Raw genomic sequence first — 144,179 nt, 5'->3', positions numbered from 1 at the left:
TGTTTTGATTATGAAGTTGATATACAGGGCTAATATCTAATTTACTATTGGAATTTTTTTTAATGTGTCCAGTGTGGTCATACTTTTTAAATTGGTTTTTAAATTTTTATAAATGGTCATGAAATTTTAATTATTAAGTTTGTACCTACTAGAAATCTTTCCATCAAAAAGCACTTTAGTGATTATTGTTTTGCATAATCATAATACTATTTCTGAGTAATAATTTTTGCAACAGAAAATTCAGGTATTTTATATCATATTTTGTAACATGGAAGTGAATGACAACTCTACCTTGAAAGTTGGTAGAGCTGAGGAAATCAATATTTCTTCTTTGAAAAGCAGACCATTTTCGTGTCATAAGTTTGCCAATTCGGTTGATTATTTAGTGCATTGGTAGTTGGTAAATGGTTGATGCTGGAGTAAAAAGCAGAAAAATATGCTCAGTGTATTAGCAATATATAGTGATTTTTCAAGTCATCAAAAATTGCATATTTAATCTTTTAAAAATTGCCTTAACTCTTTAACTTTTCTTCCTGCCACTGATCAGTCTTTCTTTTTCCAAATTTAGGGGAGAAGCAGCCCTCAAGTGTATATAGGAGAGAAACTTGACACATTAGAGAGTAAGAATTTTAACTGGTGATTTGGAGCAGCTAGGTTGATAACTCTGGGCTTAACAAGATTGATATTTTTAAACTAGGCCTGCATACTTTAACATTGTTATCTGGGAGGTAACACTAAACTTCATTTCTTGGGATTAGTAAACACTTTGGGGGGAGAGACAAGTAATTAACCATACTTGCTCATTTTCTAAGTGGTTTAGAAGATTGCAGTCTGCCTCACCATACAAAGCCAATTTAAATATGAATATATCACCATCATACTCCAAACAGCAAACAACCTCAGAGGAAAGTCATTTATTCAGAAGGCACAGAATTGCGCTAGACAGCAGTGATGCATTACAAATATATAATTATTTGCACTAATATTTGAGCAGGTGGAATGGATTAGAACATGGTCAACATTATGCTGCTGATAACATGTATTTTTCTATATTAATATGTACTGTGCAACATGTATTAAAATTGTCAATAATTCATTTTAGCCAGATACTAATATTTATATTACTGTGTTGAAGAGACAGTATCCAACTGAGCCACTTTCAATTTAAAAGTCTGAAACTAGAATTAAGTTTACTTTCAAAAACCACTTAAATTACTTTATAATCATTGGAAGATCAGTAATATATAGAATTATCAGTGACTAGTGACTTAATAGGAAGAAGTATGGAGGGTTAAGAATAGGGGTAAGAATCTAGAATGAGTAAAGTTTCATTTATAGTTCAGATGAGTTACTTCCTTTTGTTTTCAAGATTGTTTGGCAATCTTAAATGAAGGAAAATGTCTTTCTTCCAGAATGTCTTCATATTAATAAACTAAGTCTGAAGATTGGATGGAACCAACTCCAAGGAATTAATCTCCAATGGTGAACTTTCAGATTTTTTAGATTAAACTTTGAGAGGTAGGAAGCCTTCTTGATGTCCCTAAAATCTTAAATAGGCAGGTGCCTTGGAATAGGGCCATTCCTTTTTACCTGTTATTTTAATCTTTATACTGTGAGTAAATTTGGTTTCTTTGAACTCTGGCATTTTGTTGTGGCAGTCTGTCAAACCTGCAGTATATCAAACCTGCAGCTTTTTGCAGAGGATATTATCCAAATAGAATCTGGGCAATGCCGAACTAAAGAAAACTGAAATTACCTCTCAGTATATTGTTTGCAAGTGCTGTGTGCTATTCACATGAAATTATGTGAAAATACTTTATAAGTAAGTGCCTCTATATTAGGATTCTTCAGTAGAATGTATTTTTAATTTTTGCCACAAGGGGGAGAAGTTATTTTTATGGTAATACTTTTTTATTTGATAAAAAATAGAACTCACATTGCTTCTCTCTACTGAACAGCACCTATGAACATGCCACTATCTTAATAGGAAGAGAGAGAGAGAGAGTGTGTGTGTGTGTGTGTGTGTGTGTGTGTGTGTGTGTGTTTAAGATTCTTAAAGTTGTGTGAGAAGAATTTCTGGGTGAATTAATGACAAAACTAAAACGGTTTTGAAGACCATGTATATGCACAGTGAACACAGGAATTGGACAGAATTCATCATTATTAAAATTGTTTTTTTGGAGTTAATATATCTCATTGAATTCCTTTATCAACTCTGAGAATAATAAAAATCTATTGATTAATTTTCTGCTTTTTGCTTTTTAAAGGAAAAAATTTTGAAACAATCTCTAACTTACAGAAAGGTTGTAAATATTGTACAAATAAAATTTTTCCACTTTGAGAGTAAGTTGCTGTCATGATGTCCCATCACCCTGCAATACTTTTCTGTTTCCAAAGAGAAGTAATTCTCCTATATAGTAGCCACAATGCAGCTATCGGAATCAAGAAATTAACATTGATAATATTACTCCATCTAATCGTAAGATTCTGTTCAAGTTTCACCAATCATCCCAGTAATGTTTTACAGGGATCTACTTAAAATATGTGTTGTCTTAGGTTGTATTTCTAGTTTCTTTCACTCTTAAATAGTTCCTCGGTCTTTCCTTGACTTTTGCTACTCATGGCACTTTTGTAGATTATAAGCCAGTTATTATGTAAAATGTCCCTAAATTTGAATTTATCTGTTTCCTCATGAATAGATTCCAGTTGTGCTTTTTTTTTTTTTTTTTTTTTTTTGGCAGAGGTATTAGAAAAGCAGTTCTGTGTTCTTATTGCATCCTATGAGATAGTGGTGCACAATTTCATTTTGCCCCCCTTTCTGATAATAGTCATTATGAGCATTTGCTTAAGGTATTTCCTATCAGGCTTCTCCACAGTAAAGTTACTTTGTCCCTTTGTAAGTATTTTGTGGAGAGGTATTTTGAAGCTATGCATATATCCTGCCACTAATCAAAATTTCAGTTTATTAATATCAGTATGAATTCATGGTTTTTCTAGTCAGTGGGTTATAATCTGTTATTTATTTGAGTCTTACATTGTCTTGCCATTGACCAGTGGGAGCCCCTTCAAGTTGTCTCCTATGTCTTTTTGACATGTTGCTATCATTTTTTAAGTACTTTCTAACTTTTGAGCACACAGGTTTTTCCAAACTTTCTTTTACTTTCCTGCTCCAGCTCTGGAATCAACTGTTTCTCTACCTCTTATTGGAAATTGTTAGTTAGAAACTACAATTTGTGTGAGATGTGCCTGTTATAACTGGGATGTCTGTGCCACCACACCTTCTCAGTGGATGAAGCTTTGGGGCTTTATGTGTGTGTATACCTATATGTTTTAAATTTGCATACACATACACACTCCTGTGTGACACCCTCTTCATCTCATTTGAGTTCCAGTACCCCATATTGTGCTCCTCTCCTCCCTTACTCAGGAGGAGGGCTTCCTCACTGCACTCAGCCTCTGAGGCACTGGCTTTAGGACAAAGGTGGGGGAATGAAAACTGTCATTATACAAAACATGTAAAGGTTTTAAAATTCTAAATAAAAATTACTCATAATTTCATCATTCAAAATCAACCATTTTGGGTGTATTTTCTTTTGCTGTAATGATCACATTAGTAAAGCTGAATTGGACTGGTAAAGTGTTTATGCCCCAAAACATGGAACTTATATTTTGAAGGAATTAAATTTGAAATCATAGGTTTTCCTATAATACATGTCCTGCTTCTATGAGTAGTTAATGGTAAAGTACATCAGAGACACTGTTTCCGAGACTGGAAATCTGGCCATTAAAAGACTGAATACCAGTAGGATATTTTTACTAATAAAATTCAAAGGAAAAATAATTTAAAAATTGTATATATGCCAACAAATAAAAATACATTTAAGTCAAATAGACTTTGTATGAGAAAGAAGTCTATATCCAGACTAGATTTAATACATGTTAAAATAAACTTAATGTGAAATAGGAGTTTATATTTGGCCAAGTTGCTCAACTCTCAATTTGGTTCTCTCTGATTACTGCTAAAATTCTTAATTCCAAATGCAGGCATTTTGTTAAGAGCTACAATGATGTTAGAAATAGATAGGCTTTCCCGTCATGAGCAGTTAGCAAGCCTGATTAGGATCCATGAGGATGTGGGTATGATCCCTGGCCTCGCTCGGTGGGTCAAGAATCCAGCATTGCTGTGAGCTGTGGTATAGGCTCTGATCTGGCGTTGCTGTGTCTGTGGTGTAGGCTGGCAGCTGTAGCTCCAATTTGACCCTATCCTGGAAACTTCCATATGCCTTGGGTGCGGCCCTAAAAATCAGAAACAAGTAAATAAATAAATAATAAGTCATTTCTGAGCCTAACTCTGCATGTTGGTTGGCTTTGTCACCTACTAATTGTGGCCTTTTGCAAATGTTGTAAAGTGGGGAGAAAGGACATTTGTGATCATTTTTCATCCTTACCACTTCTGTCAGTTTTTTTGAAGGTGTCTCCAGTCCTGTGTGGGAGCACTTCATTCACTCATTATTCATCTGACAAACATTTATTGAAATGCTGTCCTTTGTCAGGTACTGTCTTAGACCCATAAAAAGATCTGGCCTTTAAGAGTCTAGCCTAAGAGCTCCCATCATGGCTCGGTGATTAATGAGCCCGACTAGTATCCATGAGCAGGTTTGATCCCTGACCTCACTCAGTGGGTTAAGGATCCAGCGTAGCCAGGTGTGGCTCAGATTTGGTGTTGCTGTGGCTGTGGTGTAGGCCAGTGGCTACAGCTCTGCTTCGACCCCTAGCCTGGGAACCTCCCCTTGCTGCAGGTGTGGTCCTAAAAAAGACAAAAAACAAAGTCTAGCCTAGTGAGAAAGTTAATCTATGCAACCAATTATAATGATTCTGTAATAAGTGCTGTAGTAGTAGCATGAACCAGATGCGATGAGAGCCCACAGGGAGGTGTTATTAAATTTGTGGGCTGGCGGGGAGAGCAGGTAATTAAAACCATTATGGTTACTTTTTATTAAATACCTATTAAGTGTTAGGCACCTTACTAGTAATATATTTGTTATTGTGCTTAACAATACTTCAGTGGGAGGCAGGAATCCCTGTTTTACGAGTGAGGGAACTGAGGCACAGAGAAGCTAGGATAACTTGACCAAAGTTAAATAAGAGTGAGAATTCAGATTATAACTACAGGTTTCCAGAACAGGGCTTTAACAACTTTGTTCTGTCACCTCTAATATTTCATAAAAGGAGGTTAGATTGCAGCTAGACTTTTAAAAAGCAAGGAGCATTTCAGGAATGGATCAGGTAGCTGGGCAGTCCAGGTAGAAATTACTCATACTTGCAAAGGTGTGTCACATGAGTCACTGAAATAGTCACTGAATGGGTAGACTCCTGCGAGTAGAACTCAGGTATGTGGTCCATCAAAAAGGCAAGTAAAGCTGGAATACTTGGGTCAGGGTTAGTATATTAGGAGTCTTAAATGCTATGCTAATTGTTTAGGCTTTATCTTGAGAATAATAGAGAACCAACCATTAATGATTAAATAGGTGAATGACATGAATGACTCTTTTTAAAAAGATGGCTGATTGATAGGAAGGTGTGCAACAGATGAGAGGGCAAAAGTGAGCCGAAGCTAGGCTACTGCATTAATCTGGATGGTTGAGGGCCTGAACTCAAGGAGTAACACAGAAATGAAGAGGAAGTGATGGACTCAGGAAACACTTAGAAGATTAAGCAGTAAGACATATCTATTGTTCCTTATTGGATGTGGAGGGCAAGGAAGAGAAGGAATCAAAAATGATTCCAAGATTCTTGGCATACATCTTAGCGAATACTAACATTACTGCCTTAAAGATTCTTAGCTTACATATCTTGGTGAATACTAACATTACTGCCTCACATTACATACAGTAGCAAAAGTAGGCTTAGGGGGAGTGTCAGTAAGTGCTGGAGGAAATTCTATTTTCTAACCAGGAGAACTTGGTTAAGGTCATAGAAAATATTTCGTAAACCTTTTACTCTTCATTTTTTTCGGAAATACTAAAATGGCAGAAGAAAAACATCCATTGTTTCTCTATAGCTTTGGAACATAGAGGAATGATTTTGAAATTTGCATAATACTTTATTTCATAAATATATAGTTGTTGACTTTTTATTTTTAAAGCAAGAAAGAAGGTTTCTAAAATTTTAGTATATGGGTATAATGGGTACACTCAAGTGGAAAGGCACTAAACAATCCTCTAGAAAATTTAAATAGGAAAGTATGACTTCCTGCAGTTGGGTTGTAGGAGTGCGAGGAATGCTTTACATTTTGACTCCCAATTCTGAGCCAGAATTTTAACCTTAACCTTAAGGATGTGTCAAGTATCTTCCTCTGGGAAGACATTGCAGATCTTTAACATAGTTCTCAGCCATCATATTTCACTGTAATCCCAAAGAATGCATGTGGCTCAGTGGGTTAATGATCTGGCTTGTCTCTTTGGAGTCACCTGGTTTGATTCCTGGCCTGGCGCAATGGGTTAAAGATCTGGTGTTCTGCAGCTGTGATATAGGTCACAGTTCCTGTTCGGATTCAGTCCCTGGCCCAGGAGCTAACATATACCACAGGGGTGGCTGAAAAAGAAAACAAAAAACAGAGAATGTATATTTATCTCATTGAAGCTAACAAAAATGATTCCTTGGCAATAGTATGTGAAAAGTGTAATTACAGATAATGGATCTACCAAAAATTAAAAATACTTGCTGGATTTGAGACAAATTTGAACTCTTTTTTTTTTTTTTTTTTTTTTTTTTTTGGTCTTTTTAGGGCTGTACCCATGGCATAATGGAGGTTCCCAGGCTAGGGGTCGAAGTGGAGCTGTAGCCACTGGCCTACGCCACAGCCACAGCAACGCCAGATCCGAGCTGCATCTGTGACCTACACCACAGCTCATGGCAATGCTGGATTACTGACCCACTGAGTGAGGCCAGGGATCTAACCTGTGTCTTCATGGATACTAGTCAGATTTGTTTCTGCTGAGCCATGACAGGAACTCCTAAATCCATTTGGGGCAGTGGGGGGCAGGGGGCGAAGAAGAAAATACAGCTTTATTGCTTTGCCAGGCAAATGAGGGTCATAGCAGGCTAATGCCTCAAAGACTGTGCCCCCCTGAATTCATATTTTTTAATCTGTTGAAAGTTTGACATGACTGAGCTGTCTAAAGCAGACTACTAGTTAACCAAAGGATTAGTAAAATCCTCTAGAGTTATTTTATTTCTGGGTCTGATTAAAAAAAACCACATTGTCATCCTTATATTTCAAATGCCTCTGTTCTGCTTTAGCAATTTTGTTTACACAATGAAATAAAATTTTCATTGTGATTACTAATAAAATTATGGATACAAATTTTATTAAAAATTTGAATTTTAGTAAATACTTCATTTTTAATATATATCTAAATAAATATATCAGTAAAGAGAAATATATATTTAAAATAAATTTTAATATTTTGATTTTTCTATAAAGGAGATTATTAAAAATTAAGTTAATAGTTAAATACAACCACAGAATATACATTCATTTCAGATGCACATGGAAATTTATAAAATTAGCCGTGTCTAGGGCTATAATGTTGTAACAATTTTCAAAAGTTTGAAATTTTTCAGGGTATGTTTTGTGACTACTGTGGCATTGTTAGAAGTAAAAGTTTATTAAATGTTCCATACGCTTAAACCAAACAATTTCTAAATAACTCAGGAATCAAAAGGTCACCATGGAAATTAGAAAATGTATTAACAATGGTAAAAATACAACTCATCAAGACTTGTGGGATGCAGCTAAAGCAATTCATAAACATTTAAAGCCTTAAATGTGAATATATTAGAAAAGAAAAAAAGCAGAAGACAACTATTTAAATCTACTTCAAAAATAAAGCATCAAGTTAAACATATGAAAGAAGGAAGGAAAATAACAGAAAACAGTAAAATATTAAAAGGAGCAAGGGGATCAATAAAAACATTGTTTTGGGTTTTTTTTGTTTTGGTTTTTTTTTTTTTTTGTAAAAATAAATGAAGCTGATAAACCCCTGCAAGACTGATCAAGTAAAAAAAAGAGAAAGTGCAAATATCTCAGGAAAGAAGAGGGAACTTGTGTACATGTTCTGCAGACCTTAAAAAGAAAATGAAAGATTAGTATTACCAACTCTACCAGTAACTTTTAAAAATTAAGGTTATACTTCAGAAATTTAAAAAATACTAATATGAAATAGAAAAATATTAACAATTTTGTATATATTAAAAAATAAAAATTCTTAATTAAAGACTTTCCTGTGAAGAAAACTTAGGTGGCTCAGATGATATCTTTGATTAATAATGGTAAAATATTGAAAATTCTCTTCCTGAGATCAGTAAATGCTTGCTATCACCACTTCTGTTTGACATTGTAATGGAGAGCCTAATCAATGTAGTAATTCAAGAAAAAGAATTTGCAGATATTGTGATTGTGTACACATAAAGTCCAAAGAGTCTACAGATAAGTTGTCATAAGTGAAATTAGCAAGATTGCTGGATACAAAATCTACATATTACAGATTACACAAATTATTCTTTATACCAATAATTTGAAGATTAAAAATTTTAAATGACACCTATTACAAAAACATCAAATGCCAAGAGTAAAAGTAGTGAAAGATGCACGACCTCTGCCTAAATCTATAAAATGGAGAAATTAAAGGGAGTGAAAGGTCATATTTATGGATCAGGAGACTCAACATTATTATAAGTTCTCCACAAAGTAATCTGTAGATTTAATTTAAAAAAATCAAAATTTCATCTCATTTGTTGTGCAAATTGACAGAGTGACTAAGATTCATATGGAAGTGCAAAGGTCCAACAACAGCCAAGATACACTTAGAGAAGAAAAAGTTGGGGAACTTTTACCACTAGACATCAACACTTACTGAAAAGTTACAGTAATAGGACAGAGTGATGTTGATAGAAGAATAGAAAAATAGACCAATAGAGCAAAAGAAAGGGCCCAGAAATAAACTATCTGCAGGTAAAAGAACTAACTCTAAATTGAATTATATTTAAATTAGGAACTCCCAATCATACTGAGGCAGAAGACGAATAGACGTTGCAGTTAGGAGTGAGGGTTAGGCCAGAAAGCCTCTGAATTTCTAGAACCTGGAGTTTGGGACGCTGTATTTGAAAGCATGAAGATTCTTGAAGAAATATTGGTGTATGTTAAGAGATTGAAGTCTCTCAGTCATAGCACCATCTTCTCAGAAACTTCTGCACCATAAGAACAAAGTGGAGAAAGAAGCAAATGCACAGGCTGAAGCACAAAAGAAAGATGAGGCAGAGAGCCAAATAAACTTGTACACCCATGGGAGCCACAGGAGAAGAAACAAGGAAAGCTGGAGGCCAGGGACACTGGTACAGGTTGTTGGACTGCTTGTCTCCTATCTAGAATTTGTCTTAGTGAATCTAGAACATCTATCGCTATTCTTGCCTTGACCACCTTTGAGAGACCCATATGCTCATATCAAAATGGTCCCTTTTGGTTCTTTGCCCTGAACCTATGACATTCTGGACTAGTTCTGTTCTCATTTGTGGCTGAATGTAATGTGTACAATAAATCATCTCTTCTGTTGAAGAAAAAAGAAAAGAAGATGAAACAAGACAGAGTAGGGAAAATATTTGGAATATATACATGGTTGGTGAAAGATTCATATCCAAAACATACGAAGCACGTCTATAAATCATTAAGAGAATGACATTTCAATAGGAAAAATGACAAAAGATTTGAAGTTCAGTTTACCAGAGAGGATATTCAATGCCCAACAGATACATAAAAAGGTACTTAACCTCACTGATTACTATGGAATTGCAAATTAAAAACATGAGATACTATTACACATTTCCCAAAATGGCCAAAATTAAGAAGCCTTTTGACAGTTTCATGTGTGGGCAAATGTGAAGCAAGTGAAATTAATGTACATTTCTGGTAGGAAGAGAGATTTTGCTATTTTCTCTTGCATGTGCATACCCAGCAGTTCCCCTCTTTCCTTTGAGGGAAAGGAAAGGTAGTGCTGAGGAGAGAGCTCAAGAGCCTAGATTTTGGGATATTGTTTTATTTCTTGATCTGGGCACAGATAAAGGAATGTGTTCACTTTGTAATAATTCATAGAGAAGTATATTTACAACGTGCACTTTTCTAAATTTGTATTCTAATAAAGAGATTGTTTAAAGTAATTGAATGAAACAAATACTTTGGTTTTGTATTCATAATCATTAATGGCTCTATTAATAAATAATGCAAAATCTAGGGCACATTTTCTAGAACTTTCTGAATATACTATACCTCCTGACTTGTGCATTTGTTGAATAATTTACATCATATGACCTGAGAGGATAAGACCTACTGCAGTAGTTCCTGTGTACATGGATTAAAACTCATGCACAGGAGTTCGCATTGTGGCTCAGCTGCAGTTGTATCCATGAGAATGCAGGTTCAATCCCTGGCCTTGCTCAGTGGGTAGAGGATCTGGCATTGCCATGAGCTTTGGTGTAGGTTGTAGATGTGGCTCGGATCTGGCATTGCTGTGGCTGTGGTGTAGGCCGGCAGCTGTAGCTTCAATTCAACTCCTAGCCTGGAAACTTGCATATGCCCTGGGTGCGGGCCTAAAAAAGAAAAAAAAAATGTGTATGTATATATATTTTTTTCTTCTCATTTTTAAAGTAATGTATACATGCTGTAGATACTTCAGACATTACAGAAATATACAGTGTAATATAACCAGAAAGGCATAATGTAGTGTACCACTCCTTTATTGACGTGATCTACAAAAGGTCAACTTTAAAAAAATAAAGAAACTCTAACAATTCAAATTCAACTTCTTGAATTCTCTTCAAACCTAAGGGTTGTAGTGGTTAATAAAGCTTAACTGCATGCTTGGGATAACCAAAGAACAGCTCCAAAAGTGATTTACTCTGCCACTGGCAGTGATTTTTCTCAGGTTCGTGAGCCCCAAATTCAATATCAGAGACCCTGTGGAGTTTCTATCAGGCTCCCAGATGTTGAGGCTAATTTAATGCCCATCAACAAAACTCTTCAAGAACTTTCATGCTTCAAATCCAGACTCAAAGAGGCTCTTTCTGCCCCACCCCATACTCCTGATTCCAGGGCCCATTCATTTTTCTGCTTTAAAATGATTGAGAGAGGGACTAGAAGGTCAGTCACAGTAGAGTGGATTTCTCAAAGCCCACATTAGTTCATTTTAATAACACCACAGAGGACACCGAGAGTCCTATCTGAATATCCACATAGGAAAGCATTTCTTCAGTGCTTCAAGAGCCCAGCACAGCCAACACCATATCTAGTTGCTAAACAGAACGTCTCATGGTGATTGCTAATACTTATGGAACATTTACTTTATGCCAGATGTCATTTTAACAATTTTACCTTTAATCTACATGGAGACTCTATGAGGTAGATACTAATACTGTCATTTTATGGATGAAAGAGTTGAGGAATGGAGAAACCCAAAGCAAATTCACCCAGGTTGGAGAAGGTAGAACCAGGACTGAACATGGGTGGTTAGCCACTGGTACCTGTACTCTTAACCACCATGTTAACAATTCTTGGGAAATCAGCTGCTCAGATGATAGAATCTGGATTTGGACTTCTTTTTTTTTTTTTTTTTTTTTTTTTTGTCTTTTTGCTATTTCTTGGGCCGCTCCCACGGCATATGGAGATTCCCAGGCTAGGGGTCTAATCGTAGCCGTAGCCACCAGCCTACACCAGGGCCACAGCAACGCGTGATCCGAGCCGAGTCTGCAACCTGCACCACAGCTCACGGCAACGCCGGATCGTCAACCCACTGAGCAAGGGCAGGGACTGAACCCGCAACCTCATGGTTCCTAGTCGGATTCATTAACCACTGCGCCACGACGGGAACTCCTGAATTTGGACTTCTGATGACTTCACATCTCCAAGAACAACTAATGAACTATTAATTTCATGTATTGAGAAACCAGAATAATTTTCCCCAAAGGGTACATCTTAGAGTAGAATGGATTTATCTACTGCCAGAAACCCAAGCTATCCAGCAACCCCCAAAAGCCAGATAATTTCACAAAACAAACAAATCCCAATAATCCTGCTCAGAGCTCAACTCTTGTTAGTAGTCGTGCCATGAATTTTGATTGGGGTAGCTTCTCAAACTTGTTCTTATAAAGAAGTTCATACTTTTCACACTTGAATATGCAGCCAGTTGAACATGGGTGTGGCCCTTCATTGCATAAGCAAAGGTTGAAAATACCTGAACCAGCAGGAATTTAAGGAGTGAGCCTTTTTTTGTTGTTGTTATTTAGAGCAGCGGGTGAGAATTTATAGGCCAGCTGGTAATAATGTTGCCTAAATGGTGGGCTAGTCCAGACCCAAATCTTCATCCAGGTTCAGAGATGGGCAATAAGAATGACTTGAACAATTTTAAGGTTACTTTGACCCAATTAACAAACCTGCAAATGAACAATACAAGTGTGTGAATGGAGAGGCCTCAGTATCTCCTTTGTTCTTGATGAAAGAGTACCCAAAGTCCAGAAGTCAACATGGCATGTTTCCAGTGATGAATCACCACATAACTCCACCTCCTAGAGTCTTATTAGCCTAGGAAAAAGGTCCTATCAGCACGCAAGGGTTTATTTTATTATTCACCTGATATAACTATTTACTGAACACATGTGCTAGGAGTTGTTCTAGGCACATAGAATACTTCAGCAAACAAAAGTCCTAGATGTTGTTGAGCATACTTTCTAGCAGTAGAAGCCAATCAATACAACTAATAAGTAAATTCTACATTATATTAGAAGGTGGCTGCTAAGTGCTTTGGCAGAAAAAATAGAGTGTAGAGAAAAAGAAGAGTTGGCAGGGAAGAGTTTCTGTTTTAAATATGGTGGTCAGGGTGGTAGAATTAGTTTAAGTTGTGTGCAGTCTGTAGTTGCACAAGGTCCATACTCAGAAGGGATTGTACTGGGTTAGATGCTTTGCTAACATCATCTTGAGATTCTCAGTAATTTTATTTTTGAACTCATGTTTTTGAAGTCTGATGGGACAATGCAGTATGTATAAGCAGAGATGTGCACACTTTTCATATCTGGTATGTCTGTTGAGATTCTAATTGAAACTGCAATACATTGGTATTAATTTGAGGAAAATTCAGAATTTTCTATTAAGTTCTTTCCATTCAAGAAGATGGTATGCTTTTCTATCTGGTTTTATGTCTTCCAATGATATTTTATAAATCTTTTCTGTTTAGGGCCAGCACATTTCTTTTGTAATTTATTTAAATTCTGTTTTAATTCATAGCACTTTTTTGAGGGAGTGGGGGACAGTCATTTTGATTCAAGGCACATCTTTTTTATACTAAAAATCAGAATTTTTGGAGTTCCTAACAGCTCAGTGAGTTAAGGATCCTGTGTTGTCACTGCAGTGGCTTGAGTCACTGTTGTGGATGGGTTTGGTCCCTGGCCTAGGGACTTCTGCATGCTGTGGACACAGCTCCCTTCCTCCCCCCCCCCAAAAAAAAAAAAAAACAGTATTTTTGTCTTTTGACTTAAAATCATAGGAGAAGAGAGAAAGTTTTGGAGTAGGGAAATATACTACTAGAAACAAAATAGTCTTTTTGTTTCCTGGCATGTTGTATTCCTGGCCATCCTTTGCTTGCAAATGTATTCTCTTTGAGATGCATTGAAATTTGATAAATAACTTCTTTCAGAGGAGAACAGAGGAATCAGTGAGTCTCAAAGTTAGAGAAGTAGTGGGTAAGGAAAAGCCATGAGAACAGACTGCTCTGTGTGGTTACTTACTGGGATAGTCATGGCTGTCAGCAAGACCAAAGGGAAGTAGCCAGAGAGGTCTGTGACCCCATGGCCTCTTGTGTTGGTTCTACATATGTACCTTTGACACCAATGGCCACTGAGAACTAAATGTGAACAGCAGCACAAGCAGGGACCACAGGGGCTGATGTGATGTGTGGCCCAGGCCTGATAAATATAAACCAAGGAAAAGGAAGCTCATCCCAGATCAAGAAGGCTGTAAAATTTTATTATAAACCTCAATGGACACATTTAGTCAGCAGAAATATTTTCAGCAGCAGTGTAGAGTGTGCAGATGCACAGAGATGAAGCAGCTAGATGAAAACGGGAAAATCTGAAAAGCAGCAATGGCATCAGGGCAGAAAGAGGTGAACATTCTATGCTAACCTAACAAATTAGCTGTGCACCAAATGCACCACTTTAGTGGACACCCGCAGTCATTTACTCTTATGGATGTAGTTTCTTACCAATAAGGAATTGATAAATGGCCAATTCCTTGTAAACTTTCATTTGCAGTATTCAAGAGAGATCTTCATTCAGGTGTTAGAAGAGGGAAAAAAAAAAAAAAAAGAATCTTTTGCATCCAACTAAAGTTCAAGCTATGACACTGATTTCTATTAGAACCCTTAACTGTCAGGCCCTGGTTTCATTGATCACTGCTGTTTTTAGGGTCTGGGAAGCTAGAGTGGAAGGCTGCTATTTGGCAACACTATCCAGAATGGCAGCGGCACTCTTGAGCATTCAGTTTTCAGCTGAGCATTGTGAGAACCACAGGCAGGTCAAGAGTTAAGCATGTCAAATTGCATACACAAAGTAAAAAAGAGGGAGAAAGAAATGTTACCAGCATATTTTTAAACAATAGACATGAAAATGTTGGCTCTTCTGGGTATGGAAAAAAATTTCCTTTTCATACATATTGACAGCCAGAGAGGGTTATTATTGAGAATATGGGTAAAGTTACTGCCAGTTTCTACTGGTACTCGTATTTAAAAAGAAACTATGGAAACCAGGAGAAGGAATATTAATTAAGTTCAAATGTCTCTGCCAGGAGTGGATGAATGAATTCAATGAAGCAACCTGTTGGGTTGTAATTCAGTGTTTTGTTAGCAATTTAATAGAATGCAGAACTTGTCATAAGTTAACACTATGTTTTAATAATCTTATTAAAAGGTTATTTCTTGGTAAAATTAGCCCCAGAATGTGATATTGTTTTGAATTTAAAGAACCATTATATATTTTCTTTCTTTTTCACAATTTTAAATAGCCACTGTCTTGGTTATTAATAAAAATATGTAACACATTTATGTGTTAAAAAGCACAAAATAATATAGACAAATGTGTCTTTTTCACTCTAGAATGTCTCCCTGCAGCCCCTAAATAACTAAAGAAACCTGTTATTAGTTTCTTGTATATAGTTTAGAGATATTATTTGCACATCTCTAATACACATTCACAAAATCTGTTGTTATAACTCTTCAAAAGTTCCCTATTATACTTATATTCAAGGCCCTCTGATGATCACATCTTTGGGGTATTATTCACTAAGAACACATGCCTTCGAAAAATATTTTCTAATAATGAAAGTAGTATGGATGTCTGGAGAGGGTAACGCTAATAAGAAAATACAAAATGAGAAAACTTATTCACCTGAATAAACCCAGAGAGTTTATAAGTAAGGCTTCACTGGTCACTGCAGAGTTTAAAGGAAGTTTCCACTTTACAGTGTGAATATGTTGTGGTTGCCTTGGTCCTTAGACTAATTTGCTTCTTTCTGGTGGGGAGGATAGCAGTGTTGAGCAAACACTGACTCAACCGAAAATCAGTTCTATTTAAATGTGAAGCTGTGTTCTAAACACAAGCAGAGTCTGCTGAAGGGCTCTAAACATTAAGCTGCATGCCTTGCTGAGTTTTATTCCAAATAGACAACAGCAGATGGTAACAATGCACTTCTCATAGATGGTAGGAGGGAGGCAGTCTTGTTTCAAGTAATACTATTTCTGGGCGATAATCCAAAATGCGCAGTAGGCAGAAGTTAAAAGGAAGCGCTTGCTTTTAGGTTTTTAAAATATATCCCTTAATCCTGGGTGATGATTGACAATCATGATTTAGAGTATGAGGGGCCTCTCTTTAATCTGGCAAGTTTGATGTTATTTGCGTATCTAGTAGGGCTTTTATTCAACTAAAACTAAGTGGAAGCCTGTGCAATTGATGCCACATTTCAGAATTGATTCCTGGCCTGGTACTCTATTTACAGATTAGTAAGTACACAGGATCCGTCCTCCTCCTCATCTTTTTGAAATTTAAAGGCTCTAAAAGGCACATTTACAATTAAAATGTTTCTTGCTGTGTACAACTATGACCAGGAGATGACTTTTTTCCCTAGAATTTAATTTCTTGAGAAAAGAAGCAGTCTGTGAGATTATAATTCTGATTTGATTCTTAAAATATAGTATTAGCCATTGGCATTTACAAATGATAACAAATGTTGTTATTCCTGCCTTCGTGTTGTTTTTCAAGAGTTCTTGGGAGAAATTTTAGTGAATTACCTCCAAGACTCCTGTTCCTATTAAAGGGTTTCTAGGGAATCTTTTGTAACAAAAAGATCAATGTTCAGCCTTTGTATTCCTGTTATTTTATCATTTTTGACGATAAATTTATTTAAAAGTGCACATTATTAAAATATAATTAAGTTATAAACTTCAAAAGCAAGATATAGCTAAGGAAAGGAAGTGTATGGGAATAAAATTTAACAGATGAATTTGACAACAGTAACAATAACAAGTGGTCTTCACGGAGGCACTTAAGCTCTGATGTTAATGTCTCTGTCACAATTGTGTTAAACAAAGCAAAATGGCTTATGAGAAGGAAGAGAGAGCTATACATGAAGCCCAAGTGATTTAGTATTTGACCTGTGTTCTCATTATGATGTTTTTAGTTATATAATTTGGTGAGATTTTTTAAGAAGTAAAACATTCATTACAGAAAATTTGGAGAATACAGGAAAGTATAAAAAGAAAATAAACATTACCCTCAACCCTAATTTTTTCACAGGCAGTCACTGGCTTGTGAAGTCATCAGTTTTCTCCCCTTATCTTGCTTTAATCCATATTTAAGGGCTAAAATATACCTCTCACACTCATCCTGGCTGCTGGGAGGGTGTGGAAGTGTTTAGGAAGGGTCCCTTGCAGCTTCTGGAGTGGGAGTACGTGACGCAAATTGCTACAGGTTTGGTCTGTTTTGTAGCTGCATTAGCGGAGCTTTCTTCCCATAGAAGCCCCAGTAATGGGAACCTTTGTGTTTGGAATATATTCTAACCTAATAGGTGAATGTTGATAATACTTCTTTCTATTAACATTTCAAAAGCTCATTTTTTGCTGTGGAATCATGTGTTTGATATTTAAAGTCTAATAAAATAAATCCAAGTGATAGGAAAATAGTATGGAAATCATATGGAATATCCATTGCCAACAGTTATTAAACCCAAATTTCCTTTTTTCCTTTGGGCCTTCAGTTTCTTGCCAGTAAATGATTGAGTGGTTGGGAAAATGAAAACAGTACTTGCCTACAGCTTTGCTCAGTTTATTCATAAGAATTGCATAGGTTAACTCATCTTAATAAGAGTTTTCTGGGGAAGAATAGTAGGTTGACAGAAGTCTACAGGCTCCAAAATGAAATCCCAACCCCTCCAAATGCCAAATCCAGGGAAGAGTCAAGGACCTGCCTCTCCAATCAGCAATGGCCATCAATCCCAGAAATCTATCCTGTCCCATGGTTTTCGGTCTCCTTGGCATGCTCTTCCCCTCCCTCCTTCTCACCCTCTCATCACTGGCTGCATTCTTCCTTGGAGATGCTGCTCAGATGTCTCCCCTGAAACCTTTGCTCCTGCTCCTGGCAGGGTCCCTGGCACCTCCCTCCACACTTCCAGGGCTCTTCACACACACACACACACACACACACACACACACACACACACCCTCCACTGCAGTTCTCCACTGCAGTTCTCATCTCCTGGCAGGGTCCCTGGCACCTCCCTCCACACTTCCAGGGCTCTTCACACACACACACCCTCCACTGCAGTTCTCATCCCCTCTGGTTTCTACCATTTATTTACTATCTGTCTCTTCCTTACCTGTGAGCTCCCACAGCTTAGCAGTGTTAAATGATTTGTTGACTGACTGACTTACTAAATAGATGAATAAATAAATGGATGAATGAACTTACTCATAAGATAAAGGTGTCTAGTGCCCAGCCTAGCAGCACAGTGCAGATAGTAGCAGTATTAACAGTAGTATTGCTGTTACTCTTACTGAATAGTTATCAGATATTGTGTTCAGTGCTTTAATGAATTACTCATTTATGGTGATATTATTATCCTTATTTTACAGAGGAGGAAACTCTGAGGCTAAGAAAGAGTAAATTCTTATCCAAAGGTATACAACCAATAGCTCAAAGAGAGGGGCTCAGGTTCATGCTGTGTCGTTCCAAAGCCTGTGTACTTCCCCTTTATTAAATAGTGCCTTTTTCTGCAGCAGGCAGTCAATACTTGTTGAATGAATCAATGGAAAAAACAAATAGGCCCTCTTCCTACATGTGAGAAGTTTTGGTAAAAAGTAAGTAAAACTTAGCACAGGTATAAGTGCTCAAGAAATGGCAGTGCCATTGGTTTTGTTATTTAATCATACGTTTTGTCTGGAAGCATCCAATCTAAACAGCATCAGTGAAAATCTGACTTGAAATTACGGCTGGATTGACCTGTATGAGCACCGTGTATGTCGAATATACTTGTTCAATATTTATTTAGTGGGGAGGGGTCAACACTGGCAAGAATGCTTTCTTTTCTCTCTTTTAATTTCTTCTAAAAGCTTATCTACTTTACTAAAAATGGGGCCATGTTACAGTTTACCCTTTATGTTAGGAGGCATGTAGAGAGACCCGAGTTCACTGGCAACACATTTTGTGGTACTTTTAGCACTTCTAATATATTGGCACCACAGGCATTAGTCTGATTGGTACACTCCATAATCTGGCTCTGGTTAAAGAGGGCTATTATTATGACAAGTGCCAAAAGATGTCACAAGTTCCAGGTGATATACATGACTCAGCAAATCTCAACCCTAGTTTTGAATCAGCTAATTTGAGGAGTTTAAAAAAATCTTCGGAGTTCCTGTCGTGGCTCACTGGTTAACGAATTCCAACTAGGAACCATAAGGTTGCGGGTTCGATCCCTGGCCTTGCTCAGTGGGTTAAGGATCTGGCATTGCCATGAGCTGTGGTGTCGGTCGCAGACGGCTCAGATCCCGTGTTGCTGTGGCTGTGGCTTAGGCTGGCGGCTGCAGCTCCAATTGGACCCCTAGCCTGGGAACCTCCATATGCCACAGGAGCGGCCCTAGAAAAGGCAAAAAGACCAAAAAAACAAAACAAACAAACAACTTCAGATTCCTTGCACCTGATCTCAGAGTTTCTGATTAAGGAGACCTAGGGAGGGTTGTGGTTGACACATGTATTTTTAGGAAGCTTAGCACTGTGAATTGAGATTTGCAGACCATGTCCAGAACTGATGACTTTGGTATATAGCGGTAAACTTTCCTTACCCTGAATCTTTGAAAGCAGGATGGCAGACAAAAAGGGAGTAGGGATTTTTTCCCAGCCCTGTCTGAGGGTGAAAGGATTCTGACTGTGGGTATGCTGATTGGTTTAGCAGATATAGTATGGTGGTTCTCCAAGTTGACTTTTCTTTGGACTCACCCTGGGGCAGTTGAAAAGAAAAAAACCTGAGTTCATGGGCAACACAGTTCTGTAGTATTTTCAGAGCTCCTAATATATTGATGCCATGGGCTCTCACCCCTAAGGGCACTGATCTGTTGGTCTGAGGAGTGCCCTAGATCTCAGGATTTTTTAAAGCTCCCAGGTGATTCAGAGTTGGCCAGCCAACAGTCTAGTTGAAGAGACAACATCATATGTTGGGTAATTGACTCTTTGCAGTACCCCTTCAATAAAGGTATCCTCTTGGACTGATCCTTCTGCCACTCCCAGAGTCTAACCCTCATATGTTTCAAAGGCAAGGGGAAGGAGAGGCAGTAAGAATGGCTAAAATGAAGGAATCTCTGGATTTCTAGAATTTCTAGGTAGGATCTTAGGAAGCCTGTCGTGGAGACACTTCTTTGTTGTGTACCTTTGTTCTACTTTTATTCTCATTAAGAAGCTCTTGACTTTAATTTAACTCCCTAAACTAAGGTGTAAGCTAGCCAATAGGAGTAGTTCATTTGGCAATCAATTATCTCCATAAAAATGAATATGTTGGCATTTTGTTTTGTGTATGAGCCAACTCATGAAGTCCTGATCACAGTGATAAAACTGTGGTGCAGAGCTCACCAAGCTGAGAGCCAGACCCAGCTTTCTGGATGATCCTACCACACTGCCCCCAAGTGAGGCTTGTGCAGAAAGAGACATTGATTTCATTTTAAACCCATCTCTTTACAGGAAGACCCAGGGATCATCCCACGGCATTTACCATGTTAAATAAACCCAGGCCTCTTACTCCCTTAGCTGAATACTGGAAATCATGGACAGGTTTTTGATTCAGGCCTAAGAGGGAAAATAATCTGACAGTTTGAAGGGAAAATAGAGATAACTGAAGTGTCCAAGTGCAGGCATGAACACCAAATAAAGGGCAGTGTCTCTGATGATAGCACAATCCTAAGCCTAATGCACCTGTTTGAAGGCCCCTGCAGTGTCCAGTCCCATGAAGCTTACTAGTGGAAATGAGAGCCATAGGATACCAAGGGTGGTTTTAACACAGGGTCTTCTCTCTCCAATCTTCCCTCTACTCTGCATCAATCTTCTGGCTGGCCTGCCTGAAAATCTCACCATTTAGGCTTTGTTATTTGTTATAAAATACAATTACTATCTCTAGGAAGGGTAATAAGCCTTCCCATTAATGTCTGTACAGTGGTTCTTGCCCCCAGCTACATGTTAGAATCACTTGGAGGGATATTTGTTTTGTTTTAAATACTGAAGCCAGAGTTTCATTGTCAGAGATTCTGATTCAGTTGGTCTAGGGTAGGGCCTACACATTGGGGTGTGTGTGTGTATTATTTTTTTTTGAATGAAAGGTGATTTTAATGTGCGGCCAAAGTTGAGAATCACTGGTCTAGAGTGTGAAAAATTTGATCATATCCTTTCCGGAGGGCAGATTTTGATTGGGAAGGAATGAAAACTGAGTCCTTGGGCAAAGAGAGGTAGGGAGAAATACCTGGGGTTTTTATAGGAAGATGGGGAGAGTAAAGATTAGAATGAGGAGGTGGTGCTGAAAATAAACTTCTATTTTTCAGTTTTGCCTAGGGCTGGCTCTGACCCAGGACATAAGAGAGATAAGAAGCGAGGAGGAGAATGAGCTTATGAGAAAAGTGCATCTTCATGAATACATATTTAAAAACTGTCTCAACAAGCATTCTCAACATCACTGGGTTTCGGAAATTGACCACTTCTAACAAAGCACTTTTAATTCCTGTAGCACCGATTCTTCCTGAAAAATCCTAAAATAAAAACTAGTACAGAATTGAATATTAAAATATGTCTACGGGGGTAGTGGTGAGTGAGGTGTTTGCTCAAGGATCTCTCAAGACTGTTTATGTAAGAACCTTGAAGTGTGTCCTCAGAGAAATGTCTTATTTTGTTATTGTGAAATCACTGTCAATGTCTTTAAAAAAAAGATCCAGTTTTATCTTGTTTTAGTTTGCTTCTTCATCGTTTGCTAGCCAAATAGCTTGCCCCTTGCCCCATTCACTTGTCTCTTTGCCTGACACGAAGAATTTTAATTAGTTTTGTTGATTGTCTTTCTGGCTTGTGTGTGTGTAGAACATTTTTCAGGGCTGCTGTGGTGCATCCGGTCCACGGCCTCTGAGAGGCAGTGTGGCATCATGAACTGAACTTCTGCTTTGGGGGTTTTAATCTCAAGTCTTTGATCTGCGGCAAACCTTATTTGATTTCCATCTCCTCATCTGTAAAATGGGACCACTGCTAATACACTGGCAGAATTATGAGCATCGAATGGCAATGTTTGTGAAAATTGCCTTGTAAACTATAAAACATGCTGTGCAAGGGATTTTTATTTTCCCCTACCAGAGCCCTCCCACAGGGAAGACCTATTAAAGCTCTTCAGGATAGCATGAAAAGGGGCCAGATTATTTGAGGATATTTTTAAGACATCTGCTCTTGGTTTATGAATCACTTCAAAACAAGTGGTCTGAGAACACCCTCTGGCCTTCCTGAAGCCACAGTTGGGTAGTCATCATCACCGGCCCCTGTACACTTCATTTATGAGGTGCTCTGCCCCAGAATCTGACTTCAGAGAGATTTGTATGGACTGGTGGGTAGGGCTCTAGCTTAGGCCACTTCAGTTTGTGATAAGCAGAGTTAGCCTTATGGCTCTGAAAATACAGGACCAGAGTTTCCTTTCAAGATCATCATCTTAGCTTTGGGTCCACCAGTCTCTCAGCCCTTGAAAGGCCCTTTCCAGTCTGTAATTACTTGGGGATTTGAGTGTCTCCAAAACGTCAATCCAAAACAATCTCTGAGCAAGAGCTTTATAGGTCAGACTTGTGGTTCATCAGTGTTGTATGATGGACTCTGCTATGCAAATGAAAATCAATAGGAAATATTGAGGTTTGCTTATTCGTTCCTTTCTAGCTGTCTTGTCTTGAACTAGGACACTGGTTCTCAGAATGTGATCCCCAGACCACCACCAGCAGCATCACCAAGGGAGCTTATTAAAAATGCAAATAAATCATCAGCTCCATCCTACATCTTCTGCATTAGAAACTCTGGGGTGGGGCAAGCAATCTGTGGTAGAAGAAGCCCTCCAGGTGATTCTGATTCACTGTTAAGTTTGAGAACCACTGATGGAGAAGTCAGTTACCTAGGAAGCTGTGACCACCTGTGTTCTCTCCTGTGTTCACTGGAGGTAGAAAGGATCATCTTCAAGTGCTTCTCTTTGGTATCTTCATGGTAGTCACCCCTTGAAGGAGCATTAGCAATGGCCCTGTGCTATCACAGTAGCCTGGCTGGCTGGCACTGGGTTCTCCATCCAGCTAACTGCTCTCTCAGAGCTTTGCTTCATCCACTTCCTGGATTCAGCTGCCTTTACTTTCAGGCCTAACAATTTTTGGAAGAAAAGCGTATGAGTTCTCTTCCTTGGTAAATGTGCATTTTGTTATCTGACCTCAAGAAATAGCATGAAATTAACTTATTTCCCCTACCCTTGGTTAAAAGAAATGTAATTTTGTTCTGTGGATCTTCACACGTTTGGTAATATCTGACCATAAATAGTTTTAGGACTAGAGAGGGGTCAAGCAAATAAAACAGCCTTGCCCATAGGCTGGGGAAAAAAATTCTGCCCAACAAATTTAAATTGCCTCTCCTTTGATCGTAACGCATATTGGTGGCCTGAAGGAGGATAGTACCAGTGTGCTGAAGGCTAAAATTTCCATTTATATCACTTTTACTTTACCCACCGGAGTGGCTATCTAAGGGGCTGTTGGTCATACTCTCTAAGTAGGGTTGTGTGTCAGTTTCTGCTTTCAAAATGTGCTGGAGATCTGTATAAATTTTCTGCCAATCGCCAGTGTCATGTATTTTCTTCTTTTGCATATGATCACCACTGTGATATTAATATCTGAGTAGTAACATAAGGGAGATATGGGAACAATATTTTCCTTACCTTGTTTTTGGTCTTGAGCCCTAAACAGTTGTTTCTCAGAAGGTTATAATTGAAAAGGCCCATTCAGGATGTACAAATTTAATGGTGGTTTCTGACTGTTATTCAGCTCCAAGATTCACTGAGATAGGTCTCATTAAATAAGATCCCCTCTTCATTTGGTCACACATTCAAGATTCTACTATGTGGCAATGAGCCCTTCACCAGAGCTTTACCAGTAGAGCAAATATACTAGATTCTTTCATTTTCTCACCACCAGTTACCTTCAGGGGAGAGCCAGTGATCTTTGACTTTCACCCCAATTTTATTAATCCAATTTTTGTCTTCATTAATGATCATAATGTGACAAGTGAGGGCTGAAAAAATTAACTGGCTTGAGTCACAGTATTACAAGGAAATGGCCAAGGCAGGCCTGTTCAACTACCTGCTGGGTTCTGGGTAAAAATGAACCATCCAAACCCTTCTTTTTCCCACCTGTGGGCAATATTTCACCCTAGCTTATATATCAACTGGGAATAATTCTGGGTCTTGTAGCTCTCCAGGCCTGATAAGATTACGATAGCAGTTCTAAAAGTCTCCCAGATAATTATCTCTCTTTGCATTGACTGAACAGAGGGGACTGGGCTGGGGGATATAGGATTGTGAGACCCCATCCTCTGCTTCCCAGCTTCCCAGTGTTCTTCCATGAAGCCTCACCCTCTCCCCACAAAACCTTAGACATGGAGTTCCCTTGTGTTGCAGTGGTTAAAGGCATTGTCACTGCAACAGTTCGAGTTGTTGCTGTGGCCAGTTTCAATCCCTAACCCAGACACTTCCACATGTCGTGGGCACGCCCCCCCCCCCGCCCCTCCAAAAGTTGTAATTTTAACCAGCCCTGTTTGAGAATGAGGGCTGGAAGAAGACAGGAGTCGATTGCAAATCTTGGTACATCCAAACTGACTGGGGTTTTCTGTATAAGATTGTCAGTACTCTCGAGGTCAAAAGATGCTCAATTTATGTTTGATAACTTGAATTGAAAATATAGATAGCATACCCCCAGGAGAATAAGTTAATCTTTATTAAACCCTTAACTTTTAAAGAGTTATTCTTTATCTTCTACCTCATTTTATTCCTGCAGTTTTGCATTCTGGTAGGTTAGGACCTCTTTCATGGCCTCCACTTTTCAGATGAGGAACTTGAGGCACAGGGTAGACAGGTGGTCTAAAATCACACAGCTGGACAGAAGTGGGGATGAGACCCAAATCAGTGCTCATGATTTCTAGCACAAAGCCTTTGCTCCTCCCTTGAAGCAATAAGTTACATACATAGTGTGCCAGTTCCATACCTGAGATGCTGCAAACTTTGTCCTCCTTCCCCTCAACCAAAAGAATAATCCAAACAGTATTCCACCATCAATAAAAAAGAAATACCTGTTGAGGGAGTTCCCTTTGTGGCTCAGTAGTTAATGAACCTGGCTAGGATCCATGAGGATGTGGGTTTGATCCCTGGCCTTATTGAGTGGGTTAAGGATCCAGCATTGCCGTGAGATGTGCTGTAGGTTGCAGATGCAGCTCTGATCCTGTGTTGCTGTGGCTGTGGTGTAGGCCAGCAGCTGTAGGTCTAATTCAACCCCTAGCCTGGGAACTTCCATATGCCACAGATTCAGTCCTAAAAACAAAACAAAACAAAAACTTGTTGAAAGAGAGTCAAATGAACAAAATGAAAATTGGACTCAAAAAAGGAGAGTTTTTTTTTTTGTTTGTTTGTTTTTGTTTTGTTTTGTTTTTCCTTAAAGGAGGACAGTCTTAGGGGTTCTGTGATACAGCAGGTTAAGGATTTGGCATAGTCACTGCAGTGGCTTGGGTTGCTGCTGTGGCATGGGTTTTTTTGTTTGTTTGTTTGTTTGTTTTTTGTCATTTTTGCTATTTCTTTGGGCCACTTCCTTGGCATATGGAGGTTTCCAGGCTAGGGGTCTAATCGGAGCTGTAGCCGCCAGCCTACGCCAGAGCCACAGCAACACAGGATCCGAGCCACATCTGCAACCTACACCACAGCTCATGGCAACGCCGGATCGTTAACCCACTGAGCAAGGCCAGGGACCGAACCCGCAACCTCATGGTTCCTAGTCGGATTCGTTTACCACTGCGTGTGGCATGGGTTTGATCCCTGGACTGGGAACTTCCACATGCCATGAGTTGGGGGGGGAGGGACAATTTTAAGTTTTTGGCAATGGTTTTATTCCTAGTCATGAACCCAGCAATGCTTTATTAACTTCCCATGCTCTGTTCCTTCATTGTGGGCTTGGGAAGCTCCCTTCACATTCTCCTTGAGTTCACAGGTAAAAATGTATTTATTTGGTTCATTGTGCATGCTTTAGAATTATTTTCTGTGTCTAGAAGAGATTTTACAGGGCAGAAGCCACTCGCTTATGTACTTATTTCATTATTACACGGCCAAATGTTATTTAAAAATACTTAAATATTTGGAAGAAGTATTTTTTTCTTCTAATGAGAAAGAACATTTTGTCACTGTTTCCTCATCTTTTTTTTAACCTCCAAAGAAATAGAGATCTTATATTAACTCTATGAGTTGCCTTTTAAAAAATTATCCATTATTTAAGTCAACCAGGCAAGTACGTATTGTTGCTAGTCTGAGACTGTGTGAATAAAGAATGATGATTTTATTTTATAACTGGAGTACTCCCTGGAGAAAGTAACTGGCAAAAATGTCTTGGTATTAGAGTTCCCGTCGTGGTGCAGTGGGTAACGAATCCGACTAGGAACCATGAGGTCGCGGGTTCGATCCCTGCCCTTGCTCAGTGGGTTGACGATCTGGCGTTGCCGTGAGCTGTGGTGTAGGTTGCAGACGCGGCTCAGATCCTGCGTTGCTGTGGCTCTGGCATAGGCCAGGGGCTGCAGCTCCGATTCGACCCCTAGCCTGGGAACCTCCATGTGCCGCGGGAGCGGCCCAAAGAAATAGCAAAAAAGACCAAAAAAAAAAAAATGTCTTGGTATTTAAGTTCAGGTTGGGTTTTTAATGATTTGACTGTGAAGTGTATAAATTAAAAAATCAGATCTTTGGAACAGTCTGTCCTGAATTCAGCCATCAGATGTGGTGTTTTTGTTAGTCTTAGAGTAGACCTAACAAGAGGCTTCTTTCTGGTTGCCACAAAGCTATTCAATAAGCTTCTATTCAATAAGCTGACCTGTGTTATTCATCTAGGTCAGGGGGTCATCAAAATTTTTCTGTAAAGGGCCAGGTAATAAATATCATAGGTCCTGCAGGCATGGTATAATGAGAAATATATTTGATCCTTATACCCGTTCCTGGCACAGAGCTCCTACAACCTGTGTAATTTCCTGAGTTATAGGGGTGCTAGGAGCATCTTTTGTTCTAAAATTTGGTCTTTGACTCAAGTTGCTGATAAAAGAGCTTCTAAGACCTTTGGAATCTCTGGAGTGGCATGAATGTCGTTTTTTTGTTTTTTGGGTTTTTTTTACACTTTTTTGTTTTTTGTCTTTTTTTGTTTGTTTTTGTCTTTTCTAGGGCCGCACGCGCGGTATATGGAGGTTCCCAGGCTAGGGGTCTAATTGGAGCTGTAGCCGCTGACCTACACCACAGCCACAGCAACGCGGGATCTGCGTCGCGTCTGCGACCTAGACCAATGCCGGATCCCCAACCCACTGAGCCACGATGGGAACTCCTGAATGTTGTTTTGTATACTAGTGAGAGCAATGGCATCTGGGGGGCCTCTATAGATAGATTCAGGATGGGGGCTGATCACAAGAAAGACCAAGTCATGCTTAGAGGCTTGGAACTTGCAGCCCTACCCTCCATCCTCTGGGGCTGGAAATCGAGTTCATAATTGATCATGCCTCATGATGGAAACTCCATAAAAATCTCTAAACTATGGGGTTTGGAGAGCTTCTGTGTTGGTAAACATATCCACATGCTGGGAGGGTGGCACACCCCAACTTCATGAGGACAGAAGCTCCTCTGCTTAGGACCCTTTCAGACCCCATCCCATGTATCTCTTCACCTGGCTGCTCATCTGTATCCTTTATTATATAATAAACTAATAGATCTAAGCGTTCCTCTGAGTTTCATGAGCCAGTATAGCAAACTGTCAGACCTTAGGAAGGGTTTATAGAAACTCCCAATTTGTAACCTGTTGGTCAGGAGCGTAGGTAACAACCTGGGACTTGTGATTGGCTTCTGAAGTGATGGAAATCCTCTGGGACTGAGCCTGTAACCTGCATTAACTGGCCAGTTAGTGTCAGAATTGAATTGTGGGACACCCAGTTGGTGTTTGGAGAGTTAGAGAATTAGTTGGTGTGCGGAAAACACCCACATATTTGGGGTGGGAAGTGTTATAAGTAGAAAAGGGAAATAGAGTTTTTCCTTTAGTGGGTCATATGATTTCTGTCACAAGTATTTAACTCGGCCATTGTAGAGTAAAAGTATCTGTAGAAAATATGTAAACAAATGTGTTTGGATGTGTTACAATAAAACTTTATTTACAAAAATGGCCAGTGGGCTAGAATTTGGCCCCTGGGCTATGGTTTGCTGACCTCTGATATAGGAGCTTCTTGGAATAATTTTTAAAATTTCGAACTGTAGAAAATTATATCAAGTAAAAATAAAAAGGTCAATCATAAGAAGCTTTATGATTCTGACTCCTGTGAGCAGAACTATTCCTTAATTTTTTTATTTTTAAATTTAATTTTACTGGAGTATAGTTGATTTACAATGTTGTATTAGTTTCAGGTATACAGCAAAGTGGATCAGTCATACATATATACATTTTTTTTTCCCATATAGGTTTATTATGAACAATTTAGTAAAATTTCCTGTGCTATATAGCAGGTTCTTGGCAATCATCTATTTTATACAGTAGTGTGTATATGTTATTCTCAGCCTCCCAATTCTTTCCTCTCTCCAGTAATTTCACCTAGGGTAACCATAAGATTGGTTTTGGAATCTGTTTTATATATAAAGTTCTTTTGTGTCATTTTTCAGAACTGTTCCTTTAAATGAGGGACTTCCTGCCCTCACATTGGAAATTAGGGTGCTTCATTTTGAAATACAACTTTTAAATGAGGGCTATTCCTCTTGAAAACATATATTATATATGTATATATTTACATACATATTCATATGTTGTATCTATATATCTAATCTATATTAGATAATATGTATGTATATATATTAGATAATATATTATATCTGTATATCTGATGTATTTCTACTACAACAACTTCTTTGAACTTTATTTTTAGTAGCTACTTTCACAAAGACCGAGACTGGGTCCCTCTTTGTCCTTCTCTAAACTCATAGTGGAGCAAGCATCCCAGATCCACCATATGTCTGTTAATAATTCTAGAGTTGGTCTATTCCAGGTGAGAGCTGTCCCATGGGGAAGTGTGTGGGTATCTATGGCTGTCAGGCTATTCTGTGCCAAAGTGGTCATTTGCCAGGTTGTTTGATCAAGGTAAAGAGTGATAGGGAGTTCTCACTGTGGCTCAGTGGGTTATGAACCCGACTAGTATCTGTGAGGATGTGGGTTCAATCCCTGGCCTTGCTCAATGGGTTAAGGATCCAGTGTTGGTGTAGGTCATGGATGCAGCTTGGATCCCGAGTTGCTGTTACTGCTGTGTAGGCCGGCAGCTGCAGCTCTGATTCGACCTCTGGCCTAGGAACTTACACATGCAGCAGATGAGGCCCTAAAAAGCCAAAAAAAAAAAAAAACAAAAAAATGGTAAAGAGGGATAGTATTCAGAGCCCAGGTCACAAAGGCAAAGGCTGGAATTGGAAGGCTAGGTAGATAGGCTAAGTTTAGAGCACTGAAAGAGAGAAAGTGTAGAACAGGTTAGGAGGCAGTTTGGAGGCAAATTCTATGCACCCTGGGCATCTACTGGGATGTCCTTTCTCAAGGGCAGCTTGGCACCTTTTGCTGGTTGAAGGCTGATTTTTACAGTGAATGAACTCTGTGGGCTATGATAGTGACCCATTCTAGGGATTTGCAGAGTCCTGAGGGGTCAGTTCCTTTGGATCCACAGCATGATGTTGACTAGCCAGAAAGAAGACAAGTAAAATCTATCATCAAACTGATATTAAGCACTTTCATTGTTTGTTTAGTGGCATTTCCAACATGAGTTAGGGCTTTAGATATTCTTGGAGACAGTCAAGGTTAAAAACAAGCTCTCTGAAGTTCAACTGTCAGGGTTCAAACATCAGCCTCACCACTTATTAGCTGGTAATGGTGTTGTGTAAAATAACCTAATCTGTCTAAAATTATTGACTCTGTAAAATAATCCATTCTTCTTTATGAAATGGTGTGAGCTCCTGCCTGCCTCCTCCACTGCCCCACCCCCAACTCCACAAATTTTTCTCGGGCTGCCACAAATTGCTGGATGGAATCATATGAATTCTAAATTACTTTTTTAAATTGACATTACTTTGCTGCAAGCCAACTACTTCATAAGCTGTGTCAGCTAAAGGTCTCCCCACCACTTAGTCTGAAAAAGTTTTTGCTGTCATATCTGTCCTGTTAATTTAAGCAGAAACTGTAATTAGATGTAAGTGGTCCTGTTCCCACAGAAATGAATGGCAGCATCTGTAGAGAGACAACCGTTCCAAACCCTTTTGGCTACCAGTGCTCTACAAGTTAGCAGTATGGAGTGAGGCCCAGATCCAGACTTCTGTCGGCCTAATTTTATATCTGTGGACGCACAACACTAAATCCAATATTTCTAATGCCTTGCTGTGATGGGTGCAAAGCCAAGCACATTCCAAACTTTTGTGTTGGTGACTCCTCCTGAGAAGGACACTATGTATATGTGTGTGTGTGTTTTCTGTTTTCCTAGATCACTAGCATAGATAGCAAAAAATAAATAGCAATTTGATAAGTAGCTATGTGCAAAACCAGCAGCAGTAAAAAAGTTGTGTTTATAACTGAGCAATGGAATCCAGAGATATTTTGAATAAATATGTTTAGTTCCTTTGTTTACTTCTCTGATTAAGGAACTAACTGCTTATATCCTGAAAGTTTGGACGATGATAGAGTCAAGTGCCAGGGCCTCCTGTGTGTGTGGGGATATGTTTGCCAGAAGAGTTATTTATGGTATACAAGTTTATATCTAGGGAGTCCAAGAAATCTATATTGAGACAATTCATACTGTCCTGAAACTTCAGTAGTGCAACAAAACTGGCAGTTGTTGAATATCTACCCCTTGTCTACACCACACTAGACACTGTAGGGTACACAGGAGTGATAGAAAACGTGAGTTTTCAGTTTGGCCGGGGGTTCAAATACACGGACTCAAAGTTAACTGTCTAAAATTGAGTATAATAATAAGACTAAAATCCTCTTCATGGTAAGAGAATCATGCTCCAATAAATTCATTTGCTTAAAACCTGGCATCATATTGCAAGATTAATGAAATGGCCAGAATGAGGTTGCCCAAGTAGCCATCTGGGAGTTCCAGGGGTCTTTGCCATCTAAATCCACTCTAGTCCTGGCCACAATTTGGTGCCACCTGGTGGCAGTTGTCCACTCCAGCTTAAATGTACATGGAATGATTCTGGGCCCTGTGGTTGATGGGATTTCCAGGAAAGAGGCAGTGATTCCAGGAGTCTCCCAGAAAGTTGGCACCCATTTGGTTAGCTCAATCCAGGGAAATTGGGGATGTAGAGACCACACTTGGCTTCCCTGATTCCTGATGGCGTTACCTTCTTCCCTGCTTCTTGATGGGGCTCATTTCTAAGCAGCCCGCCTTCCCACCCACCAGTAACTTTGAGAACAGGACTGGGAAGGCAATGGCAGCTAGTCATTATTTTGTTATTGTTTTGTAAAACAAATTTTAATTTTTTTATCTTAAAAATTTGGAGAGTAGTTATTTCCAATGTAGGTTGTAGCAGCAACAGTTTCTTGAAAGAAGTTAGACTTGTGTCTTCACAAAAATGTGAAATACAGTTTGTCAGGAAAGACAAACTTTATAATATCACGTAAAGATATTATTCTGGTTGATTTTGCAGTCTTTCTAGAAAACAGTTACCTAACTTAGCATGTATTTGATCAAATAAGATACATTTGGGGAACTTGGGGATCTTTTAGGGTTATAGTAAGGTTAAGAGTCTGTATTGGTATCTGATGGTGTTTGCTGTTTTTAAAATATTTGATGGCCTTTAAGCACTTTTGGCACTAGAGAAAATGCTTTTCTTCACAGATAGATAGTTGGCTGTACTAATGCATGGCAAAACACCATCCCCTGTGACAGGTTTGAATATAAAAGCTCAAGGAGAAGGGTGGGGGAGGGCGAAGAGAAAGAGAAAGAGAAAAAGTGCCCCAGTGCGTGCCTAAGAATTAAATATTAAGTTACCCTGGATTTTTCTAATTTAAAAAATGGGCTTGCCCTTTATGTAAACGGAGCAGGTTTGCCTGGAAATTTGATTTTAGTTGGGTCTCAATCAGGCAAATTACAGATACTCCAGGGATCAGACAGGAAATTTAAGTTTATATCATTTGTGTAACTCATTCTTAGCAAAGGTTTACTTTCTGGTTGATTCACTTGCTGTTACCTCTTCCCTTCATGATTTTCCTATTTTTCCCTATGGTTAATGCTTTGATTTTTTTTTTTTATGTACTGCATTTTAATCTTTAAAGTGCCATGCAGGCAAGAATTAATCTCTGGTGGAATTTTTCCATTTTGTAGATGGAAGAGATAACAGAGGAGATGTAGATGGATTGTCTGGGACTCCAAAGTGGAATGTTTTCAGAGCTGGGATTTGGTGAGCAGTCCAACCCCTAGAAATTCTGAGGCAACTTTAAATGTTTGTTTGTTTCCGGATTGTAGCTCCTCTTGAACCACATCTGTGAGTATATGTGTTTGTATGATGATAGGGGAAGAGGATGAAGGGTGACCAATGGGTAGAGTTAAATGGTATGTTTTCAACTGGTGCAATTATAAATATATATATTCAAACAAGAAACCTGCTGATGGTCTTAGATATAATAGAAAGTGCTCTGAGCAATTGCTTTATCCCTTTGGGGCACAGTGCCCTCATCTATAAAAACAGAAACAAAGACAAAAATATTTACAGAGCAGCTGTACATTACCATATGCCTGAAATTGAATTAGGTACATTCATGATGGTCACTGAATTTCCCAAAGCCCAGTGTGTTAGATAAAGGAAACTCAGATGCCGTGACTTGTTTAAGATTTGTCTGGTTCGTTTAACTGTGAACAGAAGAGTCTTATCCCTGGGCCTAGATCCAGTGCTCTTTCTGTCACAACATAGCTCCCTCATAGAGGGCAAGAACAACTGACCTTGCAGGTGCTAGATGACTCTAATGTAACATGGTCCCATGATGATGGAGCGGATATAATTCGGTGAGTCTAAGTAGAATATAAGAAATAATTCACGAGCAGTCATCATTGTGATGGTTCATTGAGTCTAGAGGAGTGGTTCTCTACCTTGACTTTACATCAGCATCATCTTGTGAACGTAAAAAAAAAAGCTAATACTTAGGTCTGTCCTCAGAAACATTAAGTCATGAGAGAGGATCCAGACATCAACTTTTCAGGTCTCCCCCAGCAATTCCAATATGCATCCAAGGTGGAGTACAACAGCTTTAGACTTAGAAATTCATACCAGTGTACTTCCTTTCTTGAGGTTGGTTGACCTACTCTCTCTCTCCTGCACCTCATTTTCCTTTGCTCTTAGCCGGTGAAAGGACAGCAGCCTTCATCTTCCTTGCTCATTCTCCTTCCCATTTGTAACAGAGCATGATTGCTGTAGGGGAGAGAAGAAGGAAAATTAATAACAACGGGCATAAACAACAAACACTGGCAACAGGTCTGTTTCTGACAAAGACTTAGCGGTGCATAATCATGACATGCCAAAACATTAGCAAGGAAGCTACTCACGCGTGACTGGCTCTGGTGGCTTTGGCAGCAGATAGCAACAGGCTCTAGGGAGTGGCTTTTCCACCCAGTGCAGCCCCTCACTTAGAGGGGGGTGTTGTGGCTTTCCTTTAGGGGGAGAAACAAAAGGGACATGCAGTGTCAAAGTATTCCCATGCTCAAAATGACCCAACACCATATGGGATTCTATGAGCTAGAAAAAGAGTTGATTAAAATTTCAACCCTCTTCACAGACCAAAAGGGATTTTATCCCCCAATCTGGCATATTTAGACTGTGACTGCTTCTAGAGCTGGATTATGCCCTCATGAAAATGAGTCTTAATAATTTCCATGGGTTCTTGTTCAGAGTTAGGCCTGTCTAGGAATCTGAATTTAAACTCTGACCGTTGGAAATCCACACTTCTTGTAATAATAAATATGGCAGAATTATAAGCAAAGATCCAGGTCACCTTTTTAAGTTAAAAATGTATGTGCATTTCATAAATAAAGTGACAACAGTGGGGCTGGGTAGTATTTGGAAAAGGATTTCTCACATTTTTTCAACATTAAATGTGTAAAGAGTAGTTTTAAATGACTCAGTTTTTTTTTCTGGTGCTCTCAGCTGGGTGAGTGAGGAACAGTGAAAGTGAAAATCTAGGTGTTTCCAAATTTAAGAGTGGTTTCCCCCAACTCTCAGATTGTCAGAGAGAATTAAAGTGCTCTTTCATTTTTCCCAGCACTTGGAGTTGTTTCAATTATTAGTGACCGACAAGCAGTAAGAAATGCTTTTAATAGTTTTTAGCCTTTTTGTGGTGAAATACACACACACACACCAGAAAACTGCAAAAAATAATAATAATGTTTAGCCCAATGATCTATCACAATTAACATTTGTGGATCTGCCACCAGGCCAAAGAATAGCATGTGGCAAGCCCTCCTGTAGCAAATTTTCTCAGGTAGAACAAGGCCATCATTTTGAAATTCTATATTTCTTCCTGGAAAAGTAAGAACATAAACATTTGAAGCTGGTTTTTGAAAGACTCCTAAGGGGTCGGGGAAGGAAAGTTAGTGGGAAATGTCGAGTTCATCTCTGTGCCAACTAGAACTTTCCTTGGTGCCCGAACATATTTTTGTGCCTTTGCCCCTGCTCTTCATCTGTGTGGAGAGCCTTCACCCTGTGGACTGTAAAAAGGAGCTGAAAATACCTTTTTAACCAAAGAATTACAATTATGTAAGTTAAATGTTAACTAAGGCCCAAGTGCCCTAGTCCTTGTGAAGACTTATGTTCTGAGAAGCCTAGCAATCACAAGAAATTAAAACAATTCTAATTCTTACCTAAATCACTTAAAGAACATTTTAGGAGGTATATGACATATCCCATAGTGGCCAAAATCCCCTGTCCCCTTCTCACTTCTTCCATATCCTGTAGCAGTTCCAGAGACTCTCACTTTACCAACACCCCCAGAAATAATTTCCAGATACTTCATACTGTGGTGTTTTCTCCCTTTGTATTCTTCCTCTTTTTCTCTGTACTGTCTTGTGTAGACCGATTAAACTATCTCATGTTTCTAAAGAAATTCCTTTTAGCTTCTCCCATCCCCTAGATTTTTTACAACAAAGGAAAGCAATGGAAATGGTCCTATTGCAAGATTCTTAACCCCCTTTCCTCTTTCTTTTCTTCTTCTGTCTACTTATTCTTCAAATTCCATCTCGCAAAGAGCCCAAACTGGTTTGGCAAATGCCTGAGTACACTTAGAGGATGGGAGAGTGGGGAGAAGTGGACGACATTCTTTTAGCTGGTGGGGGGTGATATGTCTGTGTGTGCATGTATGTGTGGGTGTGAATGGGAGACTGGGGCTTATCCCAGAAATGATTAATTGACTTGAACTGAATTTAAAAAAAAAAAACATAAATTGAATGAGGGTAAGGGTTAGGGATACCACATCTTAACCTCTAAAAGTGAGTAGGACAGTCTATTAAAGGGTTAAAAGTATTGAAAGACTATCCTACATGGATCAAAGGTTGACTCTGGGAGGTTCCTGAAGACTTGGGTGTTGGGAGTTAGGAGTGAGGTATGGAGGGAGGATCTGAAAGAAAGGAAAAGGCCAAGTTATATGTTTGGGTAGGGGTAGTCTTCCTCATGGTTCTTTTTTTTCCCCCACTGAAATCTGTGGCTGATCATATCCACATCTGCCTCATGTAAGACTAAGTTGGAGGAGCTCAAATCAATCAGACCAGTAGGATGGAGGACATGGAAACAAACCTGTCCATGAGCAGCCATCATAGCTATGGGCTGTGACCACCTGGGTGGTGAATGTGATGAGAAATAAAAAGTGGCCAGTCAAGTCATGGACATGAGGCCAAGTAGACGGTGGATGATTCCTTTTTCTAAAGCATTAGATGACCTAAGAGAAAAATGCAGCCTTGGTATCAAATATAGGAACATGAAGATAAGAGCAACAGAGCCCACGTAATGTAAGACAATGCCCAGATGCCTAGGCTACTTAAGAGAAAAAGAAGTGATTTTCAGAGTACAGTCACAAAAAAAGATCTCAGTGTTTTATTGAGTAAAATTAGCTCTAAAAACCCCATGGTGTGATTCAGACATTCTGAAATAATGCCTGTGTTTCTGAAATTTCAATTAAAGACCCCTTCTGGAATTATCCATAGTAGAAAGACCTAAATCTAATCCCACCCAGTAGAACGTCTCTTTGGTCCAAACATCGCCCAGTAGGGACTGCTGTACAAGTGATGTCCTAATGGGGTTGATGCCTCAGACAGCTCCCTGGCATTCCTAAGGGTACTGATTCTGACCTTGTAGCTCCTCAGTTCATGACTTCAGGCTTATGACTAATTGCAACTACTCATACTCACCAGGCTTTATGGAAGGACACATAGAGTCAAGTCACCCTCTTTAGCTTCCCTCTTCTTGTCAGTGGGACCACCAGATTCATAATCTTTTTTTATCCCTAACGTCTTCATTTCCTTTGCTCCCCCTAACCTGTGTCCTATATGCATGCTTCTTGTATCTTTTAAAAAGATTGTCTCTGAAATCTAGGCCTGCCCCTATTATTTGATGGACACAGAACAAGAATAAACTAACAGTGGCCCATATACCCTGTGTCTAAACACTTAAAAGTTATAAAAAAAAATTTAGCTTACAAGCTGTTGTCCTTTTGCCTGAACAAATGATACCTTCATAATGGCATGATAGCAAAGTGTGAGTGAAGCTATATGGTTTATATGTGACTGAAAGTTGGCAAAATATCAAAAACAATGGAATTTAATTATAATTGCACATGTCTGAGTGTATTATTAGATGAGTGGTAAAATAAAGATATACATGTTTCATAAATTATTATACATATTTAATATAATTTTTGTCTTTTCATCAAAATCATTGATTATAATTGAGATTTTTCACATAATTTGTCTTCTATGAACAGGGGTGACCTAAAAGATTAAAAAAATAAAGTGTACAAATTTTGACTATATTTTCACCAAAAATGTGAAGTAAAAATAAGCATTAAAGCATTTTGAATTTATTTTTAAAGTGTTTTCCAAAAAATTATTTTCTTCAAAATATTTAAATTTATGTATTAGAGTTTAAAAGGCAAAATACAAATAATAATGAATTTCAGTGTTTTAAAGCAAAATTATTTATATAAAGCTAACCTTTTAACTTAATTTTTTAAAATGGATTCAATTTCAATACTCTTGTTAAAATGAAACTATTAGCAATGGTAAAAGATCTTTAATACATACATGTTATATTTAGATCCTCAAATTTAAGAGTAAATGAATTGTTTAATATAGCAAAATGTTCTTCAGCTTCCACATGCAATTATTTTAAATATACAGTAATCTATGAGGATTCTAAAACCGCAGCTGGAATACAAAGAGAAGCAGGAAAATGGACACCGAAAACTCCTATTAAAAGATATCTTTTATGCAAGCATCTGTCATTCATGCTAGGAGGAGGCTTTATAAGTTACTGTCTTTTCGTGAATCTAAGCACTCCTGCTGCTCAAGTCTTCCTGTACTCCAAAGCTGTGTCTGTCTCTGATGCAGCGGCACAACTTACAACCTTCATGGTATTGGACACTGGACAGCGTTGCGTTCTGTTTTAAGGGCATAGAGCAAGAAAGGTGGAAAAGCATCTGGGTCTAAGAGGTGTTAGTTGTCAGAGTGAATGTTTAGAGCTGTGGATTGTGCTGAGCTGGTGCGAAGCAATGGACCCAGGAAGACATGTCCATGTACTCTTTACTAAATTTAATTTTTTTGAATTTTGTGATATGTAGGTCCATCTCATGTTTGGGATCCCAGCCCTCTTGCCTGGATCTAAGGGTGGAACTGTCTTGATAAGTCTTTTCCTCTCCATTTCTTAATTCTGGTTCTAGTTATCTTATGTCATGATGTTGAAACAGCGTTAACCACCTATGGGTTTTTCTCTTACCAAGCTATCTGAATCATGTATAAAATGAGTTTTCTAATATTCTTTGACCTACCATATCATTTCTTACCTTAGAACTTAGTGGTTACCTGGTGCCTGCTGGATCAAAGCCTAAATATTAACAAACTGTCTTATCTCATCAAATTCATCTCTTCTGTTTACTAATGAATGCCCTTTGCTTAACCAAGCTGCTCTCTTTGTACCGCCGCCCCAAACTTTTAGTTGTCATTCTTTGATGAGTAACTTTGCTCACAAACATCCCCACTTTTTTTTAACCCGTATAATCTTGGCTAAAATAATAGCAAACATCTTTTGGCTTATATACATGAACTTCTGTCAGATGTCTTGTGCATTTTTTCCAGCTAGATTATGTTTTGTCTTCCTAAGTGCTAGTTGTATAAAAGGAGGGTGATTTTATTCTTCTTTGTTCTTCTAAGACTGTATTTCTTTTTTTCTTTTTTTTTTTTTTTTTTTTTTTTGTCTTTTGTGCTATTTCTTGGGCCGCTCCCGCGGCATATGGAGATTCCCAGGCTAGGGGTCGAATCAGAGCTGTAGCCACCGGCCTACGCCAGAGCCACAGCAACGCAGGATCCGAGCCACATCTGCAACCTACACCACAGCTCATGGCAACGCCGGATCGTTAACCCACTGAGCAAGGCCAGGGACCGAACCCGCCACCTCATGGTTCCTAGTCGGATTCGTTAACCACTGCGCCACAACGGGAACTCCTAAGACTGTATTTCAATTACAAGAGTAAATATTTATATTTTAAATAAAAGTTTAGAAATATATGAAGAAAAATGTGAAACTCTCTACCACTTCCACTCTCATTTCCCAATAGAAATATCCATCAATAATTTAGTTTGTTGTTTCAGAAGTTTTCATGTATAAGTGCTTACAAATATTTTTATATACAGTTTGAAATTTTTGTTGTATGTATTTATTTATTTATTTTTGGCTGTGCCTGTGGCAAGTGGAAATTCCCAGGCCAGGAACTGAACCCATATCACAGCAGTGACAATGTTGGATCCCTAACCTACTAGGCCACTAGGGAACTCCTGTATACACTTTTTTAAAAAGCAAAGATGGTAGTAATCATCTCAAATATCTTTTTTATGATCTTCTTTATTTGCATAACACTATATCCTGGATGACTTTCCAGGTCAACCCATCAGACTATCTCACTCTTTAAAAGCTTCATATAATAACTATTAAATGAATATAAAATCCCAACTATAAATGAGGATAAGAATAGTATATATTTCAAAGGGTTATGGTGGGAATTAAAAATATTAAGACATTTGAAGTGCCTAGAATGTTTCTTGCACATAGTAAGGACAAATACATGTTACCTGTGTAATAGTAAACAATTTAATAATTATTAATTTATTGCCTTTTTTTGCCAATTTTTACAAATAATTCTTCAATGAACATCCTTACATGTGCTGTTGCACACTAAACAATACTAATACATCTTTTCATCAACAGAGTTTGAGAATCCAGTATGGCAATTTCTAAACATTTGTTGTATTTCTGATTATAAAAGTAATATATGCTCATTGGAGAGAATTTGGAAAATATAAAAAATCTCAAAGCCCTGACATTCCAAGATAAAATCACTATTTATATTTTAATGTATTTCATTGGGAATCATTTTGTTGATAAGTGTATGTAGTTGTCCAACATGTTATAGAGAAAGCACTTTCCCATGATATGTAATATTTTATCACATAAATATACTATCATTTACTTAACTATTCTCAATTTGTTGGAATTCCAGATTTTTCAACATATAAATAGGTCTTAGCTTTTGGACTAAGTTTTTGTTCATGTTTCAGTTTACTTAAAACATGAAGGATATAAACTTTAAACAAAATTTTTGTCTTTTTTTTTGATCCTCAAATTTTCTTTTAATTTTTTAAAATTATGGTTGATGTACAATGTTGTTATTTTTGCTGTACTGCAAAATGACTCATATATATATATATATATATATATATATACATACACACACACACATAGAATTTTTTCCATTCCTTATTCATCAACAGCTCTAATTATTGAAATAATCATTTTTTATTTAATGATTTTTATTTTTTTCTATTATAGCTGGTTTACATGTGTTCTGTCAATTTTCTACTGTACAGCAAGGTGTCCCAGTCACACATAAACATAAATATTTCTTTTTCTCACATTATCATGCTCCATCATAAGTGACTAGATATAGTTTCCACTGCAATTTTTTTGTCTTTTTAGGGCTGCACCCACAGCATACGGAAGTTCCCAGGTTAGGGGTCGAATTGGAGCTGCAGTAGCAATGGAAGATCCAAGCTGTGTCTGTGACCTACACTGGAGCCCATGGCAATGCTGGATCCTTGACCCACTGAGCAAGGCCAGGGATCGAACTGTGTCCTCATAGAGGCTAGTCTGGTTCGTTACTGCTGCAAGCCGTAACAGGAACTCCAAGGATACAAACTTCTGATTGCCAGGAACGTTCTTAACAACATCAGCATGTTCCTGTTCCAGGAATCACATGGAGAAGTCAGCTTCTACTTTTCTAGTTTGGAAACATTTACCAGATCCCTGTTTCCCCATCTTTCCCAGGGCTAAACCTATAGCGGCAATCTCATCTGCAGACAACATGCTAGCTATTCTTTTCTGTCATTAAGACTCTGGTGGTCTGCAGGCTGGACTCACTCTGTATTTAGTGCTTATCTAATAATATCACTCTTCTTTGTAATCCTTCGCTCACATTCTTTGTGCCAACACGTCATCCTCTTTTTGGATATCACTTTAGTGAACCATAGAAGATTGAAATCTCAGTAAATCTAAATTCTGTTTTCTGCTCAGGTAGGGACTAGAGGTGTGACATTGGGAAGTGATTTATCCATTCTGTGCTCAGTGTCCTAATCAACAAACCAGAGGTGTATGTAATGGGCCTTTTTGCAGTATAATATTTATGGTATTTTTGTAGTAAGTCACATCACTATAAATGGATAGGAAGTTAGAAATTCACATGCATGCTTATAATGACAACATATGGTTCGTGATTTTTTTGCCCTGCCAAAGGAGAGGTCTAGTTTGTAGATCAAGCTGCCGATTTTAGCATTTCTTTGGGCTCTGAAGCTAGCACTACCTTTATGGTGTAACCATGTCATGAGGTAGGCAGTGAGAAGGATGTGAAAGAAGAGAGGGGCCTGGCAGATTATGACAAGGAGCTTGAAGCACAGTGTACCTGTCAAGTGTGTTGATAGCTCTGGTCAAGGATTCACATACCAGGAAGTCAGGTACAAAATAACACAATTTCTTTAGCCATAGGCAGAGAGTTTGTCGGCTCCTTTCTTCCTGCTTTCATCCATATGCAAGCAAGTGATAACATGTACTAAGTTAAATAATGCATGGTACTTCAACTATTCTTACTTCCTATCCTTTGGTTATTGTAATTACATGTAATTTTGTGACGGATTTTCTATTTTTTAAGAAATCGCACTTTTGTACTTGATCCAGCTAACAGGATTTTCTTACATTACTTCATAAAGAGACCATCTTTTAAACTTCTAATGTTATTTCTTATTCATTAGTACATTTGCCTGTGGGGTATGTTCATAAATGGGTTAAAGTTACAAAGTTATGCTTATAAAAGCTCATGGTAATTTGGAGTATCAGGAGGATTTATTAATTTTGAAATCTTAAAAGAGCAAAAGCTAAAATGAGATTGGATTAAGTATATTCTTGCATGCAGTTATTCTAAACACCCTTAAGGACCAAAGACTAACTTACAGAGGACATTATGCAAATGTGAATATATCTCTAAGTGCCTCATAGGCTTGCTGATGTAATATTTTACATGGTTAGTTAAGTACATCAAGTAAAAGGTTTGACCTTGATAGAGTAGAAAGGTGCTTATTTCAAAATAACTCAGTTGTTTTCCAGGCCATTGCAGAGCAGTCAACATAAGGTGAATGTAATCTAGAATCTCATCATTAGTATCTTAGTCAGCTAAGTATCTGCTTCACAGGAAACCAAATATATGCTTTATGGTACCCCCATATCTCCTGTATTCATGTTTGCCATCTAAATACCACATGTGCTTGAATGCTTCCTAGGGACTGTTCTGTGGCAATGTGAAGAAATCATTCTCAGTCATGACTAACACCAAGAAAGGAAGTTAAAAAATTTTTAAGATTTCCAGGTTTCACTTAATCAGGTTATTTATTTATTTATTTATTTATTTATTTGAAAGGTGGCCCAAAGAATCATGAGCTTTTAAAACTTTTTCATACAAATCCCATGGTTTGGTTTAGGAAACAACAAGGGCCTCCTCAACTGCAATTTTCTGGTCTGATGTGGTATTTTTGCATCTTTCCTTTTGCTATGTTATCACCTCAATATGATAAATAGATATGCTTTTCTGGGATTTATAGTTTCTATGTTAATATAAGAAGAAAAAAGTGTTAATGGGGGTCCTGTGCCTTAGGCTCTAGAAACTTGGAACAAAGGGACCGTTCTGGGACACTTTGGCTCATCCATTATTAATTGTCATCTACTTTCTGTGCCCACATCTGGAGTTGGCTGAAAATAAGGAAGAAGTTTAGGGTGGAGGAGGCAGGAGAATGTTACAAAGACACCTAAACATTCATGACTTTGCCTCTGGTAGACTTTTTCCCAAAAAGAACTTAAAGAAATCCATTCATTGATCATTAATCACTAATTAATCACTACCTTATATAAGCATTTACTTTTTAAAATTTAGTCAACAAATATCTACAACACATTTGTAGGGTACATAGTTCTGTGCTTGCCAAAGGGTTGGTGGTTTTAGAAACTTTCTAAATATTCTTTACCCTGTTCATTAGCAATGGGCAAGGAGAAAGCAATAAAAATCTCATTGACAAACTTATTTTAAAAATTATTTCCTGGAGTTCCCGCCCTGGCTCAGTGGTTACGAATCCGACTAAGAACCATGAGGTTGAGGGTTCAATCCCTGACCTTGCTCAGTGGGTTAAGGATCCGGCGTTGCCGTGAGCTGTGGTGTAGGTCCCAGATGAGGATCGGATGCCGAGTTGCTATGGCTCTGGCGCAGGCTGGCTACAGCTCCAATTAGACCCCTAGCCTGGAAACCTCCATATGCCTCGGGAGCGGCCCCAGAAAAAAAAGCAAAAAGGCAAAAATAAATAAATAAAATAAAATAAAATAAATTATTCCAGTTGTGTGTGGACCATGAGAGATGCAAATTTCTCATTTTAAGCTAATTGCCGTCTTCCTCATCTTAATAAGAAATGTTGGTATTTCTTTTTTTCTTTTTCTTTTTTTTTTTTTTTTTTTTTTTTGTCTTTTTGCCATTTCTTGGGCCGCTCCTGCGGCATATGGAGGTTCTCTAATCGGAGCTGTAGCTGCCAGACTACGCCAGAGCCATAGCAACGTGGGATCTGAGCCGCGTCTGCAACCTACACCACAGCTCATGAGAACGCCAGATCCTTAACCCACTGAGCAAGGCCAGGGATCAAACCTGCAACCTCATGGTTCCTAGTCGGATTCGTTAACCACTAACACACGATGGGAACTCCGAAATGTTGGTATTTCTTTCTGATCATTTTAAGCATCACTAATGCCCCAGCAGACTGAAATTGGGACAATTGGCAGGTGAAAAAAACGGTTGATGGTAGAAGCAAAATGCAATTTCTTCCACTATAATTCTCCGCAAGCTGTGTAAACTCTCCTCAGTTAAACAAACATTTTTTAAAGACAAAGATTTTACATTTTTATCCAAACACTGCTGGTAGCAACTGCTCACTTTCACTCTTTTGGAGCCTTCCCAAACAGCCAGGAGATTTGCATTTTCTTTATTAGTCTCAGCAGTATGCTTCCTTCCAAAAAAGAGAGAAAATGAAAACCTTGCATTTCCCTGAATGCTGAGTAGAATAACATGACTATATTCCAGGTGGCCTAGTGAATAAATATGCAATTATTATTATTATTATTATTGATTTATGTAGCAGACCTCCCAAGCATTTGAACTCCACACACCACCATTTAAAATGTGTCATACCTGCATACCAAGAGGAGAGACCTTGAGTTGACCCTTCACAGTAGTCAATGTATCACTGAACATGTTCTCAAATTGGAGTCAGTGGGGCAAATCCTGTAGCTGGAGCCAGTGAAAATTTGAAAGAAATATACACTCATAGATTATAGATGTTTATTTCTGTGGAGGGCTGTGGGTTTCTAAATTTCACACTTTTTCAGGGATGTAGATGTTTAATTTCTCCTTGGGAAATATCAGTCACATATGTAAAATGAAGGCCCAAAGTGAGCAAAATGCAAAGGAGAAGAATGTATTATGAGTGACAAGGTGGGTAATGAGCTATGGTTCAATATGGGCTTCTGTTATCAACTGGCTGTGTGTCCTTGGACATGTCACTTAACTTTGTGCCTCATTTTCCCCATCTAAAAATGGGGATTAGTATGTGAGAATGTGATAAGTTAATGTGTGTACACTGTTTAGAATAGTGCAGAACAACATTGTAAATGCTCAATAAATCCTCATGATTAATTGCTATCATATATAACCTAGCGTTAGGACATTTTCAAGAAACCACTAAAATGTAACTCTTTTTTTTTTTTTTTTTTTTTTTTTCAGGTGGGGCATATGGAAATTCCCAGGCTAGGGATCAAATCAGAGCTGCAGCTGCCATCCACAGCCACAGCCACAACCACAGCCACTCCAGATCCGAGCTGCCTCTGATACCTATACCATGGCTTGTGGCACTCAGGATCCTTAGCCCACTGAGCAGGGCCGGGGATCGAACCTGCATCCTCATGGATGTTAGTTGGGTTTGTTTCCACTGAGCCACAACGGGAACTTTGAATGTAACCATTCTGATTGGCCTGCCCAGTTACCTTATTCCCACCCACCATTCTCACTCCCCAGAGACGTTCGGCAGGTAGCCCTCCACATTCCCAGGGTAAGAAGATGCATGGCTTTGGGCTTGCCATGAGGTTGATCCCATGGGGTTCTTTTATTCCCTCTGAGAGTCACCCAGTTGAGGTGCATGCAAGCTGCCACCCTTGGGAGTATCTGTATTCCCACAAATACCACCCTTCCTGCCCATGCCTTTTCCACTTAAATTGTTCCTTATCCCTTACCTGCAGGTCTATGAGACCATGATACTGGATACATAGGAGCTTCCCAGTCCATACTTACTGACTGGTTGGCTGATAGATATGATTAAGAAAAATTAAGGCAAAATAAACATTGGGTGAAACTTTGAGAATAATTTTTTAAAACAATTTTTATTTTATTTTTTTTATTTTTTGCTTTTTAGGGCTGCATCTGCAGCATATGGAGGTTCCTAGGCTACGGGTCGAATTGGAGCTACAGCTGCCAGCTTATATATACCACAGCCACAGCAACACCAGATCCAAGCCACCTCTGCAACCTACACCACAGCCACGGCAATGCCAGATCCTTAACCTACTGAGCAAGGCCAGGGATCGAATCCACAACCTCATGGTTCCTAGTTGGTTTTGTTTCCACTGTGCCACAGTGGGAACTCCTTTGAGAACAATTTTAAAGAAAAAGCGCAGTGAGGAATGCCTAGAAAGATGAGAAGTGCCTCCAGAATTGTTTTTCATTAGTTGGATTGTGTCTGTATGTTCTTTATATATGGGTGTGCCTTAGGCTACAGGTGTCCACAGCATCAAAATTCAGACTAAATCTTGAGGCCACCCTACAAAGATATGATTATGAGGGGAATCCCTTGTCTGGTTCACAACACACCCCAATTCAAAGTTCTCTACTCATTGGAATTATGTTTTTACTTTGGTGATTATTTTCATGTCAGTGAAGAGTGAAGAGTAATGAGACCCTCAGTTTGACTCCATAGTATCCCTCATGAGCTTATTGGAACATCCAATGGCATGTTCACTTTTATTTGAAGGGTAACTAAAAGTCTTTTTTAAAAAAAGGAATTTAGGAAAATTAGGGGAATAGGGGTCACACAGCAGAGGGTAATTTGTTTAAGATCACAGTGACAGTCAGTGGCAGAATCTAGATATACTCCTAGCTCCTAGAGAGTGGGCCTGCACACATCAGTTCCTAAGGAGAGACTTCAGTTGGTCTTACTGTGGCACATGTGTATCTCTTGGACCAGTCCATATGGTCAGTACCAAAGGATACCATAATTGGGCAAGTCTGAGTCACATGTTTGGCTCTATGGCCCAAAGTGAAGTGACTTGCCATGGTTGAAAACTCTACAAAAAAATCTCTTAAAATAGGGAGTTCTCATGTGGCGCAGTGGGTTAAGAATCTGACTGCAGTGGCTTGGGTTGCTGCAGAGGTGTGGGTTTGATCCCTGGCACAGGAACTTCCATATGTTGTGGGTGTGGCCGTAAGATAACAAGTTTTAAAAAATCATTTAAAATAAACAAGTAAATAGGGGCGTTCCCCTTGTGGCTCAGCAGTAACAAACCCAACTAGTATCCATGAGGATGTGGATTCAATCCCTGGCCTCACTTAGTTGGTTAAGGATCCAGTGTTGCTGTGAGCTGTGGTGTAGGTCGCAGACGCAGGTCAGATCTGGCATTGCTGTGGTTGTGGCATAGACCAGCTCCGATTTGACCCCTAGCCTGGGACTTTCCATGTCCTGTGGGTGAGGCCCTAAAAAGACCAAAATAAGTAAATAAATAAATAAATAAATAAATAAACAAACAAACAAGGAAATAGGGATGATTTTCCAAGAAAGGAAGAGGAAGAAAGAAACATACCAAGCAGACCAAAACGAGGGTTCCACTAGCCACTCTAGAATGTTTTATAATAATGCAGTGTTGGTGATACAATGGTGAGCAGAGCTGCCTTCCAGAATGTTTTGGAATAAAACTTGGCAGCTTGCGGAGGTGGGGGTGGAGGTGGGGGAGGCAGGTGGATGCCAGGATCATCTGACATGCAGTAAAGCAGCTCTGTAGCATGCACCTTTACTCAGTGACTCATATTGGATCTGGTTCTGGGCATTCAACAGCACTAACTGCTGTCTCTTCTAGCCCAGCACAACTTACAAAGTTGATTGCTTCTTCTTCCCACATATGTGAGGCTACTGAGGCATGTGAGCTAGTGAGGTGAGCTACATGTAAGAAGCAGCAGGCAGGCTGGCTTCCTTCTGGGCATGTTTGGGAATGCCACTGGCTGGACCCATGGCACAAATTCCATCTCTCAGAATGGAAGGTATTCTGGACTGTGATAAGCTGTAAAACCAACAAACATCCTTGCCTTTGCATGGGCTGGTTTTGGCTCAGAATTCTATTCGTTCATTCAGTAATTGTTTCTTGAGTTCCTACCATATATCTGGCATTTTGATATGAGTGGTTACATTGCTCTTGCACTGTGGTGATTGCAGTCTATTATAGAGGATAGACACTAACCAAAGAATTAACTGGTTACCTTCTCAGTTTGGTCAGCATTTCAACCCTTGCTCCTTTACCTATACTCCATGCAGTAGCCAAACTGCCTTTTAACAACCTATATCAAATCACACAATTCTCCTATTTAAAAATCCTTCAATGACTTTCATTTCTCCATAAATAAAATCCCTCTTTTTATTATGATCATTTTTTCAGCTTTATTGAGATGTAATTGGCATATAACATTGTGTACATTTAAGGTATACAAGGTGTTGACTTGATATATATATTTTACAAAATGATTACCACTGTAGTGTTGGTTAACACCTCCATCATGCCACATAATCACCCTTTCTTTTTTGTGGTGAGAATATTTAAGATCTATTCTCTTTATACAATAAATAATATAAATGTATATGTTATAAGTATATAATACAGCATTATTAACAACAATCACCATGCTGTACATTAGATCCCCAGAACTTATTCATATGACACCTGGAAATTTGTACTCTTTGACCAACATTTCCCCATATCCAGCCCCTGGTAGCCGCCATTCTATTCTGTTTTTTCAGGTCAGCTTTTTTAGGTTCCACATGTGAGATCATACAGTATTTATCTTAAGATTTCTTTTACTTAGAATAATGCCTGTGTTGTTTGTAAATGGCTGAATAATATTCTTTATATATATATGTATCACATATATTCACACATACATATATACATATATGTGTACACACGCACACACACACACATCTTCTTTGGCCATTCATCTGTTGATGAATGTTTAAGTTGTTTTCATATCTTGGCTATTGCAAATAATGCTGTAGTGAGCAATGGAGGGCATATATCTTTTTGAGACCCTGTTCTCTTTTCCTTTGGATGCATGCCCAGAAGTAGGATTCCTGGATCATATGATAGTCCTATTTTTAATTTTTTGAGGAACCTCAAAAAATTATCCATGAATTATTCATAGTGGCTGCACTAATTTTCATTTCCACCAACAGTACACAAGGGTTCCTCTTTCTTCACATTCTCTCCAAATTTTGTTGTCCTTTTCTTTTTGGTAACAGCCATTCTAACAGGTGTGAAATGATATCTCATTGTGGTTTCGATTTGCATCTCTGGGAGTAAAATCCTAACATTTACCACCATGACCTTGAAGGCCCTCTGGGACATGGCTCCATCTGAGCACCCACTTTCTCTGCCTTCCTGCACTGGCAACACTGCATCCTCCTGCTCCTTGCCTGCTCTGTCCCTGTCTTGCCTAGCACTGGCTCTTCCTGTGGTTCTGCACATGACTAGCTCTTTGTCAACCTTTGTGTCTCAACTCAAATGTTACCTCCTCAGAGAGGCCTTCCCTGATCAGCCATATAAGAGTTCTCTTTCCTATGTCTTCTCCATCATTAGTCCCTTCACAACACTTATCACAATTATCTGCTATTATCTTTTTTCATTCTCTTCCTTAATTCTGTTCCCTCCTAGAAGATAGAATTCAGGGTCCTCATTGGTCTTATTCGGGACTTCATTTCTGGTCTGGGTAGCTGGTGAGCTCTCATGTCTGTGAGGTGATCTCTTTAACAGCCATCTCCAGAGCCACCTCCTCCTCCATGAAGCCTTCCTTGAGCAGCATTGATTTCTGCCTCCATGGTGCATCAACATGCCTCCTGCACACCTCAGTTACAGCACTTGCCATTACTAGGCTGTAATTGCTTCTCTCCATGCCTGGCTTCTCTGCTAGCACACAGCTCAATGCAATCAGGGACTAAGACTTATCTCTGGATACCCGAAGCTAAGTAGTGGTCCTCTGCACATAGCAGGGGCTCTGCTGCTTAGTGATGGAATGAAAGAAACTCCAATTAATCAGCAGTCTGTATCTGCGTGTTTGTGTATTCATTAGGGAAAGGAGGGGTGGAGAACTACAGAAAGGACTGTCGTTTTTTCAGCTTTATTTGCTGTATTGATGGGGTAGGAGTCCTGTGAGGGCAAAGCTTTATGAACAGAAGACTGGCAAGAAGCAGACTTGCAAAGAAAGAAAACCTATTTTCAAGCGTTTTGGATTCAGTTAATAACCTCTGGTGGGTTAAAAAAGAAAAGTATGACGGGAGAACCAGGAGACAGGTACTTGACAGTATTCCTTTAATACTGTCCCTATTCCTTGATACATTGTCTTCTTGCTGAAGTATCAATGTTGTGAGAGACAAGGGGGAAAACATCATCTTCAAACTGTAATGAATCTAAAATGAAAACAAGCCACACAGTTGGCCAACACTGCTTTAAAATTGCACATCAAGAACACTCCCAGTGACAAACACTTTCAAGGCAAACAAACCAAACAGAAATTAAAAAATCTCTGTGGGGTATAAATATGTAATTACACTCACACAGGGAGCATTTTATCAGGTAAACCATCCCACTTTGTTAATTGAAATGCTCCAGCACTGGGCTTTTTTGACAAAGCCTCTGAATCTGTATGGATAGTGTGTAGACCTGCTGCTTCACCGGGCTCTTCCTAGCTGGGGTTAACTGCCTCCAAGCCATTTCCCATGCAGCTGGGAGGTCATTTCTTAAGCCTCTCTTTTGTTTGTTTGCTTCTTTTTCCATCTAGCTGAATGTCACCAGGATGCAGACTGGTTTGGAATTCTAAATATCTGTCTGAAACACAGTTATTTTCAAAATCAAGACTAATAGTTTACTTTTATATAGCTCATTTGAAATACATAGATAAGTAATCCTCTGTGGTAATTTCGAAACCTTAAGACAACAAAAAAGAGAAGTTCCAGGATAATACATTAGTATAGTGAGGAGTGTTGAGCTAGTAATTCCTTTTCCTGGGTTCTGCTTCAGGCTCTGCTCCAACTAGATGTATAGCCATAGGCCATCATCAGAAATAAAGGCTGGTTTATGAGTGTTAAAAATTCCTTTCCACCCCAAGGACTATGATTTGTTATCTAACAGTACTGCCTCTTCTTGAGGTTGATTTTGTTTTGTTGAGAAGTTAGATTATTAATTCAGTGAAATCCTTATCAAGCTGTGGAAAAGTCACCCCACTGAGGCTCCCTGTCCCTTCTCTGGGGTGTCTGGTGCTCTGGCCTTTCTTTAGACCCTGCTTGGCCAATGCTGTGCCACAGGTGCCAGGGGCACTGCTGCAGATTTATTGGGTGATCTCAGTGCCTTCACTATGACCATGCTACCAAGGTGTAATGGGGGGCTTGGAATGCAGGGAGGTGTCTGGGAGAGGCTAGAATAGAAATCCAAGTCCCAACACAGGTCTATATGGTATAGGTAGAACCTCTCTGGATTTTCCAGTTCCCAGGACCATATTAGTTTTCCAGTTCTACTAAAATAAATTACAGGCTCAGTGGCATAAAACTACAAATTTATTCTGTCACAGTTCTGGAGGCCAGAGGTCTGAAATCAAAGGCAGTACTTCTGTTAAAGGCTCTAGGGAGACTCTGTTCCTTGCCTTTTCCAGCTTTGGGTGGCCCCAAGAATCTTTGGGTTAGAATTTTATCATTTTAATCTCTTCCCTCTCCCCCTTATATTGCCTCCTCCTCTACTGTCTCTGTGTCTTCCCTCTCTCTCTTGTGTGTGTGTGTGTGTGTGTGTGTGTGTGTGTGTGTGTGTGTGTGTCTGAGCACACTTGTCATTAGATTTAGGGCGCACCCTGGTAATCCAGGATCATCTCATCTCTCAAGGTCTTTACCTTAATTATATCTGCACAGATCCTTTTTCAAAATAAGATAACATTCATAGGTTCTGGGAATTTGGATGTGGGCATAGCTGTTTAGGGCCACCAGCCAACCTACTGCCCATTAGTCTGTCCCAAGATTTCTAAATCAGTAGCGTAGAAAGTCTGGGTCTAGTGACTAAATGCATACATAAATGATTATTATAAAATTCATCCCCAAATCTCCTTAGCCTGTAATTTATTTATAATGAATTGCTGGAATGTGGCAGGAATAAGACATGAATGCATTTGGGGTTTCATGAGGAAGAGAGGAGAGGACAGACATTATGTCTGGTGTGGGGCACTTTATGATCTCTGCAAGGCACCATTGGTGCCGCAAAGACAGACAGAGAGTACCCTACCTTGAGCAACTCATAGTACAGTAGGTCAAAAAGGTAGGAGAACCAGGGACATGGAAAAAAAGGAGAGTGAGATATGGTTCCTAATGAGATAGGCTAGCAAGTAGGTTTTTCTCCAGCTCTCAAATATTTCTTCTGAAGCACGCTTTAGAAATGCACCACTTTTCTTGGGAGGTGAATGACTAGAGAGGCACCTAGAGCATGTCTTCTCTTCTCCAAAGATGATCTGGTCACAAGTGAAGGTACCTGGGAAGCTGAATCTGAAATGGAGATTAGCACGCAGGATGTTTGTTAGGAGTGCTCTTGAGATTAACTGAGGAAGGGAAGGGCAAGGGTTACACAGAGGGCAAAGCTGAGCTGGAATACAGACTCAATCAAGGTCTCAATAGATGTCCAAGATGCTCAGGAGCTCAGATGATCCTTCAAAGTTGCCCCTGGATGGACAGGGCCTTTGAACCACACATTGGTCAGTCATTGGATATGTGCCCATGTAAAGAAGTTCTCTTCAGCCAGGATTCCCAGACAGGGCTGACAGCTAAGGGCTACGTCCCAGCAACTGAGGGACTCAGTTCTTCAGTCCTGAAGGAGGACGTGGGCCGGCATGTCATGGTGTCCACTACAAATCCTTGCTCAGATTTTAGCATCCCCAGACTCCATGGCACCATTCCGTACAACCTTTACAAATTTTTGAAGATGAATCTTACCCAAAAGGTTGGTGCTATCCACATAAATTCTTCTGTCTGGTTACATTCATAAGTTTGTTATTGAAGGGGAGAGGGGGACCAGTGCTGCAGAACAGAGCTGTGGTCAGCCACAGGGACTCAGAGAAAAGCAAGCTTAGTCCTCAAACTTCTCATTGCACATGTGCTGGCTCTGCCATGCCCAGGAGATGGGACAGTGCCTCTGGCGGCTCCACAATTTTACATTACTTTCTTGGTGTTACTTTCTCTCTCTAGATAAATCAGCATATAATTGAGAAATTTCCTCAACCTGGAAGGAAAGAGGGGAATTCTAATATGAGGTTCTATCTCTATGCCCCTGTTTTCTGGTAGCATCTTGTCCTGTTTCTCCCAGCTTCCCAATACAGTTTCCAGTTTTATATTTTGCAACACAGCTGGATTCAGAGTCTGCACTCTCTCAGGATAATCTGTATATTCCTTTGCCAGGGTGCCTGGGTCCTGGGTCCATAACCTCATCTCCTGTTTCTGCCATTTTTATGCCGAGTGAGCATAGGCAAATTAGCTCACCCCTCTGACACAGCTCCTTCTTGTAAAATGGTGATAATAATAGTTGTATTTTATACATGTTTATATACACATGTACATGTAGGTATAGTATATATTAATAGATGTTAATATATTGTCAGATATGATGCAATTCCTTGCTCAAAGCAAATGCCCCATGTTAGCCATTATTAATGTCATTGTCATCAAGTTGTCCTTGGGTGTCATCTTCTGTGAGGCTGACAGTTGAGGGTCCCTGTTTCCTCATCTTTTCTTGCTCTTTATCATTACCTCTTCTTGGGCTAGCTTTTCCACCCTCCATTGTGGAGGATCCCTGGTCCTCTCCAGCATACAGCCCTCTTCCCCACCTCTGTACGCCTACAGGGCTTTCCTCCTGGATTCCAGAGTTTATCTCCTGTGTTGTGTCATTAGTCATCAGGCTACATTTGCAACTTTAGTCTCTCCAAGATCAAGGAACACCATCATCAGCAGTTTTGGAGGGAAAATCAAACTCTAGCCATGATAAACTGAAACCTATGAAACAGATGCCTCTAAAGAACAGGTCACTCTTTGCAGTAAAGCAAAGATGAATTACATACCAACAGCTCTGCTCTCTGGGTCACTCCCTTCCTTCCTTTTTCTACCAGAGCACACCACCTCCTGGACAAAATTTCCCAGGGACTTTTTGTTGCTTTCCTCCCTCTCTTTTCACTCTAGGTCCCTTTCTCCACCAGCCCTCTCCCTCCTCCCCTCATTTCTTTCTTTCACAGATAATTTATTAAGCAACTTCCATGTGTAGGGCACTGGAGACCATTGGTGAGCAGGATGAGTAAAGCACTTAACAGTTCAACAGGAAAGACAAAAATAGGCAACTGCAATGAGCTAGGAAGTGTGCTGTGAAGGGGGATAGGGGGATGCATGGGAGTACCTGGCTGGGAGAATTTCTTTTCTAAAAAGAAAATGGAATACTGAAAGGGAAATCCACAGGTCCTGTGAACCTTCTCTCTAGGCCTGCTAGATACATGGCTAAAACACAAATGCAGGTGCAGGACTCATCATAAAATCAGAATGGAAACTATGTTTTGTCTTTACCAAAGGATGGGTCATAGATGTGTAGCGTTGTCTCAGAAAAGATTCTAAAGATCTGGGTCTGTTTCAGCTGGAAAGAGGATCAAGATTGATCGATACCGTCTGTCCTGGGCAGATTCAGGGACAGTAGCAATGATTTCTCTGACTATTTGGTGTCCTTGGACATAATTCTTCTTTCAGATAATTGCAGCATAAGACATTTGGGTAACTGAGTGAAGTTGTTGTAGAGGAGATCTCTTCCAGAGATTCCTCAGTGTCAGTACATGACCTTCTACCTACCTCCCATGGTAGAAGTTTCCTTCCAGCTTTAAGAGTCGTAAGTCTAAATATTTCAGGCCCTCAAGGAATTAGCAAGGGATATGTTTAAGGGCAACTGGGAGCATAAAGTTTCAGAGCCCCTCAAAAACACACAAGTGCTTTCTTTATAGACCTGGTTGGTCTACCAGCTACCCAAACAGAATACCATGATTACTGATTTCTCATTCCGCCCACCATCCCAAAAGAAAAGTAGATTAAAGCCATTTCACACCAGAGTTCTGAAGAGGCAATTTGCTTGTAAAGACTATGCCTGGAGTCTATCAAATTGCAGGTGTACTTGTATATCGGGTTTCACTGCCTCCTGACCAGGCAGTAATCAGCCTGTACACTTGACCAACCTGAGAGTTTCTGAAAGGAAAACATAGAGCCCTCCAGCATCACTCAGATTATTCACATGTCAAAGATATTCTCACCGCTCTAGTCAGCATCTAGTTACTCACTGAGTATACATTTTCCCCTCTAAGTTCAGTCAAAGGTTAACTTCTACAAAGGAAACTGTCAAAACCTGACATCATGTGTGGTTTGAAATGTGGTGGTAACATTAAACGGACAAACATGCTCCCCTCTCTCAGTCTTCGGGTTATGGTGGAACCAACACATGTTTGAGTTCTGAGCAAAAGCTGGCCTGTGGCAACTTGCTTGGGAAGCAAGGCTCACCCCAGCATGCAAAACACAACAAACAAATGTGGCTTAAAATAATGAGTTCCCATGCAGAGCAATCCATGCAGTGTTTTCCTAGACAAGCTGTTTGAAGCTTTCTTTTTACATAAAGAAATGGGCTGATGGACAGGGAGAGGAGGCTGGAGAGATAGGTTGAGAAAGGAGGCTGGAATTTTTCAACATATTATAAAGCAAAGCTAAGAAAGCAGGTATTGGTCTCAAAGTCCCAGAAAGGCCATATGAAGCCAAAATTTCCTGTGAACAATTAAAAGTTTTGCTCTATCCAAGTGTCTTTTAATGGTCCAATCATATTCCATTTCCATTGAAAAATATGTTTTATTTGATAGTGCTCTCCCTTTAGGAAAGCTTGCTGTAATTTTTTTTTTTTTTTTTTTTTTTTTTACTAAAGCCAGAATTTATTTATTTATTTATTTATTTTTATTTTTATTTTTTTTTTGTCTTTTGTCTTTTGTTGTTGTTGTTGTTGTTGTTGTTGCTATTTCTTGGGCCGCTCCTGCGGCATATGGAGGTTCCCAGGCTAGGGGTTGAATCGGAGCTGTAGCCACCTGCCTATGCCAGAGCCACAGCAACGCGGGATCCAAGCCGCGTCTGTAACCTACACCGCAGCTCACGGCAACGCCGGATCATTAACCCACTGAGCAAGGGCAGGGACCGAACCCACAACCTCATGGTTCCTAGTCGGATTCGTTAACCACTGCGCCACGACGGGAACTCCAGAATTTATTTTGATGCTAAGGACAGGTAAAGTTTTGGCAGAAGTCTCCACAAGCCAGGAGCTTTTGGAAGATGTTAGCCTTTGCCCAATGAGCATATTGCCAGAAACATTTGGATGGGTGGGACAGCCAAAGTAGCCAAAAGTATTTTTGCCTGAGAATAGATTTTAACCAAGAGCTGTCAATCCTAAACACATTTAAAATTAGAATATGGGAGTTCCCATTGTGGGTCAGCGGTAACAAACCTGACTAGTATCCATGAGGATGTTGGTTCTATCCCTAGCCCTGCTCAGTGGGTTAAAGATCTGGCATTGCAGTGAACTGTGGTATAGGTCGCAGATGAGGCTCCGATCTGGTGTTGCTGTGGCTGTGGTGTAGGCCGGCAGCTGCACCTCAGATTCGATCTCTAGCCTGGGTCCTTCCTTGTGCCTCGGGTGTTGCCCTAAATAGAATAAATAAAATCAGAATATTACATGCAGTGTATCTGGAGAATTGTAATAATCCAAATACGTTTCAGGTTTTTGTAAGATACTTATTGTAAAGGCAATGATGTCAGTTTAATTTCAGTTTCCCTAAAAAACAAGGTCTCAAGGCACTTTTTTCTTTTACTATTTTACAAAATAGTCATCTCTGAAGGGAGGGTTACCATCTTTCATGCATCCCAACCTGAATCTATTTTATGATCATGTTGAAAATTGTTAGCTTTCCAACATACTTATTGTATAGAAACAGAATTAATCTAGGTCTTGCTTCATTTAATAGAGCTTGGGAGCCCTGATGCCCATTCAATTAATTAATAATGGAAGAAGAGTCCAAATATCAGCCATTCCTAAAAGCTCTTCAGCATGAACAGAGGAAGATAAGCATTTCATTAGTGCAATGACCACTTGCATCTAATTCTTTGATGTGCCCTAGATAAGCAACTTGAAATGTAATTACAAGGGCATTCTTGGGAGGTGGTTGCCAGCTGTCATAAAGAGAAATGACTCTTGTGGGTTTTTTAATTCTAATAACTTAATTCAAATAGATTCCCATTGAATTGACTACATTTTCATCTATAAAAATATTTAGAAACCAATTAGCAACAATTATGCATCAGATAAATTTCTTAAACCACTCTACTGTCCAAAGGTTAAAGTATTTAGAATTCCATGTATCAAAACTGCCCTTGGAGAATTTCTTCCATGGTAACAGAAAATTTTACCAAACTTGGAATGGGGAACGTATAAGCCCATTCTCTATTCCAATGTATCTGTCTCCCACAAGAGTTTCTAGCTTTAAAACACCTTCAATAGTGAGCAGCTTTCAAAACAACCTATTCTCTTTTGGAGAGTTGTAATTTTTAAAAAAATTTACATATGTTATATCCAAATCTTCTTCCTTGTAATTTCTACCAATTAATTTATGCACTATCTTCTGGAGTCACACTGAAGGAGCCTGTTAAAATTCCTGTTTTCCCAGGATAATCATCCACAATATCTTCTTTTCTCACAGTTTCTCTTTTTAAGACCCCCTACTCCCATAACTCTCTCTTGCGTTCAAACCCCAGCTTCCTTACTCTCTTAGCTGGCTGATCTTGGAACCATAACCAGCATCATTTAAAGTAACAGATTGCTCATCGATTTTTTCAAGTGGGAACCATAATATCAACAATTTAAAAGGTTGTCACACATACTAAGTAAAGAATCAAATGTAGTATATGCTCAAGAATGTGTATTTTCCCTTTCCATCTTAAAGGTACCTATAACCAAATGAGATGAAATAAGGTGTTTGGGAGCACTATCCTTCTATTAATGTAATGTATAGGTTGGTGTCTTCCGCAGCTCTGTCATACTGATGACTAATATTGCATCCTATGGACTGAATTGTCTCCATCCAAAATTCATATATTGAAACTCTCACCTCAAATTTGACTGTATTTGAAGAGATGATTAATAGTAAATGAGGTCAAAGGGCTTGGGCCCTAGTGTGATAGAATTGATGTCTTCATGGGGAGAGGAAGACAGACTATCTCTCTCTTGCTCTCTCACTCTCTCTCCATGCTACAGAGAAAAGGTGAAGTGAGGTTGCAATGAGAAGGTGCCATATGCAGGCCAGAAAGAAAGACCTTATCAGAAACTGAGTTTGCTAGCACTTTGATTATGGATCAGAACTATAAGAGAATAATTATCTGCCATTTAAGCCACCCAGTCTGTGGTATTTTATGATGGCAGCCTGAGCAGATTAATACATGATACTTACTGTCAGTCAAAGTCTCTGCATTTCCCCTTCATATGCTGCTGTCAAGTCATGTCTGACTAACACACCTAATGCTATGTGAGAGAGGGGTGCTCAACACTATTTTTAAAATAATGCAGAAATAATTCTTCCAGCCAAAAGTAATGGAACCTTACCCAGAACCTATGTCATCTTATCAGGTTACACTGACAGAATTATAAAAATTATGAAAATATGGAACCACATTTTGCTTCTCTCCAGACTTCTTTTTTTTTTTTTTTTTTTCTTTTTAGGGCCACACCTGTGGTACATGGAAGTTCCCAGGCTAGGGGTCGAATTTGCGCTGCAGCTGCCGGCCACAGCCACAGCAACACAGGATCCAAGCCACATCTGTGACCTACAAAACAGCTTACAGCAATGCCATATCCTTAACCCACCAAGCAAGGCCCCAAATCGAACCCACATCCTCACAGACACTGTATTGTGTTCTTAACCTGCTGCACCACAATGGGAATGCCCAGTGGTTTTTTTGACTAGAGTTTTGTTTCTTTTTTATATAGTCATCATCATAATATATGCACTAGTTTTGTGTCCTGTTTTTACTTATTATGAAAAATACATTTTAATTTTATTATAAACACTCAATGTGCATGTGAAGTGAATGCATAATATTTTATATAATTGGTATTATGATTTTATAACTGTCTCCTTATGTTGAACATTACTTTCCTTCCAGTGCTTTTCTCTTATGATATGGATATGACAGAATTAATTTTTACATATATAGATCTTGCCATATTTTGGATTATTTCCTTAGGTGTTCAGAAGTGGATTATTGGGTCATGAGAATTTTAAGACACTTGATAGATTACCCAACTGCTTTCCAATGGATTATATCCATTTACACTCTCAAATACTATTTTACCTACCCCCTGCCAATTTTTCATAAATTTTAAAATTTATAGGGAGCACTGTTCATAGTATTTAAGTTGCTTTTCCTGGCATCTGCTTTGTGGTATGGTGTGCTTATTACTCTGTTGCCATGCTCTGTCTTCTGCTAGGAGACTGTCAAAGTTGCCCACGTCTTTGGGATATTTATAGCTCTACCCAAGTTCTCCAGGCATTAGCCTGTGAATTCCCTTGTAGAGTGGGCCAGAGACTATAGTTCTCTTGACAGTATTTGTAATTAACAGCTTGATTCTCTGCTCCCAGTCACCTCCATTCTAATGCCTAATAGTAAGTGCAACTACTCTGCTGTTACTGTTGTTGTTTTGAGCAGTAGTTATGCACTGTGCGTGAGTGTAAGCACTCCACATGTCACATTTTGTTTGGTCCTTACTGCAACCCACTGGGATGCGTGTTACCATCCCCAATGTACAAATGAGTGCTTAGCTGAAAGTTAGCAAGCTCAGTGACTTCCTTGAGGACAGTTAAATACTAAGTAGCTGAGATTAGAACAATGGCTATATCTTATTTCCCATTCCAGGTTTTTAGGCATTCTGTGTAATGCCTCTCAGCCCCTGAGCTGCTCACCTCTAGGTTCACTCCATCCTTAGGCTCTAGAACCATTCTGAGTCAAGGGAGATGAAGGCACTCTAGCCCTGCATCTGAAGTCACTCTTGCGCTAGACCAGCTCTTATCTTGTACTTGATTTACACTGAATGGACTTCTGCTCAGTGATAGAGCTGAAAAGATGTCCAGGGGTTGCGGGGGCGGCAGGGGGATTGGACTAAGGAGAACATTCACTAAAAGTGAGACTTGGCAAACACTGAAAGAAGGTCGTCTCAGGGTGGTGACCTATTTTAGATGTTCCCTACCCAGATGGTAAAATCTGGCCACACATCAGCTTCTGCTTCTATCTTTTCCTTGTAACCTTATCTCTACTTTGTTTTTAATTCCAAGGACAATGCTCTTGCCTCAGTTTCTTGGAGCTGATTCCTGGTCTTGATAAATTTCCCATTAGCTTAGCTTCTCTAAGATTTGCAAAGGAATAGTAAGTTCTGACTATTTATGTATTGGCAGGAAATGGGAGAATACAAGTAAAAAAGCTATTGAGTTTTGGAACAGGGGTGGAATATAAGGCTAAATTCACTGACATGAGGATTTTCATCCCATTACTCAAGACTCAGTATTATGCCAAGTACTTGTGGAGCTAGTCTAAATATTTTCTGGAATAGTTCCTTAACACTTGTATTTCAAGATGTCTTCTGAAATAAGATGGAGATGTCAGAACTTCTGTGGCCAAAAGGACTCAGAAGGCTCAGGGATGTAAGGTTTTAGAATAGACTTATGACATATAAACTCACAACCTATCAGCTGACTGTATTCCCTGGGAGAGTCCAGAAGACCCTGTCTTTGTTTTAGTAATAAATTCACTGGTAAGGAAGACACTCTCACCTCTGAAAAGCTTGTTAGTGGCTATATTGTATGGCTGTGCTGATATTTAGAGAGGAGGCTTCAGCTTTGGAACTGAGTTCCCTACTGTCGTTGGGGATAATAGGATTGGGGAATAGCAGGAATCAGGTAGAAACTTTTAACTGTGGGTAGTGGATACTATAGTCCTCTGCTCAGATCCCATTTCTGGGACCGGTGTACGCTGCTGCTGGGAATATTCGTGGCTAACAGGTCACCAAGAAATGCCTCCCCAGGGTTATGACCCTCCCCCAGTCACCTCTGGCTAATAACTGAAGATGCAGAAGTACAAAGGCCTGGCTTCCTTGCCTCAATTCTTAGCAAGTCTCAAGGACTGTCCTGGTTCTAGAGCTCTCTGTCCAATCAGCTGAGACCTCAGTGACAGTTGCATTGTGGAACAGCTTCATCCTCTGACCGCCCTTTCCTCTTAATTCCCTTCAGATGTAGCTCCAGAAAGGACTCCCCAGTAAACCTTCTGCATGCAGCTTTTCACTTAGTGTGTATTTCCAGGGATCCCAGTCTAACACAGTTGGTATCACAAGTGTTCTAGGAACCAGACTCTAAAAGCAAACTTTGGTGCTGGATCACTCAGCAGCCAGCTAGCAATAACTCTATCACAGATAGTTGGTGGAACATGGTTAGCCCCTGGCAGCATTCTGTCACAGTGCAATTGTTAAAACTTCCACCAGTGATAAATTAAGATGGAAGACCAGTGAAAGGGGGTGCACTATCTGATGCAAGCTCTATTGTGCAAGAAGTGTGAGAAAAATTATTCTATGAAAACAATGGAATTGTGTGGCTATTGTTGAGTGCCACTGATTACTTGAAGAGAGAAAAAGTTAGATTTTAGTGATTAATAGCCAATGCAAGGCAAAATGTGAAAGCTAGAGGGCCTGCTTGGTAACATTTAAGTGGACCCTAATGTTTTGCAGCCACAGTGCAGACAGATGAAGGACCAGACTCAGAACTTAATCATAAAAGTAGTGGAGAGTCACACCAAGCTTAGGGTGGACCCTGCAATTCGAGATGGGGCCACCTAGATATAAGTATTTAAAAACTTGGAAACTTCCATATTCCCTGAAGCCACTGGGCTTTCAGAAAGGGGCCCTTCCCCTTATCAAGATGGAGCCCCTTGAAGAACATATAGAAGACTCAAATCATACAAATGCCTTAAAAAACCATGCTATCTCCCTCTTGCCTCCCTTCCTGTGCTCCATTTCCCTTCCAAATAACCAGACTGATAACAAAGATCAAATCTCAGCATAGCCTGGCTAAGGATATGCTAGGCTGGGTAGGGAGGAGAAACTAAATACAGAAGGAGCTCTGACCAGGGGATGCATCGGACTGGCTCCTGGAGGTGCTAAATAAAGAAGGTAGCACCTAAAGTTGATTAAGGGAGAGTTTATGACATGGGACTTGATAGACTGTGAAGGATTCCAAAGACCATGCTAATATAGTATTAGGAATGCTCTTGGAAGCTTGGGAAAAGTGATGGCTACAGTAAGTGAAGAGAAGGTACCAGAACTTCCATGGCAGGTACAGGAAAGGATCAAAATATACAAAAAAGTGGCTATGCTAAAGTAGATATACTGCATAAGTCTAAAGACTCTTACTAAGTAGTCTACCTTCAGCAGGAAGGTAAGGAGTACCAGTGTCATTGAGAAGCTCAGTGGTAGCTGTCCTCAGCTCAGGCCAGGAATGGTGGTGGAGATGCCGTTAAAGAACTGTGTTCTCTGAGAACAGAAAGGATTATAGTCATCAGTCGTTAAACATCAGAAGCAAGGTAGGTGCAATTACTGCTGTTAACAGTAAGGTCAGAGTGGTACCAGGAAAGATCTGCCTTATAGGGGTCTATAAGATGGTTAATTGCCAGGATCAGGCAGGGCTGCTGCTATACAGTGGCGTCAGGGGAGACTGTAGCTGGTGTTCATATACCCATTGGTGTGTCTCTTGGTGCTTCTATGTCCAATTTTAACAATGTGTACAGTAGTACAGTAGCCATGGCCTGAGAAGGGCATGATAGCCAGAGATTCCAGTGTCTTAGAAATGAATATGAATCACCCCACTAGGCAAGCCACCCAGACCAGTAGAAATTGAAAATGGGTGGTAGAGGAGGAGGATGATGAGCATTAGTTATGGCTTCCTATTTACACATGAATTGTCCACTCTATGTGGAGGGAGAATTGTCCATGGTATGTACATATGTTCCTGGTCAATGGCAATAGTTTGGTCAACGTGGGGTCTAGAAGGAACAGAACTGGAAGACTGGTGACAAGGAAGTCTGGAGAAGGGATATGTAGATACCTTGTGAGAATGGCCCAAATTATGCATATCTTGAGGCTCATGTGAATGACCTCCAGAAGAGGCTCTTAATAAACAGGTGAAGAGTTAGACCTGCCCTGTGGATGTCAGCCAGCCTATCTTCATAGCCATCCTGATGCTTGCTTAATGACCCATGAATATCATAATCACTGAGCTCTCAATGTGCCACCATTTCTGCATGAAACCAGCCGGCCACCTGGTGGTAGGTCAACTCACCTAACCCCTTACACCTGGGAGGGGTAGCAGTTCCTCCTTACTGGAGCTTGCCTTGCCTGCTTACAGTGCCTCCACTAACATTATCTTCTGATCCTTTGACATTGTGTCTCCCACAAATTGTCTCAGACCAAGGACCCATTTTATGGAGGAAAAAAAGAGCTGTGAAAATAGCCTCATCACCAAAGGATTACCATATGCTTCATCACTCAGTAGTAGCCTACTGGATTAAGTGGTAGAACAGCCTGTTGAAGTCTTAGCTAAGGTGTTGGTTGGCTGGGGGCAACATCTTGCATGGTTGGGGCACTGTCTTCTGGAAAGTGGTATATGCATTAGATCACTGGCTGACATATGGTACTTTATCTCCAATATCTAGAATATTTGGGTCCACAAAGCAAGGTTAAAAAGGGCATCTCTACTGACTGTCACACTCAATGACCCATTTGTGAAATCTGTGCTTCCTGTTATCATAGTATATGTAGACTCTATATAATATGTATGTGTTTATATGTGTGTGTGGGCATGCATACATAATAAATATAATGACCATGTTGTAATTCGTACATTCGAGACCCTGGAGATAGCGAACATGCCTTCCATTTAAAGCAGTGCGTTACATTTATGCCGATTTAATCATTAACATTAGTAAGAGGCCAATTATACTGTTCAAGAGTAAGATGTTTTACGAGTAAATGACAAAAAGATACATGTAATCATTGCAATGCCAGTTTACCATCAGATAGGATGTGCAATAATCCCTTTAGCAAGCTTAAGCTTTTACATATTAATGGCAATATGGAGAGCAGGAAGGCTCCTTTTACAGCATTGCTGAGGTCCTTACAATAGAGAAATGCCTTTGCTTCTTGGCCTGATTGCTGGTATGTGCTGGGAAAATAATGCTGTTTCATGGGCTCTTCCCTCCCCACTACTGGGGCCTGGAGTGGTTTTTTTAAAAGCCATGTGGTATAACGATGAATAATGAGGAGGGGAAAAATTCATTTAGACATTTGGCAACATCTTTGTGGCACTCAGTATGGGTCTCATATAGAGTAGATTTGCCCTGCAGAGAAACGCTGGCAACGCTTTATTCTTAAACATGCGATTAACCAGCTGCCAGAGACAATAGAACATTTAAAATTCCCTTTCCAATGACACGTTACCATCTATAGGTCTCAGAGCTACTAAAATGTATTTAAAATTGAGCTGCAGGGCGCAAAAGCGTGTTTCCTCACAAGTAAAACAAAGGGTTTGAGTTAGATTATAGCTTCAACAATCCTACTCTGGACAATACTTCACAATGTAAAGGCAAATTAAAGTAGCAAAGAAAAGCAACCTGTTGACTTAGAGAAGTGAAGAAGAAATGAAAGAAAACAAATCAATAATAAATCCAAAGGAAAATATCTTTCTTGGTTAAACAATAAAGGCTACCCTCATCTTTCTGAGGATGAGCTGAGGAAAAATTTGAAGATATTCATTCTTGGGTATCTGGTGGACAAAACATCTGCCTTTTCTTTTGAGCTTGCAAATTATAGAGAAGACAACCCAAACATGGACCAAGAGTGAGTAGGATAACAAAGTGTGGAGGTCTATCCAACAACAATGAATAAGGAACAACACAGATAAATCTCACAAATACAACACCAAGAAAGAGAAAGCCATGAAAAAATGCATACTTCATGATTCCACTTGTAGTTCAGAAATGAGGACAACTGGAGTGTTGTTTAGGACACAGACATAGGTGGTGGAGTTGTAGGGGAGAAATAAGGCAATGAGCATCACAGAGATCTGGATGGAGGTTCCCTCTTGGTCGGGGGTGGCAGATACTGGATGGGGCTATGATGGCCAGTCAGTCCATAGGGCTGCTATAGAGCCCTTACACTCATTTTTTTGACCTGATAGTAGTCACATGACTTTTGCTTAATAATATTTGTGAAACTGTATAAATGTATTTTTATGTCCCTTGCTCCTTTTTTTGGCCATGCCTGTGGCATGTGGAAGTTCCTGGGCCAGGAATCAAACCTGTGCCACAGTGGTGACCCAAGCTGCTACAGTGACATGCCAGGTCTTTAACCCACTGCACCACAGAGGAACTCCTTTGTGTCCTTTTCTTTCTTTCTTTTTTTTTTTTTAACTTAATTTTTTTTATTACTCAAATGAATTTATTGTATCTGTAGTTATATAATTATCATAACAACCTGATTTCACAGGATTTCCATCTCACAGCCTAAGCACATCCTCCCACCCCCCAAACTGTCTCCTCCGGAGACCATAAGTTTTTCAATGTCCGTGAGTCAGCATCTGTTCTGCAAAGAGTGTCCTTTTCTGTATATACCTTGTTTCACAAAAAACACAAGAGGTAGAGGAAAATACACTTTAAAACATTATCTGCATTACCCAGAGCAATCTAATTTTAGCATATCCTTTTAAAAATTAAATAGGAATTCCTGTAGTTTAGCATATCCTTTTAAAAATTAAATAGGAGTTCCTGCAGACCATCAGGCTCAGTGGTCAAGAATCTGATGGTGGTGACTTGGGTCACTGTGGAGACACCGGTTCAGTCCCAGCCCCGCACAGGGGGTTAAAAGGATCCAGCATTGCCACAGCTGCATTGTAGGTTGCAGCTGTGGCTCCCATTCAGTCTCCTGGCATGGGAACTTCCATGTGCCATGGATGTAGCCATTAAAAAAAAAAATTAATTAATTAATTTACTCTACAGGTAAAAGTAGTATCTCCCCTGTGCACTTCTCAGTCCCAACCTCCTTCCCCCCATTTGAAGCAACTACAACATGAACTTGGGGTCTGTTCCTTCACTCCTTCTTTGTATAATTTTCTATTCATAGTGTTCCCATAAATAGCATGTTCCCTTGTGTATTTTTGAACTTTATATCAATCCTTTGATGCATGTATTATTCTGCCAACTTGTTATTTACACTTGACCTTGTCTGTGAGATCCATCTTTGTTCATATGTATTATAGATAAGGGGCTCTGCTTCTCCATGCCTCAGTTTCCTCATCAGCAAATACAGAAATAATAATGTTATCCACCACACTGGGTTGTTATGAGGCTGAAGTGATGTATTTTTTATAATGTATAAAAATCATCTGACATATAGTTAGGGCTGTATCTGTATCTGTATTTATCTTACATAAATAATCTAATTCACTAAGCTAATTAATTAATCTAATTAATTTTACCTGCTACATACAGTGCCATCATTTCCTCATCCATTTATCTGTCTATTCCTCACTGATGGATATTTAGAGATTTCCATAATACTAAAGTTATAAACAAGGCTGTAGTAAACCACTGTATGTTCTCGTCTTTAAAAGATATCTATTTGGCATCTCCCCCAGACCCTCAGGAGCCAATGTGTTTTCTTTTTTTTTTTTAACATTTTATTTTTATTTTTATTTTATTTTGCCAGTGTGTTTTCTGATTCTGACTTTGATAAGAATGAGAAAGAAACCTCAAAACAAAGCAAGTTCCCACACCTTTGGAATTCAAGGGCTGTCATTAAAATCTAGGGCTTCTAAGGACACCAGAGCAGCTGAGGGGAGGAAGAGAATCGCTAACATACATTGGCACTCAGTGTTAAATATTTTACCTATGTTATCTTATTGGTATAGGTAGCAAATATTATCTCCATTTGTCAGATGAGAAAACTGAGGCTTGAAAAAGAACATGGTTAAGATCACACAAGCTGGTCAGGGAGGAGCTGACATTCAGAAGAATAGAAAATAGAAGGAATAAAGGTAGGGAAAAAAATAGGTTAAGAGTTTATCTCGGGGGGGGGATAAAAAAGGATAATTGGCTGTATCCCAAAGGCCTACATCTTATAAAATCCTATCATATTTCAGCCAAGGCCCAGGCAGGATTTCACCCTCCAGATGACCATGCTCCTTGTTCAGCATCTCTGCCTTACTCTGCCCTTCTCAAAGGCCCAAATGGTGCTGGGGGCTTTTAAGGGGGCTATAGAAGGAGAAAGAACTGGGGTGGGAGACTAGAAGGAGATACGCTACAGAGATGATTATTGAAAGTTGACAGCTGCCAAACACACTGTGTCCCTGGTAACACCTGTTGAGTCGGCCGCCGTGATGGAGAGTCAGATGAAGAAAGACAGCTGTATACATGCCAACAGCAGCAGGATGCTGTGCTGGGCTCGTGCTCTGCCAGCAGAAGATGTGCCAAACTCGCTGGCCCAGATTCAAATGGCTGGGTGTCGACTCGGTTTGCCAGCAAATAAGCCCAGGGAATACATTTGCATTAACACCGCTCAGCCACCTCCCCCAGCTCCCACCTCCCCATCCCTCCCCTGCCGCACAGAACATAGTTCCTCTTTCCAGAATGTCATCTTCAGGCTGCTTTTCAGAACCTGTATTTCAGTGGAACATGAGGTAAGCCAGATGCTGTCCTGAATTGCCTTGAAGGAAGCCAGCATCAGCAGTCGAGAGCAAGACAAAAAACTCCATTTCAGGTTTTTGGCACTTGGCTAGAAAAATATGCTGGGTAATTTTAATTTTTTGTGTGTGAAAAGAAAGAATAGATGAGGTTTTACATTTTATCTCATGCAAACATTATGCTCACCCAGACCCTTCCTTTATTTGAACACCTTGAAATTTTGGGGATTCTCAGCTAAGCTGAAAGAGTTTCACAATTGCAGCGGGATGTTATAGGAAAGTTAGGTTCTGCCTACAAAATTGCTTCCTGAGATGGAGAAGTGTCAGATAGTGTCTAGTTTCTTCTTATCTTTTCTCAAGACTCCAGGGTTACCCTGGAGGAATAAGAAGTCTCAGATCTGTATGAGGGAGTTTTTCTCTGCACAGACCACTGTGATTTAGAAAAGAGATCTAGCTATATATATATTATAGCATATATCATTTCAGCCACTTCATGCCAGCATGCAGTAGAGGTGTTGAGAGAGATAAAGCCTTAAGGAAGAGAGAAGCTTTGTGGATTACTGTTTTTGATAGGCTTTCTCCCAGAGGTCTTAATGAGTAACTAGACATCAAATGATAGAAATTACCCCGTTCTTCTTCTTTCTGACCTTCTAACATTGTGAGAGCATGCGCGTGCACCACGCGCACGTGCACAACACACACCACTCCTTGATAAAAACTTTCACTTCATTTTGGTGTAGGGTTTATGAAAGAAGATCATTAACACTCTTGATTCTTTTCTCTCTCAACAGTGATACATTTTTCTGAGTAGCTTTCAGTTAAAATAAGTAATGTCAGAGATTCCCAGTTAAGTAGCGTGGTTTTTTTTTTTTTTTTTTTTTTTTTTTTTTTGTCTTTCTGCTATTTCTTTGGGCCACTTCCTTGGCATATGGAGGTTCCCAGGCTAGGGGTCGAATCAGAGCTGTAGCCACCGGCCTACGCCAGAGCCACAGCAACGCAGGATCCGAGCCGCATCTGCAACCTACACCACAGCTCACGGCAACGCCGGATTGTTAACCCACTGAGCAAGGCCAGGGATCGAACCTGCAACCTCATGGTTCCTAGTCGGATTCGTTAACCACTGCGCCATGACAGGAACTCCAAGTAGCGTTTTTGAGTAAAAAATTTATCTTAGCAATTAATCTCCCACATATACTTATATGTACATAAAGGAGATTGTCTCAAATAATAGTCAAAGACTGGGAAGACCCTAAAGGCCCATGGGTAGAGCATATCTCCTTGATAGTACATCCATAAAAAGAGCATTATGCAACTGTTGAGAAGCATGAATTAGCTCCATGTGTGTAGACATAGGCTAACCTTTGAGACATACAGAAGGTAAGAAGTGAGGTGAAGAATAATGTATATAATGTACTATCATTTGTGTAAAAATAGAAAAGAAATGCACGTATATGCATGTATATGTTAATATGTAAGCTATGTCTGGAGAAAAGCAAGAAGCATTTAACAGTGGTTAACTCTGGGAATGGGAGTCAAGTGATCTGACACTTGGGTTTTACTGGGTATTGTTTCATACTGTTTGAATATTTCTGTTATTGTGTACATGTGCCAAATTTTCAATAGGGTAAAAAAGTAAATTAGTAAAATAAACTAATTTCTCACTGTGGTCTAAAGTGACTACCAGAGATTTAATATCTCTTTGTATTAGTTTGATGTCACACACAACTAGTTTGACCATTATTACAGATTAGTAACGATTAGTTGATTCAACTGTCTAGTGACTAATTAGAAAATATGAGTCAATGTAGTCAAAAGATCTGTTATAAGTTTAAATTGAGATGAGATTCTTTTTCTTCCACAGCCACATAAATTAGCTCAGATGAATTGTTGCTCACCGTGAATGAAATAAGATTCTTTTAAGGACTTAATTGCCATAATTCTGAAAAAGCATTTGCACCCCAGTCCCTTGAATTGCATTTTGAAAGCATTTTGATGCCTTCAGCATTATTCTTGTATATTCATATTCACATGACTCCCATTTGTAATAAATAATGGGAAGAACTAGTGAAAATTTTCATGTGTCCAAGAATATACTTGAAATGTTCATCTATCTTCACATCAAAATGCTCTCTCTCTCTTCCATAGACCATATGTCATCATTGAGAGGGAATTTTTGCCTGCAGAGATCATAAGATATCAAAATTCTGGTATTTCCTTTGAATCAAGGAATGTCAAATTTTATTTTTTTATTTTTTTGTCTTTTTGCTGTTTCTTGAGCCGCTCCCGCGGCATATGGAGGTTCCCAGGCTAGGGGTCTAATCGGAGCTGTAGCCTCCGGCCTATGCCAGAGCCACAGCAACGTGGGATCCGAGCCGCATCTGCAACCTACACCACAGCTCACAGCAACGCCAGATCGCTAACCCACTGAGCAAGGGCAGGGACCGAACCTGCAACCTCATGGTTCCTAGTCGGATTCGTTCACCACTGCACCACGACGGGAACTCCGGAATGTCAAACTTTTAATCAGAGGTGAATTTGTTCCCTTCAGGGAACATGGAGTCAGAAAATCTGAGTTTCTGTCAAATTAACCTCCCATTTCTCCTAGTTTCAATACAATATAAACTGAATGAAATAGTCCCCACCTTGTAGGACCAGAGAACCACATGAGCTCATGGGTAATGAAAGACCACTTTGAAAGTGTGATGCTCTAGTAATTTTTATTGGATATCACATTCATTTAGGGTAAGAATAAAGTGAATTTTATTTCAAATTTCTTTGCTGAATCTTATTTCTCTACAGTTGTCAGTGTTTTCAAATAAATTTATGTCTGCCATTTCCAAGGGCAGCTTGCTCCAAGAGAACAATGCTGTGGCAGCACCCAGTCAGAGTGAGCCTAAAATGAACCACCAGGCACACGTGCCAGGTAGATAACTCTGAGGCCACTGGACTTAGCCCATTCTTGTGGGTTTATGTGTGTACAAGTGCAAATGCATTTTATGAGAGTACAGTTTTACGCTTACATAATCTTAAATTCATGCAAAGAATTTTGATTTAGATACCTTGAGTAAGATATAAGTGGAGTTCCTTGATCATGTTTTGACCCCTTAAGCCCTGCCCTTTAATTTCACTTGCTTTTTTTTTGGCTTTTTGTCTTTTTAGAGCATATGGAGGTTCCCAGGCTAGGGGTCAAATTGGAGCAACAGCTGCCGGCCTATGCCAGAGCCACAGCAACGCCAGATCCGAGCTATGTCTTTGACCTGCACCATAGCTCATGGCAATGCCAGATCCTTAACCCACTGAGTGAGGCCAGGGATCGAACCCGCAACCTCATGGTTCCTAATTGGATTTGTTTCTGCTGCACCCTGACAGGAACTCCTTCACTTGTTGTTGTTGTTGTTGTTGTTGTTGTTGTTGTTGTTGTTGTTGTTTTAGGGCTGCACCCACAGCATATGGAAGTCCACAGGTGAGGGGTCGAATCACAGAGCTACAGCTGCCGGCCTATGCCACAGCCACAGCAATGCCAGATCCACGTCACGTCTGCAGCCTGCACCACAGCTCATGGCAACGGAGGATCCCTGACCCACTGAACGAGGCCAAGGATCACACCCACATTCTCATGGATACTGGTCCGATTCGTTTCTGCTGCACCACAATGGGAACTCCCAATTGCACTTGTTTTAACTGTATTTTATTTGATAAACTAATTACTTCTCTGTATTTCTCTTTATTGATAGACAGTATTTCCTATTGAGAATTTGCCTCTAAATATAGTGGTTTTAAGTTGGAAGACAGAACTGAGGCATTATATCTCATCTTTCGGGACAAGAGTTTTAAAACACATGTTTTTAAAGTGACAGAACATTTTGTTCAAAAGAAATAGTAGGCAGATATCCAGTATGTTTTTGTTGTTTTTTTAAAGGGCAGAGTAGAGCTGAAGTAAGTGTGTGTGTGTGTGTGTGTGTGTGTGTATGTGTGTGTGTATGAAACGATATGGAGTCCAACTTATAGAACCACCCCTTCGCCAGTGCTCTCTTGTGACAATTTCCATTAGTGGTCAGTGGAATGGAATGAGTATACCCACGATGTTCGATCCTTTTGCTGAGGCTGAGCTGAAATAATGCATTAGATCATGTTCAGCTATATATCTTGTACAGATATAAAAAAGAGCTGAGTGTAAGTTCAGAGACAGAAATGGTTCCCCTGGGATTTCTTTTACAGCTCTCTGGTCATTATGAGTCATGCCAGGATTACAGAGTTTGGGATTTGAAGACATTTATAATAGAAAATATGATAAGAGAACTTTCAATGGCAGGCTTCAGAGACAGGCTCACAGCAAAAAAAAGCAGGTTGTTAGGTGAAATAGTTTCTAAACTTCTGTGTACAAAGGTGAAGTTAAAGTCATTCTACATTAAAAAGTACCATGAAATGTTCATTTTCTTCTGGGACTAAAATAATCCCTTTTATACCATATATTTCAATTTTATCTGTGTGTCATTGTATAGTGACGTTTTCCTTATTGACTATGAGTCATCCAGCTGCTCACCTTGGCATAATATAATCGAACTAATAGTTATTTATCTTGAAATGTATATTAAATTAAGACTTTTATGTCCATGCTCCTCTGCTCAAATAAATTCAAACATGAATGGAGTGAAAGGCAATTTACATCTGACATTGTTAGCCTCTAATATCTAAGAAAAGCATTGAAATTTTTATTTCACAAAGAGAAACCAAAAGAACTATTGAAAATCTTGTTAAAGGAAAAGCAGAGTTCACTTTAAAACTCTACTGATAGAGGACCATGCATGTCTCTTGGCATATTTAACATGAAAAACACTCTATCAAGTATCAGCTTTTTGTGCAATTTAGACTAGGCATTGGGTTTTTAAAAATTTTTTTATTTTTTTGCTTTGTACGGCCACACCCACGGCATATGGAGGTTCCCAGGCCAAGGGTCCAATCGGAGATACAGCTGCCAGCCTACACCACAGCCACAGCAATACAGGATCCAAACCACATCTGTGACCTACACCACAGCTCATGGCAACGCCAGATCCTTAACCTACTGAACGAGGCCAGAGATTGAACCCAAAACTTCAAGGTTTCTAGTCGGATTCATTTTTGCTGAGCCACAACAGGAACTCCAGGGATTATTTTTTATCAGCTTTTCATCCTAGGATGGCTTCGTATAAACTCAGTTTAAAAATCTCCACTTGCTAATTATATCTTTGTTCTAATCATGTTACTCTTTGCATAGCCTTAGAACTTTTGTATTTCATTATATTTTACATCTTATCTTTTTTGCTTTTGTTAATGTACTGCTTCAAAAATTTAAGGTGTCTTATATGTGAACATTTTATCTCTGCAACTAGATATAAACTCCATGAAGACATGTACTTCTTCAATGTCATCGAAGATTAACAAGTTTAGTCTTCTGCATCACAAAATCTGTGCACCATGCAGAAAATGCATGCTTACTACCACTTGGAACCTTCTTCTTCTTCTTCTTCTTTTTGCTTTTTTGGGGCTGCACTCCTGGCATATGGAGGTTCCCAGGCTAGGGGTCTAATTGGAACTACAGCTGCTGGCCTACACCACAACCACAGAAACACCAGATTTGAGCCATGTCTGCAACCTACACCATGCTCATGGCGATGCCAGATCCTTAACCCACTGAGCAAAGCCAAGGATCAAACCTGAAACCTCATGGTTCCTAGTCGGATTCATTTCCGCTGCGCCACTATGGGAACTCCCTTCTTCCTTTTAACATGTGAACACTCCTCGGCTTACTCAGTTGGTTTACATTCGGGGAAAACAAACTGATTTACCACTCTGAATAAGCAACATTCAGTAAGAAGGTAAATCCGTTGCTGCAGAAATAATATAAATAGCAAATCAAAGTGAAATACAAGTGGTTTTTGTATTATCCACTCTCTGTGGTCCTTAAATAGAAATCATTATCATCTGATTAAAATTACATACATTATAAAGAAGTAATATTTTAAATAGGCTCTAAATACCTGTGACTTTAGAACTGTTGAATGATCTTGCCTCAGGACAAATTGGCTGGTTCGTTATACCTTTATGCATTTATTTCTGTAAAGTGCATTTATTACTCTTTTATTTGTATTCTGATAAATCCATAGGGTTTTTAAGTGGCTGTGTGGTTTTATTTTTTAAATTTTTTTAAATTATTGGATTTATAATGTTCTGTCAATTTTTGCTGCACAGCAAAGTGACCCAGCTATACATCCATACATTCTTTTTTTCACATTATCCTCCATCATGTTCCATCACACATGACCAGATATAGTTCCTTGTGCTATGCGGCAGAATCTCATTACTTATCCATTCCAAATCAATAGTTTGCATCTACTAACCCCAGACTCCCAGTATCTCCCAGTCCCTCCCCCTCCCTCTTGGCAACCACAAGTCTGTTCTTCATGCCTGTGAGTTTATTTCTTTTCTGTAGATAGGCTCATTTGTGCCATATATTAGATTCCAGTTATAAGTGATATCATGTGGTATTTGTCTTTTTCCTTCTGACTTACTTCACTTACTATGAGAATCTCTAATTCCATGCATGTTGCTACAAATGGCATTATTTTGTTCTTTTTTATGGCTGAGTAGTATTCCATTATGTATATGTACCACATCTTCTTAATCCATTCTTCTGTCAGGGGACATTTAGGTTGTTTCCATGTCTTGGCTATTGTGAGCAGTGCTGCAGTGAACATAGGGGTACATGTATCTTTTTCAGTGAAAGCTTTGTCTGGATATATGCCTAGGAGTGGGATTGCTGGATCATATGGTAGTTCTATATTTAGTTTTCTGAGGAACCTCCATACTGTTTTCCATAGTAGTTGTACCTAATTGTGGTTTTAGAATAGGCATTATCTATATTGTTATTTTCAATTTATGTCTTGGTATTGTTTCATTTGGCTGTACCGTATAAATGAAATTGTACTCGGGTTTAAAATCAAGAGGAATATTTCTTCCTTCCTGTATTGAAATTTTGTCTCATCCTGTAGTTATCATCAGTCTTTCTAAGCCTCCTTATCGGCAGCAGATTATCAACAAGGACATACAATGGGATCTTAGTTTGGATCCTATAATACCCAGCTGTGTGATCATATAACCTAGGGTAAGTTTCTTAACTTCTGCAATTGTCAATTTCCTCATCTATAAAATGAAGGTAATAGAGATCATAAAGACTAATAAATAAGATACTTAGTATTTTATTATGTCACATGCTTAGTACGATTGCAGATCCACAGTAAGCATTTGATGTGTTTTAGCTGTTCTGATTAGCAGATGCTCCTCTAAGTTTTTATTTGATTCCCAGAAAAATCAGCTCAGCTGTCCAATTCCAGCCCACTTCTCTGGACAGTCATGGAAAGTGTGCTTCGCAGTAATACCAACTGTACTGGGTCAAGTCCCCAGCTTTCTCTCCCTTCATTTAGGTGGGATAACCCACACAAATCTGCAAATAAGTGAGCCAGTGTCAAAGTAGGAGCTTTGGAAGTACTTGTGAATAGTAAATCTTACAGTAGATTGTCTTTAAGTAGCAGTAGCACTTACTCGTAGCATTGACTTGTAGCATTTACTTGTTCCACACCTTGTTGCCTATCTCCCAATTTCAGAGTGCCTTTCATTTGGCTGTGAGAACTGTCCAGTCCTTTCCCAGGGCACCAAATGAAATCATGTGAACCGAAGCACTCACAGATAGCCCTTCAAATCAATGGAGTTGAGAAGCTCTAGCACCACATCTTTTGTTGAAAACCCAGATCACTAAGATAGTGGGCACACTGTTAATTGGCTAGCATGACTATAAATAAATAAAAATCTGACTATAAATAAATTGAAAAATGTTAAGTGATTTAGAGCAGTGCAGAGAAAGAACCTAAAAATGGAGCCAGTGTTTCTTGATCCTTCTGTCCTCCTGAGCTATTGTTTTTTTAATCTAACCTTAATCTCAACAGTAAATTTCAGATATTGGCAAAGTCTCCCTCAGCTGCTCAGGTTTCCACTCATCTTTTTTTTTTAATTAGAATTTTATTTATTTCTAAAAATTAAGAAACATTAAAGTACAAACAAAAAAACATTTAATAAAATATGCCACCATGAAATGACAACTGTTGATATATTTTCTAATATTGTTCTGTGGCCTATTTCATATCTGTATTTTTAAATAAGAAAAACCACTATTTTACTAAAAATGAAACATACACATAGAAAAGAATCAGACATTGACAAATAATTTTGAATATTTTAAAATCACCCCTCCCTAATAAGGTAAAATAAAAGGAGCTCCCTGGTGGTCTAGTAGTTATGATTCAGCACTTTCACTGCTATGGCCCAGGTTCGTCCCTGGTCTGGGAACTGAGATCCCACATCAAGCCTCTGCATGCCATGGCCAAAAATAAATAAATAAATAAAATTTCTAATTTTTCTAAAATTAAAAAAGTAAAGTCACCTCAAATTCAATCACTTAGAATAATATTATTACTTTAGATGAGCATATTTGCAGATACTTCTATGTGTATACACTTGCAAATAGAGAGAAGGTGGAGGGAGAGAGAAAATGCTTTTATAAAATGGAGACCATAATGTAGAAGTTTTTTTAGGTTTTATTGAATTATAGTTGATTTACAATGTTGTGATAATTTCTACTGTACAACAAAATGATTCAGTTATACATATAGGCACATCCATTCTTTTTCAGATTCTTTTCCTGTATAGATTATCACAGAATATTGGATAGAGTTCCCAGCAGGTCCCTATTGGCCAATCATTCCATGTACCACAGTGTGCATATGCCAATGCCAAACCTCAAATCCATCCCTCCCCCACCCCAAAACCTGTCTCCTTTGTTTTCAAAGTCAGTGAGTAATAACACAAAAACAAAATACATATAATTTTGGGGAAAGACTTTAGAAATTGTGAAACAGGAGTTCCCGTCATGGAGCAGTGGTTAACAAATCCGATTAGGAACCATGAAGTTTTGGGTTCAATCCCTGGCCTTGCTCAGTGGGTTAAGGATCCGGTGTTGCCGTGAGCTGTGGTGTAGTTTGCAGATGCGGTTAGGATTCCTTGTTGCTGTGGCTCTGGTGTAGGCCAGCAACTACAGCTCCTATTAGACCCCTAGCCTGGGAATCTCCATGTGCTATGGGAATGGCCCTAGAAAAGGCAAAAAGACAAAAAGAAAAAAAGAAAAAAAAAAGGAATTGTGAAACGAACTAAATATGTTTTCATGGTAAGAATTAACATTTTCCACATGATCTAAGTTGAAAAAAAAAGATTATAACAAACTTAAAATTGAAGTTGCATTATATTTCAATATTAGACATCACCAATTAAGCTTTTCTGTAAAATAAGAGGCTATTTGCATTCTTACATGCTCTCTTATCCTCTATGCTCATGTCCCAATTTTTGTGTTATTATTTGTACAATGCCCGGTCTGTAATATTGAGATTCTGTTCTTTTTTTTTTTAATTTCCCCAATACATGTTTTTTCTGCTGTACAGCATGGTGACCCAGTTACACATACATATATACGTTCTATTTTCTCACATTATCATGCTCCATCACAGGTGACTAGACATAGTTCCCAGTGCTACACTGCAGGATCTCATTGCTTATCCATTCCAAAGGCAATAGTCTACATCTATTAATCCCAAGCTCCCAATCCATCCTAATCCCTCCCCCTCCCCCTTGGCAACTGCAAGTCTATTCTCCAAGTTCATGGTTTTCTTTTCTGTGGAAGGGTTCATTTGTGCCATATGTTAGATTCCAGATATAAGTGATATCATATGGTATTTGTCTTTCTCTTTCTGACTTACTTCACTCAGTATGAGAGTCTCTAGTTCCATCCATGCTGCTGCAGATGGCATTATTTTGTTCTTTTTATGGCTGAGTAGTATTCCATTGTGTATATACATTCTGTTCTTTAAAAATGTGTCATAATGTCATTTAATAGATTTATATAACTATAATGCTCATTGCCAGTCCTCTTACAACAGCGTCCATTCTAAGTTATAAATTTTGACTAATCACAGAATAAGATGAATTTAATCATCAAGTAGTGTTTTTCCAGATGAGATCAGGCATGTTCAGGGTGGTATGTCCATAGACAAGTATTTTTTTCCAGAAGGGTATATGGATGCTTTATTTCTGAGGGTTCCCCCACACACACCCTTAGTGTGAATATATTTACCTGTAGCTTTCATGTAAGAATAACATTTGCCTCATTGGATAAGAGTTGGATCACATATTCTTTTCTTCAGAACTCTGATCTGCGTATATTTGTGCAACCACCACCACAATCAATATATAGAACTATTTCATCACCGTTTATAGTCATACCCACTTTTCATCTCCACCATCAATCTTAACCCCTGTCAATCACTCATCTCTTCTCCATCTCTATACTTTTGTCATGTTGAGAATGTTATTTAAATGGAATCAGCCTTAAGATGGACTTTTTCCTCTTTGAAACGCCTTTGAGGTCCACGGACGGTGTTTTCTTTACTGTGCAGTAGCCATTCACTGGTTTTCTTTCTCCTTCTGATAAGACCTTGCTAATTTTCCTTTGGAAGATCAATCGTCTTCTATTCTTAGTACTCTCACCACCATACTCCCAACCCTAAGCTCCTGAGATGGTTGCATAACCAAAACCCGTTCTCAGATTGCTCCTGGTGTGAGGGGAAAGGATAGTAATGGAGATAGGTATTATACTCCCTACAATATACCATGTTAAGTCTTCTAATAGTGACAGTACAGAGAAAGAGGGTAAAAATAATAAAATTCTGACAGGAAATTTGGATAACCTTCTCAGAGGAGGTTTTGGATTGAGTCTTGAAGGCTAAGTAATATCTTTCAGGTAGAGAAAGTGGAGAGGGTGAAAAAACATCATTGACAGTGAAAGAGTAAGAACAGATACACATACCCATATGTTAAAAGACATATAAAAAATATATGAAGATTATATGTACCGTTCTCTGAAAATACCGCTGCAGGTGAGAACTCAGAAGAAATGTATGAACTAAGCATATTTGCTGCTATTTAATTTAGAATGATAATTATTCAGCTAAAACTACTTGCTTCGATTAAAGACTATAAACAAATCAAATAAAATTATGTATGGATTTGAGAAGAGTGTTCGAATTTCATTAAACATGCATATTAAGAACTTCAAATTATTAAAAAATATATCTCATTAAAAGATTTATTTGAACAAGTTGAAGTTGAAAGAGAAGGATAATTGATAAATTTACCAACTCTATTTTTCTGGCTTGTTTGGTTTTTAGACATGTTTCATCCACGCACTTATTTCTCTCTGTCAGCCTTGGTATATGAATAGAAACTCTGCAGAGAGGGTTTACAACAATCATTTGGCAGAATAGTAATAGAAATCTGTCTGCATATTAACTGACATTCTTCTACTCAGTTGCTGAAGCATATATTTTAGATTGACCCATCAACATTTAATCTCCTTTTTGTGTGCTTTCCTATACTGCAGAAACTAGAAATCTAAGAACTACATTTCCTAGACTCCCTTGCAGCTAGAGACTCAAATGTACTTTGGTTTTTACAAGATATGTTTACTAAAAACTGAGTTAAGAAGAAATAATAGATCTACTGCTTTGGGCTGTTTCTGGAATCTGTTTGTTTGACCATCTCACCCATTCCATTGGCCATGCTTATATAATGTAATAATTCCATTTCTGCCTCAGTGAACCAGAGTAGATTCTGTTCTCTGTAACTGAACCCTCATTAATAGTGCTACCTTTGGTCAAAGTTTCGGGATTTGCTTTTTAAAAAATATATAATAATAATCACTTCGGTATGAGTTTATGTATTAAAGTAGAATTTGGTGCTGAGCACCCAAAAAAGTTTTTATTTTAAAATAAAATGCATTGCTTTTTTATTTGTTAAAATGGAAACAGTTTTATAGCTTTAGTTTTAAATGAACATGTGAACATAATGTTAGACAACAGTAAAAAGAGTAAGAAAAATAGCAAAAGTTCATTTACATTTTACCTGAGATAATCACCATTCTTCTTCTGTGCTTGGAGATACATAAAACACATATTTTATGAACTCAAAAACATGCCAAAATTTTGCTCTGTAATATGCTTTTCACCTGATATATTGTGAACATATTTTCATATCAAATCTGCATATTAATATCAAAAGCTGATATTAAATTCTTATAGACATTGTATATTTTCTATATATATTTATAACCCACCCCCTATTTTTGAATATTCATTTTGTTTTAAATTTTCAGCTGTTAGAAACAAAACCAAAATGAACATTTTTTTTCATTTCTTTTTATTTATTTCCTCAGTGTAAATTCATAGAGGAGAAATTTCTAAGTCTACTTTAAAGATTTTTGATATGCATTGCCAGATTGCCCTCTACAAAGATTGTATCAATTTCCAAGGTCACCAGCAACCTTGCTAGTGCCCATTATTTTGCATGTCACCAGTGTTGAATGTAAATGGTCTGAGGGTCTAACAGGAAAGCCAGAATCTCATTTTGTTGTTTCTTCCTCTCCTTCTCATCATAAATGAAAAAAAAAAAAAAAGCCCTATTTCTTTAGTTGTACATACATATATTTTTTCTTCCCCCTGAAGATCACTACTTTATGTTTTTGGCTCCTTTAGTTCAGGATTATTATCCAGACATCTTCCTTATCGTGATGCTGAATGTAGCTATAGGTTGAAAAACTGCAGTTTTTCTTCAAGTGTTTTGAGACAGTATGTCTGAAGCTGAAGCTGAATCAGATGGCACGTTTCATGTGCTTTCTGACTTTGTAGTTTCTGTAGCATTCTCTACAGTGACACTCTAGGATGTAGAGGGGCCAGTGTCATAGCTTTAAACATTCAGCCTCCTGGAGGAGAGCCCCCTGGCAATCTGTGTACGGTTCTGTGGTATAAGTTATCAGGGCTTATTTGATGGCTACCTCTGGATACACAGAGTCTCTCTTCAAACAGCCACAGGGCTCATTGCTATTATTAATCTGTCTCTGTTGCCAGATTCATAGCTTCAGAGTAAGAAAATATTATCTGAGCAAATATTTAAGCAGAATTCTCTACACTGTTATGCTTCATTAAAGAACAGTTTTCATTCGTTTGTTCTGGAATAAAATGAAATGCTCCAAATCAATATACTCTCAGTTTTTCCCAGCATTTTTTTCCCCCCACAGTCAGAAGACAAGGGTTTCTCAGGAAGAAAGGCTTTATGATGAACCTCCCCTTCTCTTATCCATGGCCCTCTGCCAAAATTTGGTCTGTGGCAGGAAAACACTGTGACAGGAATGGATGAAATAAAGGATGTTTATGAGCACCCTTGTGCGATGTGGTTACATATGAGTGAGTGACACCCATCTACCAGCGGCTGAAGCATATGCTTTGAATTGGCTCACTCAGTGTTCAGCCTCCTTCTTGTGTGCTTTCTAGTGTTGCAAAATTTTTGCATATTTGACTGGATTGGAAAGTGTAATTGCGTCATCTGTTCAGGATCCTATGGTGATATCGGGCCAGCACTCCTGTCCTTAAACATTATCTTTCCTTCCGTCCTCTGCTTCGATTGTCCCCTCCTTATTTCTCTTTTGAAGATACATGCTATAGAAAGCACTAGGGCAAAATGACTGCAAAAACAAAAACAAAAACCTTGATATTAAAATTATTGATTAGGGCAGACCTTCCGTGCCTGCCTGCTTGCACCTCTCACAAGCATCTTAATAAATCTATTTCTTGTGTAAAATAAAATAAACTGAAATAATTGATTTGGATGACTCATGTTAAATAAACAAACGAGTGTGATTTATCAGGGGGAAAAAACCAACCCCAGAAATCTGTGTTCTTAAAATATCTAATCACTAATTTTTTTTTTTTCTTTTTAGGGCCGCACCCATGGCATATGGAAGTTCCTAGACTAGGGGTCAAAACGGAGCTGCAGCTGCTGGCCTACACCACAGCCACAGCAACTGAGCTGGATCTGAGCTGTGTCTGCAACCTATACCACAGCTCACGGCAATGCTGGATGCTTAACCCACTGAGTGAGGCAGGGATCAAACCTGCATCCTTATGAATATTACTGGGATTTTTAACCTGCTGAGCCACAGTGGGAACTCCTAATAACTAACATTTTTGAGGGTATTGGGGAGTGTGTCTTTCTGGTGTGATTCACATTGGCGTAGATGATTTGAGGAAATTTTTATGTTTGTAAAACTGCTGTTTGAAGAGCAGTGTCTTCTTTTGTTGTCCATGTCGATAACGGTCTCTTAATGTTATTGTTGATAATAACCTTATTGCTGATGAACTTATGGAAAGTCTCAGAATGGTAAACCCTTCAAACTCCTTTTCTGTTCATCTTGGGTAAGGGAAATTCAGAGCCAGTAAACCAGATCCCTTTTTTCTTAAGAATTTTCCCCCTTATATTTTTACATTCATGCCCACTGAAAAATGCCTGTTGCTAATTCCTCCTACCTTATTTTTATTAAAGCTTTGGAATGAAGGCCTTGGAGTCCTGTTCTGAGTTTTCAGAAGGGCCACACTATCAGTGTCTTCAGGCAGATGAATCAATTCTGTTATTTAGTAACTTCAGTAAAAGTTGTGGTGTATTTTTGTAATAGATTGCTTGAGAATCTATCAGAATTTGGTCATATGGATACTTTTTCAATACACATAAGGAAGGAAAACCACAATTTATTATTTTGGATCATAGAATTGTATTTAGAATAACAGATAAAATATCTAACTTTTATCTTATATTTTAAAATAGACATTTTATTATATTAAGAAAAACATCTGGCTCTATCTTGTTATTTCTTTATCACAAAGAAGAGAGAAGTGAAATCCGTATTTAAAAGGCTATGGAACATTGTGCATTTAAAGTACTCAGCAAGTTATTCCCTAAAGCACTCCATATGATATGTAAATCTTTTGATCTTTCACAAAATGCATGAATACTATAAAGAATAATGAGTACAAGCTTGGAAAATACAATATTGACTGTCAATGTAGTGCACTTAGCCACAATTATTATTTGCATGGCTTCTGCAATATAACTGGAGGGGATACTTCTGTGAATATGTTAAGTACATGCCAGTGTCTGCTAAAGAAGATCTAATTTTATAAGAAAGACTTCTTTTTCCCTTTCTCTTTCCATGAGTTATTCTTTTTTTCAAAACCATTTTCTCAATATAGAAAGAATCTTTTGGAAAGGGTGGAATTGACTAGAATTTAAAAGGAGAAGCTCTGCTACCCTGTTGTTATTAATTACCATATGATGGATAAAATAACTTGGCTTTGGAGAGTATCACTCTATGATACCCTGCAGAAAGAATATTTAAGTTATTGTAAGCTGTATTTTTATAGAAATCTTTATTTAAAACTCACCCAGCAATCAGAATGATTTTTCTTCTTCAAATTTAGTTTGGAGAATAGTTTAATTCACATTCCTAAACATTTTAGAAATTACAAACTTTGTTTCAACTTGTTCAATAGGATTGATTTGAAATAAGACAATTTTTTTAATATTTCAGTTAAAAATTTGATATTTGAATTTACTTGGTTTAGTCAAGGTAATGAACTATTTTGTTATTGTGGCTGATTGTGTTTATGATGTGATAGGACCTGGTTAGTTAATCCAGTCCTAAAAATGCAATGCTGCTCTCTAAGGACAAATGGTTCACTGGTAGAGGCAATATACCATGTGATTTGACAGTAGCTGATACACAAATGGGAAGAAAAATTGATTCCCATGATGAAGCATGTGATCCTAAGATGTGTTAGTGTCTCAATCTATACAGAGAACATAAATTCATAAAACTCTTCTTGGATGCATGGAACTCTATTTGGATGCATGGCCATATTAAACCCCTTTAAACTTTCTTTTTTAAGAGCATATGAATAAGAGTTCCCGCTGTGGCACAGCACTGGGATTAGTGGCGTCTGGGGAGTGCTGGGACACAGGTTCCATCTCCCAGTGTTGCCACAGCTGCGGTTTAGGTCGTGACTGCAGCTCAGATCTGATTGCTGGCTCAGGACCTCTACATACTGCAGAGAGGCCAAAACTGAAAAAAAAAAAAAAAAATGTATCTGAATAGATTTTGATTCTAAAATGTATATGGAAATGCAAAGGACCTGTAATATCTTGTAAGATCTTTAAAAATAAGTGCAAAGTTATTTTGCTATCTGATTTTATGATTTATCAGTTACTTTGCTATCTGATTTTATGATTTATTATGAAGCAAGCAATATTCAAAATATGTAGTATTGGCATACAGACAGATAAATAAGCAATGAGGCTGAATCGAGCCCACACTTACTGCCATTTGATTTTTGATAAAAGTACCAAAATAATCGAATTTGGAAAGAAAGTATTTTCAACAGCTGGTGCTGGAACAACTGGATATCCATATGGGAACATTTAAAAAGAATATTGATCTTACATCACATCATACGGAAATATCAATTCAAGATGGATCATAGACTTAAATGTAAAAGATAGAACACTAATGATTTTTAAAGTAAAAGATAATATTTTTGCAACTCGAGGGTAGGCAAATGCTTCTTAGGCAGGACACAGAGAACATAGACAATAAAAGAGAAAAATCTGATAAATTAGATTTCACCAGATTTATTTCCTTCCTTCCTTCCTTCTTTCCTTCCTTCTTTCTTTTAGGGCAATACCCATGACATATGGAAGTTCTCAGGCTAAGGGTTGAATCGGAGCTGCAGCTGCCAGCCCATGCCACAGACACAGCAATGCCAGATCTGAGCCACATTTGTGACCTACACCACAGCTCACGGCAACACCAAATCCCCAAATGACTGAGCGAGGCCAGGAATCAAACCCACATCCTCATGAATTCTAGTCAGATTTGTTTCCACTGCACCACGAAGGGAAATCCCTAGATTTCACCAAATTTAAACCTCTGCTCATCAAAAGACATTATTAAGAAACGGAACAGACAAATCACAGATCAGGAGAAGATATTTCCAAAGTATATGTCTGACAAAGAATAAACATCCAGAATGTATAAAGAACACATACAACTCAAAATATAAACAACCCAATTTAAAAATTAGAAACTGATTTGAATGGTAACTTGAAAAATAGAGATACACAAATGGCTAATGAGTACACAAAAATGTGCTTATCATCATTATTTATAAAGAAAATGCAAATTTAAGACACAACAGAATACCATTACGCACCTACCTGAATGGTTAAAATTTAGGAATTGTTGTTGTGGCTCAGCAGTAATGAACCCGACTAGTATCCATGAGGACGCAGGTTCGATCCCTGGCCCCACTCAGCAGATTAAGGATCTGGTGTTGCCGTGAGCTGTGGTGTAGGTCACAGACACAACTTGGGTCCCACATGGCTATGGCTGTTGCATAGGCCAGCAGCTGTGGCTCCAATTTGAACCCTAGTCTGGGAACTTCCATATGACACAGGTGTGGCCCTAAAAATTAAAAAAAAAAAAAAGACTGATATAAGCAAATATTAGTGAGAATGTAGAATAAGTGAAACTCTCATCCGTTCTTGGTGTGAATGTAAAATGGTATAGCCTCTTTGGAAAACAGCCTAACGATTCTTCTAAAACTAAATATACACCTATCTTATGTCCCAACAATTCCATTCCTGGATATTTGCCTAAGAGAAGTGAAAACATATATTTTTAAAAACTTACAAGAATAAAAGCTTTTATTCAATACAGCCTCAAACTGGAAACTGCCCTGGTGTCCATCAACAAGAGAATTTTGGTAATTTATTGAATGGTATGCTACTCAACAGTAAAAAAGGAGCAAATTATTAAACTGTGCAGTATGTGTGAATTTCAAAAGCGTTATGCAGAGTAAAAGAAGCCAGGCATAAAAGAATGTATACTGTACAATTCTGTATACAGGAAGTTCTAGAACACACAAAACTGATCTGTGGTGCTTCTGGTCTGGAGAAGATTGATGATATTCTCTATCTAATGGGGGTTTAGGCTAGACAGGGGTATGCGTTTGGAAAAATTAATTAAATCACACTTATGATCATTTAATTGTAAGAAAAATTTTACCTCAAAAGTTAAAAATTCAAGAACAAATATTTAACTCTGTAATATTCATGCTCTGTTCTTTAGGAGTGACGCATAATGATATCTGCTGCTTACCTTGAAATGCATCCAAAGAATAAGATAGATTAATGGATAGACTCACTTGTGATAAAGCAAGTAGAGTGACATGTTCATAATGGAATCTAGGTGGAGGGTGCATAACTACTCACTGTATAATCCTTTCAGTTTTCCTGTATGTTTGAAAATAGTTGTAATAAAATGTTGGGGAAAAGTATATGAGTAGCTTTCGCTACTGTAGACTACACTTTATTTTGTATTCACTTAATGTTTCAGAGAAAGATTATGCAGATTGAGCTGTTTTCTCATTTATCTCACTTAGCTGGTGAATAAAACATTTGAAGTGCAATGACAAGTAAGCTTGTCAATAATAACAATATAATCTAGTAAATTTAAACACATAGGAAAGGTTCAGCCCTCTATGCCAGTGGTTTCAAACTTGGCCAGTTTCTGGATTGCATGAGGGAATTTATGAAAATATAGATTCCATGGCCTCACCCAGATTATGGAATATCTGAGAGTAAGGACAGAATTCTCATAGCACCTGGATGATTCTGCTGCAGCTCAGGTGTTGAGAAGCAGTTGTGAACAGTGGCTCAAACAAGGGCATGTTTCACCATGCATTTCCCTTGCATTTCCCAGAGCAGGCAACTTCAGGGTTTTGGAAATTCCAGAAAGGACTCATCTGCTTCATGATCTGGCATCCTGAACATTGCTAACGTGGCACACTATGAAAATCAAGCTGGAGGTCTGGCATCACAAGGCATTTCAAAAAAACAAACAAAAAACACTCTAGAGACCATTCAACAGTGAGGAACCAGGTGCTCAGAGAGGCCCTGAGCACCCAGAAGTTTATGGACGAGCTGGGCTTGAAAGCCAAGTTCACTTCTACCAAGCAGTGCTCTTTCTCTCTGCCACCTAATCTCTAAGTTTCTCATTAAGGAGAAATTACCAAAGCCCTTTTTATTTTACCCTTCTGTCCTTACAAAAGAATATAATGTTTTATTTATTTTTTTATTTTTTGTCTTTTTTTTTGCTATTTCTTTGGGCCGCTCCCGCGGCATATGGAGGTTCCCAGGCTAGGGGTCGAATCAGAGCTGTAGCCACCGGCCTACGCCAGAGCCACAGCAACGCGGGATCCGAGCCGCGTCTGCAACCTACACCACAGCTCACGGCAACGCCGGATCGTTAACCCACTGAGCAAGGGCAGGGACCGAACCCGCAACCTCATGGTTCCTAGTCGGATTCGTTAACCACTGCGCCACGACGGGAACTCCCAAGAATATAATGTTTTAAAATGCACCATATGGGAGGTTAATATAGCCTACATATTAACATATACATGCATATACGTGCATTTCTTTTCTATTTTTACACAAATGATAGTACATTATATACATTATTCTTCACCTCACTTCTTACCTTCTATATGTCTCAAAGGTTAGCCTATGTCTACACACATGGAGCTAATTCATGCTTCTCAACAGTTGCATAATGCTCTTTTTATGGATGTACTATCAAGGAGATATGCTCTACCCATGGGCCTTTAGGGTCTTCCCAGTCTTTGACTATTATTTGAGACAATCTCCTTTATGTACATATAAGTATATGTAGGAGATTAATTGCTAAGATAAATTTTTTACTCAAAAAACGCTACTTGGAGTTCCCGTCGTGGCACAGTGGTTAACGAATCCGACTAGGAACCATGAGGTTGTGGGTTCGATCCCTGCCTTGCTCAGTGGGTTAACGATCCGGCGTTGCCGTGAGCTGTGGTGTAGGTTGCAGACGCGGCTCGGATCCCGCGTTGCTGTGGCTCTGGCGTAGGCCGGTGGCTACAGCTCTGATTCGACCCCTAGCCTGGGAACCTCCATATGCCGCGGGAGCGGCCCAAAGAAATAGCAAAAAAAAAAGACAAAAAATAAAAAAAAAATAATAAAATGCACCATATAAATAACTGCTCAAATTATCCCATTACCCCCTAAATTTTTAACCTTTTAGAATTTGAGAAATAATTGACATATATATAACGTTGTATTTGTTTCAGGTGTACAATATAATTCAATATTTGTGTATATACTGTGAAATGATCACCACCAAAGTATAGTTGACTGAATTTTTAACTTTTAAAGAAACGGACAATCTGCTGTTGGTGTATGTGGTTTAATTATGAAATAATCCAGATGATTATTTTATACTAGGTTACACCTCCACTTACTACTTAAGCTATCAAATCCTTCCTTTCTCTCCATATTCACCAGATTTTTGATCCATCATGGACCATTCATTTCCTTCAGCATATAAACACTTTGTCCGTTTAATAATGTCTCTCTCATTCTCACTTTTCTCCTTCTCTTGGCAGCAAAACTTCTTGAAAGAGGTATCTATACTCATCACGTATTTCTCTCTTTCCATTTTCTTTGAACCCACTCCCATTAGGCATTTTGCTCCCAGCTGTCCACTAGAACTACTTCTAGCCAAGTCATTACTTTTAGACTGTCAATTACTATCATAAATGAAAAGATTTCCCCAAAAGCTAAGAGTAAATTTTCTCAGTTCTTATATCTATTGTTTGTCCTAGGCTTGTAGATGTAAAAAGATGGATAAGACTGATTCTGTCTTTGTGTGAACTTATGGCATACTTGCCCTTTATTTCACAAATTAACCTAAAAAGCTAATGGTGAAAAGGGTTCATGAAAGTTTCCAAATGGGACATTTTTTAAACAAATGAGACTTTGTAAATAGCATTGATACATTTATAACTTAGATTATAAACTTGTTCTATAAATGTGGCTGCTGAAATAATTGATTTGTTTGTCATTCCCCGGTGAGTTTGCATAATCTTCAAAGAATGCCATCAGCTCCCCTGGTTTTCAGGCCTTTGCACTTGGACTGAAATTGCACCACTGGCTCGCTTTCTTTTTTTCTTTCTTTCTTTCTTTCTTTCTTTCTTTCTTTCTTTCTTTCTTTCTTTCTTTCTTTCTTCTTCCTTCTTTTCTTTTCTTTTCCTTCTTTTCTTTCTTTCTTTCTTTCTTTCTTTCTTTCTTTCTTTCTTTCCTTCTTTGTTTTTATTTTTTGTCTTTTTAGGGCCGCACCTTCAACATATGGAAGTTCCCAGGTTAGGGGTCGAATTGGAGCTGTAGCTGCTGGCCTACACCACAGCCACATCAACACCAGATCCGAGCCACATCTGTGACCTATACCACAGCTCACAATAATGCTGGATCCTTAACCCACTGAGCAAGGCCAGGGGTTGAACCTGCATCCTCATGGATTCTAGTCAGATTGGTTTCCACTGAGCCATGGCAGGAACTCTGCACCATTGGCTTTCCTAGGTCTCCGCATGCAATTGGCAGATTGTGGGTCTTCTCAGCCTCCATAATCATGTGAGCTGATTCCTAGAATCAATATCCTTTAAGTATATCTATATTATTTGTGTGTGTGTGTTTGTGTACGCTGTTGGTTCTGTTTCTCTGAAGAACCTGGACTAACATAGCAACTCAGTAAGCATGTCTTCAGCAAGCATGTTCATTCATTCGTTCAATAAACATGCATGGAGCTCATTATGTGTTAGGTTCTTTAGTAGATCTGTGATACTAAGATGACTAAAAACAACAATCCCACACTCAAGGAATTTTCAGTTAATCAGGAGAAACAGAAAACTTTGTAAACAAACCATTGCTCTGCAGTGAGATAACCACTCTGAAGGCAGATGCAAAGCACAAGGGTGGTGTGAGGGAGGGTGTGGTCAACCCCATGGAGAGAGATGCAGGCAGGATAGCCAAGAGGAGGGCATGAGCCAGTTCCTAAATGAACAGAGCAGAGGTGGCATTCCTAGTGATGCTGATAATGTGAGCAAAGTCACCTACACTTGAGACACTGAGACAAGCAGCTCACTTTATCTGAAGCAAGGCTGGAGGTGGGAACTGCTTTGGGGCAATGACTGGAGATGAGGGGCCAGGAGTTGCATGTACCTTGCTGAGAGCTTTGAGCTCTGCTCCCTTGGGAGCTCCTGGGTTTTTTTAAGTTGGGGACCATCAGAGAGGGAGAATTTCATATTAGAAGTATTATGTGGGTGGCAATATGAGAGTGAACAGAAAGTCAGAAACTGATGAACCAGGATCTAGGGAGTCCAGTTTAGAAACTTTTAAGTGACTGGATGTGTGGACATAAGGGCAGACAAACAGTCATAAGGAGGAAGGGACACAGTTGACACTTAAAAAGTAGAATCAGGAGTTCCCGTGGTGCTGCAGGCAGTAACGAACCCAACTAGTATCCATGAGGACATGGGCTCGATCCCTGGTCTGGCTCAGTGGGTTAGGATCTTGCATTGCCGTGAGATGTGGTGTAGGTCACTGATGAAGCTGTATCCCATGTTGCTGTGACTGTGGTGTAGGTTGGCAGGTGAATCTCCAATTTGACCCCTAGCCTGGGAACCTCCATATGCTGCAGGTGCAGCTGTAAAAAAACAAACAAAAAAGTAGAATCAGCAAGATTTAGCTTAGGAGGAGATTTAGAGGGAGGGGCTGGTGGAAAAGGAGGAGTGAAGGCTACCCCTAGGTCTCTTCACTAAATAGGAACTGGAGGGATTTTTGAAGAGAGCTTTCAAAGCTGTCTTGCTTATTTTGAGTTTGAGATTTCTAGGGGAGGTACAGCTGAAAATAACCAACTGAGAGTTCTCTATGTAAGTCACAAGCATGTATAAAATCCCTCAGAATGTATACATTAACTTAAAAAAAAGTAAAGGTCAGCGTCCTCAGTAACACCAACATTTAAAACTCAGATCCGGGGAGTTACCGTTGTAGCGCAGTGGAAACGAATCCAACTAGGAACCATGAGGTTGCAGGTTTCTATCCCTGGCCTCACTCAATGGGTTAAGGATCCGGCGTTGCCGTGAGCTGTGGTGTAGGTCGCAGACACAGCTCAGATCTGGTGTTGCTTGGGTCTGGAGTAGGCCGGCAGCAACAGCTTCGATTCAACCCCTAGCCCAGAAACCTCCATATGCCACGGGTGCGACCCTTGAAGGACAAAAGACAAAATAATAATAATAATAATAATGATAATAATAATAATAAAACTCAGATCCGTGGAAGGAAGTGTAGAAAATGGTTTGATTCTGGAGAAGCTGATTAGAAATGAGCAGTGCTGCAGAAACAAGGGAGGCTCTGCCCAGCGCTTCCGTGTTTGTGGCTGGGTCCTTGGTTTATCTCCAGCCTCTTTCACTTGCTTTCCTTGAACCTAGGAGCACAGAGAGAACTCAAATATTAAACTTCAAGGCAAGGGTCACATGGCTGGGGTTTAGCATCCTAGTTTTTAGTTGCCACAATCGAGTAATCCCTGCTCTTTAAAATGTCCGGTCACAAGACCCTGAAGCTGGATCCCCTACCGGGAACACAAGGTCAGTGGTGTACACTAGTCTCTTGAGTGTGAGTTTCTGTTTGTGTGTGGTTTTGCACTTATGTGCTGTCCTAAGCTTGAAATCAGAAAGGAAGAGGGACAATTTAAAGGGTATTTATAGCAAATCACTTGAATATTTAAAAGATAAAAAGTGGATCTATTACTTGGCCTCAGGGCATGAGAAAGCTTTTGTGCGGATTTGTTGTTCTTTTAAAAATGCCTCATTATTGCACCAAATGCCATCTCATAAGCTCTTTCTTGCATTAGCAAGATGCAGAACACTTTCTTGAAGAAAAGAAAGAAATCATGTGCATTTCTGTATATCACAATGTTTCCAGGAGTCAACTTTCTTTGAGAAAACGTCTTCTTGTTTTGAGTGACAACTCATAATTACACCAACAAATACTATTCACTGTAGCAACCAACAGATGGATACCCAGAAACACCCACTGGAAAATCAAAAAGACCAAGATACAAATTTCTCTGTGTTTTTGTTTTTTAGGGAGTTTTTTGTTTGTTTGAGTCTATTTGTTTTATTATTATTATCATTTGCTGCTGTTGGTGACTCTAATTCCATTTGAACCTGAATTTGGAAATCCTCAATAAAAAAGTACATATAAAAAGACACATGATTGTTTCTGGATCATTGATCCTATTTTTAATTTAGTCAGTGGTTACAGTGTTATTTAGAAACAATTTTTTCAGATTTTTTTTTAGCCACACCCATGGCATGTGGGATCCAATGGGAGTGAACTACATTCCACTGAGTGTAGACTGAGCCACTGCAGTTGGATTCTTAACCCACTGTGCCACAGCAGGAACTCCTTTTTTTTCAAATCCTAATTTGAATGAACAACATTTGAAAGACTAAATGTTGAGAGTAAGATTTGTAATTTGGACTTCATCCTCAAGGTTAGGAAAGAAAATATTCTGGATCAATCCAAGTTTTGCATAGATTTCCACAGCACTTAAGGAAAGTGATACTTTTCTTGAGAGTAGTTAAGCTTTGATCTAATCTCACCTCTTCTGATATATTTGAAAAGTTCAGCCCATTTGATAATGGTTGTAAAGTAGAGGTTAAGCTGCTTTAACAAAGCAATTTTAAATAAAATGGTTTAAAGAAGATGGTTCTAGGGAGAATAGTGCACGGTGTTAGGAAAGTTCTACTCCACATGGTTATTCAGGAATCCACCTTGCAGTATTGTCAAGCCTTAGGGCATTGTCATTGTCTGAATAATCAAAGCTAGCTTTGCTTAATCAAAGCATGGACATAGTCATATCCATATTCCAGCTATGGGATTAGGAAAGAGAGGTGCATTGGGTCAAGTGGCATGTCTTTAAACCTGAAGGTCCCCAAAGCTGCACACATCCCATTGGCCTGAACTTAGTCGCATAACCATACTTGGATGCAAAGGATGTCTAGCTGGGCATCCATCTGCCTCGTTAAAATTCTGGTGCTCTGGAAAGAAGGGAGAACAGATTTTGGTGGACAGTCAGGAGTTTTCTGGTCTTTCTGAGACATGCTGATAGAAACATTATAATGCTGAGCTTGGAAACACTAACTTCAAAAGGCAGGGCTTGTGGTTCAAACAACGGTTAATATGTGCTAAAGCTCATATTGCAGAATAAGGGAAATAAAATGCAATCTATTCCAAATGGGTATTTTTGGGAGAAGCAGTAATGCAGAAAGATAGTAAAAGAGCTTAAATAAACACATTTGAATAGGAGGTGATGTGTGGCAAGACAAATGAAAATCAGCTGATTTACCATGCCTCTATCCAAATGAAAATAAGGTCACCCCTGATTCTGAGAAGTTCATAGAGGAAAGGGAAAGAATTCTAATTAGGATTAAGAACATTATCTCTCTCCAAATGTCTGCAAGCATAGAATACCGGTTCTGTCTATGGCTATACCTATAATTTTGCAGTATGACTTTTTTAAAAGGAGGAGACAATTTGGTAAACTGATAACTAATTTAGATAATGCTAATTGTATTGGGTGGAAGATGATTAGGAGAGTTATGAAAGAAACCTCAAGTGTGCTGTGCATGGGATATTGTTGAAAACATGAATATTGTTAAAGCTGTTATCCGTTCCACAAAAAAAGCGATGATTCCTGGATGTGTTTGTATTACACAAAATCAGAAGGGGAGGAGCAGGGGGCAGGGATAGAGGGCATAGTGGTTGTGCTAATTTTGATATACTCTGGAACCCCTCTTAAGTCCCTCCTGAGCATGGAACATGCGTGCATGCGTGCATGCGTGCACACATATGACCTAGTTGTATTGCCTCATCACCTGGCTTTATAACACAAACTATGCTTTGCAAGTGGATTCCTAATACACATTTACGTCCTTTTCAGTTAAATACAAAGAGCCCTAGATATTGAGTGAGCCTTCCTTATTTTAGCTATGCACACAATTTGCTGCCTTAGAACACTGCGGGGCTTATATATCCCTTCCTGTGGAATGGTTGCTACCATTGAATCAGTTTGGGGAGGGGTAGTCAAGTATTTGTTTCCCGTCTTAAGTAAACGTAATTTGCTAAGCTCCACAAGTATGGTGTCTTTACAGAACCCACGTAGTGTTATTAGGAGTAATCATACTTTTTTCTTCACATCATGTGAACGTCAACAGGAGTGATTTGGTAACTATCCCATGAGCACTCAATCAAGCAAAAGACATGTTCTTTGTGAGATGGAGCAAACATCCTTCTACTTCTGAAATCCAAGTCAAGGAACCCATCTGAGCTTGTTATTTTCTGCCCTTTCCCCTCCTCACCTTCTGATCCATTCTCTACTCTTTTCAGCCTTTCTTTGTGCCATGGGAAGGTGACCCTTATGGACCATATCTCCTGAGCTCCATTGCTGGTGGACTTAGATTCAATCCATCTTTGAAGATCAGAAGGTGAGAGTAAATGTTTGGGCAGTTTTTCTTGGCTTCCTCCTTCGTTCCACACCCTACCTGAGGCACAGCTTATTATTCCCTATATGACCACAGCACCCATTGGGTGACTCTTCTCTGCCCTTTCATCTCTCATTGTGTTCCAGTAACCTGATCTCTTCTTCTGTCCCTTCAGTTTGGAGATGATAATGGCTTCCTACTATAGCTAATGCCTGGAACTTCATCTGTTGTTTATTTCCTCAACCCAGCCCTCACCTCCTTAAGTAGTAATTTCCTTAACGTTTCTTCATTTAAACCACCAGGGTGAATCTGGTTTGTGCCGCAACCATAACAAGAAGAGAGCTGATAAACCTTTGTGGTGATATACATTCAACAGCTTCCATAAAGAATTATCTATGCCTACTCTGTCCAATTTCCTTTCTTTATTTCTCCCTTGAATTCATTCCAACAAGTCAGTGCCCCTGTCACGCTACCATTTCTGCCATTGCAAAGTCACCAACAAGGTTAATAATAATCCAGTGGTCAGTTCTTAACCCTCATCTTACTTAATCTCTCAGTAGCACTGGGCACAGTTGACCCTTCTCTCCTCTTTGAAATCTTTTCTTCACTTGGACATCATGCTCTACTGACTTTTCTAATACCTCATTGGCCACTTTTTCTCTGCCGCCTTTGCTGGTTCCTCCTTTTGGCAGAGCCTGGATAGCTACTTATGCAACATGCTTTCTGTTTCCCGTGAGCACTTATTTAGACTGCATTTCTGAATCTCCCTTGCAATTTGAAGGGCCCACAGGTACCACTTCTAAGCATGGTTCCTAAAATTTTATCATACACCATCCTCCATGTTCCTTCTTTCCTCCTTGCATGATGCAGATACAGCGAGCTCAGAAATCATGTGTTAAAGATTGAGGAGCCACAGAATGGAAGAAGAGTCACTCATTAATCAGGACACCCATTTTGGTCTTTATGTGAGTGAGAAATATACTTCTATTAAGTTTGAACTATATTCATTTCTGGTGATGCTGGTTACAGCGAGTAGTAATATCTGGATAGATTTGCATCTTCTCTCCCAGACCCCTCAACCCTGAGTGCCCAGGGCTCAGTCCTTAGATCACTTCTCTTCCACCCTCTCTCCCTTGTGGCCTCATCCAGTCTCACACCTTTATTTTATTTCTATTTTATTTTATTTTATTTTATTTTGCTTTTTAGGCCCACACAGCATATGGAAGTTCCCAGGCTAGGGATCGAATTGGAGCAGCTGCTGCTGGCCTACGCCACAGCCACACAGGATCTGAGCCACGTCTGCAACTTACACTACAGCTCACAGCAATGCCAGATTGTTAACCCACTGAGCAAGGCCAGGGATTGAACCCACATCCTCATGGATACTAGTCAGGTTCATTACCACTGAGCCACAGTGAGAACTCCCAGTCTCACACCTTTAAATACCACCTCTGTTTTTGGAAACTTCTTTCTTCAAATACCCAGACTAAAAACAAGTCTTGAGTGTCACATCTGATCATTCATTAAATCCATTTAGACCCAGGATCTTCTCCTTTCTCATCATCTGCACAGGGTCACGTGGGTCAAAAATCTGCACCTAGAATACTATGATAGCCTCTTATTGGTCTTCCTGCTTCTGCCTTTGCCCTTTGCAGGCTGTCCTTAACCTAGTCACTAAAACGAGTTGTTTAGAATAAAAGTCAGCTCATGGTCCTCCTCTGCTCAAAACCTTTTTAACCTTGCAACCCACTCTTTACAGTGGCTTCCAAGATCCTGCCTAAGCAGCCCTTGTTACCTCTTTGCCTCACTTCCTACAGCTCTCCACTTGAACACTCTTGCCATGCTGGCCTCCTTACACATGTCCACCTCAGAGCCTCTTTTCTTCCTGTTTCTCCTCCCATGGCCTCCACCCATCACCTCCTTGAGGCAAATAGTATTTTGTCAGTGAAATTCCATGACCACCCATTTCAATTGCAACCCTTCAACACACACTCATTTCTCTCCCTCCCTTTTCAGTTCTTCTCCATAGCAGTTATTGCCAATATGCATAACATTTATTTGATTGTCTTGTCTCTTTGGTCTTCTCTCTTCAGGATTTAGCTCAGCGCAGGGAGGGATTATGGTTGGGTTTTTTTTTTTTTTTTTTTCCTGCTGTATTTCAGCACCTAGAACAGGGCCTGGCACACATAATAGTACTCAAGAAATATTACTGGAATGAATGAACAAATGAATGCACTCTTCTGCTTTCCTTTTTAAACTAGACAGAATGAAAAAAAAAGTTTTAAAGTGCTTCTTAAAAAATAGGGAGTTCCGGAGTTCCTGCCCTGGCTCAGTGGTTAACGAATCACACTAGGAACCATGAGATTGCAGGTTTGATCCCTGGACTCGCTCTGTGGGTTAAGGATCTGGCATGGCCGTGAGCTATGGTGTAGGTCAAAGATGTGGCTCGTATCTGGCGTTGCTGTGGCTGTGGTATAGGCTAGCGGCTGTAGTTCCGATTTGACCCCTAGCCTGGAAATTTCTCTAGGCTGCGGGTTCGGCCCTAAAAAGCAAAAAAAAAAAAAAGAGGGGGGGAGTTCCTGTTGTGGCTAGGCAAGTTAAGAACACAACATAGTTAAAAAAAAAAAGACTTCCCATTGTGGCTCAGTGGTTAACGAATCTGACTAGGAACCACGAGGTTGCAGGTTCGATCCCTGGCCTTACTCAGTGGGTCAAGGATCTGGTGTTGCTGTGAGCTGTGGTGTAGGTCGCAGACGTGGCTCAGATCCCGTGTTGCTGTGGCTGTGGCGTAGGCCAGCAGCTGCAGCTCCAATTAGACCCCTAGCCTGGAAACCTCAATATGGCGCAGGAACGGCCCAAGAAATGGCAAAAAGACAAAAAAAAAAAAAAAAAAAAAAAAAAGAACACAACATAGTGTCCCTGAAGATGCAGATTTGATCTCTGGCCTCCCTCGGTTGATTAAGGACTTGGTGTTGCCACAAGCTTCTGTGTAGGTCGAAAATGTGGCTCGGATTGGCATTGCTGTGGCTGTGGCGTAGGCCTCAGCTGCAGCTCTGATTCAGCCCCTAGCCTGAGAACTTCCATATGCCGTGGGTGCAGCTATGAAAAGAAAAGAAAAAAAAAGGCTATGGAAGGAAAGGGACAGGGAGAAAGGAAGAAGGAAAGAAAAAATCTGTGGTTTCACACTCTTAACAAAATACGCAGCACCATTATCAGCCAGCATTTTCACAGCCCTCAAAATTGAATCCATCCCAATAATCATGATGACAGAGCCATTTGTAGAAGACTGGGGTCCTATGACCAGCATTCCAAGAACCCAGGGCAAGTAGGCTCTTGAAGCTGGTGTTGTTAGGGTGAACATAACAATATGTTAAACCATGTATATCTTAAATTCATGTAACATTATGAAATGGTTATTGTTTTAGCATGTTTTTAAATGTATTTATATTTCTCTCTGTAAAAAATATTATATACACTGTGTACAAAATTTGGAAAATATAGGAAAGGATAAAGGAAAAAAGAAGGGTGAAAGAGAAAGGAAAAAAGTTAGAAACTCCCATCGGCTCAAAGACATAAACAATTAACACATTGTCTCATGACCTACAATCTTTTCTTTACATTTAAAAAGTCTTCTTTCAATGACCTTAATAAGTTAAATACATTAGCATGAACCTCAATGCACATAACACAAAGCACTTATCAAATACTAAACCAGAGCTGCTCTTATTTCTTCCTGCACACACTTGGCAATCAGCTCACATGATCATAATTATCCTGTCATCAGCAGCATTTAATGACAGACAGGGCCATTCAGACCTGATAGACAGCCCAATGTGCAGATTTGAGTAGCCCGTTTTCTCAATGTGAAATAGCAATTCCATTTATGTAGCAGTAATGAAACATTTCTTACTGAAAAACCATAAGAGATTAAACATGGTTTTGGCCTTGCCTATGAGTAATGATGTCGAATGATGTAGTGGGGTAATTATTGTGAAGACTTAATTCCTGTGTCATCAGGTATTTATAGATATACAAAGCATTCTACTGATTAAACAGCATTCAAGGTGACTAAACATTAACTGTGATTGACAGTTTACAGCTCAGACAGACTAAAAAGATTAAATGACATTAGGAAGTGGCAGGTGACTTCTTTTCCCTCGGGGCATTTTACCCTGTGAGAAAACGGTTGACACGTCTAGTAATATTGCTAACAAGTAAGTTCTGAATTATTTGCTTGCAGCAGTCATATTCTGAGAAGGAATGCAAATCCTGTTATGCATCTTTTTCATCTTGGTGAGGTTGCAATGGCTATAAAAGTTAGATATAAGGTAAAGGAAAAGTATAAGTTCCCTTGAGACTTAAAATACCCTGAAACATGTCCAACTTCTAGGGGCAGATAATATTTCAAAGCTGTTGGCTGAGATCAATTTGTGTTATATGTGATACATTCTCTTTCAGAAATAGAGCCAAGATTATCCCAAATTCAGTTATTCAGAATTTCAGGTAATCAACATTACTTCTCTATAAAATTTCCCTGTAGCTGAGCCTTCAGTTCTGTTACATGATTCCTAATTACATACCTAGGCCTGCCTTACCGCAGCCTCTATCCTTTTTTCTTTCCAGAAGGTTCAGAAGAGATTTTTTTTATTTAAACCATCTTCTCTTTAAGCTGGATAGTACTACTTCCTACAAAATCATAATCATAAAACCTTACATGGTTATCATTCTTTGAACTTTATGAAATGTTTCTTTTTTCTCTTTTATCTCAGAGGAATAATAGTACCTATGCAAAAGGTTAATATGAGAGCTAGGTTAAAGAAGGCATGTGAAGTCTTTAGCACAGTGCTGACCCCATAGCATTTGCCAAATAACTGTAAACCGTTCAAATGAACTAATTTACTATACTTCATCCTTACAGGAGCCTCATAAAGTGGATAAGATTATTTTTATTGAGTGCCTTTGAATCTAAGGCACAAAAGTTGAGTGGATTTCCTAAAGTCAAGACATTCGGAGGGATCTGAGTCAAAAGTAGAATCCATACCTGCTGGTTTCCAACCTTAGATTTGTCGCCGAGGATCTTCTGGACCACATGATTGCTCTGGGGTGAGAGACGGCCCAAGACTCCTGCATGTGTTATCCCTTAAGGCATCATAACTGTCGGTAATGCTCCCCAGCTATACTCCCATCAACATCTTTAGTCCCCATCTCATTTCTCTTCTATTAAGACTACTTTGTGCTCATTGAGGCTTTGCTCCCTGACAGATCTGGGTTTGAATCCTGATTCTTAAAAGCTGTGTATAAAGTGGACATAGGTTTGTAAAGTGAGCTATTGCCTGTGTAGTACCTGACAAGTGGAAACACTCAGTAATTTATTTGCACTGTTATTACTATTATTCCTAAATAAACCCCAGCGCTCCACTGCTGTCCCTGCCACCACAGCCACATCTCTACACCAATACTCCTTGGGCTCCATCCAACCCGACTCATGGCCTCAACACTCCATCCAGAGTACCCTCTCCCCACCAAGGCATACCTTCTTCTGACCTCTCCAGGACCTCTCCTGTGTGGGGTCCTGTGGACTCTTTCCTCCCCACTGGGTGCTTTCGGTTTGGGCATCAGGGCACCCACCCTGGTGCTTTTCCTACACATGGCTCCCTCCTCTTCCGGTGGCACCACTTCCCACTCTTCATCCCACCCTTCAGAGCTCTATCTGTCTCTGAAGACAAAGTCTTGTATTTACTATTCTTCTCTTCAGCTGTGCCCAGCAAGGATCATGGTTTTATTTAACTCCCCATATTCACCACCTTGCATTCACTGTTTCTGCTTTGGGAGCAATTAATTTGTTTATTCCTATATCTATATCTATAATTTTTTCTCTAAAGCTTGGTGAGAACAATCGAAGGGATGTGAATAATATTATTGACAGGAAGTGAAAGGGATTCTTCATCTGCATCCCTTTAGCCACCCTTTTCAAGCCTTTCAGAGGTGAGTCAAGGAACCCCCATAGGTCTTATCCCTTCAGTGAAGGCAGAATGTAAGGGAGCAGTTCTCCCACCACTTCCTTCCCTGCAAGGTCTTAGCCATCTTTTAAAAGGTTAGAAACTTATGAATAATCAAAGCACATCTCTAGGACTGGGGTCCCTTTTGGACTGACATTAAGGTGGCAGTAAATTCAAACTCAGACAAGTGCTCTGGCCCAGCTGGGCATCCCAGAGAAAGTGAGGCTCAGGCATCCTGTCTGAATAACCACTTCTGCTGCCACTATCTCAACACACCAGAAATAGTTATCATAACCAGCTGTCTGCAATCACAGAGTGCCGGAAACCCCTCTAAAATCCCCAAAAAGTCTTCCCATTCTTATAGTCTCCTTCACACCCAAGTGCCGTGGTGTATATCTCATTGTATAATTGTAACTGCTCTACCATGTGTGTTTGATTAGGGTGTCGTGTTGGCCCCAGGCATTCCTTGTTACAGAGGCACAGGTACAGCAAAACTAGGGCCACTCACCCAAAGTGGTTCTAACGAGAAAGAAATTTGGGGGTAAAGGGTAGGAACTCAGCAACCTCTTTCTCTTTCTCCAGTTTGGTGCCTGGAGACACCCCAAGTATGGTATAGACATGCGTGTCAGTGCCCTTTTACATAGAAAATAGGAAATGAATTCCAAACAATACGGGAAACAGCTGACCCTTTTAGCACAATGCTTAAATATGCTAGTGCTGAGCCAAGGCAGCATGTGCAGAGTAAATATTTTAATCCCTAATTAATCACTTTGGTTAGATTGGTAAAACACAAGTCTAATGAAAATAATTTGAAATTTCCTTCATGAATAATTGCCTTGTTCAGGGAATTGTGGGAAGAGTCAACTGACTGACCTTCCATTCTTACTCAGCTGTACTGCTCTGAGACTTAATTTGTGTCCTTCAACCTCTTCCAGTCACCGTCATGAGATTAGAAATACCTTTCGTGCAGTTCAGCAGCAACTATGCAATATGACAGTTAAGTCAGCAGAGAGGTAAGGAACCAAGCAACTCCTCGCTTTCTCGCCGTGCAGCCGTACAGTACACTGTAGAGGGGAGAGTGTCTTTGCAACCCTGCATTCTTTTATCAGGTTGTGAGCATGATGGATTGCTCCAGGTTATTGAACTGTTCCTGTTCCTTTTTAATTAAAAACTTGAATAATAAGGTGCCCAGGGTTTGGGCATTTACAAAGGGGAGAGAAAGAATTTTCCAGCTCTGGGTGCTGATGAATGCTATCCTTATTAGCACTGTGCCACCAGATTTAATTACTTCTTTGAGTAAATCAAATCTTTCTTACAGGGCAATGTTCCCGGGGTGTGCAGAGACCAAAGGTTAAGCCACCTTACTAGTTACCTGCTCAGACATGTTGGAACCTCTTAGATGTGGGTTGCAAGCGTGCTCTATTCCATCCCTGTTCCTTCCTGCTTGCCTGCCTGTTCTCCTTAACTTCCTCCCTTCCCCTCAACCCCCTTCCAGCAATGAATGTATTGCTTATCTGGTTGGAATGTCACTAGGAGTGATGCCTGGCAATGTGCCATATGGCTGGTGCACTCTGGCTCACACTGCAGTCATTGCTAAAAATTGCCTGGTCCACCAGTCAGTTTGGCCAGTTCTATGGACTGTCAAGGTCCACCTGGTGGACCATCTGCCACCTCCCCCTGGAGGTTCCTCCTCTCTTTTGTTTTCCAGTCTGGTCCTCCTTCTCAATCTTGCTTTTTTATTTGGAAGATACAAATATTTGGGAGAATTTTGCTTTTGCTTCTCATCATTGAGGAGCACATGATGTACTGGGGTTGCTGGAATTCATTCGGATAATAGCACCTTAACTCTTTGTTTTCCTCCAGTTGCTTTGCACAGTGGCCAAACAAATGGCTTAAGACGCTTGGTTACAGGGCGGAAAAATACCATTCAAATGGAGAAGCATAGAGGCAGGCAACTCGTAACCCAGGTGATAATTGAACCAAATTTTGGAGCAGATTTGGTGACTCTATTCACAAATGGAATTAACCACATCCCATGCCAAAAGGGCCATGGAAGCCCTTCCATTTTACAGGGTCAGAGGCATAGAGAATTGAAAGCCAGACCTTTGGTTTTCAGTATATTTTGACCATTGTGGGTGTGTGAAGGGTAATTCTGCATCCTATAGCATGATGTATGGTGAAGCATGAGCATACTGTTGTCCTAAAGACCATCTTTAAAAATAACTCCAAAGAATTCCTCCCCAGAGCTCTTGCTGCCGGACCTCTGAATCAAAGGGTCGCCAGCAGTGAGTCTAGTTCAAGGGGAAAGGGCAGAAAGAGCACACGGGGCTGCAGGAGTGAACATGGACTGCTTTATCACTGTGCCCAGGTCGGGGCCTGCTGCCGCCATCTAAAGAGTGCTTGCCCTTCCTCACCAGGTAACCTGTGCTAGAAAGGAGCAACGTGATTGCTCTTTCAGGGCTCAGCTCTACAGCTGGACCACCTTTGATCTGAGCCGTACCACCCCATGCTCTCCACAAAGCAGACCTGGAACTCTTTTTGGAATTTTCTGTCTGTACTCATGCTTTTTGCAGCTTTTCTGATTTAAATAAGTCAGTTCAGAACACTCATAGACCCTGTGGTATGAATACAAAAAGGTCCTTTGTGGTTGTGTATTTCTGGAGTCACTGGATAGAATTTGAACTCTGATAGTGTCCACTTTACAAGTTATCCCTATGCTGGAGCATGTTCTATCCATTACCTGAGAGTCTTTGTTTCAGTGTTTCATGCATTCATCGTTAACTAAGCACCCACTAGATATCAAGTGCCGTGCTGAGAAATGCCCTAATCAAATGTAGCCCTCACTCTAAAGTTTTTCTCAATGCTGCCATTTAATTCTATCTTCCCACCTCTTCAGTTGGTTTTTGTTTTTGTTTTTTCTCTTTTTGCAGCCACACCTGTGGCAGGTGGAAGTTCCTAAGCCAGGGGTCAGATAGGAGCTGCAGCTGCTGGCCTATGCCACAGCCACAGCAACACCAGTCCTAGCCACATCTGTGACCTACAACACAGCTCAAAGCAATGCTGGATCCTTAACCCACTGAGCGAGACTAGGGATCAAATCTGCATCCTCATAGGGACAATGCCATGTCCTTAAGCTCTGAGCCACAGCAGGAGCTCTTCTTCAGTCGTTTTAAGATCTACCATTGACTTACCATTCCTTTGGCCATTCATATATTTTTTCTTTCCCTCCAACTTTGCTTATTTTAGTCTTAAATCCCTCTTATAACTAAACCCAGAAGTAGTTAAACTGAGACGATTGGGCCATTTGCAGAGAGATGGATATGGAAATATGAAAAGATGGGTAGATAGGTGGATAGACAGATAAATGCTAGATAGAGATAGCTTTTTGGGTGAGCTGTTTTGTGGCACAGAAACATTAAAATGGAAGAAATATAAGACGTTCTCTGAGAGTCCTCCTCTCATAGAGGTTCACAGTTCCCTGACTTGCTCAAGGTCATAGCTAACTGTTTTAGAGTTGAAACTGGAAAACCGGCTTCTGACTTTACTCCTTGCAGTTTCCAACACAGTGATCCTTAACCCAATATAATTTAGGCTCCATGCTTTGATTCTTCTGCTACCTAATCAGTAAGAAATGGATGAAATACCAAAAAGATTCAAGCATCTTAATAATAGTAAATTTTACAGGCCCAGAATATATTGACAAAACATTGGAATTTTCACCTGTTGTTTCCTTGGGATAGATATTCCAGGCAATAGTCCAGAACTCGGCTACCATCAACACTGGAGAGATGGCAGACTTCCTGTCCCTTCTCATACCCTGTTTGAATGACTTTGGTGGTGTTTCTTCATCGGCCAAGTTTCTACATTAAGGCTGAATACGTGGCTGGCACAGGAGCTGCCTTCTGGACAAGGTAAACTCTAGGTCTGAGTATGGAGACCAAGAGGCGAGTCCCCTCATCCTTCATAATGACAGTTCTAGAAAGTACCTAGACCTTTTTCCTTTTTTAAAAAAAAAAAAAATCTGGTTTCCAGAAATTAGCTCCTCAAACCTGAAGCAAATTAGACTCGCTTTTTGTGGGCAGACATCTCATTTACAGAAGCTTCCTTTTCTTTATTCCAGTTTTAGTTTCTTATTGATTTGTTGCTTGTTTATCTTATATAGCTCCATGAGTTCAGGAAAGAATCACATATTGAAAACCTCAAATAGTTTGAGTCTGTGAAAGCAGGTTGCCATTAACAAAGAGAAGCACACAGCCCAGACTTTCAGGGCACACACCTCCCTTTTCTTTGCTTTTGGGGTGAGCTGTTATGTGGCACAGAAACATTAAAATGGAAGAAATATAAGACGTTCTCAGGATTGGGGGGCTGAGGTCAAGAGGTGGATATGCTATCAAGGTCATGGAAATTTGGACCCTAGATTGGGGAATGAGGGCAGATCAGATGTCAGGTGGTTTATGGAGATTGAAGATTGCTCCCAGAGTTTGTTTCCCTAGCTATGTCCATGCTATGGGAAGTGGTAGAACTTAGCTTCTTTGTCCTTAGAGCTGCTGCTGGTAGAGCTGAGCTCATGGGCTTTCAAATCCTGGGCCCATATATGTCTCCTCTGGTCTATGACAGTGCCCTTGGGAATATCATTTTACCTGGAAAGGGCTGAGGACAGAGGAAAGTGGTGCCCTATACCTGTATCACCCTAAATGCAAACTAGGGCTTATAGGGAGACAGTTTGCACTCCATTTGAATAAGAACATAAAACAATTAGGGACAATTGTCAGTTGACACAAACAATGAGCTCTCTGGCATTGGAAGCAAGAGGCTTGAAAGCTATCTTTCAAGGATTCAGAATGGAGGGAGTTGTTTGGGATGGAAAGTTGGATAGATGACTTTTAAGATTTGTGTAACTGAAAAGGTTGTGATTCCCTGAATATCTTCAATATAAATCTATGTCATAGGTTTATGAATATCCTTTAATTCCATTTCCACATTGGCTCATTAGTGTATGAAGGCCAATGGCAGGACGAGAAAAGGCAAATGCTCCTAGGATCAGGTTTCAGGGGCCTCAGGAAGGCTCCACTGATTAGAAACAGACACAATTACAGCCTCAGTCTTTTACTTAAGGCTATGTCCTCTAGGCAAATGCAGCCTATCTGGGAAAAACAATGCACTAAGTGTTCCCAGTCTAACCCCAGTGCACTGAGGCACAATGATTGCAGAGTCGTGTGTTTAAGAGAACAAGCTTTGCAATGAGTCTTCTGGTTGGAATCCCTGTGTGAGTTTCAGCAAACCCTTATTCCCATCTGCAAAATGGGGATAAGAATACCTATCTTCTAGGGTTGCTGGGAGAATTAAATGACAATACATGTCAAATGCTTAGACAGAGCCTGGAAGAAGTGAGAGATCAGGAAATACCAGTGATTATTTTCTCCTTGGTTTGAAGGGTTTGATCAGACTCTTTCTTGAGAGTAAGTTCAGCTTCGTGTAGGTGAAGGGCAAGGAGGGATTTTTGCATTAGGGAAGGCGGTTCTTTGGAAGGCTGGAGATGGGAACCAAGGGGCTGGAATTTAAAGAAAGCAGAAACACAGAGTGCAGGGGCAACACCTTCTATTTTGAAATGTTGCCCAATGAAGTCCTGTCCTGCCTGGTTTTCTGAGTTTCTTCTTTGATGAGTAAACCCCAGATAAAAAGTTTTGAGGACTCCGTGGCCTATCAACTCATCAGACTTGAAATCCAGAGGAGACCCACCAGTCTTTTCAGCTTTCCCCACCCCCACCGCCCCCATCTCAAGTAAGACAAGTCCAGAGAGAAGCAAAGCCCCCAAACAGAATGCGTTTGCTATGAGAGCCTAATCTACCTCCCGGAAAATTGTCCGCGGATTTTAATTAAGTTCCTCTAAAGACCAGTGAACCTCCCGGGCTACGGACAAAGGGGGAGAAGTAGCCTGCCAGGTGGTGGGCCTCACCAGCTTCTCAGAGAAGGTAGGGTGAGCATTCACAACTTTTGTCTTTCTCATGACGGCGCCCAGCTTTATCACAACGTAAAAGAAAATCTATGTCATCGTACAAAGGGAGTCTTTGAAGCCTCCTTCAGTGGTTTTAACAACATGGATGGCTGCCTTGCTGTTAGTTCTTCCTTCTCCCCCGCTTTCTCCTGCTTATGTGAGGTTTAAAAATTAATTTAGAATACACGAGATCAGTGAAACAAGGGCATTAGATGGTGTCCCCCAGAAGTAGACTTCTTGTACTCCAAAAATGTTCTTAGAAACACATGTGAGTTTCTTTGCTCTCAAATTAAGGAGGATTAAAGCCGCCAGACAGTTGTTGCTCAGTTCCTTTGGATCATGTGGCCAAGGCTGAAAGCCTTAAGTTGCTGGCGTGAACCTAAGTCAGTTGCCTGATCTCCAAATTAATTTTTGAATTAAATGATTGTCCCCCCCTCCCTTTTTCCCTTCTAATTGAGACTTCCATTGAAAAATGCTTAGCAAACAGATGGAAAAACCCAGAACAAAAGGCTGTTGTGAAATGATGAAAGGGGGGTCATTTGAAACAGTTTTAGGTTAGTACTAAAGGTGCAATCAAATCTTTCTTTTAATCTTATTTTTATTAACTATAAAATATTTTAAAAAGTTATAAGCATTGTATACAGGTGGAACATAAAGAATGTCTGAAAGAGCTTAGATCATTTCATAGGCCGCTTGTATGAGCTTCTTCTCAGTGACACAGCAGAGACTTTAAGGCAGAATAGCTTCATGTTTAATTCTGCAATAACAATGACATTATCTTATAAATCTTAAGCAGTGTTTTAATGACCTGAACACTTCTAAAAAGTTTCTGAAAGGTAAAATAAAAAGAGAGACAGTGTTTAAACCCCCAAATGAGAAAGAGCAATGTACTGAAGAACAGTGATGACAGACAAGTGTTTCAATAAGGAAGTGATATTCAGAAAGTAAAGGTTTACTTGAAGGGGAAAAAAAAGGCAAAATGATAACATTGGGGATGCACAAAAATTTCAGTTGTGTCAAAGGCTTAGATTCGAAATGTTCAGTAAGAAACTTCATGCTGAAAAAAATGCAGTATTGTATAGTGATGCATATGTCAAAATCCTAAAAAGTCAACTTGATCATTAAAAACAGTCTTAAAGCCAATCATTATTGGCTGACAGTGAAATAAAATGTTTGCCCAATCAATTTTATTTAGACCAGCCACCATTTAGTCATCAGATCCATGGCAAGACTTTTCTTTATGTGTGAAAAGTGCAGGGTTTCTCAATTCTATCACCTTGAAGACCTCTTTATGGATTGAGAAAAGGTAAAGGAATAGGTGAGAACAGATACTGTTTGTGTTGTTTTTGTTGTTGTTGTTGTTGCTAGGGCTGCACCCCTGGCATATGGAAGTTCCCAAGCTAGGGGTTGAATTGGAGCTGCAGCTGCTGACCCACACACAGCTCATGAGACCAAGGATCGAACCTGGATCCTCATGGATACTAGTCGAATTCCCAACCCACTGAGCCACAGTGGGAACTCCAAGAACACTGTTTATGATTCAAGTGCTGGAAAGGTGTCCTATGGCTCAATGAGTTAAAATTCTTAGAACTCTTAGGACATGGTTGTTACAACCATGTAGGGTTAAGTCAGAACAACTTTATTAAAGGAGAATCATGCATGTGTGAGAAGGAACAAGTCCTTGGAAGAGCAGTTAAAAACCAGAGTTCCAGAGTTCCCGTCATGGTTCAGTGGTTAACGAATCCAACTAGGAACCATGAGGTTGCAGGTTTGATCCCTGGCCTTGCTCAGTGGGTTAAGGATCCGGCGCCGCCGTGAGCTGTGGTGTAGGTTGCAGACGCAGCTCCGATCCCGAGTTGCTGTGGCTCTGGTGTAGGTCAGTGGTGATGGCTCCCATTCGACCCCTAGCCTGGGAACCTCCATATGCCTCGGGAGCAGCCCAAGAAATGGCAAAAAGACAAAAACAAAACAAAACAAAAACTGAGTTCCCTGGTGGCTCAGCAGATTAAATGATCTATCATTGTCATTGCTGTGGTGCAGGTTTGATCCTTGGCCTGGGAACTTCTGCATGCAATGGGCATAGCCAAAACAATACCAACAAAAACAAAAACAGAGCTGCTAACTAGACTTGGCACTTTCAAGATTTTTTAATCTTGAGTTTTAAAATGTTGACAGCAGACCCCTTAATGAGTAACTTGTACCCAAACCCTAATGATCCTTAATGGTTTACTTTTCTCTGTCTTGCCACCTCAGAGTTCTCTCCTTGCTTGTCCAGCTGCAGGGAAGATACTTTACCTGCTGTCTCTGCAGAAGATGATGCAAAAGAGAACCCAAGGTGGGTGGAGAAACAGTGAGTAGCCAGTTGCTCTATATGAGTTTGTTAGTGTCCTGACTGTCATTCATTCACTCCAAAAATATTTATTATGTACCTGGCACTGTTCTAGAGGCTAGGAGTACATCAGTGAACAAACCAGGCAAAAGTCTGGCCTCCTGTGAACAGGGCTGGGGGTGGTAGAAGAGGTTGGAGAAGTAAGGTGGGGGGCGGGGAGAAGTAAGGTGGGTTGTCTGTAAAGGGTCTCATAGGCCATTGTGGGGATATTTTAGGTCCTCTCGAGAGAAAGGACAAAGATTGATCAACCACTGTCGACTTTCTAACAGGTGAAATAGAAAATGGAAGCGAAGTGAAAAGGCTAAAGATGGGAGATGACAGATGTTTAGGAGGTGGAAGTAGTTGGATTCAGCAAATTATAGACCAGGGTTTGGCATTTCAAGTAAAGAATCAGATAGTGTTTTAGGTGTTGAGGACCCTCTGGTCTTTGTCACAACAACTCAAGTCTGCCTTTATTGCATGAAAGCAACCATGAACAATGCATAAATGAATAAGCATGGCTGTGTTCAGAAAAAACTTTATTTGCAGTAACAGATGATGGGCTGGATTTGGTTTGTAGGCTGTAGTTTGCTAATTTATACATACAGACCAATAATTTGTGAGGACTTGAATGAGAAAGAGAAAGATCACCAAAAATAAGTTATGGCAAAATCATCTTATTTCTTCATTTAGTGGGACTATCAGAGTATTAGGCTAAGTCAAATGGGGTCAGGATTATGGATCTGGGCTTCACCAGGACACTTAGGAAATTCTTTCCTTATTTTCTTGTGAGCAAGATGGAGAAATTGTCTTGGACTCAAGAATGCTTCTCTGCTCTGTGTCACAGAGGCTGACCTAAGCCAGCTGTGTTTCTTAAGCTCCTGCCAGCTGGGTTAGGCCAAAGGCAGGAAGGGCAGGGTGGGCTATTTTATCTGCCTTGGATGGCAGCTCCAGCAGTGGCTGCATCTCCTCCCTGGCTCCACTTTTCACAGCTCTGTAGGTTCTACTAATCCTGCCCCCATGAGTACCGCAGCCTATGATTGACAATGACTTCCTGTCGTTACTGATCTTGGTTGCCTGACTGTCCCTTAGTTGACTTCTCAGATCTCCTATTGTCTGTGAACCAACTCCCCTGTATTAAATTCTCTCTGTTTTAAATACTCAGATGGTTTCTGTTTTCCTGGTTGGACATACAGGGGCTAATTTATAAATGTCACCCAAGAGGGAGATTTAGACTTTAGTATTGCCAAGCTCTCATGCCTGTTTTCATCATTTTTATTAATAACGTGGATGATGATATAGTGGGTATTATGCTAATCACATTTGCAAATGGCCTGGAGCTGGTGGGATGAGCTATTTGCTAGATGGCAAGATCAGAATCTAAAAATCTCTCAATGGACCAAATCTGACCAAAAGTGATGTAATAAGAAAAAAAAAATGTGAAATTTTGCACAGTTGCAGAACACAAAGCCATTAGTCTATTTTTTTAATGAAATATATGACTCTCAGTCTATATACTTTTTTTTTTTTTAGAGACTCACACGCAGCATATGAAAGTTCCCAGGCTAGGGGTTGAATAGGAGCTGCAGCTGCCAGCCTACACCACAGCTTACAGGAATGCCAGATCCTTAACCCACTGAGCAAGGCCAGGGATCGAACCTGCATCCTCATGGATAATAGTTGCTGAGCCACAACGGGAACTCCCTGGGGCACAGCAATTTAAAGTGCTATTAATATATATAAAATACTATTGGAGTTCCCATTGTGGCGCAGTGGAACCATGAGGTTACGGGTTTGATCCCTGGCCTTGCTCAGTGGGTTAAGGATCTGGCGTTGCCGTGAGCTATGGTGTGGGTCAAAGACGCGGCTCGGATCCTGCATTGCTGTGGCTCTGGCGTAGGCCGGTGGCTACAGCTCCAATTGAACCCCTAGCCTGGGAACCTCCATATGCCATGGCAGCGGCCCAAGAAATGGCAAAAAGACAAAAAAAAAAAAAACCAAAAACAAAAAACTAAAGTAGCTTGAGACACAGGAGAATTACAAAATATTAAAGGAAGTGTAAGTTATTGAAAGACTCTAGCAAGAAGCAGGCAGAGAAGTGGGTAGGAATCAAACATTTCCACGTCTAAAAGGATACCAGGGCAGCAGGGCTTGTATAGAACACATTTACTGGTGCCTCTTTTTTGAACAGGCAGAGGGTACACATTCTGCCTCCTTGGCATACTCTACTATCTTACATAGTCATATTAGGAAAATGGTCCTTTTATGTCTTTCCCTAAATTTTCTTGCTCTAGTGAAATCCTGATGCAGTCATTGTAGACATGAGAGCTCAAGTTTGCATATAATCAATGACAGGAATCAGGCTTATTCTACTCTCAGGCACTGATTCCTCTTGTGACCCTGGATAATTCACAGTTTAATTGCTTTCATTTCCTCACCAAAAAACCAAACCAAACCAAAAATCTGCCAAGGAGTCTCTAGTGCACACTTAGCAAATATTGGACTTCCAGAGCTTAGTAAAGCTTCCCCCCGACCCTGCCACTTTCCCTTCTTCTTGCTGTTTACATGTCTTGCAGAAATCAGAAGCAGCAACATCCTGAGGTTTCTAAGCAGATTTGGTGAAAAGAGTGAATAACACTATCACTATGACAAGGTAAAGAATGGCTGTCTTGATATTCTATACAGGATTTGACACCCAGCCTCATTAGAAAGGCTGTCACTGTCATTAGGGAGCCATACATTATCACATGTTCTCTCTCTCTCTCTCTTTTTTTTTTTTTTTTTTTCTCTTTTTAGGGCCACATCCATGGCATATGGAAGTTCTCAGGCTAGGGGTCGAATCAAAGCTACAGCTGCTGACCTATACCACAGCTCATGGCAATGCTGGATCCTTAACCCACTGAGCAAGGCCAGGGATCGAACCTGCATCCTCACTTCACATGTTCTCTTCTTGCCTGGTAAGACTTTTTTGCAAACTTGAGTATTGGTCAGCATTTTGCTCTAATAGAAACTTCACATAATTCTGAACTCCAAGTTGTTTTGTCTTTGCACTCTGATACGTAGCTGTGGGGTGTCTTCAGTCTGGCCTGTTTGCCTGGTGACCATTTCCTCCTCTTGATTCTTTAGAAAGAGATTAAGAAATTGGCACTTTTTCTGCACATACATAATCAACCTGCAGAACAAACCGCTTAGAGTCAGGAATTCATGTTTCCTGATGTTACCTAATAACATTAAACTCATGAGCACATGGGATATTTTGGTATGTATATCATGGTCAGATTAAAAGGAAAATGATGCTTTACCCAATATTTTGTGTTATTTCGATGGACCTAGGCAAAACTGTGGGTATTGCTAATAGGTGATAGGAATTATTACTAAACTTTCTTTGTGATGTAGTTGTCATGCTCAACAAATTCTAAAATAATCATTGTAGTCCTAAGATAAGAACACCAGGTTTATATAGCTTATGTCACTACTAACTTAAATGTTTTATAACCAGAAGAGACCATAGTGATGATGCAATTTCTGTACAAATAAGGAAATTGAGGCTTAGAGAGGTGAGGTGAGTCACCTAGGTTTGCTGGTGAAAATAAAGCTTGAATTTAGAATACTGAGCTCCTTTCTAATAGGCAAGGACCCTCTCCACTCTACCAGCCTGAGGAAGCTCTGCATTTCTCTTTCTGTGATCTCATGTGTAGATATGAAATGCAGAGTGAGTGGGTGTTAACTGGACTATAGTGGTTATTGTCTTGTAATACATACAGATATCAAGTGATTATGTTGTATATCTTAAAATGATATAGTATGTCAATTATACCTCAATGAAAAAAATTAATGCAGATCAGAAATGGTATTATAATGCCATAGAATAACACTTCTATCAGCTCAGGTTTGACTTGTCCATAATCCTATTCTTGTGAGAAGAAAATGCACGTGGATTTGTAGACCTATTTTATTTGCACTAAGGTGCCTTTGTTTTTAAATTGCATAACTGTAAAATTTCACTTTATGTTTATTGGAAGAACTCTTTCTGACCTAATTAGATACTGATTTCTATGATGTCTTACTCTTGTGTATAAATAAAAAGAAGATATAAACAAGTCGGATGGTATTTCTAAAACTTCTTTATATTCAGTGTTCAATATTTCTGAATCATTTTTGGACTTGAAGTTGTTGGCATTCATGTTTTTTCACCTCGTGTTCTTTGTGCCATCAAAAATATCAGTGATGTGATATTTACAGAAAGAGAGTGCTCTATTATAGTCTCAGGATTTTTTTCCCAAGACATGGACACCCATTCTGCAAATTTTGATGCATATGTCCAAGTAAAGACAGCTATGTTTCAACTGCCACCTGGTGACAGCAAGTTTAAGATGCATTCTGATTTCAGAAGTGTTAAAATGATGAACAAAATTAGAGAAGAAAGGAAAGAAGGAGAAAGATGGAAGAAAGGGAAAATGGTAGAGGTCTTAGAACTGATGAAGTGTATTGTGTCATTTGGCGTTTGCCTCTAGCGTTCTTTCTCTGTTTAGTGTATGACTCTGTATGTATGTGTGTTTGGGAACTGCTGGCAACCATCTTCCCCAGGCCCCTGGGGAAGGACATTTGCAAAACAATAGAATTAATGAAGCCCATAATTGGTGGAAGACAAATCTGAGAGACAGAAAGTTTGGATGACATTTGCTTCTGGATTCAGCCATACCTGAAGCTAGTTTTGAACTTCTCATTTAAGTGAGCCAATCAAATACCTTTTAAGGCCTAAACTATCTTGAACTGGCTTTCCTTTACTAGCACCCACAAAGAGTCTTAACTAATACATGGGGCAACCTAATGTATATTTGAAGACTATTCTGTAGATTTAAACATTTTCAGGACAGTAAAAAGAAAAAAATCCAGTGAAGACTATTCTGTAGATTTAAACATTTTCAGGACAGTAAAAAGAAAAAAATCCAGTGCATTGCCAGATGATTTTCTTCACGAGTATGGACCAAAAGAATATTGAGGAAACAGAAAAACAAAGGACCTAGACAATTGACAGAGTTTGTTAAATAAAACTCAGGTTTTGAAATTGAGCCTGTAAAGTACACTCAGAAATCAAAACTGGGAGTTCCCGGCCTCCTCCTGGTACAGTGGAAACAAATCCAATTAGGAACCATGAGGTTGCGGTTCGATCCCTGGCTTTTCTCAGTAGGTTAAGGATCCCGCGTTGCCATGAGCTATGGTGTAGGTTGCAGAGGCAGCTTGGATCCTGTGTTGCTGTGGCAAAGGCCTGCAGCTGTAGCTCCGATTCAACCTCTAGCCTGGGAACCTCCATATGCCACGTGGCCCTAAAAAGCAAAAAAATAAAATTTAAATTAAAAAAAAAAAACACCAAAACTGTGTTTTCCAGTCGAACAAATCCAGAGGTTCTTCTGCAAATACTGCGGACATTGCTATCTCCTGGCTCACAACGCTTTCTGCCACACTCAACATTCACGAAACACCCGCATCGCTCTACTGCCCTAAGAACCTGAAGATCTGAATATTGTCCTCATGGGGGCTCACGGTTTAGTAGATGACAGTGAGTTTGACCGACAAACAGAAGCTCTCTTACTTAAGGAGTCACTGGACACACTTACAGGTGCTTATGGTTGTTAACTGTCCTGTCACTGGGCATATGTGGGATCACGACTTACACAAGACTTAAGCATGGTGAAATCCAGCAGAAGGGGGTTAAATAAAGCAGGAATTGCTTGAGACAAGTCTGTGGGGACCTACGCCCAGGAGCAGAGCAGGGAGGGGAAAAGGGGTGCGTGTAGTTTCCCGGCAATGCTGTGGCCTCGACCTCCTCCCCATCCCTCTGAGGTCCTTCACTGAAAGAACGCGGAAGCACAGGTTCAGGGATCCCACGCGTCACAGCCACCACACTGGGAGGGACAAGAGAAGTGTAGCTGACCCATTCCTATCATGTCCTTGGCAGGGAGGGACTTGGGCCCCGGAGCGTCCCTCCTCCCCTTTTCTTCAAAGTTCCTCCCCTTAGTCCCTGGGCCCCTGGGTTATTTCCTACTCTAGCAAGATTGTTTTGATATTCTCTTTTTCCTCCTTTTTTCTTTCCTTCATTAAAGAGATGAAAGGTGAAGTAGAAAGGAGCAGGAATAGACAGCATGATGGAAGTTTTGGGGAGGGCACACACTGACCCAGCCTTGCTGCCTGAGCAACTGGGGGTGGGGGGGGGGGCAACAGGAAAGGTCAACTCACGTTCACAGTGTTCACACAAAAGTCACTTTTGCCTCATTCTCAGCAGGGTTTCCCTAGCTGGGGTGTAGCGGGGCGAGGACTCCTCAACACAGAAAGAGAGAGTGTGAGAGGTAGATGAGAGAGTGGGCTCTAGGCCATCAGGGCAGGAGGTGGGCAGGAGGGAGGTTTGCTAACTGAGGCTCATAGGGGACCCCTGAACTGAAGGTGAACAAAGCAGCATTGGCAGAGATCCACTGATGGGCTGGAGAGGGGTGGGGGTGGACGTGGATGTCCCAGAACCATGATTTTGGAGCCGGTGAAAAGGGGATTTGAGGCTCTGCTAAGAGGCAGAGAGGAGAGTCTGGGTCTTGGATCCTGGCTGCTGTGTGCTTTTCCTCTACAAGCCGGGAGGATGGCTTGGTTTTTAGGCCAGCTTTGAACAGACAGCGTTGAAACCAACGGGGGAGGAGGAGGAAGCAGAGTTTAGAAGGTGATGTTCTTTCTTGAAGCCTTCACCTCCACTTATTCAGAGATGCCTTTATCAGGTTTCTAGGTATCCATTACCATAGGCATTAAATGCTTCCAAGTCCTACCTAAGCCTGCCCTTCTAGGTTGGCATCTTGCTCAAACCCCTGTCTCTCCTTCCACCCCTTCCTTCAGTCAGTGTCACATGCTGGTGGCAAAGGTGTATTCAAGTTCATTTGTTTACTGTTCAGTGTTTTTAGCTTAGGAACATTTAACTCTCAAAATGATATTATCTGAAACATAGATATTTGGTACTGAAAAACACTGTGAGTATTGGAGACCGGTTGACCTGGGTTCAAATCTCCATTCATGCTTGCTGGATGGCCCCAGGCACCTTATCTAACTTCCCAGATTCTGCATCTGTACACCTGGCAAACTTGTGTCTCTTTCACTTAGGATTGTATCTAAATTGCTTAGCTGGTGCCTGGGTACCAAGTAGATGCTAAGTAATCATCCTTCTCTTTACTCCTTTCAAATTCCTCAAAATCATAGATGAGTATTCCCACTTTAATGATTGGTAGATAGTTGTTTTCATTTGGCTGGGGTCCACTGAAAGGAATGAGGTCAAGTAATCTTGAACATTAAATTAATCTTAAAAATTAACTTATTGCCTGAGAGTTCCCCCCGTGGCTCAGCAGTAACGAACCCAACTAGTATCCATGAGGATGCAGGTTCGATCCCTGGCCTTGCTGTGAGCTGTGGTGTAGGTCACAGATGCAGCTCAGATCCCGAGTTGCTGTGGCTGTGGTGTAAGCTGGCAGCCATGGCTCTGATTCAGCCCCTAGCCTGGGAACTTCCATATGCCGCAGGTGCAGCCCTAAAAAGACAAAAAAATTTAAAAATTAACTTACTGTCAATTCTACTTCAAATTACATTATTTAACAGTTAATATCTAGACTTTCACTTTTAGAATGAAATATGTTATCTGTTTCTAATAATTTTTAATAGTAAAAGCAGTAATTAACTATGCCTTACATTACAGAAGGGCCATCTGGCGGCTGCAACCAAGAAAATTAGGACAGAGTAGATTTTTATGACATTGTCCTTTATAGAAAAGAAGAAGATTGTGAATGGTTCTGGTTCACAGTTTAAGATGTTTAGAAAATTGAAGGAAGAATTTGATGAAGGTAGTCAAAAGGTACAAACTTGCAGTTATAATATAAATAAGGACTAGACATGTAATTACAACATGAAGACTATTGTTGCACTGCTGTACAGTATATTTGAAAGTTGAGAGTAAATTCTAAGGGTTCTCATCACAATGAATAAACGCTTTTTTGGGGGGAGTGGTTGGTATCTATTCGAGATGATGGCTGTTAACTAAACTTATTGTGGTAGTCGTTTCTCAATATTTGTAAGTCAATTCATTAAACTTACACAATGCTATATGTCAACTATATCTCAATAACCCTGGGGAAAAAAAGAGATTTAAGGTATTTACTCACAAATGGAAAATCAAAATTCTTTTTTTTTTCAGTGTTTTTTATTTATCTTTTTAGTGATTTCTATTTTTTCCATCATAGCTGGTTTACAATGTTCTGTCAATTTTCTGTTGTACAGCAAGGTGACCCAGTCACACATACACATATACATTCTTTTTCTCACATTATCATGCTCCATGGTAAGTGACTAGGTATAGTTCCCAGTGCTATACAGCAGGATCTCATTGCTTATCCTTTCCAAAGGCAATAGTTTTCTATTAACCCCAAGCTCCCAATGAATCCCACTCCCTTCCCCTCCTCCTTGGCAACCACAGGAAAATCAAAATTCTTTAGGCAAACAGTAACAAACATAGACCTGTGAGATCTGAACCTACAGGCCAAGGGCATCTTTCTTGTAGTTTGGCAGAACTTGATTTTGTTCATTTTCCTTCTATAAAGACGCCATGTCAATAGGTATATAAATTCATTGTACTTATAAAAGCAGGGGTAAATAATCATCCCCCTAGGGAATTGTTCAGGTTTTTGTTGTTGTTGTTCCTATCTGAGAGTTGAAGGGACAAGGAAAGAAAGAATATGGAAACGGTTCTAGAGGGTTGTAAGGGAGAAGCCTTTCTTCTTGCCTTTCAGCCTCAGCCCTCCCCAGATGGGGGGCAGAGAAAAGCCAATTCAGTGACGAGGAAATGTTTAATGAACTTCTTAGAATACCCCACCAACTGCCTGAATTAACCAAATGTGCACCAAGCTGATAATAGAGAAACTACCGGCCTTAGCTTTGAGTGGCCTTGGTTCTCCCCACCCCCACCCCCATGTAAAACAGTTTCTTTCTCCCTGTAACACAATTTCTTTCCCCAGGACATTTTCAGTGGAAGATAATGCACAGAAGGTGTACAATACCACTGGTTGTCAAAGAAGCGAAGCCGGGGTCCCTTCTAGTGGGTGGTAGGTAAGAATTACTAATCCAATCTGCTTGAGTTAACTCAAAACAAGGATTAGTGTAAAGTTCCAGAATATGTTAATCTTCCTTTATAGAAGTAAACTTCAGCTCTGCCACCAACCCCATGGTTTATAGTTCCTGGGAACAATGAGCCAATTAAACTTGAGAGGGAAAAAGGATCTTGCCCAAGTTTACTGATTGTTACCTAATACTTTGAGTTGCTTTGATTCTTGATGATTTGGCTTTGTGTCTCAGATACAGGAAATAAAACATCATTTATTATTCATTAGAATGTCCCTGAGTACAGTATACCTCCTAATTAAACACATACTCTTGTGAGCTGGTATTTTTCATCTCCTACCTTATTAAAGAGGCTGTTTAAAATGGCTTTTGTGTATAGCTGATATTGCTTTGCCAAATATGCCTGTCAATATTAATATACTTTTCTCAAAAACATATTTAGAGCTTACATGATTAATGAGTGGAACAAATAGTAAGTTATTTGGATTCAGACCCACTTGGTAGAGATTTTCAAATAGACTCTTATTTTCAGATTAGAAACATCATATGAAAGACCAGAAAAACATTACTCCTTCTTCCTGCCAATCTGGCACTGCTATTTGGAGGAAATTTTTACACCTTTCCTAAAATTGTTATCATTAACTTAATTTTCAGGTCTTGGTATCTGAAAACATTTTGGAAATTATTTACTTTTATTTATTTCTTTGTCTTCTATAAGTAATGTTTGGCTTACTTTTTTGAAATATAGGATCAGAAATAGAAGTTGTAGAATATTAATTACTTTGATCATTAGTAGTCAGATATTTGTCTAGAAACTACTCTAATAACAAAGTAACAACAACCAACATTTGCTAGACACTTACTAGGTACAAATCACTTTCCATATGTGTTTCCTTACTTAAAAGACTTATACAAATTTTAAGGTTTAAAATTACTTTAGGGTTTGAACTTTATAAAACTACTAGGAGTCTACTCACATAATAAATATCTCAAGTGATCCTGAGTTAGGAGAATGTGTTAATGTTATTTTATGACAATTTTTTTAAAAAAAGCTTAAAACTCTAGTTTCTTAATACAATTCACAAGCAGATAAATATACTTTGGAATCTTCTACCTTTCAAATATATTTTCATCATGAGTCTAAATTTTAGAGCCAGAATCATTTAAAGCTCATTGTATTTAAACTGATTTATATTATTTAGGTTGTGTAATGTCTTGATATCATTACCTGAATTTTATTTTCTATAACCAGGTTTCTTGTTTTGCTTTGATTTTTAGCATCAGAAGTTAGAGAGATGAAAATCCAAAAAATCCTGTAAGTTTAAAAATCTCGACTCTCTTTCTTGTCAGTGCCTGTGTGTGTACTCTTTCCACGTCAGCAGCAGCAGAGTCTCCCACAAATAGGCTGACATGAATGTGTGTCAAGAACTTGGGCTTTGTGGTTCAGACAGCCCAGCAAAATTCAATGGAAATTGTTTACATTTCAAGTGCATGAAAACATGTGTGGAGTTTTTTTTTTTTAATTTTTGGATTTTATTTGCAGTATCAATATGCAGATTTATTTATTATAAACAGAATCTCATTGAAATGAAAATGAAAAGGCAATACTCTTTCTTTAATATGGTTCACTAACCCTGTTCACACCGAGTTACTGACGCTCAGTAGGAGTTTGCCAACAGCAGTTCTCCTCAACCCTTTATGATTATGGAGGATTTAATTATAATTTAAAATGTTAAAAAAAAAAAAGACAAAATCTAATCCAAAAATCAATTTTGTGTAGAATTTAGTAACAGATAAAACTCAAAATTCTGTAACTAATAAATGAAAAATATCAGCACTAGGAAATAAGACTTTCGTTCCCAGCATCAATCCCACACCTGTGTGGATGCTTCCTGACCTGGCTTCTTTCATCCACTCATGACAAAGGAATTGGTCTCACACTGAGGCATGGTAAATACATTATGAAATAAAGGCAGGCATTATAAACAGTACAAACCGTGGGAGACAAAGGCAAAAATAGGGCTGCAAACACGGTTTCTTCCTCTCTTGCAACCAGAGCTTGCCCGCATCTGCAGCCTCTAGTTTTCAGATTCCTCATCCTGGGCCTGCTGTGAAATATATGGGGAATAGCCTTCTCTGGTTGTCCACAAAGTTAAAAGAGCTGGGTAATGGTTTCTCCCTCGGATGATTATTCTGAATCTGCCATCACACCAGCAGAAAAGTCTCAGGAAAGAGTAAGTGACGTTCCCTTGTGTGGCTTGAAGGCCCCCAGGAAGGGCTCAGGAGTGTGGGCCTGCTCTGATACATAATAAAAACCCTGTGATGCATTACCATAAAAAGTTAGCATGTATTATTTAAGGTGCGGTGTGGGTTTCTGTTTCCTTGAGGCAGTAAATAATCCACGCTCTGAGAAAGTTGATTGGTTATTTTTGTAAAAGTGGACAGTGATAAAATATGGAGGTTTACGAAACTGTCCATTCAAAGAAAAAAGCCTCCACTAAAATCTGAAAGGAGTGATTTCAAATTGTAGGTGTGTCCTACGTATGGAACCCAGTTTTCCCATTAGGAACCCATTTGGATTTTGTTGTGAAGGAACAACTTGATTGTTTCCCAGCCAGTCCCCCTCACTTTGTTCTACTGCAAATAAATAAACTGTCCCCTTCCCCAGTGTCCTGGCTGTGCCCAGGGGAGGGACCGGGGCCCATGTGCCTGGGCAGCCGACTCACCACTTGGGATAAGACTAGTAATAATGTAACTGTATTATGGTGCTGGATTGAGGGAAGCAGCAGATTATTTGCTTGAAAACATGACCTTTTAATTTAAACAAAAGGCTTGAAAAAATAAAAGTGGGCCTTAAACGCAGTTTAATCAGTCAGGCGAGAGATGTCTAATGAAGCTGCCAGACGGATTTGTAGCCAGGCTGTCACTTCGGCCATCATGTTTACGGCTCCAGGAGTAAGATTAGCTCCGGGTGAAGGCACCAACTCGGTCAAAATTTCTTGTGTCTGGGGTGGCTGTAAATTTTGAGAATTTGACAGATTATTTTGTTGCCATGATGATGGTTTGGAAAACCTGACATGTAAGAATTTAGTTCTTTGAGACTTTCTCCTTTCTTTCTACTGGCCAGAGAGAGCATTACGTCAATGCAACAAAGGTAGCAAAGTTGGTAGAAAAAACCTTATGTGTCTATGTAGATAAATGTGTATATCTACCTATATTATGCAAATAGATATATACATATAAGATAGATATAGATAGGGAGAATATGTGCCTGTATATCTATGTTTTGGTAAACCAAACATCAGTAAGTGGATTTTCACATTTTCTTCATATATGAGTTATTTTACCCCATACTTTCAAGGAAAAAATGCCATTTTGGCGTCTTCTGCAGCTAGAAGTTCTTTCCAAAGATTTTTTAATTGAGGGAAAGTCTCCCATGTGTCAGTGTGACCATATGATGTCATAGTTGATAATTAGACCCCTACACTTTGAATTTCCATTGCATGGTGCCTTTTGCCACCAGGGAAGATTGGAGTGTAAGTTTTGAAAAGTCCTTCCTCTGTTGAATGTATTTGCTAAATACTGGGGAATTTCAGTAAGTCAGTTTTATACTGTACTGGTATTCCTTCTTAGCCCTGTTAGAGGTGCCAGATCTTAATTCTCTTTTGAAACAAATCTTCCTTGAGTATTTAGTTGAAGATGTGCAATATAAATTTAATACTGTTTTTCAATAATCCTTTTTTTTTTAATGGAAAATTAACAAAAAGGGAATCATCGCCCTGGAAAAAATAATGTTTGAGTTTTTTTTTTTAATTTGTTGTATGTATTTACTGAAAACAGCACGCAGTTGTGCATAAACACTACTATTATCCACTTTGTTTCCTGTTAATAATCTAGGGAAGCCTCAGCTTAATCTCTCACTCATTTCATGCCGAAAGCACAAATGTATTGCTTTTGTCTTTACTCCATGTTTCATTCCATCTGTTGGAAGCTAGTAAGTCAATGTCTATCACATTTATAAATTGTGAATCACTAGGGGGAAAAAATTACGTGGGGGAAAATATGCACGTCATTCTTTCTTGGCTGTTTTAAAGTTTTAGAGTGTCATCTCTGTGATGTTCATTTATCTCTTTCAAGGTAAAATAATGCCGCTTGCATTTTTCATAAAAAATTTTTTTTAACGAAGTGTTTTTCAAAGTTTTTCATTTCCCCCAAACCTCTCCATAATTGCCTTGTCATGATTATCATTTTCCTTTCACTGTTGCTTTCTATAGAAGCCCCAGGAAAGAGTTCCTAAAAATTAAATTTCATGCTTGCATGTGTTTCTGTGATCTGCAGCGTGTATGATCTCTGAGTGGAAAACTTCTCTAAAAATAAATGGATTACCCTTTTTACTACACTGTCTGATGTGTCTTCAACAGATAGCACCGCTTCCTGTGATCTCTAACCCATCACAATTGAAATGACAAGCGTTGAAATGGGAGCCTCACGGTGGCGCCCTCTGCCTTTGCCGGCCTCTTCTGCAGCAGGGAGCGGCTCTCGCTGCCCAGTGCCAGTTCTCAAACTTGAATGATGCCTGGACCCCTTTAAAAAAAGATGGAATCATCTTCACACACCCTACCACACATCAGAGGAGACTTCTCTGGGAAACACTGACTTAAAAATTAGGATCTTATATTCAACATCAATATCTTTCAATTGAGATTTATAACTGCAAAGAAAAAGTTCTGTCTTTATAACTGCTAAATGGTTGATTTTTAAGAATCTTTATACTGTTGTTGAAAGAAAATAATTAAAAATACTTTCAACTTCCTAAAAGTCTCAGGATCCTGAATACATGTCCATGGGCTGCTGTTTGAAAACCTACTTTGCCTTTTGCAAGGACACACCTCACTTGCTGGCGATGGGCATTTGACCTTTTATAAACTGCTCTGTAAATATCATCACTGCTTAGTTTATGAAAGACTAATGTGTTTCCACTAACAAAACTGTCTTTCCAAGGGTGCTGCTCCCTATAATCTTGTTTTCTATTGCTGGTGGTTTGTGTCCTAAAAGGAAACTACATTTGTCTAAGGGATTGCACTACTAGGCAATCCAAAGAATTTTAATCAGGAACCAATGAGAAAGCCAAAGTCCCTAATGGAAAAAAATATGACAAAGTAGCAGAGTTCAAAAATAATAGCCAAAAGATTTTTCTAATATTTGATACTGTTTTTTGGCCACACATCGGTGTGCACAAGTTCCCAGGCCAGAGATAAAAACCCCTCTACAGCAGTAACCAGAGCCACATCAGTGACAATGCTGGATCCACTGAGCCACCAGGGAATTCCTAATATTTGATACCTTAGCTGGAGGTGAACTGTTTCTAAGGAATATTTTTAACCAAATGTTAAAAATAATTATTTTTATGGGATAACAGCATATTAAGTATATCAACAAGTAATTAAGTAATATCAACAAATAATAGTTGACTTTTCTCTCTTCACAGCTATCCACAAGTGGGACTTTCTTACACCAGAATAAATGATATCTCTGAAGGATCTATTCTGTCATAAATGTTGAATACAAGGGAATGATGAAGGGATGAAGATTAGACATTGGCATCTCCATAACCTAACTAATCTGTTCCTTTTTTTTTTTTTTTTTTTTTTTTTTTGATCTTTTTAGGGCTGCACCCACGGCATATGGAGTTTCCCAGGCTAGGGGTCTAATCGGAGCTGTAACCGCCAGCCTACACCACAGCAACGCCAGATCCGAGCCATGTCTACAACCTACACTGCAACTCAGGGCAATGCCAGATCCTTGACCTGCTGAGCTGGGCCAGGGATTGAGCCCAAAACCTCATGGTTCCTAGTTGGATTCGTTTCTGCTGCACCACGATGGGAACTCAATCTGTTCTTGTTTATAACAGAAGAAGGAGATGAACCAACTCACTGTCCTACTAATAAATGAGCTTTGAATCAAAATCTTTGTCTAAGAAAATCAGGCCATATTGCTCAGAGGTACTAGGGTCTCTCTGGGTCCTTTATAGTTCTTGGAATTCTAATAAGCTTACAGCAACAAGTGAGGCTAGCATAGCTGTCAGTCTCTGAGCCAACTCACACACCTTGAAAACAAATATATATTGTGACTCATGTGCCACCGTGGGAATGTACCGTGAAACCAACAGAAAGAAAAATAATAAACAGGTCATACAATAAGCACATGACCTGATGCGTAGTTTCAGGTTTTCAGTAGCTGAGCTTTATTACAATAACCACAACATGAACAGGTTTAGGAAACAGAACAATAAGGTCAACATGAAGCCCAAAAGAATCCATCGTTCAAATGGTCTTCTTTTCAAAACATAGCTATCTGTGCACGGCTAGACTTAAGGAGACTTGGCACCAGAAGACAGTTCATCCTAGGAGCTTCAAAGATAAAAATCAAACCAGTAAGCCCGGACTGAAACTCATTTTGATAAGTCCTAAAGGTTTTGTAAGTAAATTCGTGGTTATTAATCCTAGGAAAGATCATATTTTAATTAATCTGTCATTTAATCAGGATCTTTGCTATAGATGACCCCAAGTAATCTGTCCTAAAAGTCTAAAAATTAGGAAAAAATGTGCATTTCCTAAGATGCTCAATATGCCCCTTATGTGAGAATAAGTAGTGCTTCTTTTATGTGCTTATTATTTGCTGGGCTTAAAATACTGCATCAGAAATATTTTAAAGTTTTTATATAAACTGACCATTATGTCCTCAATTTACCATAATGTTATTCTTAATTTTAAATATTCAGTAATTCTCCAAAAAATTTAACCCCTTGGCTATTTCGTTTAGTTTAAAAATAGAATGTCATTGAGCTAGCATTACTTTATTAAACCAGAATGTGGTAGCTGACAACAGATACTTTGTCTTCTCCTATATCCTCAGCACCTAGATCCACACCTGCATAGAGTAGGTGCTCAACACATATTTGTTGAATGAATGAGTGAATGTATGGTAAGCTGACAAAAGGCATAACTTAGTTATACAATTAAGTGAAGACTATGATTATCACAATAAACATAAAGCTGCCTTTTGATATTTGTAGCCACTAAATACGAACAGGGATTCCCTAGTCCTTTTGAATACTGTTGGGTCTAACAGAAAAACTGATTCTTCTCTGCCTTGGAAAACTTTCTGCTTCTAAAAAGGATCTTACTAGAGATGGGATTAAGATGGCAGAATAGAAGGACTGGAACTCAACTTCTCTCCTAAAAACAACAAAATTCACAACAAAAGACTGAGCATTCTTCACCCAAATGGACTGGAAACCTTAAAAAAGATATCCTACATCAAGAGTTAGGAGGGGCTATTTCATGATATAAACAACCCCACACCTCCTGGGTGAGAAGCTCCACAGACTAGAAACTAACTGGTTCACAGAGGCTCACCTACAGGAGTGAGAGTTCTGAGCCCCACATTAAACTCTCACGTGTGGGGATCTGGCACGGGGAGAAAGAGCCCCTGGAGCATCTGGCATTGAAGGCCAGTGGGGCTTGTGCACAGGAGCTCCATGGGACTGGGGGAAACGGAGACCCCATTCTTAAAAGGCGCACTGTGCAGACTTTCACGTGCACTGGGTCCCAAGGCAAAGCAAAGTCTCCATGGGAATCTGGGTCAAACCTGACTGCAGTTTTTGGAGGACATCCTGGGAAAACAGGGGTGAACATGGCTTGTTGTGAGGGAAGGACATTGAAAGCAAAGCTCTCAGGGATATTCAGTAGCCATGCCTTTCTCTGGAGGTGGCCATTTTGGGAAAATCTGGCTCCACCCAGATTTTTCAGTCAGCTGCTGAGCAGCACAAGGGCAAACAACCCAGTTGGGATCACAGCCCTGCCCCTCAATAAACAGGCTACCTAAAGACCCCTCAGGCATACAGCTACTTCTAATCCCATCCAGAGACTAAGCCCCACCCAACAGAGGGATTAGAATCGGCTCCACCTACCAGGGGGCAGGCATCAGCCCCTCCCATCAGGAAGTCTACACCAACCCCCCATACTGACTTCAGCCACAGGGGGGCAGACATCAGAAGGGAGGCTACAACTCTATTATCTGTAAGAAGGTCACCACACCAAAAACCTATAAAAATGAAAAGACAGAGGACTATAACTCAGATGAGGGAGAAAGGAAAAACCCCAGAAAATCAGCTAAGTGAGGAGGAGATTCTCAGCCTCCAGGAAAAAGACTTTAGACTGTTGATGCTGAAGATGATGCGAGACATTGGAATTAAACTGGAGGCAAAGATGGATAACTTACAGGAAACACTGACCAAAGAGATACAAGATATAAAACTTAAACAAGAGATGCAAAATACAATAACCGAAATAAAAAATTCACGAGAAGCAGCTAACAGCAGAATACAGGAGGCAGAAGAATGAATAAGTGAGGTGGAGGACAGATTAGTGGAAATTACAGATGCAGAACAGAAAAGAGAAAAAAGACTGAAAAGGAATGAAGAGAGTCTCAGAGAACTCTGGGACAACGTTAAACGCACCAACATCTGTATTATAGGGGTGCCAGAAGGAGAAAAGAGAGAGAAGGAGACAGAAAAAATATTCCAAGAGATAATAGCCAAAAACTTCCCTGACATGGGAAAGGAATCCCTCACTCAAATCCAGGAAACACAACAAGTACCATATAAACTGAACCCAAGGAGAAACACCCCAAGACACATATTAATCAAACTGACCAAAATTAAAGACAAAGAGAAAATCTTAAAAGCAGCTAGGGAAAAGAAACAAATAACATACAAGGCTACTGTAATAAGGTTATCGGTAGATCTTTTAGCAGAAACTTTGCAGCCCAGAAGGGAGTGGCATGATATACTTAACGTGATGAAAGGAAAAAAACCTCCAACCAAGATTACTCTACCCAGCAAGGCTCTCATTCAGATTTGAAGGAGAAATCAAAACCTTCACAGATTAGCAAAAGTTGAGAGAATTCAGCAACACTAAACCAGCCTTACAACAAATACTAAAGGAACTTCTAAAAAGGGTCTTACTGAAATGAATGCTCATCAGGGAAATGTCTGCTTTAAAAGTAAATCTTAAGGGATCCGTTTAGTTCTTATGATTGTTGCTTTGGATCTTTCCCATAATATATATGTTAACACTTGAAATTGGGAGCATGACTCTACCTGGGATCTACACATCTCTTTGATGTGGAGAAGCTTCAGCTTGGATGTGATGTATTATCTGCATAACATTAGCCTTTAGGTGTATGTGGTTGTTTGCTGGCAAAAAAGAAAGGCTCTAGTAGACTTCTAGAAAAGAATCATCTTAATTCTTTAAGAAATTCCACTCTGTTACAACATCTTAGCACTCAAATATTTCTGATTTTTCATTTTTCTGTCAAGTAGAGAAGCACATAGATTAGGGACCAAAGAATTCTTGTCAATGCTTAGAATATTGGACAGTGCAGTTCAGGCAGAAGGAGAGGTATTTCATGAACAAGTATTTTTAAGCATCCACTGTGCCCAGACCTGCACAAGGCATGTTGGCAGTATAAAACAGAGGAAAATAAAGTCTCTGACTTAAGGGACCTGTAGTCAATTGAAGAAGTGAAGCACACATGCATGTGTGTGCACACACACACATTAATAAGAGAATAATTAAAAAGAACACATGAATAATAATAATTGCAAGATGGCAAGATTAAAAGCTTATATAGAAAGCCATGAGTACAAAGTGCCTTCTGAGAGTGGGATTCGTCAGGAAAAGCCCTCTGAAGTAGTGGGATTTGAGCAGAGCTGTTAAATGCAGTATTTTACATTGCCTTTTATTCAAAACACATTTGTGAAGTGAGTGCCTCTGTGGGCTGGGTCCTGGGTGTGTTAACATTCAGGATGTCAGGGTGAAGGCGACAGGATCATGTTCCCAAGTCTTACTGTACATGTTGACCCTGGCCCATACTGTGTTCTGTATCGTGTTAGGATTTTTACCTATTTCTAGATCTAGGGACTGATGCTGGCTTTCTGGTCACTGCAAGAGCAGGGAGAATTAAGGGTAAGAAAAGCTGTTATTGAAGGTGTGTCGTCAGAGCTGCTGTAGAAAAGACATCCAACAATTCTGTACCAAAAGAAGCACAACAAACACCTCAAGCCCACATGGACTTCTTAAAAATCATCCGGCAGTTTGGCCTCGTCTGTCAAAAAGAATTCAGATCAGCTGTTTGCCATTTTGCTTACAAAAGAGTTGCTTTATCGAACTTTTCAAGTAGTTGGGTTGTTATTAGAGAGATGCAGATTTAAAGGTTCCCTCCAAATGTCCACTGATGTTTTCAATCTCTTATACTTGAGATTATATTAAAACTTAAAAAATTTTTTTCATGGAAGGTTTTTTAGCTTTTCTAATTGCTATATTTTTAAAGGAAAATTGACTATGCAACTGGCCTCTCAGGCTTTGTGCATCCACAACATTCTAACTGCCATAGCCCCTTTGTTTTGTTTGTTTGTGCTTTTTAGGGCCACACCTGCAGCATATGGAGGTTCCCAGGCTAGGGGTTACAGCTACAGCTGCTGGCCTACGCCAGCAACGCGAGATCCGAGCCATGTCTGTGACCTACACTACAGCTCACCACAATGTCAGATCCTTAACCCACTGGGTGAGGCCAGGGATCAAACCTGCAACCTCATGTTTTCTGGTTGGATTCATTTCTGCTGCACCATGACGGGAACTCCTGAGCCCCTTTGTATATATTCCTGGCTCCTCTTCCCCCAGACACTTGCCAGTTGCTGTCCCCTCACCCTTCTGGTCTTTTATCTTTTTTTTTTTTAGGGCCACACCCCAGGCTAGGGGTCAACTTGGAGCCACATCTGCAGCCTACACCACAGCCACATGGGCAATGTTGGATCCTTAACCACTGAGTGAGTCCAGGGATTGAATGTGCATCCTCAAGGATCCCACTCAGATTCATTTCTGCTGAGCCATGACAGCAGCTCCCCACCCTTCTGGTCTTTACCGTTGCATCTAAACATTGCTACCTCCTAAAGGTCTTTTCCTGGCTCTCCCATACATCTCTTTTATATTTTCCAGAGCCCCAGGCTTCACAATTCCACATCTCAAAATCAGTGCACCACATGTGGAATTTGCCATCTCTCCCTAACACGCGTCCCTTCCTACTCACCCATCTTTGTCAGGGTTATCACTCCCAGCCTCCCAGCAAAAGGGGACCCTGATTTCCTGGTTTTCTTCCCACTTTGCCGACACTTCTTTCTCTGTCTCTTTTGTGGAATCGCCTCTGTCTCCTTGAACGTGAGTCTGCCAAGTTCTGTCCTGGCTCCTCCTCCCTTGTCATCCCCCATGGTCTCTCACAGGTAGCTCTCTCAAACGTGTATCTCCAGCCCAGATCCCTAAGGGCCCGCAAATTGTATTCATTGTTCCTCCCCTGTGCAGTGTTCTCCTCAATGGCCACCTGCACCTTCTCTGTTGACTGAGCACACCTCTAGCCACCTGGCCATCCACCACTGGAATTTGGACATCACCTCAACTCTTTCTGGTTTATTTGACCTCCTTAACATCTCAGGAGCACTTAACCTTTTTTTTTTTTTTTTTTTTTTTCTTTTTGCCTTTTCTAGGGCCGCTCCTGTGGCATATGGAGGTTCCCAGCCTAGGGGTCTAATCAGAGCTGTAGCTGCCAGCCTACGCCAGAGCCACAGCAACAGTGAGATCCGAGCTGCATCTGCAACCTACACCACAGCTCATGACAACGCCAGATCCTTAACCCACTGAGCAAGGCCAGGGATCATGGTTCCTAGTTGGATTCGTTAACCACTGAGCCATGACAGGAACTCCAGGAGCATTTACCCTTATTTCTACTCCTATTCCTCTTTCCTGCTTCCAGGCCCTCATCAGTTCTCATCTGGATCTCCAAGACACCATCTTAGTTAATACTCATAACAATCCTATTTTCCAGAAGAAAAAGCTGAACCTCGGTTCGATTAAGTAACTAGTGCTTGTGATGACAATTGTTGGTACCAGGATTTGAACCACAAATTATACTTTGCTCTGCTACTCAGAGTGTGGTCTATCTGCTTGCTACTCAAAGTATGACCCAGAGACCCACAATATCATGTCACCAGCATTTCGAGAAATGCTAACTCTCAGGGCCACCCCAGGCCTGGTGAATCTGCATTTAGGGACCTGCCAGGTGATCCAGGGAAGCCCTGCTTGTGATGCCCTGCTAGAGGTGGGCTGCTGAAAATAACAGGTGGTACAGATCACGAAACCCAATGCTCACCTTCATGTCTCTATTCTTTACTTCTCCAATGGACTCATCTGTAGTTTGAGGTGAGAATTTTTCTTTTAAGACAGAAGCACTTCTAACCAATGGCAATGCATCTTTCTAACACAGCTCAGTAGGTTTTGGGAACACACGCAAAGAGAAGTGGGGACCTGGCATCATAGCTGTGTGACCTGGAGAATGTCTGCTCACCCTAGGATGCCAGCTCTGTGCCTGGCCCAGCCTTCTGCCTATCCGAACAGGAAAAGGTATGCAGAAAGGTATTTCTGAGAGGCTGGCTCCTGTTGGCGGTGGAGGGTGGGGAGTGGGGGGACTGAAAACCTGATCCCTCAGGTCAGTTTCCTGTACGGCCTGATGGCTGAGCTGTGCTCACTTATAGTCATGAAAAATGAGGTGCAGAATCCTGAAGGCTCTTGTGCCCAGTGAGTAGTTGTAATCACAGGGCCCAAGGATTTCAAGCTCTCATTCCCTGGCTCTAGAAATGGGACCACACACATGTGATCATCTTTTGTGCTGATGAGCAAGTCCTCCTTTACAAAAACCTGGCCCTGGGCAACCTGGCCTCCCTTTCTGAGGCTGTGCACGTGGAGGAAATCATGAATGCCACCTCCTCTGCTCGTGGAGGGGAGATTTGCCTTCTCTGTTTGCACTGACATCCATAGCCTGCATTCCTCTTCTTTGATACCTTGGAACTACATCCAAAGATGCCTGTTGTCTTAGGGCTTATATAAGAAAATCCTTATCTTGGCTTTCCATTAACACAGAAGTGCTAAATGGAGATATTGATGGGTCTGTTGAGAGAACCAGAAGTTTGGGGAAAATGTGAATGAATCTCTTCTTTTAAAGGCTGGCTCAGTGAAATTTACAGTACTGAGTCCAATCCCATTAAAACAGGTTGTAAAATAAAATAAAGTTTCCATGCTGATAAGCTGCTTTTATGTGGCAGTGGCATCTCGGCATGCAGCGTATACGTGTGTGACGCTTCGGTTCCAAATCAAACTGGTGCCAAGGTACCAGATCTGCTGTCTTCACTGAGGGGTCTTCCAAGAGAAACACCCACCAACTCAATCTCTCTCTGACTAAGAGACGCTGGAGCCCTCAGATGGGGAAAAAGGCAAAGTTTAATCAAGCACAGTTTCATAAATACCTGTGACTCACTGTGAAGCCCAGGCTGCAGAAAACTGACAGCAGGAAGAGATGAGGCTGACCTAGTTTGCCAGAACAAAGATCGGATTTACTTTCTTGGTTGTTGTGAATTTTTCTTCTTTATTAAAGGAGAGGAATTTAATGAACATTAGTTCTTAAGGAAACCAGAGGCAGATAAGGGAGGGTGGAGTCAGGTCTCCTTTATCCTCTGTCTTCCCAGCCTGGCCCAGCCATCAGGCCTCAGCTGCAACCTTCAAAACCCTTATCTGTCCACTGAAGTGGCAGACTTCTTTAACCTTTGACCTAAATTGTGTTTGAACCTTCATCTTGAGGAAGCAAAGTTTTGAACATTAAGCCACTAAAGACTTCAAAAGCCTCGGGATTTACGTCCTGTTCTTTAGCACAAATCCCAATACCCTTGTCTTTGACCAGGGCATAATGTCGAACCTGCCCATCCCAGCCCAAGGAGTGATATGCTTGGTGAAGAATCAGCTTCTGGAGAGGGTGTTTATTCTCTTTGGTTGTTTGGTTGGTTTCTTATTTCCAGTCACAGAATACATGTGAACATAGCTTCAGAAAGACTTTCATTTCTGCCTCCCTGAAAGAACCGATAGGCATTTAAAAAGTAAGTCATGTCAGTCTCTTAGGATCCAAATTTAGAAAGTCCAATAGTTAAAATATCTCACAATCTCTTTAGAAGAGGTTGAATTTGAGACCACAGTGGGTATTTTAATGGGCTGCCCTCTCTATTCCCCATGAAATTCATGGGGCATTTGCACTTAACCATAAACACACCCAGATGAAGATATGCCTCAAAGAGAATATCAGAAGGACAAAGTGAGTCTGAGAGGATTAACGGCAGTATAAAACCCAGATTAAATCAAATAACCAAAGAAAAATTAGTAGAAGAACAAGAAAGGTTTTAATGTTTGTAAAAGGGCAGTGCCGACCCTAGGGCATTGATTGAAAAGGAGGGAAACCCAGTGGACTTAAATCCAAGTCCAAAACTAACTCTGATTTATATTTGTAACTCTTCTGACTTGGTCTTTAAAAAAACAATTTACATTAGTTTTATTTGTCCTGTCAGTTAAAGTAATCGAGGCTGCCAAAACACTGTCATTTCTTATAACAGATGACTCCCCCCTTCCCATGGCTGTCATATGTGTCTCAGATGCATTTGTCTTTGGAATGTTGTTCCTTTATTGCCTTTTGTGGGACCTGTCTTACTCTGGCATTTTTACTGTGGTAGACACATTGCTATATTACAGTAGGCCAAAGGTCATCTACTAAGCCATCAATTCTGAGGATGATTTTTTGGTTAATAAAATGAATTTCCTTAGCTGAGGGCTGCTTGCTGTGAGAAGGATTTATATTTGCCAGATCATATTTTCTAGAAAGCGATCAGATGCCAATCATTAAAGTGTAATTTATGATGTTCTAGCGGTTTGTCAAAAAACCAAATTTTCCTTTTTTGAACATGCAGGTTTTGAGTACAGTGGGAAATTTGAGGTTATGTGTTAAGTGACATGATGAAGCAAATATGTGTTCTGGGAGAACATGTAACAAGTATTATTTTCCTTCTGGGTCAGAGAGAACAGAGGTGAAGTGATGGTTAAGAGCCAGAATTTGAAGCAGAAATGTGGACTAGAAAACTCTTAGCCATCAGCAGTGATCTTAGGTTAATTTTCACTTCTCTCAGCCTAGGCTTTCTCATCTGTAAAATGGGTATGACAATAGTTTCTACCTCCTAGATTTGTTTGGAGGGTGAAGTAGGATAGGCACAAAAAGTGCTTGACTCTATAAATTGTATCCATCAGGCTAGGCTGCTTATACTGCATAACAAACAGCCCCATATTCTCACAGGCTTGAAACAGCTAAGTACTTCTAATTTATGCTATGTGCCCAATATTGGTTGGCAAGGTGGGGCCTCAACTCATGACTGTCATTCAGGGATCCAGGTGATGGAGCAACCACCATCTTGGACTTTGTTGGTCACAGGCCAAGGGCAAAAGAGCTCCAAGGGTTTCATGGCAGCAGTAAAAGACTCAGCCTGGAAGTGACATACATTTCATCAGACTCATTGGTCAGAATAGTCATATGACCTCACCTACTTAGGTGAGGGGCCAGGAAGGTGTATGCTTAGGAGGTGGAGAGCTGGAAATATTGGGTGAATAGAACTAATGGCTACAAAATGGTTTATGTACATACACAAGTGTGTACACGTGTGTGGGGGCGGGGAGAGAGAAAGCACACAATTCTCTCTTTCTACAGGTGAAGCAAGGAGAATTCCTCCAGGAGATCAGTATCCAATTAAGGCATCACCATCACATGTGGGTAACGGGAAGAGCTACAGGTAAGGGAATTCACCCCACTGAATGCCCCAGGCAATCTAAGGAAAGAAATGGGATCAAAAGGACACTTAATGCATCTGGGCCCCTTTTCTTTTCTTTTCTCTTTTTTTGTCTTTTTTTTTTCAGGGATATATCCTAGGCATATGGAGGTTCCCAGGCTAGGTGTCAAATCAGAGCTGTAGCCATCAGCCTACACCACAAGCCACAGCAATGTGGGATCCAAGCCACGTCAGCAACCTACACCACAGCTCACGGCAACGCCGGAGCCTTAACCCACTGAGCGAGGCCAGGGATCAAACCTGTGTCCTCATGGATGCTAGTCAAGTTTGTTGACCACTGAGCCACAACAGGAACTCCATGGGCCCATTTTCAAGGAAAGAGTTTCCCTAATTTTACAGAGAAGAAGCCCTACTACCATTTCTACCAGATATTCAGAGCAATAGTTTTATTTGAAACAGTCTTTTCTCTAAGTCTGTCTGGCACATGTAAAATAACTGGTGAGAAAGAGAAGGGTTTATATGGGTGACATTATACATCAGCCAAAGTGCCCCTACAGTGGCAACTGTTGGGTAACTGGGCACTCAGCTGGAGTTAAGGGGCTGGGGCAAAACCCATATCCAGTGTGACATGGGGCAAGTCACTTCAGCTCTCAGATCCTCCGTGTCCTCACTTGAGAAGCAAGGATAAGGCCTGCTCAGCAAGAGGTTAGGGTCACAGAGCACAGATGAGCTGACAGAACTTGGGGAGCACACTGTGGCCCCCTGGGCACACAATAGCACTCAGAGGTCTTCCTCCCTTCATGCACCCATTCATTCACTCCACCCTCAGGGATCCCGAGACCTCCCTCTCCACGCTCTTCAGAAAATAAACATTCCTCTCAGTTCTGTTCAGAAAATCATTTCTCAGAAGCAGTTTCCCAGGTGAATTCTAGTTGGTGGTAATTCTAGTGGGGCTGCTGGTGAAAGGCCGAGGGCCACGCTGTCAGGCTCAGGGTAGAAGCTATCCAGCTATCTGGGCTCTTCCCACCACGTCAGAGTTGCATTCCTCTGAGTTCCAGTTGTGGCTCAGTGGTAATGAACCTGCCTGGCATCCATGAGGGTGCTGGTTTGATCCCTAGCTCCGCTAGGTGGGTTAAGAATCTAGTGTTTCTGTGGCTATGCTGTAGGCTGGCAGCTGCGGCTCTGATTCAGCCCCCAGCCTGGGAACTTCCATTTGCTGAAGGTGCAGCCCTAAAAAGAAAAGCAAACAAACAAAGTTGCATTCCTGACCCAGCTGGTGGGGCAGTACCCATCAGGGAGGCCCTGGCTAACATGGAAGGCTCCAACCTAAGACCCCGCTGCACTGTCCTACCCCCAGTGCAGGCCACAGGGCCTCTTCCGGCATGGCAAACTTTCCCCCAAAAGCGGAGGGTCTCCTAGAACCAGGCGCTTGGCAGAAAGAGCCTTGGGTGGAAGTTAGCTAGACCTGGGTTCTGGTCCTTCCTCCTTCAATCACTTAACCTCTCTGGTCCTCATTTTTCTTTTGTGCAAAATGTGGGATCTGTATTCTGTTAGAGGTTTTCAAACTCCCTCCACCTCGTCTTCAGAGCCAAGGGGAAATTCTTCTATCCTCAAGATAAAACAAATGCCAGCAGAGCTTCACCTTCTGACTTCATGCAGATTCTCACTCTGTGCAAAGCTTCCTCGGCTCCTGATGTCCTTTGAATTGGCTTCTGGTGCCAGAAAGCCTGAGAACACTCCCCTCTTTACACAGAGACTTACAAGCCTCTATTAGGATGTGAGGGGGCTCAGCTCGTACCTTAATCCATTGTGTCTTTTGGGGGAATTAACCAGCTTGCCTGCAGCCACCTCTGCAGAACTTAGGGAATGGACTATAGACAGAAAAGGTCAGTTTAGAGAGAAACAGCTGGCCGGCTGCTCCTTGGAAACCTGGGTCAGGGGCAGGATGACAACAGCTGCCTCAGAGTCTCAGTGTCAGGATCATGTCAAGAAGGCCTCAAGGACCAGAGATCTATGAGAGAGGAGGTCTCTGGCGATGTCCACCCACCACAATGTTGCCTGAAGCCAGCCCTTTCCTCCCCAGTAGCCCTACAGCAGTTATTTGAGGTCCCTGAATGTAACTCCTTATGAGGTAGAAGCAAAGCCAAATAAGTGTTGTCTAATGGAGCAACACCCCTAATAAGCAGGGAGCAGGTGGCATCAGTAAATACCACATTTGATGTCTTCTGAGCAGGAACTGTCACCTCTACTCTCCACTGCAATGTCCCCTCTTCTTTGCTTTCCTCCGAGAAGCAGCCTGTGGAGGTGGCATCCAGGTGGGAGCCACATGGAACAGCTAATGTTCTTGAACCCTTAACTATGGGAAGCCCTGGGCTTTAGTAAAACATTAGCAAGCCTCTGAGCAGGGTGAGGGGTTGTGACCCTTCCTTTACCTAACATCTCTAGATGAGAAAACAGTGTTAGATGTTATGAATTAAGAAAGTTCACACAGAGCCAACATTTAAACCTCACATGAGTCTGACTCTAATTCTCTAATTCTCATACCTTTTTTTTTTTTTTTTTGGTTTTTAGGACCACACCCGTGACATATGGAGGTTCCCAGGCTAGGGTCGGATCAGAGCAACAGCTGCCGACCTACACGCAGTCCCAGCAACGCAGGATCCGAGCCACGCATGTCTGCAACCTACACCACAGCTCACGGCAACGCCAGATTGTTAACCCACTGAGCAAGGCCAGGGATCGAACCTGCAACCTCATGGTTCCGAGTCAGATTCGTTAACCGCTGTGCCACAACGGGACCTCTGACTCTCATGCTTTTTTAAAAAAACTCTCTTCTTTCCCTTTTGCCCTCTCTCCATCTTCCCAATTTAGTCACTGCTAGGGAAAAAATTAACTTAAGGAAAAGAGTATATAGAAAAATGGACTTTCTGTTTTATCACTGAATTGCCATATGTATGTGCTCATGTATTTTCCCTAGGTTCTCTAATGCCTGCAGAGAAAAAGCCCAACCTCTTAAATCTCATTTCCCAAGATCTTTACAATCTGATGCCACATCCTTTCCAGACTTATTTGGTGGCCACTGCATCACCAAGTGCAGTGCCAGCTATCTGACTTCTTGCTACTTCCCAAACACGACATGAGCCGTCATGCTTCTGTGCCTTTTCTCTGCTGTGCCTTTTGCCTGGAATTCCCTTTTCTCATTCATTTGTTGATTCCACATATATTGAGCTCCTACTAGGTGCCAGGCTCTGGAGCCACAAAGGTGAATAAATCCAGGTTTCTAATCTCAAAACCTGCTTCCAGTCTGGTGGGATTCACAGATGACAGGAAATTGTAATAGAGTGTGGTGGGCACATTATAGCAGCTCACGGGGGAGATTTGACTCCGATTTTGAGGCTGGGGAGGGAGGTGCTGGGACTGATATGTGTCAGGGGGCTTCTCAAAGGAAGTGATGCATCAGTTAGGACCTGAGGAATGGTGGAGGGAAGAGGTTTTCCTAGATATACAGGAAGGAATGAGAGAATGAGTGAACATACGAAACAGATTTAAATTTAAGAAAGTGGATTGGAGTTCCCGTCGTGGCGCAGTGGTTAACGAATCCGACTAGGAACCATGAGGGTTGCGGGTTCGGTCCCTGCCCTTGCTCAGTGGGTTAACGATCCGGCGTTGCCGTGAGCTGTGGTGTAGGTTGCAGACGCGGCTCGGATCCCGCGTTGCTGTGGCTCTGGCGTAGGCCGGTGGCTACAGCTCCGATTGGACCCCTAGCCTGGGAACCTCCATATGCCGCGGGAGCGGCCCAAGAAATACCAACAACACAACAACAACAACAACAACAACAACAACAAAAAAAAAGAAAGTGGATTAAGTGAGAAGAGGTGGGAGAAATGATAGATGAGGCTGGAAGGGGCTTTGGGGTGACAGAGGAGTTTAGACCCATAACTTGAGTAAATGGAGCACCACTGATGGATTTTTCTACATAAGCAGGGAAATGACAATCAGAGTTGCAATTTTGGTTAAATCAATTTGGAAATAGTTAGAGCAAATGTCACCAACTTAAATATTTCCAAGACTTTGAGCAAAGCTGGCCAAAGGTAAGAAAACACATAGGAAAATTCTTCACATCCTCACAGAAATATATTTTCTCCCATTTTCTTAGAGGCTTAGAACCCTATTGTATTATCTTTCATTTTTCCATTTTTAATAGACACGATCAATGAAAGAAAGAACATTTCACTTTTCTCTTAGCTAGAAGAGTTAGAGTAAACAGGTGGGCAAGAGGCAATGCTTTAACTATTCCGTGAGGGTGAGCACATCGGGTAGGGTTTGCAGTGAACTCTGGTGAGCAGACAGACCCCATCTAAAGGGTGCTGACTCCACTCATGTCTGGGGGCTGTTCCCAGGCAAGCATGTAGCCAGATCAAGACCTCTGCTTTTCCAAAGAAATCTTAAAATTCACATTTTAATATAAAAATATACTGATTTTAAATATTGGCCAAAAAAGTCAGGCAGGTCATCTAGGATTGCCAGATTTAGCAAATAAAAGTACAGGGCACCTGGTTAAATTGGAATTTCAGATAAACAATGAATAATTTTTAGTCTCAGCATATTGTATGAGACATACTTAGATTAAAATATGATGTTTAACTGAAATCAAAGTTAACTGGGCGTCAAACACCACCCCCCCACAGATGACATCAGGAGCCTGAGCTTCCAGTTGGCACTCTGCCGTCCAGATCAGAGGTTCTAGGCTATCTGCCACCTCTTTGTAGCCAATAAATTCATGTCATCATCTTTATTGTGCTGATAAAGTATGCTATAAAATTCATAGATGATAACCTATCACACGTAATATACTGTTAATTAACATAAGCCATAATTATAAGATTAAGAAGAAATAAAAGAAAATTATTTCAACTGACAATGGTTTTGGCAGCATGACCCTAATGATTGTCTAGCAAGACATTTGAGAGTTGTCTGGGACATGTGACCTCCCAGGTATTGCAGGCTGTCTAACTTCCCTGTATGACTGCCCCATGATCTTTGACTCAACCAAAAATTCTGCTCCCCACTCCACATTTCCAAAATGCCCCCTAGGTGAGGCGCTGCCCCCAGCAATAAACACCAGCTAGAGAAAGAGTTGGCAGTAGGTGAAGAAAAGGCAAAGAAAGGTATATGAAGTTGGGAGACCAGTTAGGAAGCAGCTGCTTTTATCTGTGGGATGAAAGTCTAAAAACCAGTAGGAAGGGGGGTGTAGGAAAGGCGTGAAGTGGAGCCATTCAAATAGGCAGGAAGTATGGGGTAGGAGGATGAATTCCATTTACCGAGTTTAAGATTTCTGTGGGAGGCCTAAGAGGAGCTGTCTTCTATGTCATGGAATCTGTGAATGTGGTACCCAGAGGTCTGGGATGGACATTGAACTTTAGAAATGAGCAGCACATCATCTTTATGTTCTGGAAGTCATGGGGCTGGATGAGGCTCCTCACTGGGAGACTGCAGAGTAGGAGGTGATGTGGTCCTTAGACACAGCCCTGGAGAACATCAACCTTTAGGAGATGTCCAGCCTCCATTGTGGAGGTGTGAAGGAATTTCCAGAAAGAGAGAAATCCAGGAGAAAATGGCCTAATAGAGGGCATGGGAGGAGAGGTAAGTGTGGCCAACTCTGCAAAGAGAAGACTAATTCTATAGAGAGAGACAGAGGGACAAACAAGATAAGAGTTGAATACTAGGAGTCCCCGTTGTGGCTCAGCGGGTTAAGAATCTGACTAGTATCTATGAGGATGCGGGTTTGATCCCTGGCCTTGTTCAGTGGGTTAAGGATCCTCTGTTGCTGTGACTGTGGTATAGGCCGGCAGCTGCAGCCCTGATAGCTGGGAACCTCCATATGCCATGGGGGTGGCCCTAAAAAGCAATAAATAAATAAATAAATAAATAAATAAATAAAAGAGTTGAACACTGTGCAAGCAGTAGATCCTTGGTGGCCAGAGTGACTGCAGTTTCAGTGCAGTGCTGGGCATGGAAAAGTATTTAGGGTTGATAAGGAAATGTAGACAAGACATGCAGACCCCTCTTTCAAGTGTCCTGGTTATGAAGGAGTATGAGTCCTATTCAGCTTTTAAGGCTCTTCTCATTTGAAGGGTCTGAAATTTCCCTAACTTTCTGCATCCCTTAGGATGCTTTTGCTGGTTAATAATAAACAGCTGAATTCAAACTGCTTTAAAATGTAAAATCCAGTGGTGACTTTAGCCTACTGAAAAAAGTCCAGGGTGGACTTTAGGCATGGTTTGATCAGGTCTTTGGATCCAATTCTCTCAGTTCTTTCCTTTGTGTGCTGATGTGCCCTTTGGCTTCCCTATTTTATTTAGTTATTTAACAAATATTTATTAGACACCTGCTGCATGCCAGGCACTGTCCTAGGCCCTTGGAATATATTAGTAAACAAAACTGATTAAGTATTTCTGCCCTTGTGGAACATACATTCAAATGGGGGAAGACACACATTTGAAAATACATATATATGTGCATATATACACCCCATTTATAAGTGTAGACAGGTACATGTATATATGTACATATATATGCACACATATGTAAGTCATACAGCACATTAAATGATGATGAAATCTGTGGAAAAAAGGAAACATTGTGCAGGATGAAGAGGATTGGGAGTGTAGGAAGGGATGGGCAGTAGTTTTTATAATGTGGTCAGGGAAGACTTCACCAGGAAGATGGCATTGACACAAAGCCGTGAGGTTGTGGGAAAGTGAGACATGTGATAGCTTGGGGAAGACTATCCCAGGCAGAAGAAGCAAACAGCACCAAGGTCCAGAGCAGGAGCACTGCCAGCATGTTTGAACAACATCCAGCATGGCTGGAATGGAATGAGCAAAGGATTAGCAGTCAGAGACTGAATCATGGCAGTAACAGAGGACCAGGTTGTGTGGGTCCACTTTGGCTTTTCATCTGCAGGGTTTTGAGTTAAAGAGTAAATGATCCAACTCAGGTTTAAGAGGATCTCTCCAGCTGCTGCATTGAAAGTAGATTGCAAGGGAGCAAGAGTGGAATCTGGAAAACCATTTAAGTCCTCTTCTAGTAATCCAGGCAAGAGATGATAGTGGCTGGACCAGCATGGTGGCTGTAGGGGTAATGAGACATGGTGGAACTGTAGGGCATGAATATAGGGCTAGCAGAAGTTCCTGGCAGGTTGGATGGAGGAGGTGATAGAAGAGTCAAGGATGACTCCCAGATTTTTGCTGAAAGTGTCATGCTATGAGATGGGGAAGCTGTGGGTAGAGCAGGTATGGGGAGGAACATCCAGTCTTGGGTTCGGGACATGCTGAGTTTCAGAAGTCCATCAACATCCAGGTGTAGATGTTGTGTGGGCAGAGGGATCTGAGTCTGCAATTGGGGGAGGAGTCTAGACAGGCGAGATGTTTTTCAGCATTGTTAGCATACAGATGATATTTAAAGACATAAGATTGGATGAATCACCAAGGAAGCAAGCATAAGTGGAGAAGACCAGGGATTAGCTATAGGTGCCTCAAAACTAAGAGGGACACTAGGAAGACTTGTGATAGAAAGGAAATTGAAGGAAGGGGAGACTCTGGCTGGACCAGCTTAGGTTCCTCGAACCAGTCCCTATAGGCAATGAAAATAATAAACTTGAAAAGGGTCTTGGATTATGCTTAGTGGCTGACAAGAAGACTTGTCCCTGGAACCTAAATGGGGTCGATCACTTACAGTCCCATCCAAAGGGGAAATTAAATATTAGGATGCAACCAGTAAAGTGAATCTAGCATCCTCCCACACAGCCCCCAGGGGAAATTGATCATTTCTTCTCATGTAGCCTCAAAGCCTTTCATTCAGATGGATAATCTGACACTTGCTATTTTGCTACACAGCTGGCTTTCTGTTTACCGATTTCTTCTCAGATTCTTAGCTTCTTGAAAAGGAACTCTTACTCATCTTTGAACCCCAGAGCTAGTGACTGGCAACTATTTGTGGAAATGAGTTCAATGTGAACATGTAAAGTGTGTAGATTTTTGGTCTTTCTCTGGGGCCTCCTGGGTCATCTGAGGCTTTAACATTGAAAGGAAAAAAATCTAAAATCCTTATAATAGTTTGAACCTTCTGTTATATAAACACATACACCTTCTCTTAGTTAAAAATTGCTTTTATGAAGTTACTTCTTTCTTTTCTTTTTTTTTTTAGGGCTGCATCCATGGCATATGAAAGTTCCCAGGCTAGGAGTCAAATCAGAGCTGCAGCTGCCAGCCTATACCACAGCCACAGCAATGCCAGATCCAAGCCATGTCTTCGACCTGCACCACAGCTCATGGCAACACCAGCTCCTTAACCCACTGAGCAGGGCCAGGGATGAAGCGCACATCTTCATGGATACTAGTAGGGTTCATTACGGCTGAGCCACAATGGGAACTCCCAAAGTTATTTCTTAATAATTGTGGCTGAAAGAACAATTCGTTTTTTGTAGCTTTGAGAAAGAGAAATCTGAACTCTTTGGTAACTGAACCCACACACAAACACAGCTGATGGTGAGAACTCATGAAGGTGCCTAAAGGATCTGTAAGAACCTATAAACTCATTATATATATATATTTTTTCACACATATATATCAAAAATACATAGTTTATGAGTGATTAAAACTCAAATGATAATGTAGTTGGCCCAAACAGGCTAGCACATCAACAAAGTAAAAGCCTCAGGAGGAAACCAAATAGATGTAGGCATATACTCTGCTATTTAAGGCTTTCTCTCTAAGTAGTTTGTGCAGTTATGATTTTGTGTTGGACATGATTTGTCTCATAGCATATCTCAATCTGTACAGTGAACTGCATTATTATAGACTTCTAGTTAATTCTGTATTTGGCCACAAGTAAAATTGCTCAGACCTTCTTAGAAGAGAATAGAAAAGCCAAAATATTTTTCTGTCCGGCACACAAGTGGTGGGGAGGGGGGAAGAATGCCAAAATGCAAAACTGTAAAGTCAAATATATTATAAAATATGTTATATTCATTCACTCTATCATTGACTCTATACTTTTGGGAAATATTTTCCATTGTTATCTCCTCCCATAGACATTTAAGGTATATTTGTCTACATGGGTATTTTCAGAAATTGATGCACTAATGTAACTTTAAGTTACAGATGATTCTAAAGATGTGTTTGTTTGCTTGTTTGATTTTAGAAGATGATGGCAGGACTACTGAGAGAGTCCTTTTGAATATTTGAAAGCATTTGCTATAACAAAATATTTGATCTTTATCAAATAGTCAGCCCTTAAAATTTCCTTTTGAAGGCAAATGCTTTAAGTTCTTATAAAAATCATCGATTGCAGGGATGAAAACTTATAAATACCAGTCACTGCCGTGGAATCTGCCAGCTTAACCTGCACAGGGTGCTTGACACTTCTTGGATTGTTAAGCAAGTCACCCATTTTGTTAGGCTAGACTCTCTTAGCAGTGAAATAAAAAAAAGGCGCGGGGGGGACACATCTGAGAAAACAGATAATATAACGAATAAGACATTTGGTAAATAAGAGCAATTGAAAATCAAAAACAGCACACATCTGAAAAAGCAGATAATAGAGCAGGTAAGACATTTGGTAAATATGACCAAATAATCTATCAGCTATTCTACATCAAGTGATTTCTACCCCCACCCCTTACTGGATCTACCTAAATTTTTGAAAAATCAAGGTAACTTCAAAGATCACAAAAGAGTTGTTCTCTTGACCAGGGTTGAGGCTGGAAATGCAATGAGATGAGCATGCATGTACCTATGGGGAGAGGGTTTGTGTTAGAGGTGATGTGGGCCTTTCCTTACCACAGTCCCTCCTCCGTGTTTGAGGTGCGGGACCCAGTAAGTGGGAATGGAAAGCAGGGAGTTTCAGCAGAGAGCGTGCAGGACAGAGGCAATGGGAAGGCACGCGTTCCCCCATCAGGTGTTATCCTGTTTGGTGGTGGTGATGGTTTTATTCTGTGTTCATTGGCGAGGCTCTCAGATCTCTGTCCTTGTGCCCTTGAAAATGGCATTAAACGGTTCTGTGCGTGTGCCTTTGAGAAAGCCAGGGCAATGCCCTGTTAATCCGCTGAGTGACTTCAACAACTTGAAAAGGATCAGAGCGCGGCAGAGAATGACCGCGTTGGCCAGTTTGCGAAAGCTTTACGGAAGGGCCATGAAAGTCACACCATTTAAGGGATCTTCCCTTCTGTGGTCACCCAAGCCATCTCTGCCCAACAACTCGGCAGCCCCCCTGTGGCCCAGGGCTGCCATCCTTCCAGGATACAGAGTCATCTTGAGTGGCAATCGTTGCCTTCTTCTTCCCCCAGGGAGCAACTTCTCTTCGTAAGGATTCTTTTTCCCAGCAAGCAAAGATGACCTGGAAATTTGATAGCGCCAGAGTTACGGGCTATACTTTCTCAAAAGAGAAATATTACCTTATAGAAACTAGCTTTTATCCTGCTGAGAAACTGTACTAGGCTGTAGGGATTGTCTCTTATTAGAGCCGTGAGAGCCGAGGGAAACCTGTAGGGCTAGCTCCCTTACACCGAAAAGGCTGCTGGAATCGTGTATGACCCTGAAAAGAAACTGCGGTGTGACTTAGGGGGAAGACAAATATGTTGAGAGAAGCTAGTCCATTCCTCGTGCTGAATGAGCTTGAACACTCTTAAACACACCAGGGGAAAAGTTCCCAAGGTTTTGCAACTCCCAGGCGATGGTGGAGTTCTTAGCTAACTTCCTAGAGCATTATTAGGCATTATAAACATCCTCCATGCAGTCCCATAGGAACAGAAAAATTGTTGTGAGGATTTTAGTATTGAATCTCCAGAAGGGTCTAAAGCCTTTATTTTGCCATTTCTCAAAAAACAAACTTGTATCATATAGAATAGGGTAGAAAATATTGGGAGATAATTTTATAACAAAAAGATGATCGATTTAGTGAAATAATATTCATTGAGCACCTACTGTGTGCCACACACCGTAGAGAGGATGAGATTTGGCAGGGACTCTGCAGTCATGGTCCCCGTCCTCATGACTCTTACACTGTAGTGGGCAGGACAGTACAGAGCGAAGATACGGTACAGGACAGGTACAAAGCAAGTGTGATGAGCTAGTCATGGTAACAAAACCATGAGGTTAGGACTGATGGTCTCCCAACTCAGAAAGAACTAAGGGCATCTCCTTATAGGGTTTGGACATCAGTGTGCTGGAGAGAACACAACCTTAAAAATGCTTGTGACCCGGAGTTCCTGTTGTGATTCTGTGGTAATGAACCTGAGCAGTATCCATGAGGATGCAGGTTTGATCCCTGGCCTCGCTCAGTGGGTTAACGATCTGGCATTGCTGTGGCTGTGGTGTAGGCCACCAGCTGCAGCTCTGATTCAACCCCTAGCCTGCGAACCACCATATGCCATAGGTGCGGCCCTAAAATGACAAAACGAAACAAAAAAATGCTTGTGACCCCCCTTTTCTCCCTTCTTTGTCACTAAGCTGCCC

At 40.1% G+C, this 144,179-nt stretch overlaps 1 protein-coding gene and 1 long non-coding RNA gene across 4 annotated transcripts in view; both read left to right on the top strand.

Moving 5' to 3' along the window:
* The window catches only part of EXOC5 (exocyst complex component 5), a 54,073-nt gene extending 50,509 nt beyond the window's left edge, over positions 1-3,564 (top strand). The window contains exons 18-19 of one of the 2 annotated variants that reach the window (XR_002347074.1): positions 1-620; positions 1,413-3,564. The exon at positions 1-620 is cut by the window's left edge and continues 3,979 nt beyond it. The gene's annotated coding sequence lies outside the window, so the exon portion shown is untranslated. The other variant, XM_021102546.1, reaches the window with a different exon arrangement.
* Positions 32,194-121,794, top strand: LOC106509119. 2 transcript variants are annotated; one of them, XR_002347067.1, is made up of 9 exons: positions 32,194-32,323; positions 93,306-93,403; positions 94,271-94,365; positions 98,319-100,412; positions 103,140-103,310; positions 107,648-107,729; positions 116,798-116,884; positions 118,179-118,215; positions 121,322-121,794. It is a non-coding gene; the product is annotated as an uncharacterized LOC106509119 (long non-coding RNA). The 2 variants fall into 2 exon arrangements; XR_002347068.1 differs by having other exon boundaries at positions 116,798-116,888.

The sequence above is a fragment of the Sus scrofa genome, chromosome 1 (genome assembly GCF_000003025.6).
Source record: "Sus scrofa isolate TJ Tabasco breed Duroc chromosome 1, Sscrofa11.1, whole genome shotgun sequence".
Lineage (NCBI taxonomy): Eukaryota > Metazoa > Chordata > Mammalia > Artiodactyla > Suidae > Sus > Sus scrofa.
Note: the sequence above shows the minus strand (reverse complement) of the source record. Positions and strands in the feature narration are given on the sequence as shown.